The sequence below is a fragment of the Mesocricetus auratus genome, unplaced genomic scaffold (genome assembly GCF_017639785.1).
Source record: "Mesocricetus auratus isolate SY011 unplaced genomic scaffold, BCM_Maur_2.0 Super-Scaffold_100024, whole genome shotgun sequence".
Taxonomy (NCBI): Eukaryota; Metazoa; Chordata; class Mammalia; order Rodentia; family Cricetidae; genus Mesocricetus; species Mesocricetus auratus.
Genome location: NW_024429205.1, coordinates 10,991,210 through 11,135,388, shown reverse-complemented (window position 1 = coordinate 11,135,388; position 144,179 = coordinate 10,991,210). Strand labels below are relative to the sequence as shown.

Below are 144,179 nucleotides of genomic sequence, written 5' to 3'. Positions count from 1 at the left end.
TAGCTCTAGGTGCTGGGAGAGATTCTGCCTCAAAGGAATGAGGACAGAGAAGGACAGAGGAGGACATCTGATGTCATCTAGCCTCCACACAGTTGCACATGTGAATATCCCATATGCACATGCATGACAAACACCACGCACAGATACACACACACACACACACACACACACACACACACACACACATACACACAAATCACTTCCTGGCATGATTACTTTGCATATCGGTGAGTCTAAATTTTGCAGGTCAGACTGGAGATCCAGAGCAGTTTTGATGCTTCAGTCTTGAGGTGAAAGCCCTTCCTTCAAAAGGAAGTACATCTTTTCTCTTGAGACCCAAAGGGTAATACAGTTTCTTTAAGAGCCACTGACATTAATGCTAATCTTATCTAAAAATATCTTTGCGACAAGCCCCATCACCTTGGTCTGGACACTATAGCATAGTCAAGACAACATACAAATTCAGTGCTCACACCCCCTAAGTCAGTAGTATGAAAAGGAGATCAACCTAACTGAGAGCCAGTGAGACGGGGCATTAGAAACAGAAGGCTTGATGGCACAATATTATTTGCAACACTTTAAAAGTCACTGTTCATAGTGATACAGCTTAGAGAGTTCCTTTGAAGGTGCAGAGCCTTGGGACAGTTGCCTACGCAGAGAGGATCATGGGTATGGCAAGAGGCACTTAAACATAGAAGAACTTGGAACATACTGATCAGTAGTGTTTACCGAACTACACAGTGGAGCTCAGCTCTCTGCACTTCGGCCCAGATAAAGGGGGAAGAATCACATGGATGGATGCTACTACTACATTCTCAGACTTATTCCTTGTCTAGCTCTCCTTCTAGACCAGTGGTCTGCAAACTCTGAGCCATGAGCCAAAAATAGCCCACTATTCTGTCCTAACAGTGTTACTGGTACCCAGCTACACTCTTGCTGAGTTGGTACTTGTAGCTCCTTTTTTCTTCCTGTGGCAGAGGAGAGGAGCTAGAACCACGACTCTGTAGCCTGCAATGCTTAAGGTCTTTACCATTGGATCCTTTAAAGAAAATACCACTCGCGTCTGTTCCAGACTGAAAGCTCCACTGCGGCAAGAACCAGCTGAACAAGTGCAGCCTAGTGGCCCTGTGAGAGGAAGAGACCAGAAGGATACAAGCACAGGCATCCTTGCACCGTGCTGAGTGGCTCAGAGTGGGAGCACCCACTGTTCACTCTCATGCACTGGGAACCTTTTGGGCCCAGGCCCGTATGCATGCTTTTTTTCTGCAAGGAACACTTTCTTACCTGCTGCTTCTCTGATAAGACCTCCTCAATGAGGCCTTTTTTGGTGGCTTGTTCTAGACTCAGAAGTCTTTACTTATTCTAGGAGGACCACTCAGCACTGTCTGATGATGCTCATGTGCTCTAGGCACTTTCATCCATTGAGCTGCCGTCTTCCCTAGGGCAAAACCCTCCCAAGAGCATGAACCAAGTTTTACTCTACTCTAGATTCCTGGCTCCTATGACATAGCCTCTAGCACATAGTAGGTGCTCAATAAACATATAAAAATAAGGCAGTGAATTCGAGGGCATAAATAAAAAGTGTGCTTGGAGACTATAAACAGGGCTGATCTACCTAGAGTGGCTAGTTGGTAAGCTCTGCAGATCAGCCTTCCCAGAACATTGCTATTACAGGCTAGTGCCACAACACCCAGATTTTTCACGTGGGTTCTGGGAGATCAAACTCAGGTCATCATACTTGCACAGCAAGAGTGGAGGACTCACAGGGCAAGGAGCTAAAAAATGAGGTTAGAGAAGATTGGTTCTGTATGCTATGATGGTACACTCCCAAACTGATGAGAACAAGGCCAACTTAAGATACACAGTGAGAGACCCTGTTTTGGGAAAACAAGAGGCGAAGATTAAAGGAGAGGAGGAGAGGGAAGAAGGGGTTGTAGATGGATGCTAAAAGTCCTGGAATAACAAGAAGTAGATGCTTCCTCTCCCAGAACACGCTCAGGCCTGACTTAGCCACGTGAAAACTGCCTACTGAATGACTTGGAGCTACAAGAAATCAGCCCCAGGCCAAGCCAGCCCCTTCTGACTGTACAATCTTTTTTCCACCTTTTGCTCCTCAGGTGGCCTGCCTGGTGCCCCTTTCTGAGCACACCCAAGCATAATGAGGGTTCAGAGCATCTGCTTGTGGGAATCTAGTGTGGACAGAGAGTGTGTAGCTTCTGAATACTGGAAGTCAGGGATCTCTTCTCTGTAGAACTCTGAGATCACGGGCTATTCACCTGCTAGACCTGCAGTCAAACACCTTCCTCTTGTCTGTGGGGTATAAAATAAATGAAGTAGAGTCTGGAAAGACACCTACAGAGCCCTGTCTCCAGATGAAAATTATACACACTCATCCCTTCTGGTGCCCTCCCTCCCTCCCTGCCTGCCTGCCCCCTCCCTTTATACAGAACCCCTTATGTAGCCCCAGAACTCCTCCCATGATCCTCCACAAAGTTCCCACTGCAGCTCACATTTATACAGCCTCACCAGGCTGACATTCCACGTTTCTAAGGAGCTCCTAGCCCTGTGGATGCCCCAGGTCCTGGGGTGACCCTTTTACTAAGAAGGGCCTTGACAGCTTAATCCCCGAAAACATTTCCCTTGAACCAAGGGGGTATATTTGAAAACTTGACAGATGCATGCTGATGGCCAGGCCACTGGTTCCGAAACCTCAGTGGTCCCAGGCATTAGTGAACCTTGAGTTTTGGATTGGAACAGGGAGGAAGCTGGGGGTAGGGCAGCCCAGAAGAGAGCCTCACTCTTTACGCTAGGCAGTTTCCATGGTTAAGATCTGGCACTAACCTCTGGTGTCTGCCAGCTGCCTGCCCTCCTGGCCCAATAGCACCCATAGCTAAGGACAAGCCAAAACAGCCTGGCCAGCGGGTATATCCAAATGCAGCGGACATTAGAGTCTGTGTTGGCAGGAGCTGCCTGCTGGGTAAACATCATTCGGGGTTTTTTTTTTTTCAAACAAGTCCTCAGCACTGGCCACATAACCCTCCACATGGCCTCTCAGTGCTGTTGACACAAAGGCACGAATGGTGTCATTCCAAACCAGAGATAAAAGGGACCCTGCCTCCCGTGGTGGTGGGTACTTCCTCCCTGGAGGAACACCAGCCATCAGGAAATTGACCAGGCCAGTCTGAGCCTCCTCTGAGGCGGGGCTTGGAGTTTTGTTATTTCTAGTGGATTTCTTTCTCCCCAAAGCACCCCTTGTTTCATGTGGCTCGGTCAGCAGATATGTCAGCGGCTGACAATGACCTCTTTCTACAGACAATGGTCAGCATGAGGAATGTCAAAGGAGGCAGGGCTTCATGCGGGACAATCCAGCATTCAGAACCAGGGACCAAGTGGGTGCTACAGGGAGGGTCCTGCAGTCCCCAAGCAACCTCTTCAAAGAAGTCGTTTATGGGACTGCAGCCCCAAGAAAAAGAAAAAAAGGGGGGGTATTCCTTAGGCTGTGGTTATTGAACCTGCTTGCATGTGGGCTCGCCTGCCTGCCAAGGGAGGATCGTAGTACCTGCTGTGTTGGGCTTCAGGATCACCTGTGACCACAAGTCCTGCCCTGCAGACTTTGTTTAATGAAAAAGCAAACAGCTATTCAGCCCTCCCCTCCAAAGCAGACCAGACCTACCCCTCCAGCCTGGGCCTCCACTGCCCAGGGCAAGAGAGAAGAAAGGAGGTATTCATGGCCAAGGTGGAAAAGTGCCTTCTCCCAGGAAACTGTGTAACTGGTTTGTAGTAGGATCAAATACAGTCCTCAAGGTCTTTGGGGTATGTGTGTGTGGGGAGTGGGGGGGGGGGGGGCATAAAAGAAAAAGAGATAAGGGAGCAGAGGCTAGAGCCAGCACCGAGGTCTTTGCCTTAGATCCCTGCTAAATGACTGTCCCTACCAGAAGCCAGAGCCCTATTGTCCCATCAGCTGGTCACTGGATCTTAAGGTCCTCTGCAGCGAGATTAGGAAATGAAATGATTGACATGCGTTCATGTCTCTGGCTCAGGGATTCTCAACCTGTGGGTCATGACCCCTTTGGGGGTCAGATATTTACATTACATTTACCACAGCATACGGAACCGTATTTTAAAGGCTCACAGCGTTAGGAAGGTTGAGAACCACTGCTCTAGCACAACACTTAGTGCATAACAGATGTTGAGTAAATGGTTTTTTCTTGAATGAATGAAACATTCAATAATCTTTGATTCTTTCTCTCCCTGCTAAAAAAAGGAAAAGAAAAGATGAAGGAAAAATTTGTTCCGTAGTGCAATGTCGCCTGTGTTGTAAGTTTGATGTCAACGTGGACTATGCCTTATCAACTAACACCTTTCCAGTGCTACAACCCCATATGTATATATCTCAATATTCCACAATCACTGCCTATAATGCATTGAACCAGGAACTGTTGTACAAACATGAAGCCTTTGCCCCAACTGTCCCAGTAACCCCAAGACCCCTCCGGATCTGACGAGTTCCTCCCAAAGAATCTCACTTCCAGTGTTTGCCACCCTCCTCCCCCTCATGAGAAGTTGTCACCCAAGGTTCAAGTGCACAGCCCCATCGTGTCACCTGCCACAACTTTATGTCAGAAGCAGGGACTGAGTCTGGCTTTCTGCCACCTAGCACCCATCAATAGAGAATAAGAGGCCTAATGAAGTCCTGGCTTGCCCAAATCACTAAAAGCTACACTCTAAGAAATCCCTCAGTCCTTGGCAGGGGGGACTATTGGTCCTCAACAGTGAATGAATATTAACTCAATAAGTGGGTAGACGTCTATTTGTTTGCCAGATAACTTCACATACTTCTTCTAGTGCTAGGTCCCCCCACGCATCAGCTGGAGGGGATTTCGGGTCAGCCATGTCTACGAGAAGAATCTGTGCTATTGGATGGTCATGAATCCAGGAGGCCCGTCTTGGGCCCTTGTTTATGCTGTCCTAGGACAAAGCTGCATTGTTCATAATGCACCAGTTGACATCTGTCTTATTGCCCTGAACTTGCTCTAGGTCTCTGTTGCTCTCAGAAAGGATGATCCCTCTAGCCTTCCCACTAAATCCCTAGCAAAGGTTTAGTCCAGGGGCGCCCACAAGGGTGCTGCTGTAAGGCCAGCGAGCCCCAGGCCCTCAACAGCAACAGCAGCAGCAGAGGCAGCAGTGACAGGCAGGAGTCATATGTGCGCACAGGCTCCCACGGACCCTGGGGCAGCATGGTCCCATCTGTTTCCCAGTTCTAGGTCAAATCAAGCTGCGAAAGGATCAGGCTTCATCTGACCTGAGATGGCTGGAGCATCTGGCTTCTCCCTACACCTCCCCCATCCTCAGAAACAAACTGCCTCCAGTCTACTCTGTGACTTCCAGGGGTGCCAAACTTGCTTGATGGTGATTTCAGGGCTTCTGAGAAGTGGGATCCAGTACAAGCCACAAGGCAGACACATCTTCCTTGAATACCAGTTCAGCTAATTAGCCGTTGGATCTTGGATAATTACTGTACTGTCCTGTACTCATTTAAATGGTTTTTTTCTATTTTGCATTCTGTGCTATTGTTATAAAAATTATAGAAGATCTGATAGGCATCAGGCTCTGTGTCCAGCACATAGCAGATGCTACAACACCATTTTTTTCCACCCCACTATTTGGAGTAAAACTCCTTCAGCAGCATGGAGTCTGGCCCGTGCTTTTTGATATCTCCCTCTACCTACAAAAGGAAAGACAGCGTCACTAAGATGGAATAGCCCAGTCATTTCTTTTCTAAGGTACAGAAGCCACCTCAACTCCTATGGGACATAGTTCTTAAGAGTCAGGGTGTCTCTGTGAATGTTGGATTAACAAAATACCAGCAAAACTAATATTTAAAGATACACCTCTGTTTGCCCTTGTTTCCAAAATTCACAATTGAAATGTTTTAAAAAATAATAATTTTAAATCCTGGTTAATGTGAGGTGTTTTGACATGGAACTACCTGGATGTCACGGTTGAAATAATCCGTGTCTCATGTCTCATGGATTCTCCTTTGGGGATGGGGGTGGGGGGTATGATGATGGACGGACAGACGTTGAGAATGCCTTTTTACTGCTGAGCAGCTAGCTAGCTCTCCAGAAAGCAAAGCCCATGAGACTTGTGTGCAGTGACCCTCCCCTCCCCCAAATTCAGGCATATGTGAGCAGCCTGTCCCTTTCCCTGGCACCCACAGCACTGGAACCCAGTCACACACCGAGCAGTCGATTGATGAGCTTCTCATGCCGGTCTTCCCATGTCACCTCAGTGTCCCCAACTGCGGTTTCCTGTTTCTACAAACACTTGGACTTTGTGTAGAATCGAAGCTAGTAGAGTCGCACACAAAGGGATCCAGACTGCACTGCAAAGCTCTAATACTTCTCCAAGTTTCTCTGAGTGATTCCCCCCCCCCTCTCTCTCTCTGTGTGTGTGTGTGTGTCTGTGTCTGTCTCAACAGTCTCAGGGAATCCTTCTGCCACGACATCTCACGACTATGTCTCCTGGGTCGAAGAACAACACATCTTATATGAGCATACACGAGCCCAGTAGAGGGACGGATACTCCAGCAGCAATTTGTGAAGCCGCAAGGGAGACCAGAGCATCATCTCAACAATGCTGACTGTCCTATTTTGGGCAGGGTGTAGTGGCACATGCCTTTAATCCCAGAGCTTGGGAGACAAAGAAGGCATATCTCTGTGAGTTCAAGGCCAGCCTGGTCTACAAAGTGAGTTCCAGGACAGCCAGACCCTTTCTTGAAAGAAACAAAACCAAAACCAAACAAACAAATAAAAGTAAGAAAGAAAGAAAAAAAGAGTCAAGTTGAAGAAAAACTAGAAATGCCTCGGGACAACCAAAAAGATGGTATCACAGAGGCACCAGTGCACATGCCGTTCTCATCTTTTTCCAATTAGTCCTTTGAAGCGACTCCCTTTGTCCCACACTAATTGCTGGGTAATTGTCCACTTTAGCACTCTTACCAAGAGGGTAGGTATTTGAGAGCCATGATGACCTCTGGCCTTTGACCCAAGGTGATCTTTGCCAGGAGAACGCATGAAAGATTGATTTGAGCAGAGCTGAGTTAGACAAACAAGCCATTCAAATGAACTTCAGATCTGGAGGCAAAGCAGGTACAAATGTAAGCAACCTTTGTGGCCTGGAATTTCCGGTCCCTGGTGGAGTGATGGACAGTTTTCTGGTTCAGAAAGGTTTCCTTTTAGCTCAGTAGAACAATCCAATGAAGCATGGAGTCCCATGCGCAGGTGAGCTGGGCTTGCCTAACACCCTTGAAAAGGAAATGAATGAATTCCCATCTCCAACTGTGTTGGAGCAATTGCTATTTCTTCCCCTTTGGCTGTTGGAGACAGGGACTCACTTTGTAGTCTAGAAGGACTGGAACTCACTCTGTAGCCCAGGCTAGCCTCAAGCTCAGAGCAACCCTCCCATGTCAGCCTCTCTCCCCAGTACTGGGATTGCAGATGGGAGGCACCATACCTGGCTCAACAACCATTAACTATTCCACTCTCTCTTTTGTCTTTATCCTTTTCTTTCAAATAAGCCCACTTGGAAGACTTTATACAGTAGAACTGCACCATTTTAACTAAGGTCTCCATCATCCAAATTCGAGAAGCTGTATAAAACTTCCAGTGGGGCTGAGGTCAGTCGAGGAATGGCCATGTGATGGGGTATGATTACCAGTGAGAACCTGGTATGTATGTATGGAGGGCGGGAGGGTATCCATTGGTGAGGTGGGACACAGGCAGGGGTCAGCGATACTGAGGTGACATTCCCAGCTGTCCACAGCTCCTCTGCCTGGCATGGAGGAGCCCAAGCTGGCACCTGCTGACCCTAACACTGCCACCACACTGTGCCCAAGCTTATCACAGAAGTTCCAAAGGCAAGGAGGGTTGTGGAAGAGAGTCTATTTAGCTTCGTTCTCTTCTTCTTCTCCTTCTCCTTCTCCTTCTCCTTCTCCTTCTCCTTCTCCTTCTTCTTCTACCTGAAGTGTATTGCTGTTGAAGATGAGGGTCAGGGGGTGGCACCATTAATAAAAAATAGAAGAAGAAGAAGAGGAGGAGGAGGAGGAGGAGGAGGAGGGCAGGAGGAGAAAGTTGGAAGAATGATTCCATAAGGACAAAATAATAGGGGACTAGACACATGGTGTAATGATTAACAGCACTGGCTGCTCTTCCAGAGGACCTGGGTTCAATTCCCAGCACTCACACGACAGCTCACAACTGTCTGTAGCTCCATGTTCTGGATGTCTGATTGTCTGGACATGGAACTACATCATCAGGCAGATACATGGTGCACAGACATACATGAATGCAACACATACACATAAGATAAAAATGTTCTAAAAGAACAAAGTAATAAATATGAAAATTTATCATAGTATGAAAATGCAGTAGTACAATCTATTTTGTGTGTTAACTTACAAAAACTAATATTTAGAGAAAGCATCACTAATAATCCTATAATTTCTCAGCATGGTGGTGCATACATTTAATCCCAGTACTTGGGAGCTGAATACAAGAGGGTCAGAAGTTCCAGGTCATCTTCTGCTACATGATGAGATCCTAACTAAAAAAAAAAAAAGAAATTAAATATTAATAAAATAAAGATGAAAAGAAAAACTAGTAATCCTAGAACTGATGTTTAGTTTGATACCCTGGGTTCAATCCACAGTATCAAAAAAAAAAAAAAAAGACAGAACAAAAGAGAGAACTTCCTCTGTGTTAGCACTAGTCTGATCCTCACACACAAATTGGTTATTTGTGGAGTTTAAGTTTGCAAATTCACCTACTAGCTAAAAGGTCTTTGCAACCCCGAAGTCAATCCTCTCCCCCAGCGTTGAAACAGTAATTCTACATGTGCACAAAGTGGTAGAAAATTGAGTTAACCTTGCATCAGTTTCCTCTCATGCCCTTCATCCCCACTCTCAAACAGCTAGTAAGTCCCCATCCCTCTCTCCTCCAATGAGGATGCTCACTCATTGAGGTGACAATATTTCAGCCTTGGGGACAAAGCTGGACAGGCATCTTCATACATAGAATGTACTGGTTCCACACAGACACATGGTCATCTTATTCTGTCTCTCATCCCAGAACATTCTCAATACCTATTCCACCAGCAATGCTTATTGAGTGAATAAATGACTTGGGCCATAATGGTCAGGGATCATCAATTCATCATAAGGACCTAGGTGGAGTATTCAATCACTGTGTGTTATCTGATGTGTTTGCATCAACCAATCACACGTGCAACTGGCACTGGGGGTAGCTTGCTCAGTCCTCACTGCCTTTGGGTGCAAGTTTTATGGCCTTGTTTCACTTGGAAGGGAAATGGAACTCCCTGAAGTCCCATGTCATCATACCCTCAATGCTGGAGACTGTAAGCATCTGCTGTCTTTGCTACATCAGGCAGAGGCCATCTGTGCTCCTGAGACCAGCCGCATGCCTTCTGAGGTCACCTGATCAGTGTGAGCCAGATCCAAGAGCCTCCCATAAAGCCCACAGGGGCATGTAATCCCTGGGGCTCTGCTTTCTCCTCTGCCCACAGTCCCCCCCCCACCCCAGTATCTCCTTTTTCCTGAATTTACACATGGCTGTTTGTCATCCCTCAATGTCTGGTCCATGCTTAACTGAAACTCACACCTGACTTTGAGTGTGGGAATAGGAACAAGGGTTCTTAGAGGGCAGAGGGAGCTGGACTCGGCATGGTGTTCAAGGAGTTTTTATCTGCTCTCTTCTTAGAATAGACTTGAATTATGGTAGAGGTGGAGCAGTTTGTGGTATTTTCTTTTCATAAAAGAAGAGGTAAGGGGGATAGGGATGTGGCTCAGTTAGTCAAGTGTTCGCTTTACGAGCCTGAGGACCAGAGTTCGATTCCCAGCACCCATGTAAAAGTCAATGTGACAGGGACAGGTAAAATACCAGTTCTGGGAAGGCAAAGACAGGAGGATCCTTGGGACTTGCTAGCCATGTCCAGTTTCAGTGAGGGACCCACTATCAAAAAAACAAAAACAAAAACAAAACAGAGTGGAGAGTAATGGAGGAAGACACCTAACATGACCCTCTGTATGAGGAAATGTGTTAAGGATCAACTCGTGCAAGCAGAGTGTACTGCCTTCTTACACAGTGATTTAGACACTCAGAGAACTCACAGTGCTATTTGGGAACACAGAGGGGACACTGCCTCCACTTTACCCTTCCACATGGGTCCTCTCTTCAGTGTCTTTGCGGTCGTTTGAAAGAAAATGGTCCGCAATGGCACTCTCAGGAGGTGCTGCCTTGTTGGAGGAAGTGTGTCACTGTGGGGTGGGCTTTTAGGTCTTTTTGCTCAAGCATCTTTCAGTGTGACAGTCAGGTGACTTCCTATTGCCTGCAAGATGCAGGCAGTTTCATGTCTGCCAGCACACTGTCGTGCTCCCCGTATGATGATAACAGCCGGAACCTCTGAAACTGTAACCGGGCCACTCCAATTAAATGTTTTCTTCACTGTCTTTCCACAGCAATAGTAGCCCCAAACTAAGACAGTCCTACAAAAAGTAGGCTGTCTCCAGCTATGGCAAACTGAAGGAACTGTCCAGTAACCCATAATTATAAACCCCCTTTTCACTTCGTCTTTTAAAAGATTGGTGTATATGTAGTATATATATATATATATATATATATATATATATATATATATATATGTGTGTGTGTGTGCATATATGTGAGGGGTACATATCCATTTGCATGAATCAGAGACCAGAAGTGTTTACCTTTGTCATTGCCCACTGTATTTCCTTGGGACACGGTCTTGTTTTTGTTTTTCGAGACAGGGCTTCTCTGTAGCTTTGGAGGGTGTGCTAGAACTCGCTCTGTAGACCAGGCTGGTCTTGAACTCACAAAAATCTGCCTGCCTCTACCTCCCGAGTGCTGGGATTAAAGGTGTGTGCCACCACCACCCAGCTGAGACAGGGTCTCTCAAGTGAACTTGAAGCTTGACATTTCAGCTAGGCTGGCTCAACAGTGAGCTTCTGGGATCCATCTCCCTCTCTTCCCCAACACAGGTATTACATGTCTGGCTTTCTTTATATGTGAGTGTTGGGATTTGAACTCAGGTCCTCATGCTTGCACAGCGAGCACACCCATTCCTAAAACTGTAACTTCTAACCTTCTACTGGTAGCTTGAGCCTTTGAGAATCTGAAAGACGGGGTTAAATTATTATTTGTTATTATATTATTACAACAATTAAAGGGACTCTGGTCAAACTGGGCATGACAAACAGGGCTCTGGCAGACCTTGTCCTTTCCCCCACTCCCTCTTCCTTGCTAAAAAACAGATTACATTCCTAAAGCTAGCCACCAATGGTTATTCCCTTATTCGACCGTTTCTTCCTCCTGACTACCAAGATCCAACTATCAACAGTCCAGCCGTCAAAGGCCCCTTTAAGCTAACCTAATTAACACACCCAATTAAAATCAAACACCTCACCAGAACACAGGGTTTTCCCTTTTCCCTTTATAAGCTGCCATTTGTCCTATGGGCAGCACTTGTCTCCTCTCTATCCAGAGGGAGTCCTTTGTCCCCCACCCCCTTGTTCCCTTCCCCTTCTCCTTAGTTTTTTAACTCCAGTCTTTGTCTCTTATTCCCTGCCATTTGTTCTCCTGGGGCAAGTAAATCTCCTTTGTCCTGAGAACTTGGTCTTGGCGTGTCTAGTCCCAAATACCAGTCCCTTCAATGATAACAATTAATGGCTATTCCATAGCAACAACCACAAATACTAAGTATTGATGAGTATGATAGTGTATTAGTTACTTACTTGCTGCTGTGATAAAACATCATGACCAAAAGTAACTTATGGGAAATTTATTATGGCGTATTGTTCCAGAGGGACAAGAGTCCATCGTGGTGTGGAATCATGGCAGCAGGCAGCAGACACAGCGGCCAAAGCAGGAGCCTCACATCGTCAAACACAAGCGTGAAGCAGAGAGAGCAAACTGGAAATAGGAGACTTTAAATTCTCAAGCCCTAAACCTAACAGCGATATACTTCCTCCAGCAAGGCACCCAACATCCCCAAAATTGTGCCATCACCTGGGGAACAAGTATTCAAATGCCTTTGCCTGGGGGGGCGGGGGCATTCTCATTCAAACTACCAAATGGAGGCAAAGTTCTTCATGATCAACTTGTCTGATTCTCATTCCATCCCTACATCAGCTCTATGGAGCAATATCACTATTGTCTTTATTATACAAACTACTTAAGAAATAGGGAAGTAAGCCAGGCAGTAGTGGTGCACGCCTTTAATCCCTGAGGCTGGCCTGGTCTATAGAGTGAGTTTCAGGACAGCCAAAGCTACACAGAGAAAGCCTGTCTTGAAAAAAAAAAGGGGGGGGGAGAAGGGAAGGATGGAAGGAAGGAAGGAAGGAAGGAAGGAAGGAAGGAAGGAAGGAAGGAAGGAAGGAAAAGAAACAAGAAAAAATAGGAAAATAAAATAACTTACCCAAGATCACATAGTGGATGAGGCAGAGCCAAGATTAGAACCTTGACTGTCTGGCTCTAGGGTATGCATTCTAATTTCTGCACTCTTGCTTCACTCTGAATGTAAAAGGGTGTGGACTGATACAACTCATGACAGGTGGTGCTATATTCTCTCTCTGTCTCTGTCTGTCTGTCTGTCTGTCTGTCTGTCTGTCTGTCTGTCTGTCTCTCTCTCTTTGGTTTTTCGAGACAGGGCTTCTCTGTATTGTTTTGGAGCCTGTCCTGGAACTCACTTCGTAGACCAGGTCTCAAACTCACAAAGATCCGCCTGCCTCTGCCTCCCGAGTGCTGGGATTAAAGGCACGCGCCACCAACGCCCGGCGCTATATTCTCTCTTTTGCATACACTGTCTTCACACTGTAGACAGCCCTGTGACAAAGGCAAGTAAATGTCCCTATTCTACAAGGACTCAAACATATGTCATGCTCTCCACATGGTCCATGCCACGTGTACCATAACTAGGCAATCAGTACACCAACGACACCACATTATACCCAAGGTGCCTGGGACTCAGACACTTAATTTTGTCTATGTCACAAGATGATCTCTACAGATTTTCTAGGGATGCATACATGTAGCCCCAGAAACGCCAAGAAGCCTTTTCCCTCATTCCCGACCTTGATTTCCTGTTTTGGAATCCAGAGAGAAAATTAGAGTCCTGAGATCTGCCCCTGCCGGTCAAGCGTCCCACTTTTACCTGGAGCTTACAGAAGAGATGGACAGAGGGTGGAGAAAGGGCAGAGGGAAGAAGTTGACTGCACAGGTCAGTTGTGGGAGAGACCCTATGGCAAGCCACCCTGCGCTTTAGAACTGAACGAAGGGAAGAGAACTCAGACTGGGCAGGGAAAGGAAAGCAAGGCAGGGTGGGAAGATGTCTATGTTGGTAAAGTTTCTGCTACACAACCGTAAGAACCGAGTTTGGTTCACCAGCACCCAGGCCTGTAATTCTAGCACTGGGGAAGTAGAAACACGTGGATCCCTGGAACTCATTGACTGGCCAAATGTGGTGATTTGAGTGAGAATACCACCACCACCACCACCACCACCACCACCACCACCACCACCACGCGGTTCAGATTTGAATGCTTGGGGTGGCACTATTTGGAAAAGATTCGGAGATGAAACCTTAATAGAGGAAGTGTGTCAGTGGGAGCAGGCTTTGAGGTTTCAAAAGCCCAAGCCTAGCCCAGTGTCTCTCTCTCTCATCGTCAGAACGTAGTTCTCAGCTACTTTTCCAGCACCATACCTGCATGCTGCCATGATGATATTGTAACCTCTGAAACTGTAAGCAAGCCCCAATTAAATGCATTCTTTTATAGGAGCTGCCATGGTCATGGTGTCTCTTCACAGCAATAGAACAGCAACTACGACACCAATGGAGGAGATCCAGATTCAGTGAGATACCCTGTCTTAAACTATACTGTGGAGAACGATTGAAGACGACATTTGATATGGACCCTTGGCCTCCAAATGCATATATCCATAGAGGGAAGGAAAGAAGAGAGGGGAAAATGGAAAGGGGGGGGGGAAGAAAGGAAGGAATCGCTGCAGATTGCTTCGAATTCTGTTCTCTACCTCAGGGAGCACAAAGTCCTGCCTAGCCCTCCCCAACTTCCTGAATAGTTTGAGAGCCAGCTTTTCTGGGGATGCTTCCAGGCAATAGAGAGAAGGGGCAAAGACACAAACACTTTTAACCTCAGCAAACAACTCCAAAGCCCCCTCTGTTCCATCCAGCAGGCATTCCCGCTCCTGCTCTTGGGACAGCTACCCTCCCGCTCCTGCTCTTGGGACAGCTACCCTCAAAGAAGTCCAGCAAGGGAGGACAGGTGTGTGTGTGTAGAGGAGGGGGCGTCCCTCAGATAGCATCCCTGAGCCACCACTGAAGCTTGAAACTGCACCTGGAGAGCAGATGGAGCCAACAGCTCTAGGCACAAGCCTGCCCACCTGCCACCTTGGCTACGGCCTTGATGCTGGGACAATGCTGAGGAATTCCGCTTTGTGAGTGTACTGCCGTTTGGGCTTCTGCCACAGTACAAACCCGCCCCACGCTGTCTCGGTGAAAGAAGAGACGCAGGGCTGTGGCAGGTCCTACGTTTATAGCAAGGGTGAAGAGGGTGCCTCCTCATTCTCTCCCCTTCTGCTCCCCTGCGGAAGAGGCAGTAGCTGGCTGTCAGGCTGGTGTGCTTCCTCAGCACTTCCTGGGCCCTCCGGACCAGCATTGGAAGATCAGAGCCTTCCTCTTGTCACCTAGATGAACTTGACAAAATAGGGCAAGAAACGGGGAGCCAGCCATCCCGGCTCAGGGTCCACCCCCACTTCCTTGGGTGAGCTGTCTTCGGGTACAAACTTGAGAGCAGGGCTTAGGAAACCAATCTATAGCCATAGACCCAGACCCAGCACACTTCCAGCTCAGACTCGCTCCTCCACCTGCTGGACCCCTATTGGCTGACCCAACTCTAGAGATGAATGGTTAACATCAGGAGAAACGGCAGAGCCTAAACTCACCTGTCCCAACTCACATCTCCCATCCGGTGAACCCTGACACAGGATACACACCTCTTCCTACAACATCAGGAAAGGATACCCAGAACAAGAATGGACTGAAAGGAAGAGATCTCATGGCCAGCCATTCTTCCCTCAAGGCTTCGGCTTGAACACTAAACAGATCAGTTTGCAAGCGTAAGGACACAGCTGTTGGCTGTTACCCACCATCTGTGAGAGGGACCCATCGGACCCATCGGCTGAAGGTCACTCCCCTGCTTCCTAGGCACCTACTTCCCTGAGCAGAGGCATTGCCTGACACACAACAGGTGCTCACTGTGTGTTCACACACAGGTACCCACGTCTTACAAAGGAGGAGAGTAGGGTGGGAGGACTCAGTTCTTTGACAAACTGGTTGTTCCCAATGTGACTTCCCCAAGGACCCGCTCTACAGACAAGCAACTGAGACTCACATCAGAATCCAGAGTGTACTAAGGTTAAGGTGAAAAGCAATTGGAATCCAGGAGGCTAGGGATGTTCCCTCTCCCTCTTCCAATAATGTGAGGTCACCTATACTAGGAGGGAGGAGCAATCGAGCAGAGCTTCCTCACAACTCAAAGCTGTGGGATGTCGATTGGGTGATTCAGAGCCAAGCTGGCTCACTTCAGGGATGCTGTGATGTGGTGACATTCAGCCAGGGCAGGACACAGGACTAAGGGATGGAGGGAGAGGAGAGAGACTCCAGTCCTCAGAATCTGACGTTGTCGGCTGTCCCTTCCCTTGCACAAGTGTCAGGCAGACATAGATTAATAGCAATCAACAATAAAACTTCAGCGTTCTAATGAACTTGGAGGAGTGTGACTTCTATTTTTAACTGGCCCAATTTCTCCCTCATATCACATGACTCCTATTGTCTTGGCTGAGAATTATGAGACAGAGAAGGAGGGGAGGGCTGGAGAGAGAAATTGGGCCATACTTTCTAGTTCAGTAAGGTGATGAACTCCCTGCCAAATATGTATTTCCTCTTTCATTTGAATTTTGCTAAATAACCTTAGAGGACATAGTTCCCTTTGGCTGCCTTCCGATTCTATTTCAGGGGTTCTCTTTACAATCCTTTAATACAATTCCTCATGTTGTGGTAACCCATGTGGTATTTTCGTTGCTACTTCCTAACTGTAGTTTTGCTAAGTTATGAATTGTAATGCAAATATCTGAGATACAGGATAGTCTCAGGTGACCCCTTAAGGTTGAGAACCACTGTTATTTAAAGAAACAAAAGTCTAGCAAGTGCCCTTACTGAGGCCATATGAAGTTCTCTGAGATAAAAGTTGCTTTGGAAAATACGTCAGTGTTTTAATGTTTTATGTTCATTGGGTTTGGGGAGTTTCAGAAACTGCTTGGTTTGGGGACACAATGGGTTCTTCTGACTTTTTTTTTATCGTTCATATGACAGTTTATCTTGTACTGGATGGTAGTGTGGAAGGATGGATAAACAGTTATTGATTTAACCACGTGATGAAGCTGAACTTTGTCATCAGCTCCTTATTCCGGATCGGTGTTTGTTTTTGTTTGTTCGTTCGTTTTGTTTTGAGTGGTGTACTCAAGCCCATGTTTCCCAAACTGGGTGCCAAAGGACCCTGAGGCCCACAGCAACCTCGTGCTTAGGAAAATTTCTTAGGCATCTGTGGGACTATTCACCGCTCAGAGGCTGAGGAGAGGAGTCTTCCTCAGCTTAGCATCCCTGTGAAACACAGACTGTTCAATGGTGTTTACCCGGCACAGATATCAGCAAGGAGCAAGCCCACAGGTGGTCCTGTCAGGTCAGGACCCAAGAGTGAAGAAGGGGTGCAATGCCAACAGGCTCCTGAGGCTTCCCGGTTGGCATGACTAGGAGTGAATAAATAAAAAATGGGGTTTCACATCTGCAACCTCGGCTCCCAGAAGACTGAAGCAAAAGGGCCCTAGGCTACCGTGACACCTGAAACAAACAAACAAACAAACGAGCAAACAAGAACAAACAACAAACACACACACACACAAAAAAAACCTTTAAAAGAAAAAATAGCTGGGCGGTGATGGGGTGGCATGTTTTTTAATCTCAGCAATCGCAATTGGGAGGCAGAGGAATATAGATCTCTGTGAGTTCAAGGCCAGCCTGCTCTACAAAGCTACATAGAGAAACCCTGTCTCAAAAAATAAAAAAAAGAAAGAAAAAGAAAAAAGAAAGGAAGGGAGGGAGGGAGGGAAGAAGGGAGGGAGGGAGGAAGGGAGGGAGGGAGGGAGGGAGGAAAGAAAAAAATAATAAAAGTATTCACTCTTTGTACTTACAGATTTTTTTTTAATTTCATTTTTTTTAGTTTTCTGAGACAAGGTTTCTCTCCTGGAACCACTTATGGATTTTATTATTTCAAATAACCACTAATTCTTTTTTAGGAAATAAATACTCAGTAAGTTTTTGGCTGTAACTACTTAGTAAACAAAACTGCTGTGCCTTCCCGACCTTCTGGCTGAGCTACAGTTTAAAAACACAAAATAAACAAAAGGTATTACTTTTGCAGACTACTATAAACCAGTCCTACTACGGCCCTTTCAACCTCCTGGTACTTTGCAACACAATAATAATGACTGCCAGGATTGTGGCATTTTATTTTAAATAAATAAAAGAAGCCACAGCTAACATTCTGGCCCCATGTGCTTTTCAGGAACTTATTTCTCTTAGGGTGAGTTGGAGATGGACTGTAGCTCAGTGGAAGAATGTCACATTTGACTGTCGTGTGAAAAGCCCTGACTTCAATGATCCCCAGTGCCACAAAAGGCCAGGGGAAAAGGAGCTTGTGTTTATGTTTTCTTCTCTTTGAACATGAGCCAACTGTAGTGATTTGCTCCAAATGAAAACTGTCTAACACAATGTGTGGAGATGATGTTGTGTTGCTTTCCAGGCGATGTGGAACAGGAGATGGGGGCAGCCTGCTTCTCTCTGGGACACTCACACTGACAACCCAGCCACCAGGCTGTGATGGAGCCCCAGCTGCTCACATGGGACCCATCTGGTCCATGTGGGAGGAACTGAGGCACTCCCCCAACCCCTCTGAGGCAACTGACAGCATCAACCACCAGGTCTGTGACCAAGCCAGCCTCCGAATAATTCTACACTGAGCCTCTGATTTTTTTTAATATTTATTTTATTGTTTTATGCATATGAACGCTTTGCCAGCATTTATGGATGTGCACCATGTGTGTGCCTAGTGCCCAATGATATCAGAAAGCGGTATCAGATCCCCTGGGACTGGACTTACAGACAGTTGAAGCCACCATGTGGGTGCTAGGGATGGAACGTGGGTCTTCTGCAAAAGAACTCCCCTTAGACAAATCGATGAATATGGTGGTTTGAAGGAAAATGCCCCCCAAAGGGAGTGTCACTATTGGGAGGGGTGGCCTTGTTGGCCTAGACATGGCCTTGTTGGAGGAAGAAGTGTCACTGTGAAGGTGGGCTTTGAGATCTCGTATGTGTTCACACTTCACTTAGTGTGATTCTCAGACCACTCCCTGTTGCCTGCAAGACGTAGGCCCCTCAGCTGCTTTTCCAGCACCACGTCTGCCTTCTCGCCACCATGGCGCACCGTGATGACAGTGGACTGAACCTCTGAACCGTAAGCCAGCCACTCCAATTAAATGGTTTCCTTTATAAGGGTTGCTATAGTCATGGTGGCCCTTCATTATGACAATGGGTTTGGACGCTTTCTTCTGCATATAGAACTAGTCTCCCTGCCCGGAAATGCCCAGCACAATGTCAGTCCGTGGAAAGGGACCAGAGGAAGATAGCCCCACCTACCCCAGCTGCCTGGACCACCCATCTCCTACTCTGCCCTCCCTCTGCTATTTCACGGGAAGTTTTAGGATACAGAGGACTGTGTGCCACAGGCCAGGTTAAGCATATAGAAAGTGTATCCCCATGATCCCTCCCCTCTCATCCATTCCCTGGCTTCCACCAATGTGGCTTTCAGATAAGATACAGTAACTTACAATGTTTGGTTCTGGGAGCAAAGGGCTATAAACTACATCCTACATCCTACATCCTACATCCTACATCCTACACCCTACATCCTACATCCTACATCCTACATCCTACATCCTACATCCTACATCCTATATCCTACATCCTACATCCCTGGTGAGATCCCACCCCCTTCCCTCCCAGGCCTGGCCTCACACCACACAAACAGAAGCCGAAGAGGAAGGTCCAATTATTCCACGGAGATTTAGCTACTGTATTGACAAAAGTCAGCATTAATTCCCAGAAAGCATTCAGGCCCTGGGGTGGGGGTGGCTGGTGGAGGAAGGCGGGAGGGGCTGGCTGTGTAACTGGGTGAGAGTCAGCCTCTATTCAGCTGAGTCTGACCTACTTTAGTGAAATCAGGTCATCTGTGAGGCTCTTCATTACCCTCAGACTAAACAGGACCGAACAGAGCAGCCAATGTCCCCGGACTTTTTGAACCCTGCTCATTCGAATTGTGACATTTGGATGTTGGGTCTTAATGTGGGCTGACTCTGTGGTCTGACCCCTTGCAAAGGTAGTAAACAGTCCAGGCTGAAGGCAGGGGGGTAAACAGAGGAATGTTTCTCAAAGCATATGCACACAAAGGCTAGGCAAACACCCCAGGTCCCCAGCCTGCATCCTCAGGGATACCCGGAGACAAAAGGAGATTCTGGTGTCTGTGACCATCCTGGCTGATGGATGGATGGAGTCTACCTATTATCTGCTGCCTTCTCCGACCAAACTTGCTGTGTCAGCAGATCTTGGAGGCAGGAGGCGGGGTTGGAGGGAAATGAAATTGTCAGTTTAGGAATGGCAGAGGATTCAAGGGCAAATTGCTCTCCGGCAACAATTGCAGAGGACAGGGACACTTACCTCTCTTGAGACTGTCCTTGCACTGGTGACGGCTTTATTTATCTCAGTGCCCAATGTGCATTGTCTAGAAGCCAAAGACTGTGGCCTGGGGCGGGGTGGGAGCTGGGGGGTGGGGTGCTGGAAGCAATCCTCCTTCTCTCGGGTGAATTAATAGTTATGGAAATAGAAGATAGTGTGAGTGCCCAGCTCCTGGGAGAGCTCCGAACTAGCATCTTCAGAAAGTGCAGGATTCTCTATGAAGCAAAAGCATAACGTGCAAATGCAAATCTTTGACAATTTGTTCCAGTGGTTCTCTAACAATTAACCACAGATTATTCTCTTTCCTGTATGTTTTTTTTTTTTTTGGTATGTGTGCATGCATGTGTATACACTTATGTGTACAGGGGTACATCCCTATGCAAACAGGTATGAGGCCAGAAGTTCACAAAGAATGTCTTCCTTTATCACTCACCATTTTATTTTATTATTTTTTCATGATTTAGTTGTTTTTTATTTTATATGCATTGGTGTTTTGCTTGTATGTATGCCTGTGTGAGGGTGTCTGGGATCCCCTAGAACGGGAGCTGCAGACAGTTGTGAACTGCCATGTGGGTGCTGGGAATTGAACCCAGGTCCTCTGGAAGGGCAGTCAGGATTCTTAACCGCTCAGCCATGTCCCCAACCTCATTTTTTTTAATATAAGTTTTTATTTTGGTAGTTGCAAAAGTCTTACCAAATCTGAGCTCTCCTTTCGAGCTAGACTGGCAGGCCAGTGAGGCCCTGGAATCTGCTCTCTTCACGGGCCCTAACAGCTGGGATTACAGCTGTACGCTGCTGTGCCCAGATTTTACATAGATGCTTGGGGTCTGCACTCAGGTTCTCATGCTTGCACAGCAAGCACGCATCACCCACCGAGCCGTCTCCCCAGATTTTGTTAATAAAAGTTTGTGCAATTTCATACGTAGAGGAACATGATTTTCTCAGCATATACGTAAATTGTTAATAAACATTGCATTAGTATTAAATTATCAAGGACTTCTTGTTTAACAAACATACATGCTAAAACTTTAGGTTTTTTTTTTTAATCTAAAAAATAAATTCTACACAAAAACAAAACAAAACAAAAAAATAAAAGTAAAACAGATCCAAATGAGACTGGCCAGGGGGACTAGAGAAGTCCCTGAGCTGCCTGCCTGTCCCTTCTTCAGCCTTCTTTCCCAAGACACCAAGGTCCAGGATATCCCAGGGAAAATTCAGGGCCTAGAATTTGAAAGGCAGTGACCTACTCTGTTCAGACCTAGAAAGATGAAATGAATTGACAACTACAAGAGACAGAAATGACATTGGCTTGGTCAACTGAAGTTCCCAGAAAAAGCCACACATCTACTGACAGTCCTGAGGATTGACTGGAGAGTGTTGATTGTTTGGGATTAAAAGTCCAAATTATCTTAGGCTCCCTTTGGTATCTTTAATAGCCAATCATTGGCTGCCTCTGTATCTGACCCAGCATTACCTTTTAATTGCAAGGTGAAATCTTTGGACTATATTCTTAGCAGACCACTGGCTTTCTTTAACCCCAAACCCAAGGATGTCGTTAGATAATACCAAAAACTCACAGTAGAAACTACACTGCTTTGCTGTAACTCCCCTATCTAATGTCCCCACAGATTTATTTGGAAGCATATTGATTGCTTGCTTTCTTTTGTTCTGGGACTATAAAAAGTTCGAGTAACTGTTCCCACATGGGAATGTGTCACTTGGTCAACCTGAATCCATGTTGCTGAGCCATGATCATTTGAATTTGGCTACAAATAAACTATCTGAACAATAAATTATCCCCTTTGGAGAGAGAGTTAGCTGTATTTAGAGTGAATGGTTTGGGGGAAGCATCTTGCTTTTGAGTGATAGTCCCTTGTCTTTATTTTGGGTGCCTGTTTTGCAAGGATGCAGCCACAAGCTATTGGCAATTGTCATTGTCACTACTCTGAAGTGCCTGCTAAGTGTCCTTTACTAGAATTGCAACCACTTTTCAGGATGATAAGCTGAAAAGGCACGGTCCTGTTATGGGAAGATGCTGCCTTGGAATTAGGAAGAAATGCCAGATTGCTTCAGCTAAGTCGCTTTCCAGAAAGTCCCATTCCTCTCTGGAAAGCGTCCTCCTCAGCTGTCAAGCTGGGGGTGGAACTAGAGGGTGGAGATGCTGATATCAGTAATTAAGGTTCAGAGACATCTCAAAGCTAAACATCACAGCTTCAGGTCACCCAAGACATCTCTGCTGTGTTCCTCGGCAAATTACTCCTTTGGATAAACAAAGCTGCTGAAATAGAAAAATGCAAGGGAAAGACCAAAAGAGTGAAGTCACAGAAACTTCCGAATTGCACGGTATTTTAAATTTCCAAGTGATGGAATGTAGTAGAGAAAAGATAAACTGCCCTGATCAATCTAGTCTACTCAGAGCCAGACTAGTGGTAATTATGGAAAGAAAAATCAGAAGAAATTAACAAGTCAGTAACTATTTTGCATGAAAGATTTAGCAAAGGAACTGGGTATGGTGGTGCATGCCTGTAATCTCCATGCATGCACATGGCCATAGGGGCTGGAAGACCAGAAGTTCAGGGTCAGCTTTAGCTACAGAGCAAGTCTGAGGCTAGTGTGGGCTTCCTGAGACCCTGTCACCACAAAAGGGGGCTCCATGGGTAAAAAGTGCTTGCTGTACAAACCTGATGACTTGCGTTCAATCCCTATAAACGTAGAAGGTAGAAGAAGAGACTCAACTTCACCAAGTCATCCTTTGACTTGTACATGGATGACACAAGTACACCAGGTCTCACATATTACACACACACACACACACACACACACACACACACACACACACACACACACAAATAAACACCATTTTAGAAAGATTAGAAGAGAAGGACATGATGCGTAGCATATTACCTCACAGCAAGATTTCCAGCCCTCTGGGAAGAAGACACATCAAATCAGTCTTCCAAGAAGAAAACAAAAGTCCTCCAAGGATGAAGGCTCAAAATGACCTCAAAGTCGCCAACAATGAAAGAGCAGAGCCTTCAAGACTCTGAAAGTTTTTTTTGTTTGTTTTGTTTTGGGTTTTGTTGTTTTGTTGGTTTTTTGTTTGTTTGTTTGTTTTTGTTTTTGTTTTGCTGTTTGCTGGTTGGTTTTGAGACTAGGCCTCACAATGTCACCCTGAATGGCCTGGAACTTTGTATCTAGACCAGGCTGGACTCAAACTCAGAGAGATCAACCTGCCTCTGCCTCCAGAGTGCTGGAATGAAAAGGGTACACGGCCATGCCCAGCTCTGAAATTGCCTTTTAACGAAGATCTTTGAATCGAACTGCATTAGCTAAATGCAGATGTGAAGACAGAACAAAGGTCATCTTAGCTATGTGTGAACTGAAAGCTTTGCCCCGTGCACAATTTCTTAGGACACTCTCACAACTAAGATCAATAAGTACCAACAAAACACCGAGGAGCCACTCTGATATGTTGGGGCCACCATAATAGAACACCCCAGAAGGGGTAATGTACAAAGAACAGAAATGTATTGGCCACTTTTATAGGAACCAAGATGTCCAAGGTCAAGGCATCAGCAAATGCAGAATCTTCAGAGGCCCTGTTCCTCGCAGAGTGCTCACATAGTAGAAGGGGCTCACAAACTCTAAGGCTTCTTATAGAAGGGCACTGATTGTACCCATAGGGACCGAATCATCTCCCAAGGGCCCACCTCTTAGTACTTTTGCATTGGAGATGCGGTCTCAACAAGTCATATTGAAATGACACCATGATAAACTATGGAGAGGTGTCCTTCTTGCTTACAAGTCTACCCTGGGTTGGTTATGGCTCTACTCCATTATGTCTTTACTACATGTTTGACTGTAACACATCTGGAAAATGGGTGGTCATAATGACTGGGAATAAAAGAGATCATGGCCTACTTTACTCGGACCCTAAAAATCTCTTTTTAGAACACACACACACACACACACAAAGAAGCACTAAGCCAGGTGTTAGTGGGCTACGTCTTCAAAAGGAGGGCATACATTCGAACGCAGAGTTTACTACACCCTACTATGACAGCTGTACATCAGGGTAGAGAGCAGACTATGGATCACTTAAGGGGAGAGTTCCACAGGGAAAAAAAGGACCCCGGCCCGTTTGTCTTCTTTGTAGAAACTCTCCAAAATAAATGATTAGCAAACTTTAAAGAAGGAAAAAATTAAGCTACTAACATAAACCCATACAAAGAAAAGGAAGGAAAATAATCAACTCCAAGAGAAGCCAAAAGAAAACCGTATACAAAAGAAAATTAAGGTTTGGAGAGGTCATTCTGCAGTGTCAAGACTGATCCCAGGACCTCTTACGTAACAGGTGACTGCCCTGTTCCTGATGGCATCCATCCCCAGCCCCCAAAGTGTTTTCTTTTCCTTTTTCTTTTTCTTTTTCTTTTTTCCCCTTCTCTGTTTCTTTTTCTTTGTTTGTCTTTTGACAGGGTTTCCCTATGGAACCCTGGTTGTCCTGGATCTTGCTCTGTAGCCCAGGCTGGCCTCAAACTAAAGAAGTCTTCCTGCCTCTGTCTCCCTAGTGTTGGAATTAAAAGTGTGCACCACCTTTTCCTGGCCCTCAAAGTGTTTTTAATACAGAGCTTGACTCTTTGCCGAGCAATATTTTCAGGACAAAATGAAAATGCTATCAATTTCACTTCAGACTGTAGAATAATTCTACTGGGAGGATGGAAGGACAAGAAATTACAAGCTTAGTTGTATGAATCTGTCTGTTGCTGATTTATTTTGCTGCAGGGAAGGAGTCATGGTGGGGTCAGAGGACAACTTTGGGGTGTTGGTGTAGTCTCCTACCATGTTTCACATCACCCTCAGCGTAAGCATTTCTGCTCACTGAGCCACCTCACCGGACCTTAGAAGAGTTAACCCACAGGTGTACAAGCAACTTGAAGCTTAGATATTCCTTTCTAGTGTGTGATTGTGTGAAACACCCACAAATCGATAACTTGTGTCGATCAATCCAAGGTACACCAGCAGCCAGCCGTACCCAGCATTAGCCAGTTTTAAAATTACGATATGAGTAAGTATGTACAGATAAGTAAAAGGCCAGACCTCATGACACAAGTGACCTGGGGCAGGAGAATAAAAAGCACAAGTCCTGACTTCTAAGTCAACTCTTGCAACTTAATGAGACTTTTATAGACACACATTTTAAAAAGACAAGTAAAGGGTTCAGGGAAAGCTGGTGATGCAGTTCAAAGAATACTTGACCTAGCACCTTTAAGCCCCTAGATTCAACCCCAGTACCACACACACATCCTTTTATCCCAACACGCCGGAGGCAGGTAGATCTCTGTGAGTTCTAGACCAGTCTGGGCTACCGAGAGAGTTCCAGGACAGGGTCCAAAACAATACAGAGAAACCCTGTCTCAAAAAACCAAATAAATAAATAAATAAACTAAAAGTTAAACTGCTTCCTGAAGCAGCATACCAACAATCTGGTCTACGGAGAGAGTTCCAGGACAGGGTCCAAAACAATACAGAGAAACCATGTCTCGAAAAACCAAATAAATAAATAAATAAACCAAAAGTTAAACTGCTTCCTGAAGCAGTGTACCAACTCAAGTTTTCAGATACCTGAGCCTGTGGGAGGTATTTGTCACTCTACCCACTATACCAGGCTACATAGTGACACCTTGTCTCAAAATAATAAAATAATTACAGCATCACAGAAAAACAGCAATCAATTGTTATCTCAAGTAACTTAGTGCTAAAAAGGATCGCCTTCAGACAGTAAAAGTGAGGGACAGAGTGGAGAATTATTTTGGTTGACGAAGATGCTGAGACAGTGAACATTTTACTTTCACAAGAAATCCAAATAAAATCCCATTTATATACCCACACATATATGGTATGATATCTGTGACTTGCTTTTGAAGTCAGCAAAGTGTGAACATAAATAAGTAATGAAATACGTTTCCTTAAATGATTCATCCCGGAGGCTTCCAGACATCATAAACCAGGCCTGGTATCACAACCACCCTGGCAGTAATGCAATCTGTCTTTGATGATTCAGAAAGCATTTGGAGGTCTTGGCCATGGCCCAAGGTCACCTTTCTGAGCATCTTCTTATTCTTTCCTAATTTGTTGGTCTTGTTAGAACTGAGTCTGTTGATCACTCTAAAAAAAAATCCCAAAGATTGCTTTCTCTTGGGTCAAAGCAAAAAAAAGCCTTCACTCTTCAGCTATGGAGAAACACAAGGAAGGGTTTTGGCTCCTTCAGAGAGGTTCCTGTTGCCTGGGGAAATGAGGCTTGGTTCTCACATCCTTAGGGAAAGAGAAGCCCAATCTAGCAGAGTGCTCCAAGGGAGCCAGAAACTATAGATCTCTGGGTGGGGAGTCTAGACAAGTCCTCAGAGGTATACAGTTTTTCTAAAGTTGTTTTCCTTTAAAAGACAGGACCAATCCAAATACACGTGACTTTAAAGGATTTTACTTTGAAAGAAAAATACAGACAAACTTTTAAATTAAAAAAAAAAGATACATGTTCAAACCTAGACTTCCTCTCTTTCTCCCCTCATCTTCTCTCCCATTAAGCAGCATCATCACCCAGAAAAGTAGCTAAGTCAGGAAGCTGGGGATAGCATAGACCTAAACTTTCCCTCCCCATCCAACCACTGCCTTGCAATCTCAGTTGTCAGATCAAAGTGTTTCTCACGCTTTCCTTCCCTTCTGCTCTCTCTCTCTCTTCCTTTCTTTTGTCCTTTAGTTATATGTACCTATGTGTCTGTATGTGAATATGTGCATGTGAGTGCAGGTGACCTCTGGGGCCAGAAGAGGGTGTCAGATCCCCAAGAGTTGCAGGCTCTTTTAAGCTGCAAAACAGATGCCACCAAACTCAGGTGGTCTGCAAGAGCTCTTAATGACTGAGACATCTCTCTGGGCCCTGGCTTGCTTCTTCAGACCAAGATCTTCTCCTCCACAAATACAAGATCTTTTTTCCTTATCTCCCTGACTCTAGACTCTTTCCGCCTAGTTGTCCCAGAATCTTCTGCCATACACCCCATAAAAAATGTCAGATCTTCTTTTTCTGGGTTAATATTCAACTCCAGCACAACTGAGTTGCACTTCAACTTCCTCTAGAAGCCTTCCATGATTACTAATCTCAACTGATCCCTTTCTGACTTCCCCAAGGAGGGAGGGAGAGAGGGCTCCAAAGCTTGTCTTTGAGTCTCACCATTGATCTGCTGTATAGCTGGGAGTACGACACTTGGCTTGCACATCTGCAAAGTGAGCCGTTTCACGTCTAAAGACAGGTATGATTTGAACGGCATCCCTTGTATCCAGCACAATCCTCTTCTCGGTATCTATTGTAAATGTAACAGACCCTCTCCTGTGCTGGGACCAAGCAGCTAGGGTCATGTTTTCATGGCTCCCTCCTGCACCAGGGACAGATGGCTCACTGGAAAGCATTTGCCATAGCTCTTCCATTATTTATATGCCCCCTGCACACCTCTCCAGGGTCTCCTGAGCTCTGCAGAAAGGGTGTTTCTAATCCCAGCTAGCTTTGTCTCCCACAGTACTGCAAGGAGTAGAAAGGGCAGCCTTTGCAGAGCTGTCCTGCCCTGTAGAATACATTTGATTGATTTGTAGGTGTAGATGTGCCAAGCATCTTTTTCATGGGCAATTTTAGCCTCAAATTCCATGTTTTCTACAAGTTACTAAGAAGCAGTTTTATCTTGCCCTGACTTCAAGTCTGAGCTCTTCTTTCTGTTTCTTAAATCCTTTCCCTTGTCCAGATTGTCAGCAGTAAGGGACATTCTTAGGAGAAATGCAATGCTCATACCACTTGAAATGAGTTATAATAAGCTTATTATTTTTAAAGAAAAAAATCATGTTTCCAAAAAAAAATCTAGAGTCTAGATTTGAAACAATGAAAGCCTTTCTTTGCTTCAGAGTTAGCAAGAAAATGTGTATACTGAGAAAACTGAAATAGGGCACTGAGCCCCAGCTAACCCACCCCATCTTATCCCCAAGCACCCAGATGCCTCCAAAGCATTCAACTATTTCAGAATATTACCGTTGAAAAGTTCCACAGGAGCATAACCCTAACCCCAGCCTTGAGGAGCAGAAACAACAAAAACAGCCCAGAATGGGGATGTTGGTACACCATGTAATCCTAGCCCTCAGGAGGCTGTGACAGCAGGTTCAACTTGGATTTCTTTCTTAGTGAGACTGTCTCAAGGAACCAAGTGGTGGGAATAATGGAAGTCTTGCCTAGCATGCACAGGGCCTTGGAGTCAATCCTAGCATTGCTAAATTAATTAATTAATTAGTTAATTAATGAACAATCAAGCTATGGCACAGGTAGTAATGGAAAAGGAGATCGTTATTAGAGAACTTTCACACACACACCCCATGATGGTTACCGTTAATGCCAACTTGAAAGTAGCTAGAATCACCTGGTATCTTAATTAGGATTTTTATTGCTATGACAAAATACTGTGAACAAGGCAACTAATAAAATTAAAGTGTCTACTTGTGCTTACGGTTTCAGACGGTTGGAGCCCACCGTGGCAGAGCAAAGGCATGACTATAAGAACAGCTAAGAGCTCACATCCTGACTCACAAGCAGGAAGAAGATAGCACACTTGGAATGGCAAGAGTTTTCAAAACCTCAAAGTCTGCCCCCTGCGACACACCTCCTCCAACGTGGCCACACCTTCCAATCCTTTCCAAAGAGTCTTACCAACTGAGGACCAAGTATTCAAACATATGCGCCTTTGGGGACCATTTTCATTCAAACCACTGTATGTGGGAAGAGACTCAACAAGAAATGGTCCACAGTTGGGGTGATCTTTGTGTATGTCTGTGGATGACTGTCTTAATTCAGTTAGTTGACATGGGATGACCAAGCCCACTGTGAGCTGCACCATTCCCTAGGCAAGCAGTTAGAGGGTTTTTTTGGGTTTTGTTGTTGTTTATTTGTTTTTTTTGGTTTTGGTTTTGTTGGGGTTTTTTTTTTTTGTTCTTTGTTGTTGTTTTGTTTTTTGAAACAGGGTTTTGCTGTGGAATAAACCTTTTGTACACTGTGACAATGTTTTGCTGTCATTGGCTTAATAAAGAACCAACTGGCCATCAGCTAGGCAGGAAGAGGTAAGGCGGGAGAGCCAGACTAAGAGAACACTGGGAAGAAGGAGGGTGGTGTGGCCAGCCAGATACAGAGGAAGCAGAAGATAAACATGCTGTGCTGAAAAAGGTACTGCTACATAGTAGAGCATAGATATGGGTTAATATAACTTGAAAGAGCCAGTTAGTATTAAGTCTAAGCTATCAGCCAAGCATTTATAATTAATAGTGAGTCTCTGTGTGGCTATTTGGAGAGCTGGCTGGTGGGACAGAAAACCCCACCTATAGGGTTTCTCTGTGTAACAGAGCCCTGAGTATCCTGGAACTCTCTTTGCAGACCCTCCTGCCTCTGCCTTCTGAGTGCTGGGATTAAAGGTGTGCACCACCATGCCCAGCTGGCAAGCGGTTCCCAACTGTCAGAGTGGATAAATCTGAATCAGTAGAGATCAGCATAAGCCAGCAGAGTCGGAATGCATGCATTCACATCTCTACTCTTGAGTCTGGATGTGGTATGACCACCTGTTTTAAGTTCCTGCTTCCAAGTCCTTTCTACGATGGACCATAACCTGGATTTTTTTTTAGCTAAAATGAACTATTTCCCCCTTAAGTTGCTTCTTGTCAAGGTATTTTAATCACAGCAACAGAAATAAAATTAGCATACCGGTATTAAGAAGTTAACAGGTTGTTCCTTAAACTGTCACATCAAGATACAGTCTGCTGCTAAGGGAGGCACAGGAAAATGACAGGAGTCAACAAAGAGTTCAAAGCTGTCACCTCTGGGACATGCTGCGGGAAGAATTCCTGTGTCTTAGGAAGCCTTGCAGAAAGTTTCAAGTGTGATGCTTTTGCGATTTTGATGAACGATAAATAAATCTTCATCGGAAAGGTTAAGTCTGTAGCCTGGATTGTCTCTCACTGACTTCCGGAGGAAACGGCTGTTTGAGAAACCCACCTCCCCCAGCCTACGCTCCCTTCCCTCTCCCACCCTCCCCCATCCCCACACCCTCCCCAGTTCCACTAGGTTCAGTTTGAGAATCCTTGTGTGCTAGCTAGGCGCATGCTCCCTCCCAGGCTTTGCAGGTAGAATGGGTTCCTTCCTGAAGAGCCCAGCTGCACTTAGTCTTCCGGGTCCTTGCAGGCTGTGGGTGGGGCAGGTCTGGCCAGAGCAGGCATAGCTGGAATACAGAGTGGGTATTCTCAAAGGAGCGGTCAGTTTCTCAGGGCCGGCAGCCCCGCCCTCGCATCAGCTTCTAGGAATCTAAGCAGACAAATTCCACCCTTGTTGGAAGCAGCAAATCTTCCTTTATGGGTGAAATTTGCCAGTGCCTACAGCAGAAAACAATTTCTCTCCTTACACCGACTCCTGGAGCTCTGGCTGGTGGCAGCTGTTGCCCCATTAGGAACGCATTTTCCACGGTGTAACCCACCCTGCCACCCGCCGGGCGACCACCAGCTTCAGAGCTACAGCCAGAAACAGCTGGAACGGGTCACTCAAATCCACAGGACTGTGGCGCCTAGAGAAACATTAGCTCCCAGATACAGGAGGAACAGGGTTGTGGCTGGGAAGGGAGGTGGGTGGACTGTTGGGATTGGGCCCTTCCACAGCGCCCTGTTCCCACAGACATATTCCCTGCCCCCACACTCAGGCACACCCACACAGAGACACATGCTTCTGCCTGCACACACACTAATGTTCCTGCACACATGCACACCTACACAAACATGTAAGTCCCTGCTCTCTCTCTCTCTCTCTCTTTCTCTCTCTCTCTCTCTCTCTCTCTCTCTCTCTCTCTCTCTCTCTCTCTCTCTCTCACACACACACACACACACACACACACACACACACACACACACGAACACAGGCCCCTGCATCTACACACATGCATGTCTATGGAGACTCACATACCTCTGCTCTCCCACACATGCACACCTACAATAGACACACATGTCTCCGGCCCCCCCATGCACACAAACACAAAGACACAGGTCTCTGCTTCTACACATATGTACATTCATGCAGACATACACACCTCTACTCTCCAACACATCCACACCTACAGAGACACACATCTTATTCCCACACACATGCACATCCACAGAGATACACAAATCCCTGCTCCCCCCACATGCTTACTCACAGAGACACACAGGCCCTTGCCCTCACACACATGCATACCCACACAGATATACTACCGGTGCCTGGACCCACACACATGCACACCCACACAGACACACAGGTCCCTGGTCCCACATACATGCACACACACACCCAGATGCAGAGGCCCCTGCCTCTACATACATGCACACCCATACACACACAAGCCCCGCTCTCACATATACATACACACACTAATACAGACACATAAGTCCCTGCTCCCTCATGCATGTACACCCACAGAGACTCATGCCCTGTTCCTGGAGTCCTCAGAAACACTAGACAGAGCCTGATCCCTCATCCTGACACAAGCAAGAAGATGCCCTGTGTTAGCCACAGCATCCACAGACTAGCACAGCCTGGGTCCATCCTTCACTTCTATTCTGAAGGGAGTTAACAAATTTTTAAAATGTGCTAAACAATTCTTTTAAATGTGTACTCTATAAATAAAATGGTGAGAGTCAGAAGACAAAAACATCCTCTTTACAACCCCTCCATGTCTGCCTTCCTGCCGGCATCATTCCTGAAAGCCCGGCTGCTCACAGTTATCACTTGCATTTGGCTTGAAGATACTGTTTGATTTGAACATCCCAGCCTTAAACAGATAGTTTGCTCCTGTCCCAGCAGACTGGCCTCAGTGTGTGTGACTGCATTTTTAAAAATCCTCCCGGAAAGCTCCTGTATTGTGAGTAGGTCCTGCTGACCTGGTTGGGTTTTACAGCCCAGCTCCCCAACAATACCATTTATTGCACACGAAAGATCACAGCGGCAGATGTGGGCGGCCTCTCTCTGGCCTCTTGAAATTGCATCTGTTTTGAAATTCGACTCGACTTCAATCTGAAGCTGACCATAACATCCATGGCATGGGTGGGAGGTGTTTACTAGATAAGCTTTTGATATTTGATGTTCACTAATCATATTAAACGCTTGAAACAAAATCCCAGCTACAATAAATCCTCACAATTGTATACGAGGCAGGAAACGCTGAAGAGCCCTGCCTGGGGTGTGATCAGGTCGCGGGTGGCTCAGAAAAGGAACCTGGGTCTAGAAGTCAAGAAACAGACACCTGGGGACCCTCTCATACCCATATTAGGGCTGGAACCCCCCAGGGTCTTGCCCACACTAGGTGAAAATTCTACCATTGAGCCATACCTTCCACCTCCCCTGTTCTTTGCAAAGCTGACAGCTAGGAGCTGCAGAGTTTCCATCTACAAAAGTGTGGTTCAGACATGGAGAGAGACTTGCCCTAGCTACAGCGCCTGGGGTAGACAGGACATCAAGAGCCTTCACAGGTCAGAACTACAGGCAGATGTGTGCATAGTCACCTAGCTCTTAGTCTTTGCAGTGGCTCAATCTGTTTCCTCATTCAGTTTCAATGCAATCACAACGCAGCATCTTGGCGTCAATAAGTGGACATGCCATACCTGTCATGAAGAGTGGCTGCTGATTCCCTTACCAGGTGGGAAGTGTCTTTGAAGATCATCTCAGCCACTGCTCTGCCCTTGATGAAAAGATCAAGCCCTTCCCTCCAGTCCTATACATCATACATCTAGCTATTATTATCACGTCAACTCCATCCCATTCCTACCCAATCCTAACAAGGTAGACCCCTAGATCCTCCATACTTTAATGCTAATCATACTTGGCTTAAAAGCATACTTCAAAAGAAATGCAAAGCTGAGGAATATAGCTCAATGATAGATCAGGGGCTTTATATGCATTAGACCTTGGGTTCCAGACCCAGCAACAAAATAACAAACAAATGAAACACAAATTCCAGAGGACCTGGGGCTGGTTCCTGGTATCTTCACTAGTCTCATACTCCCTGGTTTTACCTTTGTACAGTTCCAGATCTCAGAACAAAGCAATCTGATCCTTAGTTATCCTTATGAAACTGACCTAGTAAGAGTACAAGCACTGCTGGCAAATGAGACCTCCCAAGTCAGTCCATCTATGTAAAGGAGCCATGAAACCTAAGAACACTGAAGGCTCTACAGCATTGGGAGTGTTGTGGTAGAATGGAGTTGCTGTTTCTAGCCAAGGCAGTTTCTCTCATAACCCTCCAGATCCTGATCATCTAATCATGTATCCATACTGAGGCTCCCAGGGTTTCTCTGAGCCATCTGGTCTATCCACTCCTGTGAAAAACCTATGTAGTAACAATGGACAACTTTTGCTCATAGCCAAGGAACCTCAAAGTATTCATGAAAGTGGTATCAAGCAGGTGAAGACCCTTAAGCTCACCTTCCTGGGAGTCCAATTGTCAGTTGTGAATGACCTGCTTCCACCCCCACACACACACACAGAGAAAATGAGCCTTATTTATCTCAACCTCTTAGGTCCTGGGAAAGCCCCCAGTTGTGTGCTGTAATGACTGCTGGCTTCTTTGTTCTGGAGGAGGACTTTCTCATTGGTGCCAGCACAGGCCATACTGAAGCATTCTCCTTTGTGGGACTAATCTACTATTTGCTCGCACAATGAAGACTCCCTGCCATGCCATGCCATTGACCAAACTGGCTGATTTAAAACTGGGAACATCACAGCCAGGGCTTGCAACCAGTGAAATTCTCTCAACAAGGAAGAAGTAGCTGAGACTTTAGCTGTCTGGTTACTAAGAACTCCCAAATAGGAGTCAACAGATGTTGAGCCCCTTCCCAGGCAGCAAGCCATCTACACACAAGATCATGTTTGAATATCGATGCCTATGGTGCTGGAGTTAGTTCTAGAACTTCATCTTTAGACCAAGTATGGTGGTGCACATCTTTAATCCCAGCACTCAGGAAGCAGAGGCAGGTGGATCTCTAAGTTCAAATTCCAGGACAGTCAGGAATACATAGACAGACCTTGCCTCAAACAAACAAATAAAAAACATAATTTTAAATAGATAAAATCTAAAATTCAAAAGAAAAAAGGAGCAGGAATTGAGAGTGACCCTTAAGTCTAGACTTGGCCATGGAAACCACTTAGGGTTTCTATTTCCCCAACACTTTAAAGTTAGAAATTAAACCATTTTTATCATTTAACAGAATCTTCAACAGTCCATACATCTTTAATACAAACATTCAGGAGGCAGAGACAGGCTAATATCCACAAATTTGAAGCCAACCAGTTGGTCTTCCTACCCAATTCCAGGCTAGCTGGGGTCACATAATGAGGCACTGTCAAAAAGAAAGAAAAAAAAGATATGTTTTTCTTCTTACAAGGTCAAGGTCTTATAGGTCCTGGCAAATCCTGGAACTTGATGTGAGCTGCTGGTGTAGTACAAGCATCTGGGAAGTTGAAGTACTGACAAGCAGTTAGTTGTGAGTCACATGATGTAGGTGCTGAGAACCTAATTCCTACCATATACTGAGACATCTCTCCAGCTCCAAATTGAAGAACTTTGAAATGTGACATGACTTGGTCCTGAGGGATCTAACCTAATCAATAAATTTATCCCTTCATAATCTGATGGCATCAACAAGAATTGATTTAAAAAAAAAAGTAGATGGTAGGATATACCTAGAAGGAATGCGTGCCGGGGAAGATGAACCATATTCCCGGTCCCTTCCCCTCTTCTCTCTGCTCTCTGACTGCCATGATCTAAGCTTCCAAGTTCACCAGGCCCTCCTTACAATAATGGGCTGGGTAAGCCCTCTGAAAACATGAGCCAAAAGAAGCGTTTTCTCTCTTTAGTTATTTTACTAGGCTATTTTGCACTGATGAAGAAGAGTGCTGCTAACACTTGAGTTCAATGTTCTATCAACATTATTTTCAAGTTCTTTACTGTTCTATCAAAGACACTTAACCCCTCTAGTGTTTTTCCATGTATAAGAGTGTTGCTCTTGCTTTGTGACATCATCTTCACAATTGTGACTAAATGTCCAATTTTATATCCTGTTTTTCCTCCTTAATATAATATAATCATTTCCCTGTATTTTTAACAGAATCCATGAACATCCTTTCAATTAGTGTTAAACAAAAATCTATTATGAGGATGTAGCAGAGTGAATCCCCCATTCTTGGAGCCTGATCTTATTCCCAATTTTTCCATAATACATAAACAATACTGTACATCCTTGTTTATGTACCCATTCCCTTCAGAAAATTTTCTGCAGGAGAGACACCAGGTCAAAGGTTGACATTTGGTTGAATGGTTTAAGATTCTTGATGTGAAAAAAAAAACCAGCATTCTAAGTATACTTAAGGGCCTGGTTGGTAGAATACTTGCTTCTTGTACACAAAGCCCTGGGTTTGATCCCCAGCACCACCTGAACTATGTCTGGTGACACATGACCAAACTCTAGAGGCGAATGCAAGAAGATCACAAGTTCAAGGTCACACTTAGCTACAAAGGAAGTGTGGTGACAACTTGAGCTATCTGAAATCTAGTCTTGTAAAAAGAATAAACAAGGGACTAGGGAGATGGTACCAGTGATAAAGAAATTGCCTTGAAAGTGTGAGAACCTGGATTTGGATCCATATCGCTCTTTAAAAAGTCAGTGCAGACATCAGGGAGGATTCCTGGGCTGATGGCCAGTCAGTCTAGCTGGATCTGTGAATTACAGAATCAGGGGAGATCTTGTTTCAAAAACTGTGGCCATAAAGGCACTTGGTGACAAGCTTAACAACCTGGATTTGATCCCAGGAACCCCCATGATGAAAAACAACAAATATACGTAATATCAAATTGAAGTGGAGCGGGCTGGAGGAAGACACCTAGTATCAACTTCCGACCTACACACACACATGCATACATATGTACATGCACCCACACATCCTCATAGATGAACACACATTCACACATACACACAAAATACATAGACTTTAAAAATTGCACGAAATAGCAAAACAGGAAGAAACGCTTCAAATCCCCGGACCAGTATCTGCTCTCGCAAATGAAGAGCCAAGGGTGCTTGCTACACAATTGGGGCCAAGAGTCCTTACCAATTCAAGCCAGCAGCCCCTCTCCTTCAGCTCACATATCACTTACTTCTAGAAGCATGGTTGCATTGAGCTTTCATCTGGTTCTCTTGGCCCATTTCTCCCTATAGAGAAAGCCACAGAGAGACATCAAAGCTATCAGGTAGTACTCAGTGGTTCTTTGCCTATCTGTTAGAGTTACTCCTGGTTTGTGACTGGACAAGGATCGAGTCTCCAGGCTGTGCAGCTCCTCTGGTGACACCCCTCATCCCCACTCCCACCCCACACAGCCCAGAGCACTGCTGCCCTTGGAGACCATCCCCTCTATTCCACCCTCCTAGCTGAGAGGCAACAAAATACTCCATCCTTAGAGCACAAGTGTGGAAATATGCTCCTTGGCTTGGCCCAGCCCCACCAGAAACCAGGTTCCTCACTTCTTCCCTTGCTACGGAGGAAAGGGCCAGCTGTCCAGTCAGAAACCCAAGTTCTACACAAAGTCCCACAGGCAAAGAGAGGATATGACATAGCAGGTAGAATGAGTCACTCTGAGGATTAGGAAAGAGAGGGTGTGGTCTTCTAGGGGTGTCCTTCCTACAGTGACCTATAAGACACTCTCCCTTTCCTAACCTTCAGAATGTGACTCTGTCCACCTGTCCCAAGGGGTCATCCGTCAATCAGGGGCAGGCAAAAGGATAAGAACTCAAAAAACAATCAGAGATGGTAGTTCCCTTCTCCAACAATGGCTTCAGGATAACTGGGACATCTTTGCCAGGAAGCAATATGTACAAAGACACAGAGCCTAACTGTGTAATTATGCTGGGATCCTTTCTAATAATTAGCTTTCCCTTACAAGAAAGGCAAATAATTATCTTTCTCCAGATCCCAGACAGCACATTCAGAGGAAACTATCCACACATCCGGGGTGGGGGGCTGGGGTGGGGGTAGCCACCCAACGGAACACAAGGACAGTCTGGAGGCAGTAAGTGTTCCCAAAATTTATTTGCAGATAAGGTAAAACATTTGGGAGGATGGTGAGGGTTCATGTTTGACTGGACCATTTGTAAAGGAGATCCTGGGGTAGTCTGTCAAGACATGGTGGTCAGTGTGTGCCCATTCCCAGGACACAGTGGGTGAGTCCAGCTTCGAGACCACACTGACAGAAGAGACAACCCTTGTGCCTAAAGACCATAGTCAATCAAGGGTTGGAGCCTCCTTCCTTTATACTCCCAACCCTTCCCTAATCCCAAGGTCTTCCCATCATCCACCTTCTCTATGATCACAACAGAATCTTCTTTCCATTTCTTTTCTTCACCAGTTAGATTTCTTCCTTAACCTTCCAGAAACCTTCAAGGGTAGTGTCATCCACCAAAGCCCATGTCTTCTTTGCCCTCTTCCATACACAGTTCCAGCCCCTTCCAAGGACACCCCACTGAAGTGTTTTGTCTTCCTCATCACGAAACGTCCCAGGTGGCCTCATCATGGACCACACTAAAATCATTTTCTTCCTGGCAGAGACCACCCTGTGTTCACTTTTTATCTCCTAAAAACTTAACGCTGCCGTTCCAAGTGTTTAGCAAAGCATTTGTGGGATGAATACATGAAAACAAACTCATTGGCTGATAAATACTCATTTCTAAATTTCAAATGACAAAATAGAGGAATGGATGAGCTCAGTGATGGGGGTGGGCAACAGCCCTGTTTACCTTTTTGGATCATGGTAAATTGGGGCCAAAGGGGGTAGCTAAATAGAAGGGGCTGTGGCTCTCCCTACTGCACAGGGGACTCTAGGTGGATGCCTAGAGCCTTAGTACAGGGCAGCAAGCTGGCACAGATGTGGGACAGAGCTGGCAGGCTGCCTACAGGCAGACCCAAATTTTCCGAAGAGGTACAGAGATGAATGTCAATACCGTAAATTAGAGCAAATAGAAGGATGCATTTAGCTGCTGTTTAATGCTTCGGTGGAATTCCCCACTGCCATTAATTGGCATTTCTACTGGAGGAAGTGGATTGAGGCTCCCAAACTAGTCACTGTTGCCTAATAAATTTCTCGGGACCATTTACATCTGTCAGAGTAAGCTCAGCCTCGACTTTAGGGTGCAGCTGTCTTCCTCTAGATGGAATTCAGCATTCCCAGAGTTTACCTGCCACTACACCTCCTGGTAGATTGCTATATCCCATATGTGTTTGAAACAATAGCAACAATGGAGCAAACCCCAGGGAAGCATTCCGTTCCTGTTTATTTAAATTAGGAAGCAGGGCTGGGTGTGCAGCTCAGTTAGTAGAGCTCTTTTGTAGCACGAATAAAGCTCTGGGCTGGATCTCCAGCACCACATAAATTATGAATTGCAGCACACACGTTGTGGTATCCCAGGCTGAGCTGGGACGTGCTGTGTATGCAAGGATGCTTTTTAACTTCTAGTCCTCCTGCTTCTACTTCCTGAGTGCTGGAATTCTAGAAATGCAAAAGACTAGGGATCCTAGACTCCGCCTGTGTTGGGCTCCCCATCTGGTAAAAATGATACCCTGTCTCAAACATTACACTAAAATAAAAGGAGAAATGAATTGAGCCTTTCGTTGGTTTTAAAAATTCACCAAATGTGATTGGTATGTAAAATAAATGAAAAAATTTAATTAATAAAAAAATTCATCAAGTGCTTCTCATTATTTCTATCACTTCATGACCCTGGATCTTAACTCAAAAAGTTAGGTCCATTCACTAGATTTACTCCTGTCTATGCTATAAAATGTCTTCCTTTCTTTTTCTTAGTGGTATTATGTGTATGGGTCTTTTGCCTGTATGTATGCCTGTGGCTTGTTGAGGCCAGAAGAGGCATCGGATTCCATGGAACTAGAGTTACAGACTGCCATGAGTTGCCATGTGGGTGCAGGGAATTTATCCCCGGCTCTCTACAAAGGCAAACACTGTTCGTAACCGCTAAGCCATCTTTGTAGCTTCTAAAACCCTTGGGAAAACATCAGAAGCCGTCCTATAGCTGGCTTGAAATGATGAAACTATAAGTGTCTTTTTGTCCCTATTGGGACAATGGTAGGGCAGGGAGTGGCGGCATCCGGCAAGCAAAGACATGGCATGTGCCTTCAGTGAGCTCAGCTGTGAGGAGAAGGGGCTACAGCAGAGATAATCACAGGGGACTGGTCAGGGACAACAAGGATGTGCTGTGGTGAGGAAAGGCTCCACTGATGAGGGACTTCAAGCCTGTGGAGGAGAGCAGAGAGCTGGAGGTTCCTGTAGGTCAGTGGTTCCCAACCTTCCTCATGCTGCGACCCTCCTCATGTTGTGGAGACCCCCAAGCATAACATGATTTTCATTGCCACGTCATAACTGTAATTTTGCTAGTTATGAATCATATTGTAAATATCTGTGTTTACAAATAGTCTGAGGGAGACCCTTGCCAAAGGGTCATTTGATCCCCAAAGGGGTTGTGACCCACAGGTTGACAACCGCTCTGCAAACAGCAAGGTGTTAGAGAGGGTAGAGTCCTGGGAAGGGTCTAGAGATAGTGAGGAAGAGTGAGATAGGCCAGGTACCGTGTGACATCAGGACAGATTGGAAGTCTTTAAGAAAAGTCCTTTATCCTGTCCTTGAAGACTTTCATGCTTGAGTATGGAAGAGGCAAGAAGGCCCAGTCAGAGATTTTAATCCAAAGAGGCACTTAACATTCCACCCCCATGAAGCCAATCCTACCTGACCACCAAGTCTCAGGTAGCTAAGTGCTCCCAAACTCCTGACTCTGCCACTCCCGTGGCACACTTTTAGGTGGCTGCTTAGCTATAAGCTAGCATCTTGGAAGCTAGACTCTAGGTATGAAAGATCAAAGTCCCAAATAACCCTGGAGGTCACGGTGGCGAAGTGCCTAAGAACTAGAAAAGGAGGAAGCCACTGGTGTGAGGAAGCAGGGGCAAGTGTTTTCCCCCCTGAGTTGGCACAAAGGGAGCCGAGGGGAGGAAACAAAGCCGGATAGCTTGGGCTGGAGGGACACACTGCTGTGGGGAGCAAGCCAGCCTGTTCTTTGGCCTGGCAGTTAATGTAGGCTATAAAACAATAGGAGCGCTGACCCGGCTGAAGCTCTGGGTTGAGAACACAGGTCAGAGCTGCCTGACTCTGAAGAGGTTAACCAGATCAAAGCCACTGTTGACTCCCCAGACACCAGTGCCCCAAACTGGGAGAAACTGACATTTCCCCCAGATTGTTCCCTAGACACCTTTCCAGATAGCTCTAGAGGAGGGGCAGGAGCCACTGACACAGGGATCCCCTTCCATCACCATCTCTTGAGTTCCTCTGGAATCCACCTCCCTACCTCCCTCCCAGGTACTACACACACACACACACACACACACACACACACACACACACACACACACACACGCATGCACGCATGCACGCAGGCACACAGGCACACATGCACGCACACACACACACACAGGTATTTTCCTGCTCCGTTTTAGCTGGCAAAACTAATACCCAGCTTTGAACTTTATATAGCCCTTATTTTGTCTATTATAGAAGTCAGACACTCCCATGTTAAAAGACAGACAAAAAGCTAGAAAAACTAAATAAGAGCCAGCCTAGAAATGAGCACTGGCTGATGCTGCGTTTGCTGTGCATTGCCAACCTCAGAGTATTTGTTTTGACACGGTTACAGTCATTTGTGTCCATCATCTCACACTGTACACGTCACATCTTTTTCCTGATACTTGATTGGGTTTTTTTTGTTTTACTAATGCTTTTTAGTAAGTGTACAAAGCAGTGGGTTGTAACATAGGGCTTTCATATCTATCTCTTATCATATGGCCTTTGTATATCATTGTATCGTTGGTAATTTTCACCTCTGTTGTCCTCCATCATCCCTTCCTGTTGGGGCTCTTTTTTCTCCCTATTAGTGCCCCTCTGACTTTGTTAATACAACTTCAGCAAATGAGAGAGAACGCACAGTATTTACCCTTCTGAATGTGTCTTAATTCTCTTAATAGAATGATACCAGGTCTGTCCATTCTCATGCAAAAGACAGAACTTCATTCTTCTTTACAACAAAAGAAAACTTCATTGTATATATAGGTATCAAGTGTTCCTTAAATGGTTTGATGGGCATCTAGGCTGGTTCTGTATCTTGGCTCTTGTGCAACAATAAATACGGCAGTGTGATTGCAGTATGCTGGCTTAGGATGGGAGTGGGGTATAGCTGGTTCACCCATCAATTATACTTTTAATTTTTGGAAGAATCTCCACACATTTCCTTATTGGTTGCACCTGTTTGCACTCTTCCCCAGTCGGGGGATAAGAATTCCTAATTGCTCACTTCCTTGCATCCTTATCAGTATTTTTTGTCATCTATTTCTTTTTGTCTGTTTGTTTTGAAATAGGATCTTCCTCTGCAGCTCAAACTATCCAGCTGGCCTGGAACTCACTCTGCAGCCCAGGGTGGTCTCAGGCTCATGACCCTCTTACCACAGCCTCTCTGTTGCTGGAATGGCAGGAGTGTTTTACCATACCCACAGCCAGACTCTGGCTTGTTTTCTTGGTGGTGGCCACTCTGGCTGGGGTGAGACAGGCTCTCAGTGTTGTACTTCCCTTATGCTTAAAGTTGTTGAACATTTTCTTCTTCTGACAATTTGTGTTTCTCAGTAACTGTCTGTTCAATTCACTTACTCATCTATTAACTGGATAATTTGGACTTAGTTTTGTGTTTGTTCGTTTTGGGGTTAGGTTTTTCAGTTCTTTATATATTTTGGACACTAATCCCTTGTCAGATATATGCTTGGTAAAGATTTTCTTCCATTCTGTAAACTCTGGCATACTTTGAGTTGATAGAATACCTTAAGCGTATCCTCATCTGGTTGTAAATGATCCACAAACACACTGTCTAATAGCTATATCAGCTTCCACTAGAGTCAGTCATGTCAGCAATAATATAAAATGGCAATAATATGGTTAAGCACCACCAGGCAGTAGTGGCACAAACCTTTTTTTTTTTTAAGATGTATTTGTTTACTATGTATACAGTGTTCTGCCTCCACACCAGAAAAAGGCACCATATCTCATTATAGATGGTTTCGAGCTACCATGTGGTGGCTGAAAATTGAACTCAGGACCTGTAGGAAGAGCAGTCAGTGCTCTTAGCCTCTGAGCCATTGCTCCAACCTGTAGTGGTGCAAACCTTTAATCCCAGGCCTTGGCAGGCAGAGCAGTGAGTTCAAGGCCAGCCTGGTCCACCTGAGTCTGGGTAACTTTTAGTAGAAATTTGTTGGCTAATGTCTCTAGGAGAAATCCAGCCTTGAGTCATCAGCATCTGGCAATGGCCTTCTTGCTTCACTGTACTGAAGAGAGTATAAATCTATGGAGTTAGAGAGAATACAAGGAGAAACCCCATATCCACAGTCACAAATCCACTCCTGTTGGCACGACTCCTCCAGTCTGTGGGATGATACTCTCATGACTAGACCCTACTAAAGATCCCACTCCCAACCCCACCCCAAGAACAGCTACAACTGCTGTGAGCCTTGCTGGGGAAAAGCTTTGAAATCACAGCACCTGTTGACCTGCTTAGTTAATTGGTTTTGGTTTGGTGTTTGCTTGCTTTGTGTTTTTTTGTTTGTTTGTTTGTTTTTTCAATGTAAAAGCAAAAAGTTATTTAATGAGCTAAAAGCATTAGCTCGGGCTCTTCATCCCGCCACCATGGCAGATGGCTGGAGAAAAGACACACCCCTTCCCCCCCACCCCCCCAGCTACTTTGAGGCAGGGATCTTAAAGGCTGAGTAAGGGGAGTGTCTAGGGGTATGAAACAGTCTCAGGATTGGTGTGCTTCCAGGTTTGGGTGACCCGCCCTGTGTTGATTGGTCAACTGGTTGTTATGGCTCATAGGCCCTCCCAGGGCAGTTGCTATGTTCTGTACGTCACTGTTGTGCACTGTCCATAAAGCACACCTAGAGCCGTAAAGCACAGCCCTGCCAGCTAACTTCTGATTGGTTCCTTGCCACGAGGAGATCTGACCTCCTAGTGACCAGGACAGGAGCTGCAAGGTCTTGCAAGCACATGTTAGCCTGTCATGGCTGCTAAAATGGGCGACTGATAACTACATTTCCCCTTTCTCAAAGTATCCATGATAGGACTCAATCCTGAGTCCTGCCTGTTAGGGGCTCAAAAGGGTGTTAGCAGGCTCTGCCATTAGCTGACAGACTTTTCTGAGGGAGTGACATTTGCCTCTGTTATCATATTGTACCCTATGTAAGGGAGTTTTCTTTTGACTTAGCATCTCAACCAAGGAAAGAGGGGTGATGTATTCTTTCCCATGCTACTTCCTGCTGACTTTTGGGATGCAGTTAGGGACCCAAGAAGGCTGAAATGCTAGTCAAAGTTTGCTTTGTTTTTTGAGACAATGTTTCTCTGTGTGACCCTAGTTGTCCTGGAGCTTGCTCTGTAGTCCAAGCTGGACTTGAACTCAGAGATCTGCCTGCCTCTACCTCCCAAGTGCTAGGATTAAAGGAATGTGCCATCACCACCTGGTCTTACCTTACCTTATTTTATTTGTGTTTATCTTACCTTTTCAAATACTAGACAGTAACACTTAGTATCTGGAGTTGATTGATAAGATCAAACCCCAGCCAGCTTTACTGACCTCCATTGGTCATGTGGTTAGAGCATCCTCCATTTTATTATTGAAAGGGTGGGTGTTAACGGCATCTCTCTTTGTTTGTTTGTTTATTTTGATGGTGTCTTTTGTAGGCTGGGTTGGCCTTGCCCCATAGTCAAGAGTAACCTCAAACTTCTGATCCTTCAGCCTCTGCCTTCTGAGTGCTAGTATTGCATGTATGTACTATCATGTCCATTTTTATGTGCTGCTGCTGATTGAACCCAAGGTTTCATGCATGTTAGACTAGCAATCTATCAACTGAGCCACATTCCAGACCTGTTTCTGTCAAGTAACTAGGCTGACCTTGAATCCACTACATAGCTGAAACTGGCCTTAAACTTCTGATCTTTCTGCCTCTACCTCCTATGTGCTGGGATTCCAGGCCTATGATCACATCTGGCTCTCTTTTTGTATTTTTGTATCATAAAGTATGTTACACCAAGAAGCAGCAACTCCAAGGGTAAAGGACAGAGGAGCCAATATAAAGGATTGCCTGCAATCAAAAATGATACAATTTTAGCATGAAAAAAAACCAACAACAGAAAAACAGAGGATTGAAATGTGAAATATATCTGTTCAGCAACTTATCTGTTCAAAATAATTTTATAAAACCTCATTGTTTAGCTTACAAGTTGTCTGGGATTCAAGGTCTTTCTGAAATTGATAAAGGAAGCATCTGGCATTTAAAAAGAGAGTTAAACACACAACATACTTATCATACATTTATTTCTTAGCCCATATCAAGTGGCCAGTAATGTTATGCTCGACTAGACAATGAGAACACTAAGAGCAGGAAGTGAATCATCTTTCTTTTTTAATTCCTTCCTTCTTTTGATTAATCATCTCCCATAGGCTTGATACCCTCCCTGAGCTTGGCTATTCGTAGGTGCTCAACAAGTACCTGTAAGTTCCCACTTCTGAACACATGAAGGTCCCCCATGGGTAGGATGAAGGATTTCCCACAGGCTACAGAGATGCTCTTGGAGGCAGCTCTGTGATACAGGCGACACTTCTTACCTCTCTCCCCTTCTATTCCTTAATAGGAGCACAGGAAAGACTCTGCTCTAAGAAATTCCATCATTAGAGCCAAAGAGTGTCTAGCCAACATCCCACAGACCTCCTCATTTTGCAGATCAAGGAACTGTGACTCCCAAAGGTTAAGTGACTTGCCCAAGATCACAAAGCCAGCCAGCTGGGCTCCCAGATGACAGCTTTTCTACTGTGCAGCTTTCTGTACGTTGTTGGAAAAGATATTCAGAGCTTAGCTTTGAGTTGGCAGAGATGGGTCTGCTAAGGCAGCCAGCTCAGCTCTGCTTCTGGAGAAGAGAAGAAAAACGGGACTGCTCTGGACTGTGTTTCTTCCTGGCTGATATTCCGCACAGCTTTGCCTATGATGTCATCAGTGAGACTCCCGTGGCTATGTCAAGGGGAGACCACAGCTGCTCTCAAATGCTCCTGGGAATTAAGGACACATGAAAGACTCTGTGGAGGACTAAAATCCTCAGAGATCCAAGGAACTAAAACTCCCTCACTACCTTGGTCATGGAAAGTAGCTCAGACTTCCGTACCAAGCAGAGAAGAGATGCAAATTAGATCCATAGGAAAGGGACCTAGAATGATAGGACATGAGTTCATTTAGAGGTCCAAGGATGGTCAAGCTGAGGTTGGAGTCAGAAAGCTTCTCCTAGTGCCACAGTTTCTGTGGTGTCCCTGGATGATGCTACCTCCACCCAGGCCTCGTTCACCTTCTCTGAGCTCCAGGCATCTCCTCCTGGGTGTCTGTGTGTCCCCTCAACATGTCTCATGACCTCCTGTCCCCTTTCTCTCACTCTCCCTTGCATCCCTAGGTCCTCTCTGTGCTCATACCTCCCTGCACATATCCCATAGGCTTGATACCCTCCCTGTGCTAAAATCTTGAAACCTCCCATGATATCTCAAAAAAAAAATCCTCCGCATCTCCCAAAGACCTTAACTTACTCTTCAGTGAGGGTCTTCACTCCCCACTCACTGCTGGCTCCCCTGCCTCCTGGCCTTTGCTTATGTGAACCACTGCTCTACTCGGGGGGCTGCTCGCACAGGGTAACTCCTCTCTGAATATGGCCTCCTTCCTCGGTCCCCACCATTTCTGTTTACTCCCGTCTCATCTTCATGGCATTCAGAGCACTGGAATTTATCTTCCCCGTTTGTGTCTGCTTCCACAATCCAGTGTCATCTCCATGGAGATGGGATTTCTCTGGCCTCGTTGAATGATACACCCTCTGTACTACAGACATCAACTGAGACAATAAAGATTTGTCCAAGGTTCAGCTGGATGGAATTGAGAGGACAACTCCACAGGTTAATTAAAGCTCCTCTGAGAGGCGTTCTCTGGCCAGCAGGCTGGAATCTGACACTCTATGGATACTTGGTTCTCACCTTGACTTGAATGCTAGGGTTGTGAGATGAGGTGGTTTCCTTTTACTGTCTTACTTTTTTTAAAACAGAATCATGATATGCACTCCAGGCTGGCTTTCAACCAGAGATCTTCCCGAGTCACCCGTCTGAATGCTGGGATTACGGACATGTGCTACCATGGAAAGCATAGGTTTTGTTTTTCGAAAGCCGATGCATGAGTTCATGTTTCTGGTTACAGGGTTTGAAAGGTAAGGCTAGACACGTAATATTAGTTGAATGTTGTATGCACAGTTCTGTAGTAGGGAACCTTGTGTACTATTCTATTAAATGATGTAAGCAGTACTGTGACACAGGCACTGATTATTTATTTACCAAACCTTTAGCTTTATTACTGTGTGCATGCATGTGCGTGTGTATACCCATGTAAAGAGACACGTGTGCACATGAGGGAACTAAAGGTTAACATCCTGTGTCTTCTTCAATTACTTTCCACCTTATGTTTTGTTATTTCTATTTGTTTTTTTTTAAAGATTTATTTATTTATTACATATACACCAGATTGAATTGTAGATGGTTGTGAGCCACCATGTGGTTGCTGGGAATTGAACTCAAGACCTCTGGAAGAATAGTCAGTGCTCTTAACCTCTGAGCCATCTCTCCAGCCCCCTGTTATTTCTATTTGTTTGGGTTTTTTTTGTGTTTGTTTTCAAAACATGATTTCCCTGTGTTACCCTAGATGTCCTGGTATTTGCTGTGTGCCCAGGCTGGCCTTGAACTCAGAGATCCACTTGCCTGTGCCTTCCAAGTGCTGTAATTAAAGGTGTTTGCCACTACCACTCCACCTAGTAGCATTTTGTTTTGTTTTGTTTTACAAGACAGGGTTTCTCTGTATTGTTTTGGAGGCTGTCAGTCCAGCCCAGCTTCGAACTCACAGAGATCCGCCTGCCTCTGCCTCCCGAGTGCTGGGATTAAAGGTGTGTACCTCTATCTCTCCATCCCACCTTATGCTTTGAATCAGGGTCTCTCGCTGACCCTGGAGTTCACTGATTGATTCATCTGCGCTGACTGACTAGGAAGCTTCAGGGATTCTCCTGTCTCTGCCTCCATGGCTCTGGGATTACAGACACATGCCATTTCTCCTGGGTTTTCCCTCATTATTCTCATTACTGTTATTTATTTATGCTGTGTTTATATACAAAAGTCATGATCAGAGGGCAACTGACAGAAGTTAGTGTTCCTCTTTTACCATGGGGGAACGGGGGATTGAACTCAGTTTTGCCAGGTTTGGCAGCAATCACTTTTACCTGCTGAGCCATCTCATTTGCCAGGCAGCTGGCTTTCTACCTGCTGGGGATCCACACCCAGGCCCTCATAGTGTACTTACTGACTAAGCCATCTCTACACGGCCCCTGAACCTTTAGTTTTTACCAGGCCCCCTTCTTAGCTCTTTATGCTATTAGCTCATGTAATTGTCATAGCAATGTCATCTAACAGGAATTATCACTCTCCTCCTTTCTGCACAGAGACCTGAGGTGCAGAGAGGCTGAATCCCATGCTTGGGATCACACAGCTGAGAACTGCCAGAATGCTATCTGTTTCCGGAGTCCAAGTATGTAAACTCTTGTTATCCTGCCTCTACTACTATCTCTGGTTGATAACGAAACTGCAGTTGAATGGCATACAATAATCCATTCAAAGACCCACAGACCATGCAGTCATGTCTCACTTGGAATCCTGTTCCCTATTCTTTTCATATTCTCAGCTAGACACTGATCTGAGAGCTAGGACCACATTTGCGGTATCTTCTTGATCCCCTAAGCCAGCTGAAGTGCAGCGAACACAGTAGCTGCTTAGTAAACAGCTGGAGAAGTGGAGATTGCAAGATTGCTCCAAACCCATGGAGTCAGATCAATTTCCAGTACATGCGGTATTTACAGTGGGGCTCACCACCTGCCAGAAGTTGTTCTTTAATAATAAGATTAGAATGATTCGCAATTAACACATCAAAGCATCAGCTGACGGTACCCAAATCACTGCTCATTAATGGAGGCGCCTTCTTTATACAGCAGTGAGAGCCTTGCGGTTGGGAGAGCACTTGTGTAAATTGGTAAACAATGGTAATAATGATTTTAATAATTGTATTAGTGCCTTGTCATCAAACCAAGGATATAGTGTCAGGGGAGGAGCAGCTGCCCCCCACCCCACCCCGCACCCATGCATGCTTGCACACTACACTCACACACACACACACACACACACACACACACACACACACACACACACACACAGTAGGAAAACTACCAGTATCGGATTCTGCTTCCTAAACCGGTGAATCTTTCTTCTCTCCGTCTGTGTTTAAGCTCCCTCTGAAATGCTGGCTGATTTAGTGACAGGACAGCTTCAGAACCCAAACATTGTTTTCATTCCCACAGCCATTGCTGTGGTGTTCAGGGGAAGGTTTGGGCTCTAAGGGAGTCTGCTCTCCTGTTCTCCATCTCTATGTGCCAGCCACTGGGTTTTTTCTTACAGCTGCATCCCAAAGGGAAGTCAGAGCAGGCAAATGGAGGCAGGAACTGAAGAAGAGGCCATGGGGAATGCTGTTTATCGGTTTGCTCCCCCTGGTTAATTCAACTTCATTTCTTACTCAACCCAGGACTAGCAGCCTATGCATGGCACCACCCACAGTGGGCTGGCCCCTCCCACATCAACCATTAATTGAGAAAACACCCTAACCGGGCGTTGGTGGTGCATGCCTTTAATCCCAGCACTCGGGAGGCAGAGGCAGGCGGATCTCTGTGAGTTCGAGGCCAGCCTGGTCTACAGAGCAAGTTCCAGGACAGCCTCCAAAACAATACAGAGAAACCCTGTCTCGAAAAACCAAAAAGAAAAAGAAAGAAAAAGAAAACACCCTAGAGGCTTGCCTATACGACCATGTGATAGAGACATTGTCCCATTGAGCTTCTCTCTTCTTAGAAGACCTGAGCTTGTGTCAACCCACACACCAGGTGTCTCCCACAGGTCACATGGAACTATCTGCTTTTGTTTGCTTGCTTTTCAGAGACAGTATCCCAGAGATCTTTCTTCTTCAGACTCCTAAATGCTGGGATTATGGGTATGGGCCATCAAGCCCAGCAGAGAATCTCTGTTTATAGAGACTCTAGAGAATCCTCTCTGGGTCTGAGGTTTCTTGACGTATGAGAGCAGAGTTGACTCCCCCGGAAGGCTCTTTGTGTAGATGAACTGAATGTATCAACTGCCACTCAGACACATGTTTCAAGCCTAAATCTTCTGGCTGTATGACGCCCTTGAGCTATTTAACTTTACTAGCCTTAGATTCTTCATCTATAAAATGGGGATAGAAACATTATATTCCTCAGGGTTTTGTGGCCATTATGTGAAGTAACATATTTGAAGAGCTTAAACCTAGTAAAAACCAGTAAACAGATGTTCAACAGCCTTAGTTATTACTGTCCTCATTGTCATTGTCGTCATCATTATCTTCATCATCATCATCATCATCACTCTCCCTCTGGCCCAGTGCATGTGTTTTCTGGTTTGATCAGCATATATGGAATATCTCAATCTTTGGCTGTCTGTGTGGAACCCATATCTTAGTCATTGTTCTAGAGTCTTCATGGTTGGTTGTTAATAGAGCCATTGATATTGTTTGAAACAGGGTCTCATGTCCCACAGATTGCACATGTAACTGGAATTGGGTAATTCCCTGCACAAGAAAGAAGTTTCAAGGTGCCCTTAAACTTCTGACCCTCCCGAATTGGCCTCCAGAGTGCTGGGATTACAGGCATGTGCCATCATACCCAGTTTTTATGGTAAGGAGGGGTAGAATCCAGCACTTTGTATGAGCCAGGCGAGCGTCCTACCAACTGAGTCTAATCCCTAACACTGCTTCTGAATAGAACATACTTTTTATAAAAGCTGTGGTTATTAGGAGATTTTAATATAGATTTTAAGCACAAGGATTAAGGGAAAAGGGCTTTCAAAAAGAAAGACATATAATGGGCGTGGGCTTATCAAAAAGAGTCACCGAGCTTTTTTGTTGATTGCCATATTAACGATGGTGGAACAGAATATCAAGCTGCTCACTCACATCTCATGGATTTTCAGTTCAACAAGCATTCCATGAGCTTTCCCAAGGTCTTCAGGATACACACTTGATGGGGGATGTTCTTCTGTATATACGTTTCTCCTATTGGTTGATGAATAAAACGCTGATTGACCAGTAGATGCAGGAAGATAGGCATGGCCAGGAGACAAGGAAAATGCGGGGGAGAAATGCAGAGAGAGTGGCAAGGAGATGCCATGTAGAGACCAGGAAGATAGGATATTTCTCTGGCAAAATAAGACCATGTAGAAATACACGGGTTACTAGTATGGTTAATAATTAAGAGAGAGCTAGCCACTAAGAAGCCCTAGCCATTGGTCAACAGTTTATAAATTAATATAAGTCTTGTGTGTTTATTTGAGGCTAATCCAGCTGCAGGACCAGGCTGGAAAAAAAAAACCTCCAGCAACACATACTCGCACTCAGGCACACATGCACACATGCACGCACGCTCTCTCTCTCTCTCTCTCTCTCTCTCTCTCTCTCTCTCTCTCTCTCTCTCTCTCTCTCTCTCTCCCCCTATGCTTAGGAAAACTCAAACACAGCATGACACCAACCTATAACCCAATTTAAAGGAAAAGTTCCACTAACTCCTGGAAAGAAGAAATCAATTCCATCCAAAGGGAGATTTGGATTTTCAAACTGAGCATGCTCCTTCTATAGTTGCCTACTGGCAAACATGAACTAGAGTCCTAAAAGACAGAGTTAAAAAGCATCCCTGTGGCCTTCATGTTCTTGATGTCATTTTACAGATGTGGAAACAGGGGTTCAAGGACAGAGGCGAGTTGTCACACAGCACCATGGTGGGTGACTTTGGGGTAATGAAGACCTCCTTTTCTGTCTGGTGAGAAGAAAGCAAAAGCATGGGACTCCCTATTGGGACAAATGTCCTCCAGGTCTGATACCAGAACCTGGATGGTTACTGTGCCTCTCTGACTTAGTCACCTAGTGCATAAGCATTTAGGATATCTGAGGGTTTAAGGATACAGCTCAGTGAAGAGTGTTTGCCTACCATGTGTAAGGCTCTGGGTTTGGTTCCTAGCACAGCAAAAAATAAAAACAAGAAAGCTAGTGAGACCATGAAACATGCCTTCAATTCCAAATGAGTTCATTTAAAATTAAAACTAAAATAATAATAATAAAAAGAAAGGTGGAGGGGAGGTATGGAGTTGACTCAGTCAGTAAAATGCTTGCCTTGTGAGCATGAGGCTCTGAGTTTGATCCCCAGGGTCCTTGTAGAAAAAGCCAGCTATGGTAACATGTACCTGTAATCCCAGAACTAGGGATAGGGAGACAAAGAGAGACGGACCCAGCCTACTTAGAAAGTTCCAGGCTAGGGAGAAACATGTCACAAAGGATGAACAGGCTCTGAAGAAGAGCTCTTGAGACCATCCTTTAGCCTCTACACACAGGCAAACATAGTGCACATGCATCACACACAGAGGACTGTGTCCACACATACATGCAAACATACAAAACATACATGAAATACATGGCACATAGAAATGATAAAAACAATACGTAAAATACAGCATGTGCTTTTCGAAGTATATATTCTTCCTTATTTTCATTGCAGCATAGCCAATGCTGGCCAAGCTGAGAGTGATGCAGGAAGTAGGTTCAAAGGGAGGACCACTCCAACAGCCTCTACTGAGGCCACACCCATACCACCTTGCTCTGCCAAGGCATCTTTGTTTGTCAGGGGCTTGGTGATTGTTTGTAATAAGTACGTCTTATCTCACAATTCACCTCCATGCTGTGGAGAATTGTAATAGCATCAGTGGAATAGCATCAGTAAATTCATGTGTGTGTGTGTGTGTGTGTGTGTGTGTGTGTGTGTGTGTGCATCTCTCTGTGTGTACATATGTGTATGCGTATGAAAAGTCAGAGGTCAGACACAACAGAAATTCTTATACATTCAAGACTTAAGAGTATCTATATCATTATTTTATTTCATTTATTTAAAGGTAGTAACTGTGGACCCCAGGACACACTTTGATCATCTGCATATTTAAAAATTAAACACAGCCGTGGGTCATTGACGATTTCAAATGCTGGCTCCAATGGAGGAGGCAACAACTAGGCCTGAGCGCTTTCAAAGCGCCATGGGGACAGAGGTGTCTGGAACCTGGAAGTCAGGTTTTCTCAGTCTGTCTCAATGGCAGAAGTCCCCAGGGAGGGTGTGCTGGAGCTCTGCGCTTACTTTGAAGTTTCTGGGAGGGAGGCCCACTGGGAAATTCCTGGAACGCCCTCCAACTGGCTCCATGTCAGACCCCCAAGACCAGGGAGGCATTCAAAGGGAGGTCCTGCAGGAACCATTTATATGGAGATCTCCTCACAGGCTGTTCCGGGCTTGGATGCAGTCCACAACTAACAGGTGATTTCTGTTCCAACCAGAAGATGCCTAACCAGTTCCGGCTTCTAACCAGGTGTAAGGGCCAAATACACCCACTTAAAGAGAAGAACAGAGGAGGAAAGAGACAGAGACAGACAGACAGACATATAGACAGACAGACAGAGCCGTTTCCCTCTAGTTTTGTACCACCATGCAGCCCTACATGCCCCTGAAAAACACCTTCCATCTTGGTTCATCCAGATGTTCAGATGTTTGAAGCTGTCAAATCCAGATTTCTTGTGTGTGTGTGTATATGTTACTTCACATATATGATGGTGTGTACATGTTTGTGTATGCATGCCTGTGGAGGTCAGAGGTCATTTTGAAGCAGAGCCCTTCACTGGCCCACTACTCAAACTGTTTGGCCAGCGAGTCCCAGGTACCTTCCTGTTCCCAGTGGCTCCCTTCAGTGTTAAGATCACAGGCCTGTGCTACCATGCCCAGCCTTTTTTCCCACACAGATTCTAGGGATCAAAATCAGCTCCTTGGTCCTGCATGGCAAGCACTTTGCCCAAAAAGCCATCTGCCCAGCCAGAAGGCTAGCTTTGGGAAATACATTCCCCTCTTCCTTTTCTGGCCCTTAGCTTCCAGATGTTGTCTTGTTTTCACTATGCTAAGAGTCAAATCAGGGCTCTTGCATGCTAGGCAAGCACTCAACTATTGATCAAAACTCCAAGGACTGAGATCTGGCTTACACTGAGAAGGTCACAACTGAGTCACGTCTTACAGCCTAAGCCCCTGTTACTCACTAAATAAAGAAGAAAACACAGCACCAAGGTTTCCAGGTGAACAAAGCCCCACGATAGCAGGTAAGAAAGCCAGAATCCACCTTGGTGGGCAGCAGGTCCGCCTCTACTTGATTTTGTAATAGCGAAAGTGTCAGCTTGCCATTCCACACAGTCAGCCCAGCCATCAAGAAGTACAAGCTGACCTAATGATTAACTAACCGGTAGCGGAGAGTTCCTAAGAGTTCCAATACTACCTCCCCTCATTAGAAGCCTTTGTGCTATCACCTGAGCTAAGCAGACCTTGGAAAGATTGCAGCCTGTCTAGGACTGCTACTCAGCCCTTGCAGTACTTATCCCGGCGTACTGTGGGATCCGGGGCCCATCACCCACAACCTGGGCAAGTGGCATCCTAGAGAGCCTCTGCTCCGGGACTCCAGTGCTTTACAGGGAGGTGACCCCTCGCTCCTTTCTCTTCATCGCTTGTGAGCTCTGACGTCAGCCTAAGCAACCCAAAACTCTGAAGGAGGGAGCAGGTGAACCCTCTTCTTACCCACCTGAGCCATAGCACTGCTTGTCTCTGTTCTCTTTGAACCCCAAGGCCTGTAGAAGATAGAAGAGTGTTTCTTAATCTGAAATGTGCACACAACACAGGGGCTTTTAGTTAAAAGTGATGATTGACTCCAGAAGGATGGCTCAGCCCTTAATGGCACTGGTTGCTCGTGCAGAGGACTTGGCTTCGATTCTCAGTACCCACAGAGTGACTCACAACTATCGGCAACTCCAGTTCCAGGAGGTTCCATGCTTTCCTCCGTGAGGACCAGACACACGTATAGTGCACACATGTACATGCAACAACCATACACATAAACAAATCGTTTTTATGTTTTTGTTATATATTGTGTCTCTCTGTCTCTCCCTGGGGGTGGCAGAGTGAAGTGTTTTTAATTAATCTAAATCAATGAAAACTCGGATTCAGATATTGGGGTAAAGACCCGGAAGATCAGAGAACCAGGAGCAGCCAGCCGCCAGTTGTTTCCCACCTGTCTCCTTGCAGTCAAAAGGCTGAGATGCTGTCTACACCCTACCTTATCATTTCAGGTCTCCACCACCTCCTGAGTGCTGGGATTAAGGGTGTGAGCCACAAGGGCTTGGATTAAAGGCATATACCACCACTGCCTAGTCTAGCTGAATCTGTGAGTTCAGCTTTAGTGCTGGACCATGTCTCAAAAAATGATGTGGAGAGTGATGGAGGAAGACACCCAATGTCAGCCTCTGCTCTTCATGTGCTTACACATGTACCATCCCGTTGTGTGATATTTTGTTTGTGTCCTGATAAATAAAGATTGTCAGAGGGCGGGACTAGCCATTGCCCATAGATAGAAGCTGGGCAGTGGTGACATACCAAGGAAGGAAGAAGGAAGGAAGGAAGCAAAAGAGGGAAGGAAGGAGAAAGAAACACGGAAGGAAGGAAAAGAAAGGAAGGAAGAAAGGACCGTCCCAGCTGTTGGGCATTTTTTAAATTAGTGATTGATGGGCCCAGCCCATTGTGGGTGGTGTCATCCCTGGCTGGTGGTCCTGGGTTCTGTAAGAAAGCAGGCTGAGAAAGCCATGTGGAGCAAATCAGTAAGCAGCACCCTCCATGGCTTCTGCATGGGCCACTGCCTCCAGGTTCCTATCCCTTGTGAGTTCCTGCCCTGGCCTCCTTCAGTGACGGACTACAAGTGGAAGCAAAGCCCAAGATACCCTTTCCTCCTCAGCTTGCTTTTGGCTATGGTCTTTCATCACAGCGATAGAAACCCTGACTAAGACAAGGTCCAACCTATCCATGGGTTTATTTCATGTTTTTTGTTCCATCCTTAACAACGATAAGTATCCATAGTAACTCCCCTACACACTGTTCAACAGATTATTTTACAGCAAGTATTTCATGTAACTTTGCAAGAATCCCAGGGTGCTGGTGTTATCTTCAAGCTAAGGAAACCAATGCACAGCAAGTTTAAGTCCCTGGCTCCAGGTCACAGCTACCACATACAAGGTTTTCCCAGTACCCCCTACATCATCCTGTTTTCAGCACACCTTCCCAGTACCCCCTACATCATCCTGTTTTCAGCACACCTTCCCAGTGCCTCCTACATCATCCTGTTTTCAGCACACCTTCCCAGTGCCTCCTACATCGTCCTGTTTTCAGCACACCTTCCCAGTACCGAGTCACCATCAGTTGGGAAACAGGATCAAACTGAAATCACCTATGATGTGGGGATTGTCTTCTCATGTTTATTATCCTCTCCAGTCTGGACCATCTACTCCACTCCCCAACCTTTGACACTGTTGCAACAGTCCTAAGTTAAAGTGGGAGAAGGTGAGCTCAGAGAAAGCTTCTCATCAACCTCAGGCCACCAAACAGACCACTTGACATGGAGATTCCATTTTTGGTCACTTTTTTCTAACAACTGTTTTTCCTCCCTGTCCCTTCCCTGTCCCCTTCCTTCCTTCTTGTCTGTCTGAGGTTGTTTGTTTGTTTTGACACAAGGTCTCATGTAACCCAGCTTAGTCACAAACTCATGATGCAGCTGAGGGTGACCTTGAACATCTGATCTTCCAGCCTCCACCTCCTGATTTCCTGACCTGTCCTTCTACCCTTGCTGAGACTTGGTCATGTTGCTTTGGAGCAAACTCCACGGAGGACCAAGAGGAATGAAGTTATCTTGGAAAAGTTACTAAATGGATGTGGATTTGTGCGAATGACAATATGAACATTTTTGAGACTAAGTCACAGTCACTGCATGAATAATTCACTGTTCCCTCCACTTGACTTTAGGCTGAAAGGATACAATACAGCACCTGAAAGGAGTTCTGCTCTGGTTTCTCCAGGGGAGGGAGAGATTGTGAAAGCTGCTTTCCTACCTGGGTAACCACCCTTCTCCTGTGATAGTTTCCCCTTGATGGATCCTATGGGAATGGCCTCTATCCATCTCCACGTGGAGATTCAGAATGAAAATACTGAGGAAGTTCCTCACGGTGTCTGTAACACAAAAAGTAAAGACCCAGGGACTGATATTGGGATTCAAACTTCAAGCTAAAGATCAGAAAAGCAAAACAGCTGGCCACTAGCTCTTACCTCTACCTCAGACCGAAAGGGATGTCCTGTCCTCAGCGTGGCTGGAGACTAATTCTCCCCACCAAACCTCAGACTGCAATCCTGTCTCCACCAATCCTCAAACTCCAATCCCAGACTGCTGCCCGTAATGTGCATCTTCCCCCCAACCTGGTCCCAGAGCTGCATCAGTCCCAAATGAACACATATTAATTATGAAGCCGTTGGCCGTTTGCTTGGTTTCTTTTCTGCTAGCTCTGACTTAATTATTAACCCATAACTGCTAATCTGAGTATTTCCATGTGGTCTTCTCTTACTGGAGAAAGGGTCAGGACCTCTTATTCCTCTGTGTCCTACATCATGGCTGACTGTGTCTCAGTTCCCCAGGATCCTCTTCAACTCCTAGTCCCACCTATCTTGCTTCCCTATTGGCCAACAGTGCTTTATTTATACCAATCAGACAAGCATATACACAGAAGGACTTCCCCCATCAGCAGCCTCTTCCTTTTATACCTCTCAAATCCTGGGATTAAAGGCATGTGATCCCAACTGCTGAGATCACCTTTGTGTGAGCTGTTTCTCTTTAGGACTGGATCAGTTTTGTGTAGCTCAGTGTGGCCTTGAACTCACAGAGATCTGCCTGTCTCCTGAGTCCTGGGATTACAGGTGTGTACCACCACTGCCTGACTCTATGGCTTGCTAGCATGGCTGCTGGGATTAAAGTTGCGTATCACCACTGCCTGACTCTGTGGCTTTGTGGCTTGCCTTGCTTTCTGTACCCTCAGGCGAGCTTTAATAAATCATAATATGTCATCACCACAGGTGTCTTACTGTTCTATTGCTGTGAAGAGACACCATAGCCAAGGCAACTCTTACAAAGGAAAGCATTTGATTGGGGTTGGCTTACAGTTTCAGAGGTTTAGACCGTTAGCATTACTGTAAGAGAGCATGGTGGCACACGGGCAGGATAGCGCTAGAGAAGGAGTTGAGAGCTTTACATCCCCACCCTCAGGCAGCAGGCAGAGAGAGGGGAGAGAAGGGGAGACAAGTGGGGTGAGTGAGAGGAGACAGGTAGGTCAAAGCCCAGCCCCAGTGACACATCTACTCCAGCAAGGTCACATCTCCTAATCCTTCCCTGACAGCTCATCAGTTGGGGACTAAGCATACACATATATGAGGACTAATCTTATTAAAATCACCATCCATGGGCTGTTGGTCCCAAGGGCATCTCTCTGTGACTGATTAAAAAGCAACAACAATAGCAACAGGAACCAATGCTTCCAGCTGGCTGGCAGAGACAGTTCTCTCCACTTTGGGAGAGAATCTTATGGGACCACAGCAGGGAACTCTACTGTGACCCATCTCCTAACATTGAATGGATGAAGGAAGAGAAGGATGAGGGATGAGAACCCTTATGTTCAGTGGGCCTGACAAGCCATACAAAGATGCGGAACGGTGAGGGAAAACAGACAGAAGCGAGCCACAGGAGGCCTCGGTGCAACCTAAAAGTGGCCCATAGCAAGGCTGTGAGGACAAGAGAAAGCTAGAGAGGTCTCAGAAACTGAACCACAAGAGTTTCCATGGCAACCTGGTAACCTCAAGCTTTATCTTCTGGGGGACAGCAGCCAGTCATTCAATGCTTTCAAAAAAAAAAAAAAAAAGGAATAAAGTAGAACTTGGTTTTTCCACTGGCCAAAAATGGATGGGAGAATTAAAGGTGGGAAGGGTTCTCCTGATTTCATGGGTTTGTGAACCAACTCATGAGGAGCCACCAGGGCTGTAGGCGGGAGAACCTGAGGTCTTGGTGTCTGCTTAGCTGGAAGAAGAGGAAGAGGGAGCCAGGGCTCCCTTGGGATTTCTCTCTCTGAGCCACCAGAGGAGAAGCGGGTTTCCGCGTGCAGTTGCGAATGGGCGAAATCTCCATCCTGTTGCTATTCTGTTTCCCTTTCATTTAGTTTGGACAAGGGAGGCCACACTCCTTCAATAAGGCCTTTCTTTCCCCTAGCCAAGTGGGTCATTCACTGAAGTTGGTGGCAGGGGAGCTGACGGAAGGGCTGAGGGCCAGGGATATTAGTAAACACGGAGCAAGGACTCAGACGGTGGTTAAACAGCGAGCTTGGCTGAACTAGGAGGAGCACCTGCCCTGCATCCCATGTTTCAGATGCCCAGAGCCCTGGCAGGCGCCTAGGCCTGGCCACTCACTCACTCACCCAGTGTCTCCAAACCCAGGGAGACAGAGGCACAAAGAGCAAAAGCAGTGTCCCAGGGGACAGGTTCCGGGCTCCGGGATGCAATGTGGAGACTATTCTTGCACCTCAGGCTTCAGCGTATCTTTTTATGACAATGGAGTTTCATCTGTTTTTCTGTTTCCAAAATGTCTACATACTTCAGACTCAGCAAGATCCTCAGGACAGCAACCAAAAGGAGACCAAAGCCCCACACATCTCAGGCTGCCTCCCAGAACAAGCATGCTCACCCCATAACTCCCGGTGGCCAACTCAGAGGTCAGACCGCAGTCCCCTTCCCAACACTTCCTAGCCTCACAAAGGGAAGGAGGAAAAAAAAATCCCTTCTCCTTCTCCTTTACTTCCTTTAAAACTTTTATTTTGGTTTTTATTTAACTCAAGGGTCTCTCGTTTCTCTCCCTTTTATCTCTCCTTTCCTCCATTTTTCTGTCTTATGCAGTACGGGGCTGGGGGTGAGGCTCAGTCCTGAAATCACAGTACTTTGGAGGCTGAGGCAAGAGACTTGCTGGATTCTTGGCCAATCTAGACTACATAGCAAGTTCCAGGCCAGCCTGAGCTACAGAGTTAAGACCCCGATTCAAAACAGCAACAAATCTCCTTGTCTGTCTGTCTGTCCGTCTGTCTGTGCTTATCCCTATCACTCTGTCTTGCTCTCAAGTGTGTGTGTGTCTCTTTCTTCAAATTTCAAAGAAAACCCATTGAATAACTGACTATTCAGGACCTGCAGAATGAGGCCTCTTTGGGCTGGGCTGTAGTCAAAGCCCTGTGCACTTCTCAAAGGGACTGCAGGCTGATCTACCCAGAGCAAGGCAGCGACTGTGGCAGCAATGCTCCCCGCACTGAGACTGGCCATCTGTATGCAAATCTCAGCGACCCAGCACACTTGCATCAGCCCGACTGGCCTGGCGGGCTGTGCCTCAGCAATTATCAGTGCACATCGGGCCTTTGTGCCCGTGGTCGGGCTTTGTGGGCGCCGAGGCTGCCCAGCACCTGCATCTCGGAGGTGGCAGATGGCAGGACTTGGCAGCAATATGGAAGCTTGCCTGAATGTGGCTGAGCCACAAATGGGCATCTTTTATTTCTTCCTGGGGGTGGGGAGCTCAAGAGAAAGAAGGATTAGTGCTAGATTACCACCCATTTATTGGCTTGGCAAATATTTATTGAGTGCCTACTATGTGTCCTGCCACCAGTGGCCTAAAAGGGAGCCCCTCAAAGGACACGGGTATGACTATTAAGAGAAAGAAAGAGACCCGAGAATGGACTATTGGCATTCAAAATCCCTACATAGGCAACTGATAACATACTTCCAACACAGTATAACACACAGGGCTCCTCCCCTTCTGTAGGCCCACAGAGCCGTCAGTCCCTTCCTGGTGGACCCATGCACCACAGGGATGTGCAAGCTGTTAGAAGACCACAGTACCACAGCTGGAGTGTCCCCACCCATGTGATGAAGTAGCACTGAAGGAATTGACATGATGGCTCACGCCTTTACTCCCAGCCCTAAGGCAGAGGCAGGTGGATCTCTGAGACCAGCCTGATCTACATAGCGAGTTCCAAGATAGTCAACGGTACTACCCGAGAGACCCTGCCTCAGAAAAGCCAACAAATAAATAATAGCAGCTTTGAAGGTCCATTAAGGGAAAGCTGTTGCCTCCAAGTTCATAGACTAGAATCCACCTCTGGCTGGACACAGGCCATTGTCTGTTTCCTAAAGACTTAAGCAAGTTGGCCCAACCAAAGGAGCACCCCTAGAAGGTGGTTATACCCGGAGCCATGTTAAAGAGATGGGAAGAATAATTAGACCTTTAATGAGATAACGTACCATCTTCTGTCTCAGGCCCCTCCATCTGCCATGGACTTCCCCTGGGTCAGCCTGACTCTGAGAAGCATAACTTCTCCCCTTTTTCTCCTGGGCTTTCCTTCTGGGTGCTGATCACACTCCAAGCATGCTCTCTGGTACTTTGATGTTTTCTTCTCTTTCTCTTCAGCTGCCTTCCCAGTGCACGGCTGCCTGTCCGACATCTAGCTGACCTCCATGCCAGCTAAAACTGCTTGGCTTTCATCTTTCTGTCTCCCTCCTGGCAGATGCTGCTGTTTACAGCTTGCCTGTTTGCGAGTTTTTCTTTTAAAATTGCCCTTGAGTTCCCACTTGAGTCTGTTCTTAAATTCTTTTATCAATGAGGCTGAGAACCCCAAGAGAGGACCCCCAGTTTCCCAGTATCATATAGATACATATATTCTTTATTTAAATTGTGTTAATCAGTTAGTGCGTGCGTGCGTGCGTGCGTGCGTGCGTGCGTGTGTGTGTGTGTGTGTGTGTGTGTGTGTGTGTGTGTGTACACCCATGCCAGATGAGCTTGTGGAGGTCAAGAGAGCAGCCTGTGGGAACTGTTCACCTCCTTCTACCGTGTGGGTCCCAGGTATTGAACTCAGAACATCAGGCTTGGCAGCAAGCACTTTTACCCACAGGGCCATCCCACTAGCCCAAGGGTGCAGTGAGCTGGCAGCGAAGATGATTTGCATTCCCTTTGGAGGCAGCTGTAGTCTTCTGGGAAGGCGGTGACCTTCCCATTCAACCCTTCTGGAAATACTTTTGCCGATTCACACAGAAGTGTGTTTCCACGGTGACCTATGCGGAAGCATCCTTCTGCAGAGTTCCGTGGGCTAACGCTGGCTGCATTTGTTACCTTCTTGTTGATGTGATGAAATCCCTATCGGAAGAGAGATTTATGGGAGGGAGGGAGGGATCATTTTGGCTCACAGTTTGAGGGTACTGTCTGCTGTGGCTGGAAAGGAATGGTATAAGGTCATGTTCCATCTGCTTTCAAAGAACCAAGAGATGAATGGAGGTGCCCAGCTCCCTGCCTTATTCCCTCTGGGACTCTAGTTCGTGGGATGTCTCCTTTTTGTTTGTTCATTGTAGAGGGTCCTGGGGATCAAATTCAGAGCTTTGTGCACACTAAGCCAGCACTGTACCTCTCAGCCATGATCCTAGTTCATAAACTATTGGGTTTATTTGCTTTACACAGCGCTTTCTGGATGGACTGAACACATTTCCTTCAAGGACAGGAGATCTCTGCTTCATACAGACAGCTATTGCAATGTCAAGGTATTTTTTTAAGGAGCCATTTTAACAGGACTTAAAGATTACATTTTTTATATTTTAGCTCAAAATGAGGAATGCACTTGCTGTCTGTCACTCCACACGTCTGAGCCCAGGTTTCTGTACAACTCTGCTCGCTACCCTGCCCCTGGGTCCTTGTTCCATCTCTCAACTTCTCCTTGCTGCGTCACACTGGCCTTGAACCCCCTCCTGCAGAAGCCAAGTGTTTTGATGCTGTGTCTGCAAAACTCCTGCTCTGAATTATGAAGTGTAGGAAAACGGAAGCAAACACGCTCAGGAGGGATGCTGCTAGGTCTTACTGCTCCATTTGTCTTGGTCCATTAGGGCTGCTGTGACAAATGACCACAGATGAAGTGATTCCAACAGCAACCATTTACTTCTCCCAGCTGCAGCTGCTGCAGGTCTGAGGTGAGGGGCGGGGAAGTGACATCTGGAAAAGCCCCATCCCTGGCCTGCAGGGATTCTTGCTGTGGTCTCCCATAGTGGACACCCGAGAAGAGGCATGCTTCTCCTCCTTTTATAAGAACACTAATAATGATAATAATAATATCTCATCTGGAGTGATCCACTCTCCTACTGGCCCGTTTCCAGAAGGTTCGCCACAATGTACAGGCACAGTGTGGTTCAACACTGAGTTCAGTCTGTGGTGTCATGGAGAAGAAAAACAAGGTTGAGGGGAAGACAAGTTAAGGGTCAAACCTTGCGTGGTTGTCAATACATGCAGAATGAAGCTAAATCTGGGAGCATCGAGATGGCTAAGTCTAACAGTAGGGTTAGGACCAGCAATTAAAGAGGAAGAAACCGCCCCTCACCCCCAACCCTCCCACCTTCCACAAGGTGACAGTTGCCCCTATCTCCTGATAACTCTCTGGTGCCATTTGGGGGCGTGTAGTCAAAATACTCACTGGGCGTGTGAGGGCTGTTGCCATCACAGCCGCACTGTAGATTCCTGGGGTCTCTGCCCGATTCTCATGGCCAGAAGTAGCTCCCTGCTCCCTGTGCAAGGAGCTGGACCATACTGCAGTCCTGTCTCCAGAGCTCTGGAAATAACCATCTGCATATTTCCAGAAGGAAGAGCAATGGCTCACCAAGATGGGAATCCAACCTAAAAGTTTATAGCAGTTCATTCTGTGCCGGTAGGTGCTTTTGTTTTTGTTTTGTTTTGTTTCTGTTGTGCTGTGTTTTGAGACAGAGTCTCACTATGTAGACCACGATGGTGCCCAACTTGCTGCAACCCTTCCTCAGCTTCCTAAAATGAAAGGATTACAGGCCCATTGAGTCATCAAAACACCACCGTGTTAGAGGCAAGTTTAACAGAGGTGAGTAATCTTAAGGTTAGGGTGGGAGTGGGTCTCCTAATTTAACTAAAATAAAAGTGAGAGGAGAGGTAAGAATTTAAAAAAATGTTTTAAATGAGAATAAAGTAAAATGAGTTGAAGACCAGTCCAGTAACTCGCACAGGATCTTGAATGCAGGATGGGACTTGCATTGAAATGCAATGAAAAACCATGTGATGTCCTGGGCTTCCTCAAGCCTATTTTAGATAGACTGGGGAGTAATGGCTTGAATTGGGAAATAAAGTTGGAATTGTTAAACCAGGGAGCTGAAGCCAGGGGAAGGGGCTCTTGAAGATAAGTAGATGCCTTTTCCTTAATAGAAGATGAGATAGACCTGAAAGGAGGAGAAATCTGTTTGCCTGGAATCATCTGTATCTCCCAATCCGATGGGGTAGCACTGCCTGGAAGAACTGCTCTAACTGAACAAGAGATGTACCTAGTGCAGTCTCTGGCATGTAGCAGGGTCATAACAGCTGTTTGATAAATGACTCGCCCTGTAGATGAATGAGACCATGGGAGAAGGGTTGGAGAGATTAATGACTGGCAGGTGGGATAGATTTGTGCATGCATGAAGAGAGGGAGGAAGGGAGAGGGGTCATTGCTGAGTGTATTCTTCAAGATCCAGTTCAAATGCTGTCTCCTCCAAGAGGAAGAGGCCTTTGAGGACTTCCTCTAAGCCATAACCCCCCAACACACACACACCAACTGACCTCTTTGACCATGCCCATCACTAATATAAAGTCCTCTCTTAGGCTGCTGTCTCCTGAATCACTTGGGGAAGATGCTCGAAGATTAGATGTAAGATGTAGATTATATGCTTGATGGGGACCTCACCTGCACATTGTGAGGCTGGGAGGGAGACAAGGTTTTTCATGGCGAGCATGGCATCAAGCATTTACCAACACCCCCCAACCCCCACTGGGAAAACTGGAGTGTGCCCTGGGAAGCCCCCAAGAGTCATAGTTGAGTTATCCCCCCTAGAAACTTGGCTGCCATCATTCCTGTAATGATCCAGGCCACAGTTCTTGCACCCTGGTTTTATTAGGCAGTTGGCCTTTTGGTTATGAGTCATTTATGATGTTTAGAACACGAGCCACTCAGGGACACCATGGTAAGGGTCATTTTGAACCCCTGCTTATATCTGCTTCCACTATTGGGCTGGCCATGTGTCTCCTTTCTTTTGACTAAGTCCACAGGGTAACGTGCTAACACAAACACTTCAGAGGGGAAAGCAGCGATTCCCAAAGAAGATGAGGAAAGAATGGACTGCATTGTTACAATGTGATTCCTAGCCAGATGCCATGGTTTGGGAAAATAGAAAGCAGTGTGTGTGTGTGTGTGTGTGTGTGAGAGAGAGAGAGAGAGAGAGAGAGAGAGAGAATGTGTGTGTGAGTGTGTGAGTATGTGTGCAAACGGGGAGAGAGTGTGTGAGTGTATGAGTGTGTGTGTGTGTGTGTGAGAGAGAGAGAGAGAGAATGTGTGTGTGAGTGTGTGAGTATGTGTGCAAACGTGGAGAGAGTGTGTGAGTGTATGAGTGTGTGTGTGTGTGTGTGTGTGTGGTGTATGAGAGAGAGAAAGACAGAGAATGTGTGTGTGAGTGTGTGAGTATGTGTGCAAACGGGGAGAGAGTGTGTGAGTGTATGAGTGTGTGTGTGTGTGTGGTGTATGAGAGAGAGAAAGACAGAGAATGTGTGTGTGAGTGTGTGAGTATGTGTGCAAACGGGGAGAGAGTGTGTGAGTGTATGAGTGTGTGTGTATGTGTGTGTGTGTGAGAGAGAGACAGAGACAGAGACAGAGACAGAGACAGACAGAGACAGAGAATGTATGCATGCTCAAATGTAGATAGGGAAAATTAACAGAACTGGTCATGGTTCTTGAGGCTTTAGACAAATCAGTCTTTCTCTCTGGGCTGCAAGTCAGATCGTTAAGAGGTCAGACAAGGCATCCCCTTCTTCTGTTGCTGAAGATGTAGGAGCAGGGTCCTATAGATGCATCCACCTTCTCTCATCATAGGCATTTGTATACACATTTAGTTCTCTGACCATCCAAACTTCTCAGGGTTTTTGGCACTACTAAGCCATACATTTTCCCAGAGTCCTCCACAAGAAAGTTTGCTTTTATCTACTCCAAATACATAGAAAGTAAATAAAACCAAGAAAGAGAAAAAGAGGGAAAACCCGCTGTGTAACATGTACTATATACCAGGTTTTAGACCCAGAAGTTTCACATCTGAATCCTCACACGATACCCCTGGGAGATCAAGAGGTCTAGTTTTTATTTGTTGTTGTTGTTGTTGTTGTAATAGAAAAGGTAATTGAAGATTTCCCTCCACCTTGAGTCTAGCCTAATTCCAAATCTGCATCCCCTCTAGGACATAATGCCGGAAATCAGGAGAGCTCTATAAGCAGAAGTCCCTCTGGGAGATCTGCTCTCCTAAGAGCCCAGCTCACAACGGGCTCAGTCCCCTACCTGTGGGCCAGTTCCCACAGAAGACAACTATTGTGAGTTGAATCTGAACTGTTCCCAACAGGCTCTTGTTTTAAATTCTTGTTCCAGCTTGTGGTCCTATTTTGAAAATCATCACACCTTCAGAAGGAGGGCTTAGCCTCAATAAAAGTTGCTAGGGGTTGATTTTTTTAAGGTTACACCCACCACTGAGTCTAGCCTGAGCTCAGTTTCCTATCTCCCACCAACTAAACAAGTTGCAAGCACATGTAGGCACACTGCCACCTGCGTTTTGAAATTTTTGATGGTTGAAAAATTTTGAAATGTACCTCTCCTGTCTGAAGTTGTCTCTGTGGAACATTCTGGTCACCATGACAAGAGAAGTAACTAGGGGTAATTTGTTTTTAATCAGTTCTATAAACACTTGATGAGAGATGAGAGAGAGCTTACCAGTAGAACACTTGCCTAGTATGTATGAAGCACAATATGAGGCCCTGAATTTGTTCCCTGGAATTTATGTATGGGGAGTCATAGACAGGCAAATCCCTGGAGTTCAATAGACAAGTACCCTATACTAATTGTCAAGCTACAGGCCAGAGGAAAGATCCCATCTCAAAACACAGAATGGGGGCTGGAGAAACCGCTCTTCTGTTAAGGACTCTTGCTACTCTTTCAGAAGACCAGAGAGTTTGGTTTCCAGAACCTAAACATGATGGCTCATAACAATCTATAACTCCAGTTCCAGGTGATCCAAACCTACCCAGCCATGTCCCATGTATGCCCGCATATACTCAAATAAAAATAAGTAAGCCTAAAAGGTCAAACAAACAACAACAAAAACAAGATTGGTGGCACCTGAGTAATGACACACACACACACCCAAGGTTGACATCTGGCTTCCATGAGTGTGTACATGCATTGCATGAGCTTTTTTTTTCTCCTCAAAAACAAAATAAATATGCATACGCAGAGAGGGAGGAAGGGAAGGAGGGAGGGAGGGAGGGAGGGAGGGGGAGGGAGGCAGAGAACGAGGGAGGGAGGGAACGAGGGAGGGAGGGAGGGTTTTTTTCAGAGAGCTCATCCCTGTCCTTGGAACTGAACAGACCCATTTGAAGCTGAGCCCCATGAACCAGCTTTGGAGACAGTGGTTCCTCAAACTTCACTCTGGAATCTGAACCCTCTTTTGTAGCAATCCCAGGTCACTGTTCTTGGCCCTGCTCTTGCCTGGCCTGCCTCGGACTTCCAGCTCCTGACAAAAATACTCAGTTGCCCTCCTTATACGCCTTCAGTAGCCAATCGCTCCTATGGCTGGACCTCTGGACCAGGTAATGGTAGACAGTTAGCATCCAAGACTACCTGACCCATTGTCCAGTGAGGCTCTCCCCGATGAAATCAGCTTATGGAGGACAGAAAGACTTCCTTAGCTCATTTCCACAGATGCCATGTCATCTCTCAGGGACAGCTTACCCTCACCGTTTCCTTCCTGCTCTGCTCCATCCTCCTCAGCCTTCAGAGACAAAGCTGGTCTCTTCCCTAGACAGCCCCTTGCATCCTGCACCCAGCGATTAGATGACTTCTTGGGCTGACCTGCTTCAGGTTAAATGAGCCTATTCATTGAACTTTTCCTCCTCTGAACTATATATGGCCCTCCTATCAGTTTCCTGGCTCCTTTTGGACTCCCAAGGTGAAGGATAGAATTCAGAAAACATTCCTGAGTGGAGGCCCTTACAAACCCCCTCCTGGGGAGCCAGGCATGCCATGGCCTCCAGAAAAGGAGCAGATACTCTTTTCACACTTTACCTTAGCTCCACCCTGCTCCGTGTGCTTTGAAGAAACCTTGCCATCACCATTAAGAGGCTATGAAACGTATTTGAAGATAATCTGTCCAATTCCAGGTAGGGAGCATGCTAACTACGATTCTATACAATCCCTACACTTACGACCCGGAAACTGTCACAAGTAAGGGGGGCTAGGCTGGTTCCTGTTTCTAATTAATCTATTAACTCCCCTCTTTCCTGACTCAATTGCTCTCCTCCACTTTCATGACACACACATATCAAGTACTCTTCCATTAATCCGTGGCACTCGGAGCCGTCATTGGAGGCTCTCTCTTCCAGGTGTAATTTGCTGTAATCACCACAGAAAATGAAAGCCATTTTCCAGAAGCCAGGGAGTAGGAGACACTCATTTGTATCCTTTTCAAGTCCTAGATGGCTGCCTGGTTCCCCAGAGGTCAAATAACAGCAGTGCTTGTCATTTTGCTTCCTTCACATGCCGGACTCTCTTGGCATCCTAGTGGCTGCCCTGGTAAAGAGAACATTTAATCCTAGCTCTCTTCCCAGGTTCCAGGACGATTGAAAATGCTCTTTTTTTTTTCCTTTTTTTTTCTTTTTTTGCCATGAGCTGATAAATAAGAAATGACACATAAGTATTAAGTGTAGCCAATCACCAAGACTGACAATGGCATGGTGACGCGACTGAACCTGGCCTGCAGACAGTTGTAGGCCTAGTATTCCAATCTCGTAAACTGTCTGCCACAATCTCCTATGTTGGAACACTTGGTCTCCAGCTAATTGTGCTTTTTTAATGGGGGAAGGGGGCTCTAAAACCTTTAGGAGATGGGATTTACTGAAGGACGTGAGTTGAGTGAAGGGAGGGCGGCCCTTTAAGTTTATAATCAAGCCTAGCTTCCAGCCCTCCTTCCCAGTCAGCCTCGATATGAACAAGCAGCCTCAGATGTCTGTTGCTGCTGCTGCCAGTCACTTCTGCCACCCGTGCCTTCTCTGCCACGGTGAAGTGCACCCTCAAACCGTGAGCCTAAATAAACCCTTCCTGATAGATAGTCAGTCAGTCACAAGGACATAATAGTAGCTCGTCTGGGAATGTTTGTCTGTGGAAGAACGCATATGAGGAGCTAGAAAGACACCACTAAGCCCCAGGCTGTGTGTGAAGGAGATTCTGGTCAGGGAACTAGGATCTCAAAGGATGCTAAAAAGCCATAATCCCCAGCATGTCATAACTCAGACTTTCCAAACTAGATGGGTAACATAATTGCTACTTCTTGAGGCCCTACTGCACACACATGTGGGTCATGGCACATTGTTTCCAATAATATAACCCTCTCAGGCAACACATCCCTGGGCATCACCGATGATCGTAGCTTTTGAAACTAAAGCTCTGAGGGCAGCCTTTGTGCAGGGTCCCACAGCAGCAGGGAAGGTTGAGGTGGGAATTCAGACCTGTGGGATTTCAAAGCTGGTCTCAGGAGGCGGTTCAAGAGGTGACACAATGAGGTCACAATAGTGCAGAGTTCATGACCTCTGAGGACAGTCCCTGCCCTGCGATGCTGCAATATACAACTCTGCAGTTGGCTCTGTAGGTTTCTGTGGCTGTTTGGGAAGCACTTCCATGTGACATGTCTACTGCCACGTGTTGAATAAGAAAGTCCTTCAACAATACACCTTGGTCTCTCAGCCCTCACATAGTCCTGCTAGGTAGTTAAAACAGATACACTGGGCTCAAAGATGCCAAGTGACTTAGCCAGGACATGGCCAGGCACTGAGCAAAAGCATTCCCCATGAATGTTTGCACCTGAGAAATTGCTCTGAGAAGACAGCCCTCCAACACTGGACAAAGACCTGTGTTCTGACCCTGGCTCCAAATGACCTTCAATGACACGCCTGAGAACCTACTTAAAACTCTTACTTCTTAACACCCATACTGATACTTATTCATCTTTAAGAACAGATGGTTCCATGGGACTAAAGAACTCAGACCCTTGCCTGGCACTTGCTGAGTGCTGCATAGGAGTTAGTTAATGGGATTTATTTTTGTCTGGGTTGAGTTATATACTCCAGAGTAACTCTCGGGAGCATGTAGGATGAGAGTTGCTGATCATCATTTATCCACCTCTATTAGAGAAGGAACCAGCAAACCATATCCCTCTGGATCCCAGATATTCTCCAGAGTGGAGGAACAGTCCTCAGGAACTATAGGCTTTTGGGTGACTTTTATGGACTCTCCCTGAAGCTTGCCTGCCTTTCTGCAGAAAGAACAAAGAAACAGAGGCTACTTCTTGCCAATAGGCAAACATGTCTGCTGTCCACAGGAGAGATGTTGTCATATCGGGAACTGAGTCACATCTAGCCCAGTTCCTCCCACAAAAAAAAATTGTTCTTAAAATAATATTTATGTGACAGCTGTCCTAGTTAGTTTCTATTGCTGTAGTAGAACACCATGACCAAGGAAAGGGGTTTATTCTTACACATCATAGTTCAGCATCAAAGAAAGTCAGGACAGGAACTGAAACAGAGCAGGAACCTGGATGCAGGAACCGATGTAGAGGCCATGGAGGGGTGCTATTTACTGGCTGGCTCTCATGAGTTGCTCAATCTGCTTTTCTATAGTACCAAGCCCAGGGATGGCACCCTCCACAATGGGCTGGGCACTCCCCCATCAGTCAACCCATCCTTAAAACCCAACTGCAAAAGTATTTTCTTAATTGAGGTTCCCTCCTTTCAGAGATCTCTAGCTTGTATTAAGTTGACGTAAGACTAGCCAGGACAACTGACCCCCTTTATTGACTAGACATGCAAACACATCATTATTAAACCACAGCCCTTTATTTCTTTTTCTTTTTTTTTTTTTTTTTTTGGTTTTTCGAGACAGGGTTTCTCTGTGACTTTGGAGGCTGTCCTGGAACTCACTCTGTAGACCAGGCTTGCCTCGAACTCACAGAGATCTGCCTGCCTCTGCCTCCCGAGTGCTGGGATTAAAGGCGTGCGCCACCACCGCCCGGCCAGCCCTTTATTTCTTATTTGTCCCCAAGATCTCACATTAAAATCATAAATAACTGTAAAGTTCCCACAGTCCATAAATGAAAACATATTAAAACGTCAGCCCCTTTAAAATAGCCAATCTCTCAAAACCCAAAGTCTTAAAATTCAAAATTTCTCAGCTGTGGGCTCATGTAAAATAAAAAATACTTTTTTACTTCAAGAGGGAAGAACCAGGGCACAGTCACATCTAAACAAAACAAAACCAAATTCCCAACAGTGTGACTAACAGAATGCCCAATGTCTGGGATGCACTCACAGTTTTCTGGGCCCCTCCAAATGGCTTGCTTGGGTCCCTTCTCCAGCCCTGCCTTCTGCAGCACACACAGCATGTCTTCTCGGCTCCAGCTGGCTCCATTCCACTGCTGCTACTGTTCTTGGTGTCTCCAAAACACTGGTGCCTTCTACAAAGCTGGGCTGTACTTTCACTAATAGCCTTTCATAGGCTGTCTTCATGGTGCCAAGCCTCAACTTCTGTGCATGACCCCTTCAGTCCTGGGCCTTCAACTGCCACTGAGGCTGCATCTCCACCAATGGCCTCTCACAAGCCAAGACTCAGCTGTTCTCCATGACCCCTTCACAACTTCAAAACCAGTACCACCTGGGTGAGTCTTACACCACCAACCTTGACTGCCTCTAGAACACAGCTTTTGTGTCTTCTCAGGAAACACTTCCCAGAATATTTCACCTCAATGATGCTCATTCTCTCTCTCTCTCTCTCTCTCTCTCTCTCTCTCTCTCTCTCTCTCTCTCTCTCTCTCTCTCTCTCTCATTTTCCCCCTTTGGTTTTTTGAGACAGGGTTTCTCTGTGTAACAGCCCTAGCTATTCTGGAACTTGATTTGTAGAGTTGGTCTAGGCTGGCCTCTAAATCATAGAGCACCACGAATTTCTCAGTTCCAGCCAACCAGCATTGAGTATCCCAGCAATGCAAAAGTTTCACTTTATTTGTTCTAGTATCTTGCTAATCACAGCTGATTCTTCGGCCCCAGCTGACGGAAACCACAGCTCTTCATACAATAAAAACCTGGTAGAATCTTTGCTTCCCTTTAAAATTTTACAAGCCAAGTCCCCATCGTGTACCCTGCTCTCAACACTGAGTTTTCTAGCCCAAAGTTCCAAAGTCCTTCCACAGTCTTCCCCAAAACAACCTGGCCAAGTCTGTCACAGCAATACCTTATTATCCTGGTACCAACTTGTCTTAGGCAAGGTTTCCAGTGCTGTGATAAAACACCACGACCAAAAAGCAAGTTGGAGAGGAAAGGGTTAATTTGGCTTATGCTCCAGCATTGTAGTCCATCACTGAAGGAAGTCAGGACAGGAACTCAAACAGGGCAGAATCCTGGAGGCAGGAGCTGATGTACAGACTCAGGGGTGCTACTTCCTGGCTTCCTGTGGCTTGTTCAGCCTGCTTTCTAATAGAACCCAGGACCACCAGCCCAGGAATGGCCCCACCCACAATAGACTGGGCCCTTCTCCATCAATCACAAGTTAAGGAAATGCCCTAAATCTGGATCTTATGGAGGCATTTTCTCAAATGAGTTTCCCTCCTTTCAGAAGACTCTAGCTTGTGTCAAATGGACATAAAACTAGCCAAAACAACAGTTCATGCCTGTAATCCTAGCACTGGGGAGGTTGTAAGTTTAAGACCAGCTACAATAGCAAGACTGTGTGTTAAGCAATCTATATGCTATGTCTGAGCTCTATTGTGTGCTGGCATTTTAGAGTCCTTATGCAAGGGGTTATCAGAATGAAGAGGTGGGGACAGATGGTGGGAGAGGGTGGAAGAGTTCTTCTCGGGCACAAAGGTGGTAAGGGGAGGGAGCAGAATCAGAATCTAGGCCTAGCGACCCTCAGTTCACTACACAAGGCCCAGAGGGCTCTGTCTCAAGCATCTCCCTTTCCACAAGTTGTTAATTTGGGCCTCCCAAGTCAGCTTTTGTCTCTGTTTTCTCTTCAACAACTTGTAATCACATACTTGCCTGCGTGCACTTGAGTGGTGCTGCTGAGCCAAGACTAGTAAGTGTGCAGGTCAGAGCCTTGGCACGAGCTGGTGACAACCCAGGAGAATGCGGAGGGCCACCCTCATTAGTCGCAGGGCTTCACATAGCTCCACCTGGCCTGCGCCAGCTTACACCTACATTGTACAGCAAGGTCATCTTGGCAACAGCCACAAACAGCTGTGCTGGGGAAAGGTGCCACCCAATCCCCCCCCACCACCACCACCTTAATGAGGACGAAGCAAAGCTCAGACTGTAATCCACCCGCTGCAGAAGCCAATCATTCCTTCTCGTTACCGAGCGAAGAAATGCCTCTCGGGGCGCCTTTGGCTCCTTACAAACAAAATAAAACAAATCCTTCCTATGGATTTCATTTGCCATTTAATGCAACCTAATGATTTCCAATTGGAACCATATTCATGTTTGCATTGACTTATTAATAGCACATCCATTTTCCACACAATAAAGCCTGAACATGAACTGGTGACTTTGACCAAAATGCATTAGGTAGCATTAAAGATTAAATAAACACTGTTTCTATGAGTAATGTTTAATGTCCTCTATTTGTCAGTCTATTGAAAATTGATCTCTGGGTATTTTGAGCAGGGGTTCCACAGAGTGCATTTTGAACATATTATGAGTCATGACTATGTATTAGGACATGGAATGCTTTCCAGGCCGTCGGTAGAGCTCATTACAACTTTAGAATATTCTGGTTAATTTGCACAAATTGTTCCAATGTTGATGGTAAAAGCCAAATAGTAAAAGGGCAGAACTGAAACACATGTGTGATTAAACAGCAACTCAGAAATGGCTCTGACTGGCATGAGAAGCCTAGTCTTGTTCGCTCCCTCTGGGCCAGTGGCGGGATCGGCCCACGTTGGGGGCTCCCTCGCTACTGGAGGAGGGATAAGCACTGTGGAGCCCTTCCTGGTCTGCTTCTTGCAGTTCTCAACCTGCATCTATTTTGCAAAGGTAGAGACGGTGTTTGCTTTGCTTTTGTATTCCCGAGGCTTAGAGCAGAAGACCTGACACTCCAGAGAAGTTTACCGAGCATGCACTGACAAAGACCTGTAATCCCAGCTCCAGGAGAGACTGAGGTAGGGGTGTCAAAAGTTCTAGGTAACCCTAGGCTACTGAGTGAGTTTGAGTCAGCTTGACAACTCAGGGAGACCTTGTCCTAAAATACAAGATAATAAGAAGGTTGGAACCATAGCTTAAGGGTAAAGCAATTGCCTAGCATACTCAAGGTTCAACTACAAAACTCTACAGTAAGGAAGGCAGAAACTAGGACTGATGGTAAAACACCTATAATCCTAGCACTTGTGGGGTAGAGACAGGAGGATCAAGAGTTCAAACTCAGCCTGGGCTCCACAAAAACCAGGTGGTGGTGGTGATGCAGGTCTTTAATCTCAGCACTCAGGAGGCAGAGGCAGGCAGATCTCTGACTTTGAGGTCAGCTTGGTCTGTAGAGTGAGTTCCAGGAGAGCCAAGGCTGTTACACAGAGAAACTCTGATCAAAAAACAAAACAAAACAAAAACCCCTCAAGTCCTGCTCTTAATTAGTTACCCACTTCCTCCAGTAAGGCTCCGAGGTTCCACAACCTTTCCAAATATGTCACTGACTGGGGACCAGTGTTCAAACACATGTGCCTCAAAGGACACTTCATATTAACCACAGCACTGCTCTCATCTCCCTCCCTCTTTAATGATTTGTCAGCATTCCTTCCCATGTACTTTCCAAGTACCCCAAATGCACCCCTCACCTTGTCTTTTTGATGTGAGAAGTCTTCATATCCCTGGGGGGTCAGGCAAGGCAAACCTTGACACTTTTCACTCCAAGACAGACCCAAGCTGAGGGACACCCAGGTTTGTACCCTAGAGGGGTACGTGACCTGGGAACAGAAGCAGGCTTTAGTGGTTCTCAGTCTGTGGTTCTTGACCCCCTTGGAAGTCACATATCAGATATTTATGTTGGATTCACAACCATAGCAAAATTACAGTTATGAAGTAGCAACAAAATACTTTCATGGTTGGGGGTCACCACAACACAAGGAACTGTATTAAAGAGTCACAGCATTAGGAAGGTTGAGAACCACTGCTCTAGAGGCTTCCAATCCCAGGTGATGAGAGAAAGGAAGAATGTAATGTCTTGGTCAAGGGACAGCCTCGAGAGGTATAAGTTGAAGGAGTGACACTGTCAGATGAACTTGGAGCCTATGAAATGTTACTAGGAGGGGTTATTTCAGCCTCAGTCTTTAAAAGCCACCATCCATATGTGGGGAGCATCTGGCTTCATCTCAACATGTTGGATACAGAAAGACCTTTAGCCATGGACTATCCTATTTCATGAGGAAGTAAAGGGGACGTTATTCCTCTCTGCTAAGTAGTCCCTACTTCGTTGTGCCCAAATTTCCTTAAAGATTTCTATTTCCGACATTTCTGTTTCCTTCTGTCCTTCCTCTAATCTAGGTTACAGGCAATGAGGATTGCTTCTCTCCCATGGGACTGCCACTGTGGTACAGAACCACCTGTCCCATGGGGAATGGCTTAGACAACGGGCAGGTTGTCAGTTACAGTTGCACACAGACAACTGTGTTATCGGTGTTCCTCATGCCATATGGCTATAGAAACAGCAGGAAGCCAGCCCCAGAAGAACCTGGTGCCTCACCTGTTCCCAGTCTCCCTGAAGGAGCTCAGCACTGCCTCCAGGGCCATCGTTGGAATCCCCACAATAGGAATGAAAGTAAAAACAAAACAAAATATTGTCACTATAACTGACCAGGCTGCTGTCCAGCCAGTAGTCAGAATGCTACTGTGCATGCTTCCATATGGGAAGTTGGCATTATTATGGATTTAAAAGTGAGACTGTGATTAAGCTGCTCACAGTGACATAGTAGACAAGAATCAGCACTAAGATTTGAACCCAACTACAGCTGCTTCCCCTGCTTACAGATTCTTGTTACCTGATGACATTGCTGATGACCTTATTCCATACCCCATTCATTCTCAACTAGCCTTTCTTGCCTGCTAATTCAACCATGAGCAAATACTACAGACCCTACACTCCACCTTTCAATCAGACTTGTAGTCCAATCAGAATGGTAATAGGTGGAAAGTGGCTCCCTCATTTAAGGTTCACCATTCAAGTTTAGAACAAGATGTAAATCCTGCATGTGTAGTGCGCCTAGTAATCCTAGTGTTGAGGAGATGGTGACAGCAGCATCTCTTGGGATCTGCATCACCAATTGGTATGTCCCCAGTAAAAGTGAGAAACTTTATCTCAAAAGCACCTGAGGAATCACACCTAAAGTTGAACTTTAGCCACACACACACACACACACACACACACACACACACACACACACACACTGCACATGTCTAGGCAAAACACACACTGTAAAATATGGCTGGTGAGATGTTTCAGTGAGTCAAGACATTAACCACCAAGCTTTCCTGCCTGAATTTGATCCCTGGGACCCACATGGTAGTGAGTCCCACAAATTGCTTTCTGAAGTCCACATGCAAGCTGTGGTATGCATGCCCATGTACACACACACACACACACACACACACACACACACATTCATAAATGGAATAAAAATTATAATGGTCATTTACTGAGTGACCATTTGGGGCCAGACACTGCTTCTCACGTGGTTTTATTCTAAATTCTTTAGAAGGTCCTTACCATGGTCTTCATTTTAAAGATGAGGAAATAGACATGAAACTGTTAGGGTGACCATGTACCATGATCACATGGTACATATATTGAAAGGCCAGCAGCATTTGGAGCCAGTTACCAAAAGGGACCAATGAAGACTGACTTTTTTGAACGGCTTCCCCATTATCTGATTTAGGCAAAGAAGAAGTCTCTTAAATGTCTACCCACATATGACCCACGCTTACTTTCTGCAGACATTATTGCCTGTCATGCATTCACTGCCAGCCCTTGAGGGTGGCTTCCCCCTTCCCTCTACACAGAACCTACAGAAGCAAAGAAGTTACATGACACAGCAGGCCCAGTTCCTCTGGGTTCCAAGATTCAGTGTGTAATAGACACATTTGCTGGGACTGAGGGTTCTTGAGACTCAGCGGGTCCTAGGTGGCTGTCAATTCTCTGTCTCCACCTAAGTCTAGACGCAGGGGCCAGCACTCAGTTCCCAACCTGACCTTGTCCTTCTGTTCTTGAGGTTTGAGGTCATCTGTTTATGCCCTGGAAACCGAGAAGACACAGTTGGTCTCCCCCCACCCCAGGCATTCCTGTTGGATCAATGAATCTGTCCATGGTTGAAGGGCATAAGACTGAAGACAAGAGAGCCATACTCACAAAGCTGGTAGGTCAAGAACAGTGTGGTCTGGCCTCTACCCTTCCCAGTCCTTCTTTCTCTCTAAATTTTAGAGTTTCCATGTCAAAATCCAGTTAGGAAGTTTCTGTCATTTTAAATTTTATGTGTGTGTATGTATGTATGTATGTATGTATGTATGTATGTATGTATGTGTATAAATGTTTTTTCTGCATACCGCATTCATGCCTGGTGAAAGCAAGATCAGTACAACGTGTGGGATCTCCTGGAACTGGAGTTATAGTTGTTTGTGAGGTGTCATGTGGATGCTGGAAATGGTATGCAAGTCCCCCATAAGAATAAGTACTCCTAACTGCTGAGCTATCTATCTCACCAGCCCCTGGTTTTGTTTATTCACTGGTTTGTTTTTGTTTCTTGTTTGTGCTTTTGTTTTCTTGAGACAGGGTTTATCTGGGTAGCTCTGGCTGTGATGAGCTCATTGTATAGAGCAGGCTGGCCTTGAACTCACAGAGATCTGCCTCCCTCTGCCTCCCAAGTGCTGGAATTAAAGGCATGAGCCACCACTGTCGAGCTGTTCTCTTTTTGTTTCTAAATTGACCACATCTTAGTTCAGCCTGTCATGACAGATTACAATAGGCTGAATGATTCATGTGGCCAACGTTTCTTCCTCACATTTGTCAAATCGGAAAGATAAAAGTCAAGTGACAGGGTCTGATGTCTGGGAGAGGCCTGGCAAGTGGAGCAGGTCAAGCTCTAGGGGCGTTCATGAGTCTCTCAGCCCTCTGGTCACCCACCAAAGCCCATCTCCACACACACCCATACTGGGGCTGGGGTTTCAGTAGATGCCTTTGAGGAACTGCAAACATTTAGTCTACTGCAGATGATAATAGCAAATGACATCCAAATGTTTATAGGTCTCCAGTTTAGACACCTGCACCATGACACCATCCTGTCCCCTATCTCCAAGCCTGGAAGGGAAGAAAGAAAGTCCCTGGCTTCCCTAGGTTGTCCCTGAGCAAGCCACACCCAGGTCCTCCATATAGCCTCCCATCCCCAAGCCCCTAGCCACCCTCACTGTGCACCCATGCATGTACACACACACACACACACACACACACACACACACACACACACCACCCCCATCCACCACCACCACCACCACCACCACCACCACCAGCAGCAGCAGCAGCAGCGTGGAAGAAAACACTCTCTTCCTGTGCATAGCCCCTTCCCTCAGGCTTCCCCTCCAGGCACTGCTGAGTCCTGTTCCCCCTCCTGCTCCCACTCTTCCCACCTATGCAGTAAGACCATGGCCACTTGGGGATTTCCCCACAGAGAACCCTAAGCCTGACTCTGAAACTGGAATGGGCTTTGTCCCCAGTAGAAAATGCCAGAAATCTTCATGATTGCCTGGCTCCAGTCCCTAACATCACGGTCCCCCACCCACACCCCACAGAGGGAGAAGAGCATCCATGGCTTGGGTCCCAACCAACTTGGCCTCCTGGAGTGTCTCTCTCTCTCACACACACACACACACACACACAAACACACACACACACACACACACACACACACACACACACACACAGCCGTTTCTAAACTAAGGGCTTGGTTTAGATATTTCTAAGTCCCTTTCCAGTTCACAAACTGTTCACTGGCTGTGACCAGCCGCAGTAGTGGTTATCACAGCAGGATTTGAGAATGTGGTCTGACCGGTATTGTGGGAACACGGGCCTTCCAACCCTCGCAAGAAAGAAAATGCCTGGGTGAGATTTCCTCGAAGGCTTCTTGCTAAAGGGCTTCTTGGCCACAAGAATCAAGTCCACAAGGGTCTCCCCACCCACCCACAACCACTTTAATAATAACTTTTAAAAAGTCCTTTAGAACTTCAAGCTGTAATAACACCTGGTCAGTGGGGAGGAAGGTGAATCCTCATGTATAAATTTGAAACTTTGTTTGTTTGTTACAAACAAACTTAGCAGGGAACAAGAAAGTTGGGAGGGGGTTGTTGCTGTTGTTTTTCCTAAAAATTTGATTTCAAAGTTAGTTAGAAAGGATTTTCCCATAAATAAGTATGAGCCCTACATTCCCTGCATTTATTTCTTTCAGTTTATATATCAACTGCAATATCTCCTGGTTCTACCCATGATGCCAGCTCACTTTGAATAGTAACAACTATTCAGTAGTATATATACACACACACAGAGTTGGCTCACTTCCTCCCTAAACTACTATAGCACTCCAGAATGATTTCAATATTCCATCACCAGTTACTGACTGGCTCTATTACACAGGTGATCTTCTGCTATGTGTGTCAATGTCAAGTTACTTGTTTTAATTCTATCTCCTTTTTATTAAAGGTTTACAGTTTTGCTCTGGCAACCCAGGCACAGACAAGACAAGTCACACCTCTTGAAAGAGACATCCTTCCAATCTCAGTGACTTGGAGCTTTTAGAAAGAGCCTAATGGTGAGCAGAGGAGGAAACTGAGGCCCAGATAGTTTATCTGTCATCATGAGTAAACTAGCAAGAAAACTCTTATATTCTAGCTGCTTGGGGCAGGGTATTTGTGTTACCAAGTCCTTCTCAAATAAATAAATAACAAACAAACAAACAAATAAATCGTACCTTCTTTCACAGGCCCATTTATCTAGTCCTTCAAATGCTTTTTCTTTTTATTTATTTATTTATTTGGTTGTTGTTTGTTTGTTTGTTCCTGAGACAGGGTTTCTCTGGTAAGGTCTGGAGCCTATCCTGGAACTTACTCTGTAGACCAGGCCGGTCTCAAAGTCACAGAGATATGCCTGGGATTAAAAGCATGTGCCACCCCAGCCTGGCTGCTTTTCTCTTTCTTTAGAGTGGTCTTGAGACCTTTTTTCTTTTCTTTTCTTCTTTTCTAAGATTTATTCCATTATTTGTGTGTGTGTGTGTGTGTGTGTGTGTGTGTGTGTGTGTGTGTGTGTGTGTACAGCTATTCCCCTCTGGCTCTGGAGTTACAGGCAGTTACGAGTCACCTGATGGGTGCTAGGAATCAAACTCAGGTCCTCTACAAAAGCCACATTAACTTTCAACTGTGGAGCCATCTCTGTAGCTCCTAGGGATCTTGGTCATGTTGTCTTTACCCCTTGTTTACAAACATTAACTGCTTTTACATAGAAGTCATCACTGTTTAGTGTATAATACCAAAGAAAACCCCATTCTGACACTAGAGTTGCCTAACTATGGAGCTCCTAATCTGGGACATCTGGTATACCTCAAACTTTGTCTTCTGAACTATCCCTATGCCATTGGCTGGCCATCTGGTCCTTCTATTAAGACACTGCACAACAACCAGTTCTGCACAAACTGTCCATGATGACTTACTTATGTCTGCAATGTCATTGCTTAGGAGGCTAATGTTAGACAATTACTGTCATTTCAAGTCCAGCCTGGACTATTGGGTGAAACCAGGTTGCAAAAAACAAAGCAACAGCTAAACAAACAAACAAAACCCTACAAACAAGGATGATAAAGAAATTCTTACAGTGTTTCTTCTTCTCATGTAAGACACCTTCCCTAATCATCCTTCCTCCCCAATCTAGCAGTGCCTTATAGCCCATATCTCACCCCATCTCAGATAAACATAATCACAGCTATGATGCCATTTTACAAAAGGCACTGTGAGGAAGCAAGATGGGAGGATAGCCCTCACTTAGAGGGCTATGGATATAGTGCTGGGTAAGACAACTGGACACAGTAAAGACACTGATGGAACTGACTTTGGTCAGAGAAGACAAAATGACTAGACATGGTAAAGTAGGCAGCAGCTGGAAGCAGATTCCAAAAAGCACTGTGATCCATGTTAAGTTTTAATGGTATCCTGTCAACTGTGGGGGCTATGGAACTATATTAACAGGGCACCTAATGAGATTGGTCTTTAGAATTTCCATTTAGTATGTTTCAGGTTACAATAAGTAAAGCTAAGTATGTCAGCACATACCTGTGAAGATGGGCTATAGTTTCAAGACTTTGAGACCAGCCTTTGGCAAGTAGACCTCAACAAGGAAGAGTCTGTGGTAAGATTACCAAGGAGGATAGTCCTTAACCTCCCTCCTAAGGGTGTGCCTGACTCTTTCTCTCATATGCACCGACAGACATAGATGGAGACGTAAATAGAAACACACACACACCAAGCAAACACACACACACACCAAGCACACTGACACACACATGCACGCAGAGATAGTCACACACACAAAGATACACATGGAAAGGACACACCCAGATGGAGACACGCATGGGAATACCAACACATATACAGATGGAGATAGATACACACACACACAAGAACACTCATACACATGGAGACACACATAAGCACACACATAAGCACACACACACACACACACACACATATATATATATATGTATATATATATGCCCATAGACACACAGAATGGAAGCCTTCAGGGGAAGACAGGAGGAAGGAGAGGCAGAGAAGACATGAGAAGGGGGACAATGGAGGAGGGGAGGGGAAAAGCAGGGTGGAGAGCTCAGAGTTCAAAGGGGCCACACAGGCCAGCCCACCCAGGCCTCCCATGGCAGATCAGGTGTGGTGGATACAAGCCTACCCTCCTTCTGCCCTGTCATTTCAAAGGACTACATCCTTCGGGTCACTCCCACTTGGCAGTTGCTAATTCAAGCCTGTGAAGGTGTTGGATAGGATAACCCCACCATAGGGACCAGAGGAGACTGCTAAGGATAAAATGACCAGGCGGGGTACAATGGGACCGAGTCACACTGAGAAGGGAATTGTAAAGCATGCAGGAAGGGGAAGGAACGATTCGGAGAGGGTCTCTCTGGGACCCCCTGAACCTGCAAGCCTACAAGCCTGCCTAGAGGCTGGAAGTGCTGGCAGGCCTAGGCAGCAGCCGGCCAGCCTGATTTCCCTCGGCTGCAGACAGCCTGGCTCCAGGCCCACCTCCCGGTGCCCTGGGCCTGACATCTTCTGGGCAGAGCCGCGGTGCCCCAGGAGCCATGTGGATGGTGTTAGTAAACACGCTTTCTTGCGCCCAGCCTGACAAGGCCTGTGGGCAGCGGGAGGGCGTAGAGCTGGCAGCTCCCATGGCTGGGCAGGAGGATGGGAGGGCGGACGGGGCAGGCAGACGGGCGGGCAGGCCGCCCTGCACAGCCAAGCCAAGACCCAGAATGGAGCAGCTGCTCCTGTCACCATGGAGACGGAACTGAACAATGAGCAGCCAGAAATGCAGCATGGCTGCCTGGCCCTGTGGCCACGCTCCCACCAGGCCCGCACACCTACACACAGAAACTCATTCACTCACACTCGTGTACGGCATGCATGTGCACGTACGTGCATGCATGGACCAGCACGCGTGTACACACAGAGCTGCAGGAAGGAAAAGGAAATGCAGAATGAGGGTAAGGACGGAAGTGTCCACAGAAAAGGAAGGGAAGTGTGAAATGGGGAGCTAAGGGGATCACAGCTTCAGGGTTGCAAAGTTGAGCAAAAAAAAAAAATCACACCCTTTGAATCTGGCTAAAAATACCTTAAAAAAAAAAAAGGCAGCTTTGCAGAGGGTCATGTGGTGCCCTGGATTCTTGTGTAACAGGAGAGCCGAAGGGGTTCTAATTAGCAAAAGGCATCTTGAGTCAAATCACCTTCTTAGACAAGAGTCGCTGAGAGAGCCTCCCAAAGCTGTTAGTCCCCGGAAATGAGGATACATTTTTAAATGGGCCTAAATCCCAAGCGATTGCTCTCTCTGAGACGATGGGGAAGGAGGCTGAAAGGCTCAGCCATGGGCTCAAGAGGAGCCTGAGAAAGACCTGGTCCAAGTCCTTCGAGAAACAGTCAACAGTGGCATCCAGAGTCCTGGGAAGGGCGGCGGGTGGGCATCGGTTTGGAGGGACCATGGTTACTTTACTCAAGTTCTTCTTCTGAGGACTGGTGAAGTCCTGTCCCCAAAGCTCCCCAAGGAGTACTAGCTCCTGCCACTCAAAAGGGCAAGCAGAAACTTAACCAACACTGGGAAAACAGAGGCAAGAGGGTTGCCATGAGTTCAAACCCGGCCTGGGCTACAAAGTAAGACCCTGTCTGAAAAGGCATAAAAGAAAACAAAGAAAGGAAGGAAGACGGAGGGGAGGAGGAGAGGAGAGCAAGCAGACACAGCCGTAGAATGGCAATGCCCCTCTTCCTGCCAGCCTGGTGTGTACGAAGGAAACCGGGCCCCCTCTCCTTAGTCTCCTTAGCATCTCTGTCCAGGGACTGCCTGACAGCTTCATCCTCACATTAACCTCCCAGCAGGCGACTTGATTTTCTGGGATTTGCCTGCTTCTCTCCTTCCTTCTGAGCAGGTAAGTGTCCTAGGAAGACAGCTATCCTGAAGGCCTCCTGGATTCCTCCAGTGGAAAATAAAACACTGGTGTTGACGCCAACCCCCAGTTCAGAAAGAACAAACTCTAAGGACGAAATGCTGCCACCAAGGTGGAAAACCCAGGACAGCGACAGCCGAGTAGTGCCGGGGGCCTGGGCAGAGGATAAACCGTGGGGGTGTAGGGGGCTGAACAGTTTTCTGGGAAGAGAGTTTTGAAAGAGAAGAGAAAGAGGAAGCAAAAGGAAGAGGACACACTGAGAACAAGAGAAGGGAAGGGAAGGGAAGGGAAGGGAAGGGAAGGGAAGGGAAGGGAAGGGAAGGGAAGGGAAGAAGGGAAGGAAAAGGAGCCTTTGGCCATAAGTAAAATAATTGGGAATTAGAAGGTTCCAAGTATCCCCAGACAAGTAGCACAGCACACAGCAGGACCAGCCTCCTAGCATCTACTATGAGAGGCATCATGACAGATGAAAGGCATATAGACATCAAAAGCCCAGGAGGCTGCAACCAGACTCTTTCCCCAACACCCTGCATCCCCTCCCCTTTCAGGATCCACTCCTTCTAGAAGATTCTCAAGCTCAGGGGCACCATCTGCGCCAGCTCAGACATGGCAAAGGAGGAATTACAATGTGAAAGGAAGGATCATTGAGAGAGACTTGTTCTCCCTCAAGAGTTGCTTTAGTAGATGAGGAGAGCCAGACAATTTTTAATCATCACGAATTGTTCAAACTTCTCATTCCCATCTCCTTCAAAGCCTAGGCAGCCTTCACTCTGGCTGTACTCAGATGGACACCTTGATTCATCTACCCCAACACTCACAAACATTTCCTGGACCCTTCCGTAGGTCCTCCCAGGGTCCCTGCAAGGCCAGGCCAGCAGGACCCTGCTTATCTAAAGAGATCTGACAAGACGGCAGCCCTAGGGGTATGGCTGCTGGCTAAACATATGGTACATCGTAAATAGGACTTCCTTTTAGGAAATGAGCTGCTGTAATTAAATCCCCATTCATTTTTTTTTTTTTTTTGTAACATACACACAGAGACAAATAGATCTTTATCCTTTGGAGGCTCTGGAGAGAGAAGGCTTGTGGGGAGCTGAGATTCTCAAGAGTGACTTTTATAAAACACCGCCTATAGCCAGGTGAAATAAGACCAGCTTCTTTTCTTTCGTTCTTTCTTTTTTTCTTTCTTTCTGTCTCTCTTTTTTTGAGAGAGAGAAAGAGAGAGAGAGAGGGTGGGTGGAAGGCAAAGTTTCTCTGTGTAGCCCTGGCTGTCCTGGAACTCACTTTGTAGACCAGGTTGGCTTCAAATTCACAGAGATCCGCCTGCCTCTGCCTCTGTGAGTGCTGGGATTAAAGACGTGCGCCACCACTGGCCAGCCAAAAGTCCAGATTCTTAAAGCAGACCTAGTGGGTGAGTGGGTGAAGGAACAACTCTTCCCCCAACAGGAAACGAGGAAGCAATCAAAAAGGAGACATTATATCGGCCTTGGCTTTGGGCCAAGGAAGGAACTGACTCTTCCCACACCACATACGACAGTGCAAATTCCAGAGTGTCACGAAAATTAGTTGTTGTTTCCACTAGGATAACATGGATGCAGAAAAGAAGAATCTCTCGTCTGTGACAAGACCCAGTATCTGAACTTGTATTGCATGAAACCATGAAACATCTGGCATCTGGGACACGTGGGCAAGAACTAAACATCATGCAGCTCGAAGTTCAATGGCGTCTCCAACTGAACAGAATGTGGTAGGCACTGGGTTAAGTGCTGCGTGGGTCTTGGGGGGGAGGGAAGGAGATTTGAAAACCTTCCAGACTACAAATACCAGGACCTCCTTCCTTCCCTAGTCACCTTTGAAATCAGTGGGAAGGGAATGCCAATGTTGGGAGGTGGGCTTGGTTCCCTCCTAATTCAGGTCTCTATCAGCAGGGAGTAAACTACCCACAGCACACACACCTGGTACCCTCCCACACATGAACTGTTCACAGCCATCATCCACACACACCAGCTCCCTCCACAAACACACACACTCCAGTTTGGGTTGGTTGGCCCTAAGAAGGTAAAAACCTAAATATCAAGGCCTTGTACATGTCAGAAATGGGAGCCCCCGGGGGGGGGGGGAGGGGAGCTGTGGAGATGGTTCAGTGGGTAACAGCTGGGATCTCCATTCATAAAAATCTGGATGTGACCTCTAACCCACTTACAGCCCCTGGGTTGTAAAGGGCAGAAAGGAAAGGATTGCCGGGGTTTGTTGATCTGTTTCCAACCTAGCTCCAAGTTTAGAAAGAACAAGGGAACAAGATAAAGGAAAAAGAGAGAAAAACACCCAACATCTCCTGTCCTCCAAACTCGTGTGCCTGGGCGTGAGCACCTGAACAAAAGTGCTACATGCCGTCTGTAACAGGGCAAGACAGTGCGGAGTTTCCTCCATCTTGTATTCTTGCTCAGGCCATTTCAGCTTTAATCAGACTCTGATCTCCTTGACAGAGCATCCCGTGGAAAATTACCCAATTCTATTTTAAGAACCCGAGGTCAGGATGCCCCAGCTACTTACCTTAATTTCTGTTAAATTGCCTACATGGGCAAACCTCCCCTGGAGCTGCCAAGTGACATACCAGGATGTGGGCCTCCCCTTTAAAAGCCCCTTACCCAAGCCCGGTGGTGATAGCACACACCTTTAATCCCAGCACTGTGGAGGCAGAGGCAGGTGGATTTCTGTGAGTGTGAGGCCAGCTATTATACAAACTGAGTTCCAAGACAGCCAGAGTTGTTACACAGAGAAACTCTTTCTCGAACAGAAACAAAACAAAAGCCTTATTCTAAACATTTGGTATTATGCTTGGGTCCAGAATACCTGAGTGTAGCCCCAGACAGCTGGAATAAAGAATTTCTTCTTTTTTGGGGTGGGGCGGTGGTGTGAGACAGGTAACTGCTCACAGGCTGTGTCTTGCTCCCTAACCTCATCACCTACAGGTACAGCTTCACAGTTCACAAAGGGCATGTAGAGTAGACTCAGTGGGCCCATTATGTAGAGGGAAGCCAGGGCACAGATGTATTCTATACATCAGCGACACACAGCCAGTGTGTGACAGCACCGTGCTGTGTACTCTGCTCATATCAAGTCTGCACAGTTGCTCTTGTAGTCACGCCCTTCTCCCTGTTACCTCTGAGAAGCTCACCGTCCCTGCCTTTTGAGTACCATCTTGATTCCAGTGTCTACCTACCCATGGACAGCGTCTCTGTCTACAGGACCGTTTTCAGGTGGAAGAGACTCAGTATCTGTAAACACAGCCTCCTCCTGGGTGGCTCATCCCCCTTTCCATTGATTTTCCCTGTTTTACACTGAGCGAAGCAGCAGTTTTCACAAGCATAATTATGCTTTGCATCCACTTAGCACTCTCTCATCTATTTCCTTGTGCTATGCTAACGAGTCCAAGAGACTGACAGAGATCCCATAGAGGAAGGAAAGGCACACAGAAATGCCAGCTTGGTGCTGCCTGGGTGAAGAACTCAGGGACGTTTTCTATCCCACAGTCTACAGTCTTTCTGGGGAGCCATAGAAAGCAGACATAGCACACAGGGCGTGTAGCTTAGTTGGCAGAGTGCTTAGCTAGCTAGAGTCCACGAAGCCCTGGGCTCATCAGTAAACAATGAGCTGAGCATGATGGCCCTGCCTGTAATCTTAGCATGGGAAGCAAGAGGCTAAGAAGTTAATGATTGGAGTCCTGGAGATGACTCAGTGAGTAACGTTGCTTGTTACCAAACTTGACAGCTTGAGTTTAATCCCCTGAACTCATAACTCAAACTCTGAAAGTTGTCCTCTGACCACACACACACACACACACACACACACACACACACACTAAATGACTTCTAAAAAGGAATTAAATTATTTAAAAGAGCATCTTTGACTACATTAAGGAGTTTGAGGCCAGCCTAGGCTACACGAGACCTTGACTCAAAAACAATAACAACAACTGAGCAGGCATCCTTTGCCGAAGTGCAAAAGGAATATTGTTTTGAGGTTGAAAATGTCAAAACCAGCAGCTGAAAAAAATGCCAACCTGGAGTTGCCAGAAGCCAGCAGCTTTCTGATCTCTGTGTGCCTCTGGCCCTGGGTGCCATCCTGGGCAGGTTGCTCCTCTCTCAGCCTAACTTTGCTACTTGCAGGATGATGGAGTAGGACCACACACTCTAGAGCCATCCAGGAGCCCCCTCTGCCTTGCAGACTCCGGATCCCCTCTTTGGATTCCCATGGTGGAGCACTTTCCTTTATTTTCATGTGGAAAAGATCTCACAGAACGAGAATGCTAGAGCAAGTCATTCTTGACCGAGTCATCTAGCTGTGGGTAAAACTTATAGTGAAACTGGAATGTCTGGTAAATGATTAAAATGTGAGCAGACATTGTTCTGGCTTTCTTCATGATAAAGTCATTTAATCCCAACACCGCTGTGTGAAACCTATTCCTGCTTGCGTGGGGGAGGCCCATAGGTTTTTAATTCTTTGGGGGGAAACAAAGGCCCCCATTCACTCAACAGTAACTCAAGAGGGTGGTTTCTGCACTTACCAGTCAAAAAATGTTGTCTGGCCACGAGATCCCATCATCAAACTGGAGAGGCGGAGAAAGCTCTCTTTACACTGGGCGCTTTTATGCGCAGTAGAGCGGACTTTGCATTTCCCTCCATATGAATGAGGTCTCAGGTTTATTTTATAGGGAAATGCACCAAGCCAGAGGTTTTAATGACAAGATAATGAGCAGGAGAGGACTCTATTTTTTGCAGAGGGTTTGTGTTACAGAAAACAGAGTGATCTCACCATTTGTTTCTAGAAGAAAGACTTGGCAGTTCCCTTCAATCCTCCGTTGAAAAGTGACTTCACACATCCACAGGACAAATTTCTATCTAATTTACCAAAGTTCCCAGACAGCGCTCCCTGTTTTCCCAGGAGAGTCCACAAAAGATGTGTAATTTGTGGCTTGACGATGTGATACAAATTTCTTCACGAAAGACAAATAGGCCACCTTCAAATAGCCCCTGAGACACAAGAGGGAATTTTAGCTATATGTGATGATGTGTGTCTGTAATCTCTGCAAGCAGAGAATTGCCACAAGTTCTAAACCAGCCTAGGTTACGTAGTTGAGTATCAGGTCAGGTGGGGCTACATATAGCAAGACCCATCTCACCCAGGGGCTGGGGAGATGGTTCAGTAGTTAAAGCACTTCTCTTGAAAGTGTGAGGACTGGAATCTGAGTACTCAGAACCTATGTTCGCCCACCCATGATTCCTAGTGGGGATGGGACCCTTGGAGCAAGATGACTAGCCAGACTAGGGATATTAGTAAAGCTCTTGGTTTAACTGAGAAAGCTTGTCTTGGTAAATAAGATGGAAGCATTCTTGAAGTGGCACATGGGCACCTAAATAAGTACACACAAACACACACACACACACACCTAAACCTGTGTACACACAAGGAAGATTCCAGACATCTACTTTGGACATGAATGCCCATATTCAAACAGACATGTGACCATACACCACTACATAATTTAAAAATTGCTCCAATAGCCTGGTGGTCCCAGCACTTGAGAGGCAGAGGCAGGCTGATCTCAGTAAGTTCTAAGCCAGCCTGGTCTACAAATCAAGTTCCAGGACTGTTACACAGAGAAAAACAAAAACAAAACAAAACAAACAAACAAAATAATCTGGAACAGGATTGTTCCAGATCTTTCTAGGCCCATTTACTCTTAGAACGTTCCTTGAAGCTCCATCAGTGTGATTATTCACTCCTTGGGAGTCTTGGAATTGTTTTTAGCTCTTCCCAGGTTTTATCCTATTCTTCCTTGTATGGCATTGTACTGTGTGGGAATTTCAATGACTTCCAGGCAAAACTGGAAGCTGCAGGAAGTTTTAAATATCTGAGCATGCTGGTCCTACCCTCCCTCCAGTCTCTAGCATACTAATGGACCCTAATCAAATAGGTTCCCCTAAAGGAGCAGATGAGACCAGAAGCCTCCATGCCCTGTTAGCGTCCATTAATAAATAATAAGTGAGCCCCCCTTTTTTCTTCCACATTTACTTAGATTTCAGAGATCGAATCAGGTCATCAGGTTTGCATAGCTGAGTAGCAATTGCCTTTACCCTTTGAACCATCTTGCCAACCTTTCACTAGAGGTTTCTGCAGTGACGAATAATACAGTGCCTCTGAGTGCTGGCCACAGCAGTGAGAGAGGGGATAGGTTTTACCCTCCTTTGTTTTGGTTTGGAGATCAGGTCTTAGTGTACTATATCCCACGCTGACCCTGAACTCACAAGAATCTGCCTGCTTCTGCCTCCCAAGATTAAAGGCACATACTACCTACCACTCCCAGGCAGAGTTTGAATTTTAATTGTGGTGGAGTATGTATAACATAAAATTTACCAGTCAGGTGGTAGTGGTACACACCTTTAATCCCAGCAATCGGGAGGCAGAAGCCAGCCTGGTCTACAAAGTGAGTTCCAGGACAGACAGGGCTGTTACACAGATAAACTCTGTCTCAGAAAAAAAAAAAAGAAGAAGAAGAAGAAGAAAAGAACTTTGAAAATGGCTGCTCTTCAGTCAAGTGAAGGATAAGGTGCAGTTGCAGGTCTCCATAAACATCTTCCACCCAACATCTGGGAAATGGCAAGAACACCCCCAAGCAGGTGTCCTGGGAGTTATTGCTCCGAAAGCAGAAACTTAGATGATCAAAGGGATACTAAGACTTAGGACAACACACAGGGCGTGCGAATGGACAGTCGTGCTGAGATGACACAGCGGAGAAGAATGGAAGCTTCAGGGTATCGATGGAGAGGGCCAGGGAACGAGAAGCAAGTCAGTGCTGGAGGCAGACAGGAAGTCTTATTAGTAAGGCGGGCGTGGCTCAACAGGTGAAGGAAGCTTGCTGGGTGAGCTTGACAGCCTGAGTTTGCTCTCCTGAGCCCTTAGAAAAGGCAGATGTGGGCTGGAGAGATGGCTCAGAGGTTAAGAGCACTGACTGCCCTTCCTAAGGTCCTGAGTTCAATTCCCAGCAACCACATGGTTGCTCACAACCATCTACAATGAGATCTGGTGTCCTCTTCTGGCATGCAGACATACATGAAGGCAAGATGTTGTGTTCATAATAATCAAATAAATCTTTAAAAAAAAAAAGGCAGATGTGGCGGTGCATATCTGCAATCCCAGCCACTTCTCTGGTAAGATGTGAGACGAGACAGGAGAATTACCTGACTGCTCATGGGCCAACCAGTCTTGAGTTTGCAGCACAACAGTACAAACAAGAGACGGTAAAAGACAGAAGGTGAAAACCAAATCCTCCAAGTTGTCCTCTGACCTTTGTTCTCCGCCTGTGCACATGCTCACGCCTGGAAAGTAATAACATAATAATGATAATAATAAAATAATCTTTAAATTGAAAATATAATACATTCCCTCACACAATGCATCCTGACCACAGTTTCCCTCCCCCACCCCGCTCCTCCAAGCTCCCCTCTCCCCTAGATCCACTGCACTCCTTCAGAAAAGAGCAGGCCTCCAACTGGACAAAGCAAGATACAGTAAGACAAGGCAAAAGCCCTCATATACAGGCTAGACAAGGCAACCCAATAGGAGGAACAGAGTTCAAGAGCAGGCAAAAGAATAAGAGTTACACCCGCTCCCACTGTTAGGAGTCCCACGAAAACACCAAGTTAACAGCCATAGCAGATACACAGAGGATCTGGTACAGCCCCATACAGGCCCTGTGCTTACGGCTTCAGTCTTTGCCAGCTGATAGGAGCCCTGTTTAGATGATTCAGTGGGCCACGCTCTCCTGGTGGTTCTCTAACCTCTCTGACTCTTACAATCTTTTCTCTCCCTCTCCATGGGGCTCCCCAATCTTCCGAGGGGAGGGACCCAGTGGAGACATCCCCTTTAAGAAGACATCCTGTTATTATTGCCCTTGGCAAATGTGGACGTCTAACTCAGCCTGTAGTTCCTCCTGAGAGAAAGCAGAGCCTGGAGAAAAACAGCACCTGGAGCATCTCTGGGATGCCCTGGGAACGGCCAGACATGTCTTTCTCACCTGCCCTGCCTTGCCTGTGTGACAGCAATCCTCAGTACCTGACTAGTTGTAGGGGTGAGGGGGTGCCAGGGCCTTGGGGTGACCCAAGTCTAGCAGATTCAGTGAGAAGAAAAGTGTGTGCAGGAAGTCTGAGAGCTTTAATTAGGAACCTAGAGACCACATGATGCAGACATTGTACAGGACGTGGAAGTCAGGAAGTGTCCAATCTAGGAGATGACCCAAACAGAATTCCCAACTCAAGACGCTCTCCTCTGACAAAGCCATCCAGGAACATGCAAAGGCAAGGTGTCTCCATTTTTCATAGGGTGGAGCCCCCTCTGATCTTTCTGTTGGCAATTTTTTTCCATTGCTTGGGATTGAACCAAAGTCCTAATCCATGCTACCACTGAACTCTTTTTAAAGATAGATTTGTTTCTTTGCAAGGTGGTGGTGCTGCACATCTTTAATCTCAGCACTCAGGAGGCAGAGGCAGGTAGGTCTCTGTGAGTTCGAGGCCAGCCTGGTCTAAGGAGCAAGTTCCAGGACAGGCAGAGCTACACAGAGAAACCCTGTCTCAAAAAACTAATCAACAACAACAAAAAATTGTTTTCAATATTTCTTTTTCTTTTTTCAAAACAGGGTTCCTCTGGCTATAGCTCTGGTTGAGGCTGGAACTCACTTTGTGGATCAAGCTGACCTAGAACAGAGATCCGCCTGCCTCTGCCTCCTGAGTGCTGGGATTAAAGCCATGCACCACCACACCACCCGGCTGTTTTCATTATTTTTGCTAATATGTACAGATGTGGCAATTTGTACATGAGTGTAGGTGCCTGTGAAAATCTGAAACATCAAGTATTCTAGGTTCTGGAGTTCCAGGTGATTGTGAGCTGCCTGATATCAGTGCTGGGAGCCCAACTTTGGTCCTCTGCAAATACAGTACACGCTGTTAAATGCTAACCCATCTCTCCAGAAGTATATATTTGTCATCCAGTTGCTGGAGAGACAGAAAAGGTGGATCCCCGGGACTCTGGCCAGCCAGTCTAGCCTACTTGCTGAGTTCCAGATGAAGAAGAGGCCGTATCTCTAAAAGCAAGGTACAGGGCACCTAAGAGATGACAGGCAGAAGTTGCCCTCTTACTCCGCCCCAGCATATGCACAGGTGTGCAATACACACTCAAACACGCGTAGCCTTCTGCACATACCGCACAAAAGCAGTATGTACATCAATTTGCAACTGAGGGGCCTCGTGAAGGGAATTCCGTCTTCCCTCCTAGCCCTGGTGAATCCCAAGCCTACCCAGCCCCCTCCACAGAAGAGCCCACTGAGCACTGCACCGGGGTAGTATTTCCTCTGTTCCAGGCTTAGCAGAGGGACAGTTTTAAAGGAATCTGGAGGTCCATAAGTGAGCATGTCTTTCCTGTTGTATCAGTTTCTAATTGTGCAGGGGAAGGGTCACAAGGATGTCGGGGAGTATGCTTTCATCCCAGGGTTGGGTTTTATTTCGTTTCCTTCCTCCTTTCCAATTGCTCTTCCAGCTCCCTGTCATAAAGTTGCAGGGCTTTTTAGAATTATTTATAATCTCATTTTAAGTCGAAGTGAACCCTTAAAAGCCTCCCATTCCTCCTCTGTGTTTATTTAGGCACAGGCACTGGTATAATCCGCAATGTGTATTGGGAAGGAACTGCCCTGTAAATATTTATCCGACGAATCCTAATTGGCTGCGGGTTACTTAGAGGGAAAAATCGTTTTAGATGAGGCATGATGCTGGGATGTGAAAATCTTCTCAAAGAGGATGCTCCACGGAACCAGAGGTGCTCCATGTGGGACCCCAGTACTCCCAGGAGTCCAGAATACAGGGATGAAAAAAAAAGTCATTAGAGTGGCAACAATATGCATTAGAAAGGACACAAACTGGAGAAACAAAACTTTGGACTAAGGTAAGAAATGCGCGAGTGAACCCTTGAAGTTAGATCAAACTTGGCCAGTGAAGATGACTGGGTAGAGGTAAGTGGCATTAGGACAACCAGGTACTAAATGTGAGATGGCCAATGGGACCTGGGAACAGGAACAGGAAATAAGTGACAGCCTCCATCCAGAAGAGATCAGTGGAGGCAAAAATGGGGAAGCTGGGGAGTGATGTTGAAAGGAAAACCAAGGGACAGGAAAAGGAAGTGCTAATCTGTGGGCCAGTGACAAAAGACACTCTTTCTGTCCTACATAACCATCCCTTCATGGCCATAGGGGAACAGTTCCGGGACACTCTGCAGATAATGGAAACTTTGCACATAAAGTACTTCATATAAGACGGCACAGGCCCTCTGCTTCCTGAATGTGTGAATCTTTGCTTCACCGAGATGGGCACATTCTGTTTCATGCTCTCACCGCCATGGATAGGAATTTGTTGGGCCACCATGCCTTCCCCATCATGATTAACTATAACCTCTGGACTGTGAGTCAAAATAAATTCCTATTCCCTTTAAACACACACACACACACACACACACACACACACACACACACACACACACACGCACACACAATTTGCACACATCCTATGCACATCCTCCCACATACTTGAAAACATGCCTATGATACTTAACGATACTCACTCATGAGCTTTGCATAGCTACAACAAAATACAGGAGGCAGGCTTCACTGCAAAGAAAAGAGGTTCTAGAGTGTAAAATCAAAGGCCCGAATCTGGTGATAGGCTGCTTGATGGCAGAATCCAGAGGCAGACTAGAGCATCCCATGGTAAGAGACATGAAACGTGACTTGTGCCTCGTGTTTCCCTCCTGTTATAAAGCCAGCAGGATTCCATCATGAAAATCCCAGGCTACTGACTTACCCTAATCCTAATCACTTTCTAAACACTCTACCTCTAAATATCCTTCCTGCAAATGTCCCATTTCTTAATAGCTGGAAGTGGAGATTAAAGTCTTGCACATGTCAGGGGCCAGATTCAAACCACAGCACTGACACAAAGGCTGTGTAAGGGGTTGTTAGCCTTCGCATGTTCAGAGACAAGGGTGTCAGGCAGTACATGTTCAGCCCTGGCACCTTACTGTTTTTGATCAGTGAGTAATGAGTCCATGATACGGCACCCACATATACTGAGGACTGACTACACTGTCCCTCAAAGGGGTATAATAAGGACTGGAAAGAAAATAAGTGACTAACAATAGCTGGCCAATGTCTTCCTTAAGCAGAGTAGATTCTCTATAATTAATAAATTAAGTTTAGAGTCCTTACTCTCCAACCTCTTCCCAAGGACCCAGCAATGGGCTTACCTGTGTTATAATCCTCCCAGAAGGAAGCAATATACCAGGTGTGATGGTTTGTTTCCTGCATCTCAGAACATGGGACACGGAGGCAGGAGGACTGACAGTTCAAGACTAGCCAGGACTAGATAGCAAGACCTTGTTACAAAAAGGCAAAACAAGTTGGGCATGGTGGAGCATGCCTAGAATCCCAGAACTATACAAGTGGAAGCAGGGAGATCACAAGTTAAAGGATGCCAGGAGGTGCCTAGAATCTCAGCACTTGGGAGGCAGAAGAAGGAGAAGCAGGAGTTCAAGGCCATCTTCATCTAGTTCAAAGTCATTCTAGACTACAAAAGACCCAGTATTTAATAAATAATAAGCGGAACAGTGGTGGTGCATGCCTTTAATTTCAGCACTCGGGAGGCAAAGGCCGGTAAATCTCTGTGAGTTCGAGTCCACCCTGGTCTACAGAGTTAGTTCCAGGATGGAGATACATAGAGAAACCCTGTCTCCATGTCCCTTCGATAGCTCAGCTGATAGAGCAGAGGACTGTAGTTGACTCTTCCTAGGAGAAACCCTGTCTCAAAAAGCATAAAATGATGATGATGATGATAATAATAATAATAATAATAATAATAATAATAGAAGTGATTTTAACCATACCTGGTATCTTTGTTAGGGTTTCTATTGCTGTGAAGAGACAGCAATAGAGGAAAAGGAAAACATTTAATTGGGATGGGTTGTTTACAGTTTCAGAGGTTTAGTCCATTATCAACATGGCTGTGAACATGGCAGCATGCAGGCAGACATAGTCCTGGCTGGAGGGAAAAGGGACCAGCCAAAGAAACACACTTTGTCCCTGGAATCAATGTCAGTGAAAGAAATACACCCTGGCCCTAAAACTAGAGCCAAAAGGCTAAAAAAGCCCAGAGAAAGAAACACACTTTGGTCCTGAAACCAGAGCCAAATCTGACCCTAACCCTGTGCAGAAAACTAGCCAATCCCTAAGCAGGAGATCTAGCCATCCTAAGCTCAGGGATTGAAATCTGACCAATCCCCAACCTGGAAAACTCTACCCCCTAAGAACCCTGTGCCTGTTCAGCTTGTTATTCAGGCTGCCTGGCTGTCCTCTTGCCACCCTGGCAGAGGGCAGCCACTGTTCTGGATTCTTCTCTCCCCTCAATAATTCTCTTGAAAGAGGTTTGGGTGAGACCTTCTTTTGCTGGAGCAGAGCAGGACTGTAGCACTTTTGGCTGGGGTAAACCTTCCCCTGGAAAACTGAAGTTGTTACACTCTGCCGGGAATCTTGAGCTGAACTGTAACAACTTCGCCAGGAAAATCCTCTCCTGTGGGAGCAGAGCTGATACACTAGGGAAGCCTTTCCCTGAAGCAGGGCTGTACGCTGCTAAGCTTACTGTGACCTGTGGTATTCCTTGGCTCCCAAGTGCCAGAATACCTTTCCACCAGAGCTGTAACACTCAGTATCCTTGGGCTCCCGAGTGCCATAATCCATACCTGCCCAAATGCTTAAATTCCAGGTTGGAGATACATAAAGAAACCCTGTCTCAAAAAGCATAATAATAATAATAATAATAATAATAGTAATAATAACAATAATAATAATAGAAGTGATTTTAACCACACGTGGTATCTTATTTAGGGTTTCTATTGCTGTGAAGAGACACCATGACCACAGCAACTCTTATAAAGGAAAAAAATTATTTGGGGTGGCTTGTTTACAGTTTCAGAGGTTTATCCATTATCAGCATGGCGGCATGCAGGCAGACATGGTGCTGGCTCTATCTTGATCAGAAGGCAACAGCAAATGGACTGACTGCTACACTGGGTATAGCTTGAGCAAAGGATACTTCAAAGCCCACCCCCACCGTGACACACTTCCTCCAACAAGGCCACACCTACTCCAGCAAAGCCACACCTCCTAATAGTGCCGCTCCCTTGGAGGCCCATTTTCTTTCAAACCACCACACCTGGTTACCCCCGGGCACAGGTGCATGAGTCACCAGCTTTTTTGCTGGATGAAAAATTTATATGAAATGTCGATATCCATAGAGAATCTCAAGCTTTCATCACACCACAAAAATGATACCAGTGGCAAACTTTTTAATGAGAGTTAGCAACCTCAAGTATTTGAAATTAACCACAGTACAAGAACACCTTGAAATCTAACAGCTATTCCAGCAAAGACACTTGGGAGAGGTTCTTCCAAAAATCACAATTGCTAAACACTTTTGTAAAGTACATATTTTACTCAAGAAAGATTATCTATTTTGTACTTGAGAAAAGATTGCATTTCCTTTCCAGCCTCTACGGGGACTATTATTACAGAATTGTTGTCATTTAAAGAGGCGTGCCCCCAAATGTAAGAAGTGTTATGAGACAGATGTCATACAGCTGGGCATGATTACATACACACCTGCAAATTCAGCATGAAGGAAGCAGAGAGCAGAGGCAGGAGAATTTGCTGCTAGTGTGATACCAGCCTGGTTTGTGTACATAGAATATATCTCAAAAGAGTTAAACAAACAAATGAAAAAGATACATCTCGACCGATTAGTAAAACCCTCAACTAACCGGGAAGGCATGTAATTCCAGCTACTCAGAGGGCTGAGGCAGGAGAGTATAAAATCAAGATCAACCAGGGGAATTCACTGAAACATAATCTCTCTCTCTCTCTCTCTCTCTCTCTCTCTCTCTCTCTCTCTCTCTCTCTCTCTCTCTCTCTCTCTCTCTTCCTCCCTCCTCCCCTTACTGTATGTATGTATGTATGTATGTATGTATGTATGTATGTATTTTAAAAGGTTGGAGTATCTCAAAATGGTAGAGCACTTGCCTAGCAAAAAAATAGGTTCAATGCCCAGTATAGGAGACACACAGCACACATAGACACATACACATACTTAGAAAAAAAATACATATAATAAAAACAGAGTTGGCAAGCTAGCTCTTTTGGCTAGGCTTGGGTGCCTGAGTCTGAATCCTAGACCCGTATAAGAAGCTAGATGTGGTGGCATGCGCTTGTTATCACAGCTCTGGGTAAGTGCAGACAAGGAGATCCTGGGGGTTCGGTGGCCAGGCCAGCCAGTTTAGCAGACTGGCCCATCTCCAAATCATGTGAGAGATCCTGTCTTGTGTGATTGCTCCTGAGGAAGGACCCCTGAGGTGGATCTCTACATACCCACATTCACCACCCCCACCCCACACACCAAACAAGTAAATAAACCCATCGCAGATTTCCTGGGTCTTGTGATAATTGTATGGTTCGGCGTTTGTGCTTTTAATGTGCCGGGTGTAGAAAACAGTCTATCCTCACGCTAGGGAGGAGCTCTACCCCCAACCATACCCCACCTCCAGTCCTATAAACGGTTTTGTGTGTTCCGTATTTCTTAAATGTTATGTTTCATACCTGATCCTGTTGTTCTAATTTTGTGGAGAGGATCTCAACTCTGCTCCAGGGGGTAAACTCAGATGTATCCAATCTTCAGTCCGCCTCCACCATGTTCAGAAATGTAGCCAATGCGTGGGACCTGGCGGAGACAGCGAGAGCGGTGGTTAAGATCACGTGATGCTTCTCCAAAGGAGCCCAGGTTCAGTTTAGAATGGATTGTGCAATGCCCACCAGACCCTCCTCGCTGTGGTAAATCCCAACTCCCCACCCAGGGGCGGATTAAACACGCTTCTGAATAAAATGGTTTGTTTCCCACTCCACAATGGCGACTTTGTAACTTTGGTGAACAATTCTTGGAGAAGGCTTACCCAGAACAGAGGCACCTGACTTTCTTGGGGGATAGGTGTAGAGGCCACTCTGCTCCTCTGCCCTGACACACTGCTCCCAGAACACAACCTCTCCATTAGGCAGAACACCGTCTATTTCCAGGTAGACACGCCACTTATTTTCACGTGTGGAATGAGTCATCATTCACAGCTCCAAAAAAGAGCCTGAAACAGCACATCCAACTTCGGCGGGCTGCTGTTTCAGCCCCCATTCCCTTGGGAAATGGGCTACTGGGGACCGAGAAAAGCATCTGGCCAGACCTGAGGCCAGCATAGTGGGACTGGGGATAGCTTAGGCGGTGGGACAGTGATGAACAAAGGAAAAGGGCGGCGGCTGGAGCTCAGTGGCGCAGAGCTGGTCTGCAGGGTCTCAGTTCCATACCCGGACCACAGAGAAAGCAAGAACAGCAGAAAGGGGAGGAGGAGGGAGAGGAGGAGGAGGAGGAGGGGGAGGAGGAGGAGAAGCAGGGAAGAGAAAATGTGAGAGGGAATTGGTCCCTAGGTAACCCAGTGGATAGAAATTTCCCTCCTTCTAAAGCAGTGGTTCTCACCCTTCCTAACACAGGAGTAACCTCACAGGAGTAAATGAAATAAAGGACCTAACGTAAATTGCAAATACTACCAAATGTAATGGGTCTTTACTAGCTATTAGCTCAATTTGCATAAGCTTCTCCTGACGCAGGTAGAGATATTCCAAGGCAGATTTTCTAGCCCCTCTTAGAGCTTAGCAGTCTTCTCCTTTTCCCTTCTCCTTCTCCCCTTCTGCCCTTGAGCCCAGGAACTGGATGGGCTGAAACAGACCTAGATGGACATTTCTAGAGAGCCTTGTGTGCACCTTTCCCAGAGAGGGCCTTTCTTAGACACTGTCTCAGGGTGGATGGACAGGCCTCTGTCCAGCTATTTGGAGCTGGTGGCTCCATCTGGGACTATCTCTTCCTGCCCCGGGGCCAAGCCCAAATCGCTTCTTTCACAGCCTTTGTGCTGGTCTTTCACAGGGGCCCCGACACAAAGCCCGGGTGAGCTGAGGTCAGATTTTCAACCTTTGGCTCTGGATTTCCTGTCTTTTGTGGAGTGGACGATAGATTATACCACCCAGTTTCCTGTCGTTTCAGCACTGGGGGGTCCCCTGTCCTGGCACCAGCCCACTCCGGGAGGCTGGGAAATCCTTTTTGGAACAGGAAGACAGAGGATCTGCCTTCATGCCCAGTTGCTCAGACTGTCTTATTGTGGAACATTTTTTGAGGTCTCCTGGTCATTGAAAATGAATTCTGAAGGCTGCGTAGAAGGCTTAGGATGTAAAGGCCTTGTGATACAATGATGAGGGCCCGAGTTTGGATCCCCCCATACAAAGCCAGACTTGATAACATGCCTCTGTACCCCTGAACTCACATAAGATGAGAGTCCTGCAAAGCTGGAATCTCAAAAGGCAGTCAACCTTGGAGAATGCAAACAAGAGACTGTGTCTCAAAACTAGATAGAAAGTGTGTGCTGACACCAGACGTTGTCCTCTGACACATGTGAGTGCTGTAGTACGTGCACACCTGTACTCTCACACACATGAACACATACCACCACATACACAAACACCCCCCACACACACATCCATCCACATACGTATACGAATACTACATCCCCATTCACAATTTTTCTTTTTTTTCCCCTTAGGTTTCTCAAGAAGGGTTTCTCTGTGTAACCGTCCTAGCTGTCCTGGAACTCACTCCACAGACCAGGCTGGCCTCAGACTCTCAGAGATCCACATACCTCTGTCTCTGCTGGCATTAAACGTGTGTACCACCACCTGACCACAATTATTTTTACATAAATACAAAAACAAAAACCTACTTCTTACAGGATTTGAAGTCTGGTAGCATCCTAAATATAACTTTAAATTATATATATATATATATATATATATATATATATATATATATATAGTTCCCATTTTATAAGAAGAAAAAGGAAAAGAAAAAAGGGTCTTGCTATGCATAAACCTGTCAGCCTCTGTTCAGTCCCCAGATCCCATGGTGGAAGGAGCAAACTGACCCCCAAAGCTGTCTTCTGACCTTGACGAAGCTACCATAACACATGTGTGACCCTCCACCATGCACACATACACCCCTAATCCTAATAACGTTTACGTACATTGTATAATATGTATATTCCATTAGGACCGCACTCAGATGCCAATCTCCTTCATCTCATTTGCATCTCAAGTTACGCAACACAGAAGAACAACGACTAAGTCTCTGGCAGTAGAAAGGAACTAAGGAAGAAAGGGAGAATCTCAGGGAAACAATGTGGTAAGAGAAGGAACTGGGTTTTCTGTGGGGTGTGTACAGGGAGTATTATTAATTAATTCCCTAGAGACACTGTAACAAAGTACCTCCAGTCGCAAAATTCAAAAACCAGAAATTCAGCTTTCATCATTCTGGGGGCTGGAAATCTGAAGCCAGGGTGTCTGAGGGAGGTAGCCCCTTGAGGGCAGGAGGGAGAGCGTTTTTTACAGCTTTCTCCTACCTCTGTGGGCAACTGGTAATGCTTAGTGCCCTTGGCTTGTGTTTTCATCCTAGCCTCTATTATCTGGCGGCATTTTCCTCAAATGACTTCCCTTTTTCTACTCAGATCCTTCTTTAAGGATGTCACTCATATCATGTTAGAGGTCCACCCTCCCCATTTGACCTCCTCTAAAATGATTATATCTGCAATCATCCTAAGGTCCTGGGGCCAGGACTCCAATAGATTCACTCCATAGCAGTCTGAAGTCAGAGTTTCTATGTAAAACAGTCCTGCCCTGTAACTTACTCTGTAGACCAGGCTAGAATCAAACTCACAGAGATCTGCTTGCCTCTGCCTCCCAAGTGCTGGGATTAAAGGTGTATGCCACCACTGCCCAGCAGTTAGTGACTTCCTTCTTGCTACCTATTCTTGCCAAGCTATGTGCTGAATTCTCTAACTGCGGGCATGCTAAAGTCAGTTATCACCCTCTGGTACTTACGGTCTAGAAGGAAGAGGCTGAGGCCAGGAATAAGTGTCATTCATTGTACATGACAATACAGTGTGCTGGAGATCTGAGGGTTCAACTTGGCTGGCAAGGGTTCTTGAAAGGGTCCTCTACCTGTAGGTATTTCAGGCTGGATGGGGATGGGGGTGGGTCAGGTATTTTGGCACTCGGGAGTCACAGAATACTGAGTGTTACACAGCTCAGATGGAAAGGTATCCTGGAGCTTGGGAGCCAAGGACCACCACAGGTTGTAGTAAGTTTAGCAGCTTACAGCCTTGCCTCAGAGAAAGGCTCGGCTCTGGCAGGACAGGGTCTTCCAGCTGGGGATGTTCACCCTATGTAGCAGTTTTGCTCTGCAGGAGGTTTCTCTGCTGAAGTTGCTACAGTTCAGCTCTGCTCTGGGGGAGCCGAGAGCGGAGTGTAACAACTCAGCTCTGCCAAGGGAAGGTTTCCCGGGCAAGAGTTACAGCCCTGCTTGCTCTGCTCTGCCCAGGGTCCCTTCTGCTCTGTCGCCGCCACAAAAGATCTTCACCCAAAGCTCAGGGGTTTATTGGAAGGCATCTGGACCAGCCAAGCTGAACATACACAGGGTTTATATAGGGATTCTTGGGGTTGGGGAAGTTTTTCCAGAGTAGGGATTGGTCCAATTTCAGTGCTGAGCTCAGATTGGCTAGAGCTCTGCTGGATTGGTTACTTTTCTGCACAGGATTAAGGTCAGACTTGGCTCTGGTTTCAGGGCCAAAGTGTGTTTCTTTCTCTGGTCCTTTTTAGCCTTTTGGCTCCAATTTTAGGGTCAGGGTGCATTTCTTTCACTGACTCAGATTCCAGGGACAAAGTGTGTTCCTCTGGCACTGGTTTCAGGGTCAGGGTGCATTTCTTTAGTTCTGGTTGCAGGGCCAAAGTGTGTTTCTTTGGCTCTGCTCAGGGTGTGTTTCTTTGACTGGTCCCTTTTCCCTACACTACCCATTTTGTGTTGACAGGAGTTTCTCAGAGAAGGTGACAGCCTACATAGGGAGGGCAATGGCGTAAAGGGGCAGGAATATGAGTGATAAAGAAGTATCTTTTGGGGGGCTGGAGAGATGGCTCAGAGGTTAAGAGCACTGCCTGCTCTTCCAGAGGTCCTGAGTCAATTCCCAGCAACCACATGGTGGCTCACAACCATCTACAAGAAGTATCTTTTGGCTGGGCATGGTTACACATGGCTATAACTCTGAGCACTTGAAAAATTGAGGCAAAAGGGCTCTACCTCAGGTTTGAAGCCAGCCTGGCTACATAATGAAACCCTGCCTGAAGCAAAATGAAAAGCTACATTCCTGATTCCAAGAATAGTGTGTGAGGACCAACTTAAAAAAAAAAAAGTCAGGGAGTAGCGGCACAGCCTTTAATCCCAGCCCTCGGGAGGCAGAGGTAAGTGGATCTCTGTGAGTTTGAGACCAGCCTGGTCTACAAGAGTTAGCCTCCAAAGCCACAAAGAAACCCTGTCTGAAAAAACAAAAACAAAAAACAAAAACAAAAAAACAAACTTACTTATTTTGTGTGCATTGATGTTTTACCTGCATGTCGAACTGTGTGAGGGTGTTGGGTTCCCTAGAACTGGAGTTACAGACAGTTGTAAGCTGTCATGTGGGTGCTGGGAATTGAACCTGGGTTCCCTAGAAGAGCGCTCAATGTTCTTAACCATAGAGCCATCTCCCCAGCCATATGTGAGGGCAAACTTTGCAGGAGGCTTAGGAGATTCACTTCTACCTGGAGCTGTTCCATATCTGTGCTAAATATCTTGGCAAAAAGCATCTGAGGGGAGAGAGGGTTTATTTGGCTTACAATTTTAGGTGACAGAGAGTCATCAAGGCAGGAACTTAAAGCGACTAGTCACTTCCCGCCCAAGAGTAGTGACAGAAATGCCTCCTGCTTCCACTGGCCTTCTACTCTTAAACCATTCATGGTCCGAGAAAATGGTGCCACCCATGTTCAGGGTGGATCTTTCTACCTCAATGAATCAATTAAGCCACAACTCTCTCATGTATAATAACTACAGGCCATCGTGCCCCATGACTACAGACCAGGATCTAGCACTGATCCTCTCTTCAAAGATTTTTTTAAAGTTATGTCAAATGGACAATTTAAACTTTCTAGCGCTAAAAACTCTTACATCAGTTCTCACCCTGTGGGTTGCAACCCCTTTTAGGGGGGTATCAAATGGCCCTTCCACAGGGGTCACGTCACCTATGAGACCATCAGAAAACACAGATATTTACCTTACAATTCATAACAGTAACAAAATTAAAGTTGTGAAGGAAGTAGCAACAAAAATGGTTTTACGGTTGGAGGTCACCACAGCCTGGCTCCAGAGTGCTCTAATGCATGAGGCTCGAAGAAAGTGCAGACCAGTGAGTGGGCTCCACAGAGTCTTTGCCAGTGACTCTGGACCGCCTACCTCAGAAGCTCTGAGCTCCCGGCCTTTCCATCTCCTTCCGCAAGGTCTGTGCACAATGTGTCTGTGCACAGAGGACAGACATGAATTGATGTGAAGGACAAAGAGGCCACATACCGGGCAGGTGTGGGAGCTCCCAGCTTTGCCTGTGTCTGCTCAGGTTGTTTGCAAATACTTCACCAGGTTAGCTAGGTGTTTAATATTGTAAAAACAATCCCTAAGGTTTAGTGAACGCTTATTGTGAATATTACCACAGTATGAATTCATCCCCTCACAATTCAAACCACTAGGCGTTTATCTTTATTTGTTGGCTGGCCTTGCCATCACTTATGTAGTAGAGGATGATCTTGGACCTAAGATTCTCTTGCCATTACCACCCAAGTGTGGGAATTACAGGCTCAAGATACCATGCAGTACTTGTTAATCAATTCTCTTGGTCTATTACACAAAGCGCCCAATCAAGCTTACATTCCTACTTCAGTGTGGCTGCATTAACAAGTGTAGTTAGCTGTTGCAGGCCTCTCTCCTTGTAGTGTTTGCAAGCATCCTACAGCATGAGCCACATCTCCAGCCCTTAGTTTACATATAAGATACTTAGGCAGCATTTGAAATACTGATCTAAGTGGTCCAATAGCAGCTAAGCCTGTGGCCTTCACCTGCTACAACAGAAAGGTAACAATGCATGAGTAGACAGGCAGCCACCCTTCAGGTACAGCTGCACAGGCCAACACACCACAGAGAGGCACTTGGCAGACGGAATCCAGACACAACCTGGAAGGGATAAAATTTCATTTCTCTGCAACAAATTGGGTCAACACTACCCCCTGCACTCAAGAAGCTCATAGTCCACCTGGAGAAGACACTGAGCATGGGATCTCAAGCCTGGGTGGCTGCAGAGCTCCTTCTGTGGGGTGCTGTGTGTGTATACTCCAGGGAGAAGCTCTTCTACCCATTGTGGTTGCAGAGAGCAGAAGTGGTTGCTTGGGAAGAGTCAAGGTTCATTTACCCAGGAGAAAGTAGAAGAAACACTCCAAAGTGGGCTGCAATGACTGGCCAGTGCAGCGGGCAGGTGAGCTTGGCTGGGGACTCCGTGACAGATGAGTGACTGGGTTACAGCTTTCCTGTGTGCTTGGCCAGCACCTTCTTCTTTTGGGTATCATTTTGATACCTAATGCTTCGAAACCTGTGCTGGTGCCTGCCTCCCCATCTGCGGGAGCCCAGAGATGCAGGGGACAAGAGATGTAGTGGTATCTACCACAAGTGCTCTTGCACCAGCCCCACAAATGCTGGGATGGTATTTCTTCCTCAACAGTGCCAGGACACATTCAAGGCCACGGGAAAAGGCAACTCATTCTCCCAAGGGCGGCCTCATGGATGTGAGTGGGTAGACAGACAGCTTTGATGGGTTAATCTTTATTTTCTACTTGAATCTCTGTGGGAGACGGAAGATGAACCCTGGATGTGAGTGGAACCATTCTATGGGCTTCAAGTTGGAGGAAGGCAAAAGGAGAAAGATGACAGAACATACTCGTTCCTCCCCTCCCATGCGTTCCCTTCTCCCTCCTCCTTCTCCCTCTCTGGTAGCCCTCAAAAGTCTTCAGATGATTGGACTAGGAATGGACCTCACACACAGCACAGTTCATTCTCTCTCTCTTTTTTTTTTTTAAAGTAGATACTGAAAAATCTACTTAGGTATGGAGGAGCACATCTGTAATCCCAGTATTTGGTAGGCTGAGGAAGGAGGTTTCTGTGAGTTCAAGGCCAGTCTGAGATACACAGTAAACTTCAGACCAGCTGGTAATTATATAAGGAAATGCTGTGCAAAACAAACGAACAAGCTGGAAGAGAGGAGTCAGGTCTCTGTGAGTTGGAGGCCAGTCTGGCCTACGGAGTGAGTTCCAGGACACCCAGGGCTACACAGAGAAACCCTGTCTTGAAACAAACAAAACAAATACCAGTAACCATTCCCCCTAAGAGGAAGAGATGTGGCTCTTCCTACCATGTAGGAAGCCCCATGCTTGCTCCCAGCGTGATGTGAAACCAGGCACAAAGCACTCACCTGGAATCCAGGCACTCGAAATCTGGTGGGGAAGGCATGGGGATCAGAAGCTCAAGATCATCCTTGGCTGCATAGGGAATTTAAAGCCATCCGGTAACATTCAGTAGATCAAGAGTTCACGACCAGCCTCATGGTGAGTTGGCAATCATCCTGGGTTACATGAAAGCTTAACTCAGAACAAAACAAAACAAAAAACTAGCCCCCAAACTTAATCATTTCTTCTTCACTTACTGTTGTACACAACCTATTCCAGAGGATACAGAATACACAAAGATGTGAGAGGCCTCTTTATTCTTATTTATTGACTGGTCGATTGAGGGACTTTCTTTTTTTTTTTTTTTTTTTTTGCTGTTTCCAATAGATCCTAATCACAGTTTCCCCTCCCTCCACTCCTCCTATCTCCCCTCCCATTTTCCAAAGATCCACTCCTCCTCTGTTTCCCTTCAGGAAAGAGCAGGCCTCCCAGAGACAGCCACACAGCATAGCGAGTTCTAATAAGAATAGGCACAAACCCTCATATAAAGGCTGGGTAAGACAACCCCATATGAAGAAAAGGGTCCTAAGAACAGACAAAAGAGTCAGAAGCACCCCACTCCCTCTGTTAAGAGTCCCACAGGAACACCAAGCTACATAAACATGCAGAGGACCTAGTGCAGGACCATGTAGGCTCTGTGATGACTGCTTCAGTCTTTGTGAGCCCCTGTGAACCGATCCCCCTATATTTTTAATAAGAGATGGCTCAGAGGTTAAGAGCACTGACTGCTCTTCCAGAGGTCCTGAGTTCAATTCCCAGCAACCACATGGTGACTCACAACCATCTGTAATGAGATCTGGTGCCCTCTTCTGACCTGCAGGCATACATGCAGACAGAACACTGTATACATAATAAATAAATCTTAAAAAAAAAAGAGATTCAACCCCTATATATTTACTTTCAGAATATTAAGGAATAGCATTCTGTAGACACAAAATAGACATTTTTATGTGTGTTTATATGAAGATGTAAAAATGTCAACAGTAGGTATCTCTGAGAGTGAGCTCCTAGAGACAGTTCCCTTTTTCTTTTCTATACTGTACTGTCTGGATTTTCCATAATGACCTTGACTAAAGAGGAAGACACAAAGAGCACTTGATAAGGTTAGCATGAGGACTTGGTGGAGTTGGTGCCCTTCACCTGATTCCTAGAAGACAGATGGGCAAACGGTTCCCTGAGATACCCACATTTGGATCTCCCCACCGTGACTGGGAATGATCCATTTGCACCCCTAAAAGGGAGGTGCAATGTTTCCTTGCCAGTAAGGTCACTGGGAACCATTGAGACAGTACTGCATGTATGAAACTTGCCTATACAGCAACAAACTCCACCATGGCATCAAGGGATGCCCCCTGCCAACTAGGGGGACCCATGAGCACACTCATCATTTTCTACCTCTTGGGGACTGACTGTGCCTTGAACACACGCTGATGCCCATGCATTTTACATCAAGTCTGCTCTCCATCCACCAGGCCCATTCTCACTCACTCGCAAGGCCACCTCACACCCCTCCTGCCATGGCAAGGCTCTCTGTACCCAGACCCTAATTTCCAAGGCTTTGCCTTCCCCAAGTGTACTGGCTAGTTTTATGTTAGCTTGACACAAGCTAGAGTGGTCAGAGAGGGAGGATCTTCGACTCAGAAAATGCTTCCATGTGATCAAGTTTGTAGGCAAGTCTGTAGGGTTTTTTTTTTTCTTTTTCTAGATTTATTTATTTATTAAGTATACAGGGTTCAGTCTGCATGTATCCCCTGCAGGCCAGAAGAGGGCACCAGATCTCATTACAAATGGTTGGGAGCCACCATGTGGTTGCTGGGAATTGAACTCAGGTCCCACTGGAAGAGTAGCCAGAGCTCCTTACCTCTGAGCCATCTCTCTGAGCCCGGGTATTTTCTTAATTAGTGACTGATGGAGGAGGACCCAGATCATAATGGGTGCGGCCACCCCTGGGTGGGCCTGGGTTCTATAAGAAAGCAGGCTGAGCAAGCCATAAGGAAGCAAACCAGTAAGGAGGGCTGCCTCAAGGCCTCTGCATCAGCTCCAGCCTCCAGGTTCCTGCCCTGCTTGAGTTCCTGTCCTGACTTCCTTCTGTGATGAACAGTGATGTGGAAGTGTCAGCCAGACAAACCGTCTCCTCCCCGAGTTGCTTTGGTCAGTGTCTCATCACAGCAAGAGTGACCCTAACTAAGACACCAAGAGATAGGAAGGGTCGAGTCAGCAGTGACGCCAAAGCCCTTCTCCCGTCTCTCTCACCCCTACCCCACCTCATTCACAAGCTCGCAAACACCTTCTCTAGCAGAGCTGAAGAGAAGAGCTTGGAATTTTATACTCTCCCTTAAACCCGCTCCAGGGGAAAGTGTGAAGAGCCTCAGGAGTGGTCGGGGAGCCTGGTATTTTACTAAGTTGCTGAAACCTAACCTCATTTCTTCTGCTGGTTTCTCCGACTTTTTAATGTGCAAATCGGGGAGCCAAAAAGAAAATGACAGGAGCACCACACCTGTGGGGAGCCTCAAGCCTACCTCCACAATGCCACGCTGTTTAGCTGGTTAGGACACGTTTGTGGGACAAGTCCAGGACTTCAGAAGGGCCATCTCCATATTAAAGAACTGCAATACAAACTCTCATTCCCAAACTCCAGGCCCTTTGTCCTGTCCTTAATAAGATGCAAGCCATTAACATGATAGACCCCGTGCTCTTCAGGAGGTCGGGGATCCGAGCACCTTCGTCTTCAAGAACTTCAGCCCCCTGGAATAAGGACTCTTCCCATTTACAAGCAGTTGTTAACCGAGTTAGCCACAGCCCCCCCCCGCAAGTTAAACACTTGTAAAACACTCTTGCTAAAGGCCCCTGGAAGGTCTACTTACTTTCCGTCCTGTGCTTTTTGTGATGGGTTCCATCTTTAAGCTCTGAGGAATGCACCCCTCCACCCCAACTGGCTTATGCCCAGGTGGTCTCACCCTTAGAGAATAGAAAGCAAGGAATACAGGAAGCTAAGACATCAGGGATTGCACTCCCCGGAGCTATGATCCCAGAGGAGGAAGGTTCCGATCTACACTCAGGTGCCTGAATTTGCAACTTCTCTTGCTAAAAAGGGCTCACCTTTCCCCAGAAACCTTTCCTTGTGCTTTCCTGGCCTCCTCCCCAGACTGCTTTGGGTTATTGCACTTGGCAACTGCTTCCTTTGGCAGCTTTCAAAGACTGAAGGGAAGAGGAGAATCAAGCTAGCAGAAGGCTGGGCATGGTACCATTCTCCTTTAATCCCAGGATTTGGAGGCAGAGACAGGTGGATCTCTTTGAATTGCAGGCTAGCCACCAGAGCTACAGATTAAAAAAAAAAAAACCCTGTCAAGGAAAAACGTGTGTGTGTGTGTGTGTGTGTGTGTGTGTGTGTGTGTGTGTGTTTTGCACCTGAATGTAGTTGCCCATGAAGGCCAGAAGAGGGTGTCAGTTCCCCTAAAGCTGCCTTTGTAGGCAGTTATGAATCATCCCATGTGTGTGCTGGGAACCAAACTTGGCTCCTCTACAAGAGCAGTATGAGCTCTTAACCCTTAGGTCATCTAAGCCGTGTATGGTGTTTTCCACTTCAATATGCCAGTTCTCCATAGTCATTGCCTCCAGTGAACCAGGGCTTACTTTATACTTGGACTAAGTACTATTGCTTCTCGCCAGCATTTTTGCCTCATGATTCACCACAATGGGCAAGAAACAACACTTCCTTGTTGCTCCACCAGAATCAGTGGCTATGTATAGGAAATCAGGAGAGAGGGCAGCGGCAGCCTGCACTCCAAAGGATCGAGGCTGGAGCTTCAGTGACAGACAATACAGGCCTGGGTACCTTTATTGCCCAAGGGAATTGCCAAGTGAGGTTTACTCCTGGAGAAATCACCTGCCAGAGGTGTCAAACAAAACATTTTCACAGCCAACCCAGAAGCTTGCCTTTAAAGACAACCAGGAAAATCTGTGAGTTCAGTATCCTAAAGTAGACATTAGCATTCCCTGGCAGAGAGATGGTATTCCTTCAAGACAATTCTAAATTACTAGTTCAGCAAATCCAGGAACAGGACCAACATGGGATGGGAAAGATTTCCTTGTTTTGTTTACAGCAATGTCTATACGGAAGTCCCAGCTGGCCTTGAACTTATCATAGACCAGTCTGAGCAATCCTCCTGCCTCTGCTTCCCCAAGAGCTGGGATTATAGATATGCACCACCATGCCAAGCGTTCCAGATTTCTTTCCAACACATGTGTAGTTTATTCTTTTACAAGAGTAACTTGGGGTGTCCTTTCCTAGTACTTCTCCCACTCTTGGGGTTCCTCCTCACCTTTCCTTAATAAATTTCAGTTTGGGGGGGCAAACTTGAATCTAGAACCTGTCTTCCTTTCCAATAAAAACACACCAAAGTAAAGCTCCGGCATTTCAAATCTCTACTCTCTGTTTAAAGCCCTTGTTCAACTAACTCAACCCAAGCAAAGGCTCAAAGTATGAAGCATTTGCTACCATATTCTGTTTTCATTTGAGTAGCCAAATTAAACACCAGTTTAATCATACTTCTGTCTAGTTTCAGCAAAGACAAACCTGTGTACCCAGTTTGCACAAATCATGGCTCTAGCTGGCTTGAAACAGCTAACCAAGTTTCCCCTATAGTAATAACAATTCAACCAATGAGGAAAAATTAACTGTATCAAGCAAAGCCCTGTTCTAGGGACGGTGGATCAACCAGGGGAAGCCTACTAAGTGTGGAAAGGGGTGTGTTGCCTGGGGAAATCCACTGAGGGTTGAATCCAGAAAGCAAGCGGTAAAGAGGGAGGGTGCTGCTGAAGAGGAGGTTGAATATGACCGGTATTGAGAGCTCATAGGCAGCATTCTATTTCCCAAAGTCTGTCACATCCTCTCACATGCTTTATGACACCTGATCCTTGCAAGAAACCTGCAAAGTTATAATTTTATTTTATACTTGCCACACTGGTGATCAAACCCAGGCCACCCTGCAGGCTAGGGAAGCACTCACAAAAACATACCCTACTCTCTTAACTATTTTAGAGTTGAAAACAGTGGACAGCAGAGGGAAGTGAATGGCCTTCAGTTCTGGAGTCGGTGGCCAGCAGAGCCCTGAGAGGTTCTCAGAGTTTCCAGCCACGGTGCCACTGTTCACCAGCACTGCCCACGCTTGAGTTTTTTGTTGGTTGGTTTGTTTGGTTGGTTGGTTTTTCGAGACAGGGTTTCTGTCCTGGAACTCGCTCTGTAGACCAGGCTGGCCTCAAATTCACAGAGATCCTCCTGCCTCTGCCTCCCAAGTTCTGGGATTAAAGGCTTGCGCTACCAATGCCCGGCTTTGTTTGTTTGTTTTTAATGTATAGCCCAGGCTGGCTTCTTCATCTTGCCATGTTCAAGGATGACCTTGAACACCTGATCCTTCTGCCTCCACCTACGATGACATGCTTGCACCTAGATATAGGGCTTATGATTTCAGCACTCTAGGCAAATCCTCTGCCAGCTGAGCTACAGCCTTTCAGTGCCCTTTTATTTTTAAGGCATGGTCTCTCAACGTAGCTCTGGTGATAGGGGAACTTGCTATTTAGCCCAGGCTATGCTTGAATTCACAGAGATCCCCCTGCCTCTGCCTTCCCAGTGTCTTGAAATGTCATTCAGCCCTTCCTCAGGCTGAATGACAGGAATCTTAGAGTATCTCGGAGCTCACCAGCCCCAGCCTGTTCCACTCACAGACAGGGAAATGGTGCAGCCGGAAGGGAATTTCCTACTCCAAGAGTGAAATGGTGAGGAACTGAGCCAAGCCCAGCTGCTGTTTCCACGGTGTCTGACAGGCTTGCCTCCCGGACAGCCCTCAGAACAATTGTCCAGCATGAAGTTCTATGTCTTAGGTTGGACTCCCAGTAACACACATTCTCTCTTTCTCTCTTTGGTCAGAAAAACTTTGCAAAGAGCTCTATGTGCTTTCCTGTCTCTCAAAGATTCTTTAACAGGGGCCAGTGAGGTGGTTACCTCAGCAAGAACAGGCTCTTACCTTTGAGCCTGACAGGACAGCCCGAGCTCCAGCCCAAGACCCACCTGGTGGAAATAATGAGCTGACCCCCTTCAGGTTGTCTCTGTAATCTCTATACTTGCACTCTGGCACATACCCCCACACACACTTGCACCTACAAAATAACTAAATAAATGTTTGTTTATAAACACAAATAAAGATCATAGGGTAGATCTTAACAGTTAACAGTTATGAGCTCTTGCCACTGTTCCTGGGGACCTGAGTTCAATTGCCAACACCCACATTGAGTGGCTCACAACTACCTGGGACTCAGATCCAGGAGATCTGACACACACACACACACACACACACACACACACACACACACACTAATCCTTAAAAGAATCCTTTAACCCTAAAGGCCTGAAAAAAATCTCGAGCCTGCTAGACAGCAGTGGAAAGTCCACATTACACTGCTGCTCTGCACACATGCTCCTGCCAATCACCCACTTTTATCTTAGCAGCCCGGGCTGTGTGTGTGTTCCCCAAATATTCTTTGCCCCAGCCGGTCCCCGTGCTTCCACCATAAAAAAGGCTCTGTTACTTCTGGTCAAAGGTTTCCGAATGGATGCCTTGTAGTACGATCCGTCAGTATCAAAAGAGATCAGGTAGCCCTGGTCAGTGGCCTATGAAGAGATTTCCTTTACAAGCAGGGAGAGCTAATAAACCATTGTAGAAGTCGTAGATGTTCCGTGGCGCTCAAACTCCCAGGATCTGTCTCTGTCTTAAAATAGGCTTCAAAGCTGATATTCACTTGTTTCCGAGGCACCCATTTTTAGGTTTCATAAGGCCTCTTTTGGAGAACAAAAGTCTGCATGTGCATGGTTTTCATTGAGGTCAGGCTTGTAAATTTGTTTTACTGATCATTTTTTTAAAGTCCCTTTTCCTAGTAACACAGAGGAAACAAATCCATCAATACCAAGTCTCTCTCTCTCTCTCTCTCTCTCTCTCTCTCTCTCTCTCTCTCTCTCTCTCTCTCTCTCTCTCTCTCTCTCACACACACACACACACACACACACACACACACACACGCCTTCCTCTAAAACATGGACTTCAACCTGTGGGTTGCAACTCCTCCAGAGCTGAATAACAAACCCCTTTACAGGGGTCACATGTCAGGTATCCTGCATATAAGTTATTTATGTTATGATTTAGAACAGGAGCAAAGTTACAGTTATGAAGTGGCAATGAAAATAATCTCGTGAGGTGTGGAGCATTAAAGGGTTGCAGCATTAGGAAGGTTGAGAGCCACTGCTCTATAATTTTTGTATCTTATTTTGAGGCAGGGTCTCTTCCTGAACCCAGAGCTTGACACTGACTAGAGTACAGGGCCCTTGTGCTCCAGGGATCCATCCATCTGCCTTCCACAGTACCCACAGTACTTGGGTTATAGAAACAGTCACCTTTTTATGTAGACGCCAACCAACGACCTCAACCCAGGCCCTTATACTTATAGCAACTACTACAAAATGAGCCACCTCTCCTCACACCGGGTTATTTAACGAGTTGATTGTAAATGTTGGCAGTGATTCAGTCTAACAACCTTGTCATTATCACTCCCCCCATTAGTTAGTGGGGACTCTTCAACCCAGAGCTTGTGAGTGTGAGAGTCAGACTCAGTGCCATCGAATCGGCCTGCAGATCTTTGAGAAGATAAGCAAAGGAGTCTGTGGGAAACACTTACTCATGTCCAGGCTGAGAAGAAGGAAGAAAGACTCTGAATGGAGAACCTGACGCCCTTGTTCTGATGGCTGAGCAGCCTTATCAATCATCCTGCATTTTCCTCCGCAGGTCCAGGGACCAGATGCCTCTGCACTGACCTGTGTCCACTATGCCCCATGGCATTCTTGAATTCCTCTATACTGGTCTACTACTTTTTTAAAATACCACTCACAACCTTATTGATGCTATTTGTTGACTTGATTTGTTTATTTGTATTGTTGCCCTCATTGTCTCCTGGATTATAAACTACAAGGAGGCAGGACTTGGGTGCAATTTGCAATTTTGTCTTTTTTGTTTATTGATCTCTCTCCAACACTGCCACAGCTGACACACGTTAGCATCTTAGTTAACAACTTTAGTTGAGAGGAAAGAACCAGAGAGTTCTGTTGGCAAGGGGGCTCCAGGTATATAGCTCAGTAGAGTGCTTGCCTAGCATGCACAAAGTCCTTGATTCTACGCCCAACACTGCATATAGCTAGGTGTATTGGCTCACTTCTGTTACCCAGGCCCCGGGTTACAAGAGACCATAGCACTGGGCTGGGTGTGAGAACTCAATACTGGTCCTGTGTCCTGTATTGGTCCAGGGATGCCTAACCTGTCCTCTGTGAAAGGAAGTGATTGAGAGATTAAATGCCCCATCTAAGCTCTGACCTCATCTTCCCTACCTGGTGAAGTTTCTCAATTTCAGTATTGTAGTACTCAGACAGCTGCTCCAATTCTTTTCTCTCTACAGTTTTGTACAGATTGCAGAGTTCAAACAGAAACACTTTCCTTCAAGCTAGGTGAGGAAGGGCGAATGTGTTTTAACTAAGCACTAGTATTTTTAGTGCGTTTTTATTTATTGTAAGTTTATTTTCAAGTGTGGTGTGAGTGTGAGAGTCAATGGAGTTCAGAGATGTCGGATCCACTAAAGCTGTAGGTGCAGGAGGCTTAGTCACCCAACATCAGTGCTGGGAATTGAACTCAGGTCCTCTGGAAGAGCAACAGATGTTCTTAACCACAGAGCCATCTCCCCAGTCCTGATGTGTATTTATGAAGCATAAAGCTTTAGAGGCAGTAACGGACCCTAGAAACAGAAGAGAGTTTGGGCTTTTTATTTACTTATTTTGGTTGTTCCAGACAGGGTTTCTTTGTGTAGCTTTGGAGGCTGTCCTGAAACTCTGGGCTCTGTAGCCCAGGCTGGCCTTGAACTCACAGAGATCTGCCTGCCTCTGCCTCCTGAGTGCTGGGCCACTGCTGCCCGGTGAGCATGGGCTTTTTGTATGGGTTTTCCAGCAGTCAGCAAAACAAGGACATGGTAGGAATTTCATCTTAGTGACCTCTGTTCTATTTCTTTTTACATACTAGAGTTGTAGCTCACCTGTCACACTTAGGGTCCCTTTAGGGGACACAAACAGCAATGCACTTGACTGAGGTATGTATGCTTCAAGGCTCTTGGGTGTGCAATCAATCTGAGGTCACATAGCTTTCATTTGGCTCCAATATACAGATGAGGTCCTGAGGTTGTGCTGTTGGTCTTTGAAGAGACGGTGGACAGATCTGTTGGATAAAACCTTTGCAAAGGGTAGCTGTTTCCTAGTTTGGGAGTGGGGACTGACAGGATGGTAAAGGGCATTTTGCCCAGTTTTCAACCTTGTCACACCGTGAGAGAGAAGCAGTACCACCAACCCCCCACAACAACCGTTAAGACAGCATGCGTCACCCAGAATAAGGAACTCCGCTGCTAACATCGAACCTGTCTGGCCAAGGACCTGGGAACCACCTACCCAGCCAGAGTTCTCATCTGTCCCTGACAGCATAACCACATAACCAAAGCTGTCTGGCCTCTTCCAACCCTTTGGCTCCAGTGCTCAGTCTCCAGTGTCTGTAGCTCAGTCTTCCTTGAAATACCCTCAAATACCACCCAGTAAGTCCAGTGGGACAAGACACTTTCCTTTCCCCTTCTTGGTTTTTGGTCCTCGGTGAATCTGAGGTCAGTGGTAGCTCCCATCTGTTTATGTCACAACAGTGCTTGGCCCAGAACCTTGTACTGGTCCCACATTTATTTCTATTGGACAGGGTAGCCTTGCCTGTCTTACTGTTTATTCCAAATATTGAGTTGAAAAGCACATCTTGCCAATGTGCATGCAAGTGTTTTGAAAACTGGGTATGATTGGTACACACCTATAATCCCAACATTTGGGGGATGAAGGCCAGAGGATCATCAGTCCACAAGTTCATCCCTCAGCCAGAAGATTCTTGAAAAACCACTCAAAAACTAGAGCAGCAGCAGCAGAGATGGCTCAGGGGTTAATTAAAAGTGCTTGCTGCTCTTGGACAGACCCAGTGTTGGGTTCTTAGCCTTTAACTCCAGATGCAGGGGTTGACACTGTGGGCACACACAAACTCCCACGTGCTTTAACACCTATTGATTTTATTCTGCAGATTAGAACCAGTTATTGTAATATTAAGTATTTTAATAACTGATTTCTAATCTGTAGAACCCACAAACCCATTTCCTTCTACCAAGTGGGATTAGTACCCTCCCCCAACCAGGATTCCACAATGTGAAAAGGCCCAGTAAGGTCTAGCTAGAAAGGAAAACATGGACTCTCGTCATTTAACTGCTATTTATTTTCATAAACATGAGGTATTTCAAAGTGCTATAAGGTGCAGCACTAAATATATACATTTTGAAGAAATTAAACACAGAACTTCGCCATTTTACCCAGTTCTATGCACCAAAACATGAACAAATACAGTAACAAGGAAGAAACAGGCTAGGAAAAAAAGGAATATATATATAGTAAAATTTCTTTACAAAAGTTTCTTAGTTCAAAAAGTGATAAAGTAATATCTACTCAAAACTTTCACAACTCATTTTCATACGAAAATATAAGTATCAAATTTAGTTATGTATCAGCGTCATATTAAAGTATACAGGCCGTGTAGGAATTAGTACAGTACATAACAGATTAACAATGTATTTGTATACAAAACATGCTCCTCAAACATTGAGGTATTCTTACAGTACTTAGGTGTGAGCTTCCAGTCTCATACTGGCCGCAAGAGCCACCTCTCATTACCCAGGGCGTATACAAAAGGTGGGTGTATCAATGGTATTTACACAAGCGTTCCCAGGGGCATCAAATGGCAGACCCCCTTCTGTGGCATCGGCAGGAACTTAAGCACCATTGTAAAAAGAAGGAATGACTCTGTTTGGAAACTTGGACCGGAACAAGGTGACTTCACAGCCTTCTGAAGCTCCCAACTGTCCCGGAACTTCCATGGCTGTCACCAGGTGATGTGGAGGAGGAAAACAAGCCACCCAGCATCCCATAAAACTCAGTTTTTTTTCTCTCCAAGGTCATGGCAGAACCCCTCGTCCTGCCCCCTACCCAGATCCAAACTCGACAGGGGACCGATTTGAAAGTAAACCAACATTCTTAATGTCAACACAATGTTTGTTTAAAAAAAAAAAATCAAAATGTGCAAAGTGGCAGTGACTGTCCGTGTGAGAAACGTTTAGCAAGTCCGAGCATGTTCGATCTTCTTTAGCAACTGCTGCTGTCTCGCCTGCAGTTTCTCCTTTTCCAGCAGGAGCTGGTGCTCGTTGGCCTGCAGGGCGTGGACGTACTCGGTGGCCTTTTTCAAGATGACCACCTTGGCAGCCTTCTCGTTCTTCACCAGCTCAGGCACATGGTCCCTGAGCGTCAGGAAGCTGGAACGCAGGTCGTTGCGGCGCTGGCGCTCCAGGATGTTGTGGTTGCGGCGACGCTCGCTGTCCTCCGAGTCTGAGTTTCGGGGGCTCAAGCTCTTAGCCTTTGCTGGGACCACGTTCTTGAGGGGGCGTGGAGAAGCCTCGCTCTTGAGTTTCTTCTGTGGTGGTGCGTCCTCGCTCTCCACGTAGGGTGAGGGCGCAGCGTAGTTGTGCTGCTGGTGGATGGGAACACAGCGCTTGAGGATCAGCTCGCCGGGCTGTGCCCGCCCCACGCCAAGAGCTGAGGTCTTGGGACGCACGGTGATGGTGAAGGTGGTGACAGCCTTGTTGTTAGAGGAGGAGCGTCTCTTCTCCACGGTGACCACATCGATTTCCTCCTCTTCGTCTTCCTCCTCGTCATCTTCATCATCTTTGAGTGGAAAAAAAATATTTTCTCAGGTAAAACAGTATGAAACTAACATACACACATTATTTAGGGCTAGGGACAGGACCCAGAGAGGTTTGCTGAAATAGACTGACCACAGTTCAGAAAAGATGCTCACACCACACACACCCTATTCCTTCTCCAAGCATCTATATCCAATTTCAGAAAAGCTCTTGGCTAGTGTGGAAGGGCATCCCCTCCTCTTTTGAGCAGGTGGCATAACTTGAGCTTGCATCACAAGTCACAATAGGCGGTAGATTCTGGAAAAGGTTACTTAACCTCCCTCATCCTCAGTCTCCTCAGCTATTCAATGGGGGTAACACCACAGCGTTTGAGTTTGGCAGACTACATGTAGACTGGGTGACAGATGCTCTGTAATAGGAGCTTTTAGCATAATCACCAGCCAGTCTGCCCCCTGGATTTATTTAGACACACTTCCACAGCCACCCTTCCGACTGAAGGCTCCTCATTTGGTAAAACACATGGCTGGGCTTGATTCTTCCATGCTTAAAACTCGAGGAACAATTTCGTTCACTAAGAACAACAGCCTTCGCTTCTGCGGACGCGAGTTCTACAACAGTAAGCAGTTCTTCCGTCTAGGCAAAGGCCAGATGCCAATTATAAAGCTAGCCCACAGGAGCGACACATCCCAATGGGAGCAGCGCCCAGGCAGCAGCAACAACAAAATTCTGTGTCTTCTGATCTCCTTGCCACACTACCAGGCTAGGAGAGAAAACTGTGGTGTAGAAGAAAATGCAAGTGTGAAAACCAAAACGCATCTTCTGCTTGACCTAGCGAGGGCCGGAAGGCTGAACAATTGTGAGGTTTCTTCTGAAGCTGAAACACGGGACTGCTCCAGTCTGTGGGTCCCTTTAAGCCAGTGTTTTGGTTTTCAGCCAAGAAGACAGCTGTTGGAAGGAAGTGCTTCCTCACCGAGAGCTGTCAAGGCACAGACATTAAAGGAACAGAGCCCTTTCAAAGCGCAGGCTTATCACCAAGTTTCCTCCCAGGAGCCCCAAGCGATCCCTCCTCAGCCCAGAAGGAAATTTACTCTTTATTCTCTGGTATTGTAGTAAAAACACTGGCTTTCAAGGTTTAAAAGGAGGGTTAGCTACAGCTCCAAGGACAAGGGCACACAGGACTCGGGGAGTGTTGTAGGTGCTTCCACACCTCAAGGAAAAAGCTTGTTTTTCTTTCTGTTGCCCCCCCCCAAAGAAGATCCAAGATAACTGCACACAATAGAACCAATGAATGCTTTCAGGTTGTGTGCATTCCTAAGGAGGGGTGGCGGAAGGGACCCGCCCTCACCTTCAAGGGCACTGGGTTACAGAACTCAACTCAATTAGGTCAGAAATTCCAGCTAGGAAACACAACTGGGCCAGCCCTCACTCAAAACCGGAAAGAGGTTCCCTGAAAATGTACACAACTACTAATGCACTTGCTGCCAGCTGCTGAGCTGGAGGGGGGGGTCACCCCCCTTCAGATCCTCTGCCTGACTTGCGTCAAGCACAACGCCGCCTGCTGGCCACACACCAAGCACAAATAGCCCACCACCCACGGAGGCCCACAGTCCTGGGGGTGGGAGAGGAAAGGAATAGGAACCAGGCATCCTCTTAACTTTTTGAAGCCTAAGTGAGATTGTGCACAGCTCCTGTCCTTTTGGAAGTCCTCCCCCTTCCTTGACCTGGCCTAGAGGGACCTTTCCAAGGCATGAACAGGTTTCAGCCTATGCAGCTTTCGGACCCCACACCCTGATAGAGCTGGCCACCAACTTTTCCCACGGTGAGGGCCAGCCTAGGGCAAGAATTCCCGGAGAAGAGGGCAGAGCAAATTTAAGAGAAGGTGTGGCTGGGGTTTCTAGCCTCTATCCGAGGAGAGGCGAGCAGAATAGGCCCACCAGCACGAATGTACGATAACAAAGGGACCGCAGCCCCCCCACCCCCGGATCCCAAGGAGGCAGCAAGGACCCTGATCTAGGCTTTACCTGAGTCGCTCAAGGTGTCCTCTCCAGAGGTACTGAGGGCCTTGTGCTCGCCACTGTTGGCAGGACGGCCGCCTGCACGAACAGGAGCGGCCACCGGGGCAGCAGCCGGAGCAGACACCGTAGTGACCACAGCGCTGGTCGCAGGGGCACTGATGGGGGCAGCGGCCACCGGCGCCGGCTCACGCTTGTTCACCGGGAAGGGGAAGACCACGGCGGGGTCCACGCACTCGGCAGCTGGGTGGGAGAGGTCGGTGGGCAGAGTGGCCGCGGTGCGGCCAGCACTCGCCGTCCCGCTAAGGGCACGGCCCCCGGCGCTGCTGGCACCCACCCCCGGGGCCGGGCAGGCTATGCCGGCGCCCGGGGGCCCGTGGCCGTGCTGCAGTTTCTCGTTCACCGCGCGCTCCAGCTTCTCGCGGGCGGAGAAACCGCTCCACATACAGTCCTGAAGGATGACCGGGTTAGGGGTGAGACCACCCAGTCCCCCCAGACCGAAAGCATCCTCCTCTGCCGGGTTGCCCCACAGGTCGGCCTCCGGCAGCAGCATCTCCGTGGCCCAATTCGAGGGCTCCGGGCTGTGCTCTGGGAAGGCGCGGCTGGGCGACAACGGGGGCGTGGGCAGCAGCTCAAACTTCTTCCAGATGTCCTCCCCCGGTGGGGTCGAGTCGGGACCGCCGAAGTAGAAGTCATCTTCGTCCGGATAGAAGCAGGGCTGCAGCGAGTCAAACTCGAGGTCTGGGTTCTTGCAGATCATGCCCGGCATGGTGGACGCGGTGCAGCTGGGCATCTGTTCGCCTCCGCGGCAGCCGACTGACCACTTTCCTCTCCGCTCTTTTTGCTGTGGGGGAGTGCTTCCTTCCCGTGGGGGGCACAGAGTCGCGCCAACCTCCAACACTACAACCAACAGACAGACCAGGAGAGAATGAGCCACAGGGGTAGGTAGGTGGGGACAGGCAACGGGCGCCCCCAATCTTGCCTACAAACTCCCCAGTCTTTCCCACTGCTCAGGAAGGTGGAGGAAGTTGAGCCTCTCCTCCACTCCCTCCTTTTGTGTACAAGCTGTCTAAGACTGCGGGTGGGAGGGGGCTTGCAGATGCAGGGGGTGGTGTGGCTCTGCAACTTTAGAAACTGCCGTTTCATTCACACAAGGCACTGCCTGGGGGAGGGGGCTGTTCAAACTGCAGATCCTAGCTCTTACTAGCACGACAGCCCCTCGGGCACCAGTGCAGGTCCAACTGCTCCCAGCAAGTCCTTGCTCTGCCGTCCAGCTATCAGGCATAAGCTTGGAGTACCTACCATTTTGCAGAAATGAGATGTCGGGAGCGCAAACGCTAACGGGGTTCGGGAAACTTTATTAATTATTAAGGGCCTTTCTCCAAACAGACCAACAACAGGCACGAGCCCCTTCCACCCAGCGCCTCGATTTTGGCAGATACCCTTGGTGCTCGTCGTCTGCCTATAGGTTATTTTGACCCCTTGCAGTTCCCTCCCTTCGGAACCCCCAACCTCTTCCACCGAAAAGAGGCTGAACCCCATTCCTAGGAATGGCCCAGGGGCGCCGACGCGATGAGGGTCGCCGGAGAGAGTCGCGTCCCCTAAGCTGGAACAGCCGTGACCTACATTATCACTCAGGCACCCTAGCTGCGCCTAGCCCCCTTTCCTTCCTTTCCGCGGCACCTTTTGGAGAACCCCTGCTTGGGGTGGCGACGCACCGGCTCCCGGTCAGCTCACACTTAGACACATCTTGAAAGAGCCTGGCGAATTTCTTTTCGCTATAGCGATTTCTCTGCCCGGGCCAGGGTTGTAAAAAGGATTAGGGCGGGTCTCTTACAGCCAGGGTGCCTTCGGGTGCTGAATCGGCTTTTCAGAGAAAACCCCCAGATGGTTTTGTTTCGGAAGCAGACACGGTGTGCTTCCCCCCCTCCCATAAAAAAAAAAAACCGGCATATTTGGGCGCCGGGTGCAAAGCCGGGTTCAGGGGCTTGCCTCGCCGTAGCGCGCCGCCGTTCTCCGGGCGCTCGGGGCTTTACAAGTACCGCTTCTTACCTCCCGCAGACTGCCGGGGATCCGGAGGCGACTCGGCGCTGGGGTCTCCGGGTGGGCTGAGGGGGCGGCGGCGGGAGGGGGTTGTCCTCGGGCGGCTGCAGTGTGTGCGCGCTTACGCCTGGCTAGCGCTCGTTCAGCTCCAACCCAGTTCCCAGGAGCCCCCCGCATCCACCCAGCGCGTCCAGACAGATGACTGTCACTGGCTGCGCTTTGAAGCTCGGGGGATATTATTAACTGAAAAAAATCTGACACACCCGGGGGGCGGGGAGAGAAGGGGGCTGTGGCGCAGACGAGGGGGAGGGAGAAAGGCAGAGGCAAGCGCCTTTACCCCGCCCTCTTGATTTCCATAAAAATCAGGGGAGGCGCCAAAGCCTTTCGCGCCAAAAGCCATTTGCTTTTTTTTTTTTTTTTCCAGACTGCAGGCTGCAAAGCTGGGAAACCCGGGGCGTGCTCCTCCCGCCCTTTTGGACCCCCGGGCTTGCACCCGATGCCCTCAGCGCTCCAGCTGCGGGCCGAGTCTTGTTGAGCAGCATCCACCCCACGGGCCTGGGCATTACATGGCTTTAAAAAAAAAAAAAACAACAAAACTAGAGGGCCCCTGGGTGTGTGCTGGGAGGGGGAAGAAGGGTTTCTAGCCCGGTCCCTGCTTGCACTGCCTTTGTGTGTGTGTGTGTGTGTGTGTGTGTGTGCAAGCTGAGCTCTAGGCCCAAGTGGAACAAGGCCCGGCAGCGGGGCTGTTCGTGTGTGATCTCGAAAGAAGACGACGGGAGTGCAAAATGGGAGGCCGAGGACGCGCCCACGTAGGAACGAGACCGCAGGAGGTTTCTAGTTTCAAATTGAAAGGAAGGGGCGCCCCCCTTGTTTGAAAATAAATAAGTGCGGGCTATGAGGGTGGCGCCGCAACGCTTTCTTCGGCCGAAGGCGACACCTCGCGGAGACGGAGCAGAAAGCGGAGCCGCACCGCCCGGCCTCGGAGTGGGGCCACCCCCGCGAGACAGTTGGCGAATCCTCGCCACCGCGGGAGGGATTGTGAAACGCGAGTAGACGCGTCCCCCGAAGTCATCTCCACCTTTCCCAGCTCACGTTTCCGAAATCAGGGTTCGTCGACTCGGTGCAAACTACAGTCCACATCGCCCAAAGTACCGCTCAGTAAACCTTGCGTTCACATTGATGGTGGCATCAAGGGCAGTCACCATCTACTTGGCCTCTTTGTGCCCCGGCTGCCTACTTATGAAGTGGCGTTGACAGAAAGAGCCTGGCATCTTACTAAGGCCTTCCCTCTCTCCCATCTAGCCGCGTCTCACTTCCGTTCAGGCAGGCAAGCATTCTTAGGAGTCTGTTTGTTTCCGAAATGATGGGGTTAAAAATAACCGATTCCTGTCCCCCAAAACTTTCCAGTAATGACCCGGGTCTCCTGTGGAGCTCCTTTCACTACACATTCCCAGTGGGGTGGGATTTACTCTGAAAAAAAAAAAAACCCTTAAGCTTGTTTGTGGGGAAGCTTCTCCATTTCCCTCTAAATTGGAAATGACACCCTTCATTCACTTCGAAGAGAATTCCTAGTGAATCAAGTTCAAAATGCTGGGTATTAGCATGTGTGAAGCTTTCCCCATCTGCCCCTGAATGCCTACATAATTCTGGGGACCAAAGCGAATTCTAGGAAGTAGCCCATGAATGAGGGGAGAATCTCTCCTCCAAGATCTTTTCTTATTTGGATCACATATGTAAAACCCATTGCCCTTGCAAAAGCCTTTAACACCCGCATTTCCACACCCCTGGCCTCATCCAAACCAAGCCCCACTGCATTCTCCCCCGAGGTGCTGGCTCCTCGGAAACCTTGGCCTCCATTTGTAATTAGACATTCACAGCAGGGGCTGTATGGTAAGTGCTCCCGGATGTTGATGAAGGTGGGCACCATTGAAAGGGACTCTTTTAGGCAGCCAGATCTGGCAGGTTAGTTTTGTTTATTAGAGACACAGCGGGAGAGAGATAGGTGTGACTCCCGAACCCACTTTTTAATTTTTGTTTCTCTTTTTTGGTTGTCCTTGATGCAGTTTGGGGCTTTTTTTTTTTTTTTGGAGGGGGGAGGCGTGCTTTCTGCTTTTGAAATGGGGTCTCATATAGCCGAAGATTGCCTGGAACTCCACGTTTATCCAGGATGGCCCTGAACTACTGATCATGCCATCACCCAAATTCTGGGAGTACAGGTCTGTGTTACCTCGCCTGGCTTCTAGAATCTTCTTCAGAATTTCAACAGCCAGACACATAAAGGACACTGTCACAACTCCCTCAAGTAGCAGAAGGACTATGAAAATAGGCCATGATGGCCCAGTTAGTACGGATAAAAGTTCTGTCTCTTCACTCTGTTAAAAGACAAGATGTTTCAGAAAAGAGGGAACAGGAAGACCTGGTTACTCTATATGCCTCTGAGCAAATCGTTTATCTCCTTCGGACCTTAATCTCTAATCTCCTGCTCTTAATGCAAACCAGCAATTACTGAAATTACCAGCAAGTCTGAATCTGAAGGTTAGCAGAATGATAAAAGTAAGCAAGTATTTATTGGTACCTTCATTGGCAGGTAGAAAGATAAAAGACTGTTCATGGAGAAAAATTACCTAATAGCTATTCTTGGTGGATTCACGGAGAAACTCAGCCATTCCTCTTACAAATGTTGAAGCATGTCAAATTTCCAAGGGATGCACACTAGGAAAGGAATCCTTGGCTGGCTTGAAAGCCAAGGCTTGTTTGCATCGTGAGACCGAACATGGATCAGGATGGCAGCTCATGGCACTGGTCTACAGCAGGGGGGGAGGAGACACATCCCTAGCAGGGATGGTATAAATTAGAGAGAGGATCCGATTTATAAATTTCTTCTTTTCTTTACTAAATGGAATAGGTAAAAATAGCACACAGTTACACAAATCCAGGAGGACTTAATCCATGACTGGTTAGTAGGCCAACTATTTCATCCAGCCTCAAGGTTTCTCATGAGACCATTTTATTGGGTCCTAACCTCACCCCCCATAAAGATGTAGTCCATTTTGGTGGTGCATACTCAACACTCTAGCATTCCTGGGGCTGGGGCAGGAAGATAGGGGAGTTCAAAGCCAGCCTGGACTATACCACAAGACCCCTATCACAACAAAGCAAAACGCAACCCTGCACATTTTGCTTTTTAAATATTTTAAAAATCCCTGGGGACAGGCTGGCAAGATGGTTCAGCTGCTAAGGGTACTTGCTGCCAGGTCTGACTACCTGAGCTAAATCTCCAGGACCCACGATGCGGCCCTGCACATGGTGGAAGGAGAGAACAGACTCTTGCTAGTTGTCCTCTGACTTCCCCCTGTGTTTAGTGGCACATGGGTCACACATACACACACTCAAAATCCCGGCACTCGGGAGGCAGAGGCAGGCGGATCTCTGTGAGTTCGAGGCCGGGCTGGACCGATAGCCTCCAAAATAATACAGAGAAACCCTGTCTCGTAAAAAAACAAAAAAACAAAAAAACACTGGAGATTAATTGACTTCATTTTCTAAAAGTTGGAGAAACGAGGAGGAAGATGAGGGAGTATTGTATGAGGAAAAAGAAAAAAGAAAAAGACAGGAGGAAAAATAGAATATGAAAATAGTCCAGATGTAAGATTTAATTGCGAAGGTTAAAACTATGGAAGAAGACAGACTCATAATAGGAAATACACGTAGTTAAACATGGATGTGTGGGAATCTCACAAAATATGAGGCTTGAAGAAAAGTCAAATGACAGAAACTCATGTAGCATCCGAGCTACCTGGGGTTTGGGGGAACTGAGGGAAGGAAGCATGGACAGGTAAAGCTGTCTTCTCAGACCGATAAAGTCTCGGGTATTATTAATGCTGTCTGGAAGTTGCCCACAGAGTAGGTCACGGAGTCTACCTTGGCTGGGTGTCACAGAGTTAATTTTGACTGGGAGATAAGAAGCCTAGGGAGTAGATTCGGAACAACTGAAGTTACCTTTAGAGGATGTCTTTATGTAGATAAGGCATTCATATAGAGCAAGCTATGCCTACACTTGTAATTTACTGCTCCATTACCCTTGAATTCATCAGCACTCAAAAATGTCATATTTGGCATGGCACTTCCCCAGTGCCCTCAGAGGCAAAGGTTATTTCCCCTTGCACGAAGGGCTCCTATAAGCCGAAGGGGGGTGGGGAACAGCCAGAGAGAAATCTGGCTCCAGGACATGAATAGGTAATTTGCCAAATAGGAAATGAACATTGAGCACAGCTGTGAGATGATGCCCAAATTCACCAGAGTTCAGACAATGCAAATGAAATCTCCAGGAGAGTAACAATTCGGGTCTAGCATACTGCCTCAAAGTGGTGGTAGGCTGGAGGGTGGGAGATAGGAACCCTTTATTATACCATTGGTGCATGAGCCCCAAGAGTAGAAGTTAGTTCCACTCTAGAATCTGCCCAATAAGAGACGAGAAAGTAAGGGCTGTTGAAATGGCTCAGTGGGTTAGCACACCTGCCACCAAGCCTGGCAACTTGAGTTTGATCCCTGGGTCCTACATTGTGGAAGGAGAAAACTAACTACCCAAAGTCGTCCCGTGACCTGGTCCCATCCCTAACAAAATAAATGAGAATATAATGTAAAATTGTTTTTAAAAAGACAGGATGGTGGGACGTATCTGTGACATCGACACTTGGGAGGGAGGATCTGGAAGAGTATCAAGTCTAGGCTAATGTGGTGCCTATAGCTAAATCCCGCCTCAAAAAGAAAAGCAAAACAAAAAACAAACGGAGACTGGGTTTAATGGCAAACGCCTTCAGTCCCAACACTCAGCACTGAGGAGGTAGAGGTAGGCAGATCTCCATCTCCGTAAAGTTGAGGCTAGTCTGGTCTATAGACTGAAACATGCCCAGAGAGAGAGAGACAGACAGACAGAGATAGAGACAGAGACAGAGAGAGAGAGATTAAGACGTCACCAAGAATATCCACTGCCCCAAGACTGTCAACAACAAAAACACTGTTAGACTTCTCAGTGCCCATCAACAAGCTGGGTGAGTTGCCTATAATCCTAGCACTAGAAAGACCGGGTCCAAAGAAATGCAAATTTGATGTCAACCTGAGCTAACTACTAAGACCAGCATGGGTTATTTATAATGAGTTGAAGGTTAGCCTGGGTATTGTAGCAAAATCCTGTCTCAAAACAAACACCACACACACACACACACACAATCGAACGAACACACTCAGCATGCACGCACACCCACAGTGCAAACACCAGGGCCAAAAAGGGTAAAGGCACTTGCTACAAGGCTAGCAACCTGAGTTCAATTCCCTGGGACCTACATGATGGACAGAGAGAACTAACTTCCACAAATTGTCCTTTGACTTCCACAGGCTTGCCACAGCATGAGTGTGACACCTCTCCCCTCCATTAATAATGATATTTTCTCAGGGCCAGTACTCTTTTAACAATGCTAACCAGAGACAGCAAGCTGCACTTCTTAGCAAGCCATACAGAGCAGCCTTGGGGATAAACAGCAGGTACTGTTAAACAGCACTGTGTTTCCAGGCTATGGTGTTTGCTAGATTTTGAGTTATATTTATTTGTTTTAAAGTATGTATATATCTACATATACATATTTTTGATGCCAGGAATAGGACCCAAGAGTCTCTGTCATATTAGGTCAATACTTGCTCCAATACTGAGTTGCTCCCAGTATTTAAGGGTATTTAGGCTAAGGGCTCTAAATACCCTTAAAACAAAAACAAACAAACAAAAACCCAGCTTGGGTTTGTTGGAGCACGCACCACCGAAATCAAAGGCGTTGGAAAGATGGCTCAGCAGTTCAGATCACTAAGCTGCTCTTCTAGGAGAACTTGGTTTGATTCCTAGTACCCATGTGGCAGCTTACAATTGCCCATAATCCCAGTTTCAGGAGATACTATATAGATAGTAATTACTGTTATTTGAAAAGAAGCAAGTATAACATACCAACCAACTTTTAATATACTCACTAAGAAGAAAACATGCTACACATACTATCAGCAATGACTTTGAAACTGTCTATGCCTAGAGAAGAAAATAAGCAAGGCTGATAAGATGGATCAGTGGAAAAAGCCACTTGCCGCCAAGCCTGAATTTGATCTCAGGATCCAGACGGTGGAAGCAGAGAAACAACTCCTGCAAGTTGTCCTCTGACATCCACAAACCTACCAGGGCACACAAGGACCCTTGCCACACAGTCACAATAAATACATGTAACGGAGAGTAAAAAAAGGCATGCAAGGCATGGGTCAATGTGTCTGGCACTTGAGATGTGTGTATTGTTAAAATGTTTGGGTTTATCCAGTAACGAGACACAAACCGTGACTCAACGATCCCACGTGGAGTTTATTGGTAGACAGGGAGGGACAGAGAGGGTGAGAGGTAGCCAACCTGTACAGAGCTGAGAGAGAGAGAGAGAGAGAGAGAGAGAGAGAGAGAGAGAGATAAGATATGAGAGAGAGAGAGAGAGAGAGAGAGAGAGAAATGAGAGTAAGAGAGGAGATGAGATGGAAAGTAAGACAAGAGTAAGAGAGCATAAGCAGGCAGGGGTCAGTCCTTTAAAGGGGTCCTTTGCACCTGTGTGGTTCTCATGGAACTCTGGGCTGGCCAGAGTGCTGCCTGAGTGCATCCTGCTAGGTAACAGGGCAGGCCAGTGTAATGCCTGAACCTTTCAGTGTGTGTATTTGTATCTATCTATAATACCTGCGATGGTTAGATTAATTATCAACTTGGCACCACCTAGACTTGTCTGGGAAGACAGTCGAAATGAGAGATTGTCTAGATAAGGTTGGCCTGTGGGCATGTCTGTGAGTGATTACTGTAATTGAAGTGAGGAGACCCAGCACACTATGGGTAGCCCCATTCCCTAAGCAGGAATTCCTTAACTGTGTAAGAGTAGAGGAGGCCAGCTGAGTGGTAAGCACACGTGCACACATGCCTTCGTTCTCTCTCTGCTCTTGACTGTGGGAGGACTAGCTGTTTGGACTTCTGACTGCCCTTGATTTCCCTGCTGTGTTGGACTGTAACATGGAATTGTTAGCTAAAATAAATCACTTCTCCCCTAAGTTGCTGCTAGTTTTTGTTTTGTTTTTGAATAGAATAAAATAAGACTGGTGTGTGTGTGTGTGTGTAAGGGGGTTGGTTCTCTTGATGTTAGTAGTAAATTTAAATTTAAAATTTTAAATGATTTTAAAAATATTCAGCTATGTGTGTGCATTTGTCTGTAGGTTTATGTTACATGTATGTACAGGCCCATGAAGGCCAGAAAAAGACATGGATCCCTTTGGTCTAGAGTTACAGGTAGTTGTTAGCCACCTGATGAAGGTGTGGGGAGCTGAGCCTGGCTGTTCTTCAAGAACAAAAATTGCTCTTAACCCTTAAGCCATTAGTTGGTAGTCCAATTTTCATCAACAAGGTGAGCACAGCTAAGAAAAAAATATGTCAGAGTGTGTTGATTTGAATAGGAATGACCCTCATAGAGTCATTTGAATGCTTGGCCCATAGGCAATGACACTATTATATTAGGAGGTGTGGTCTTGTTGGAATAGATGTGGCCTTGTTGGAAGAAGTATCTCACTACAAAGGGTGGCTTTGAGGTCTTATATGCTCAAGCTGTGCCCAAGATGGCACACAGTCTCCTTCTACTGCCTGTTAGATCAAGATGTAGAACTCTCAGCTACCTCTCCAGCACCCTGTCTGCCTGCATGCCTACATGTTTCCCACCATGATGATAATGGACTGAACCTCTGAACTAAGTCAGCCCTAACCAATGCTTTCCTTTATAAGTGTTGCCGTGGTCATGGTGTCTCTTCACAGCAGTAGAAACCCAAACTAAGACATAGAGGTATCCCACACTTGGTGCATATTTTTTTTTATTGAGGTTACAGGAAAATTTCAAAGCTAGCATTGAGAGAGTTTGGTGGAGGGGGTGGTAGTGGGGATGGTGGTGAGTGGATGGGCGAGGAGTTGTATTGGTAACAGCATCTTTAATACCGGTTCTAACCAGAGTTATAAAACAGCCCTAACAAGCAAGATTTGGCTCCCCGTCCTCAAAAAGCCAATGACACAGCCTAGTAATAGTGGAGAACAGAGAGAAGAGATGTATTCAACTGGATCACATTGAAAAGAGGAATAGATAAAGCGATCCAGTGTTCCCTTGACCCCCCAGTTCATCTGTGAGGTCCTGACAGGCTTAGGATTGAATCGTTTTTGAGTGGTATTTGTGACTGAGAGTCCTAGTCAATGTGCTTCCGCTCATAATTAATCCATCATTGTCTTGGCTCCAGCTTCTCTTGCAAGGTGGTCTAATAATTTGTGAGAACTACATGGGATCTGTGAAACCCCTAACTTGAAGATAAGTCAACTCTCTGGCTGGAACCAGGCCCCAAGGCTTTTCCTTCCCCCAGCATGACAACACTGGGGAAATTCCAACTTTTTGGGGAGAGACACAGCTGTCTCTTTAGAAGACATTGGGTTGAGGACAGGACACCCTAAAATGTGGCATTTGGCTTGCTGAGCAATTTGCACTAAGAAAGAAGGTCTCTGTGTTTTGTTTTTTGCCCTCCCAGCTTACTCTGAATCCCCTTTACTTGCCTTAGGCAAGATCCTTCTGGATGAATCCAATTGTCCGGAACCCCTGTCCTGGACTGTCATCACAACGATTACATAATTGGGAAGGTGGACACCACACCCACCCCATCATGGTCATAGGCTCTCACCCATTCATCCTCCCATTCATCCTTCTGGTCCCCGACCCATCCTTTATTCTCTTCCTTCTCTACTAGGAAGAACCTGTAAGCTTCAGAATTTCACTGGGTTTTGAGTATTCATATTTCAATCTTGTCTTAAGTGCACAGCAAACTGCTTGCTTGTTATCTTCTTGAATTGAACTAATATCAGTTTATCTCATAGGCCTAGTCATCTGGCTTTCAAAGGACAAAAGGAATTACAATATAATAATAATAATAATAATAATAATAATAATAATAATAATGAAAACCAACAACAAAACCCCTCCAGTCCTATCTTCATTCAATGCTCCCAGTTTACTGACTTAAAAGTGGGAGAGTCCAACAAGCTGTGTACTCAAGGGCTGTCTATTTCCTGAATGGCAGCTTCAATAGACAGCCCCATCCGCACACATAGTGAAGTCTTCCCTCAACCCCAGAATGTTCCAGATGCTCGGGAGGAAGGCAGAGACAAAGGGAGCATTAGGCACTGTGGAAAGCTAAGTGACTAGGAAGCAATTTTGTTGGAGGGTTGGGATTTCTATATCCCCATTTTCCTGAAGCAAAAAGCTAAAAGATGTCCTCAGAAACAGGAAGCTTTTGGGGGTGGGGGTGGGGGTGGGGATTCGGGTGCAGGGTGGCCCTGCAGGTTCTATGTATGTGTGGAGGGCCTCAGGCTTCCCCTTGATGGAGTGCCAGGAAGGTGGGTACCAGTTTTACCTAGAGACTCTGGAGGGCTCCCAGGAGTTCTGACTCCAGGTCTGGCTTTCCAATCTCTCTCCAATCTCCTGGGAGGAGCAGCACCCCGCCACCTGTGTGCCTTCCTTATGGGATTATTTCCCTGGTGCCTGGCCAGCTATGCCTGCTACTATTTTCAGTCAGAGCTTCACTTCCAGTGGTCCTCAAGTTAGATGCCCAATCCCACCCAAGGCTTCTTGCTGATTTTATTCCCCCCCTCCTAGGCTGAATACTGGCCCCCTTCACTGAAGAGATGACCCTAGCCCTCAGAGGAACTGGGTGGAATTGTTAGAACTTGCCTGGGAAGTTTTCAGCTGTTTTCTGAGTTTCGATCATGATTGATGACAAGTATCAGTGACTCCATCAATTCGTTTCCAGAAACTGCAGCTTCTAGTCCAGTAACCCTTTCTCTTTCTTCTCTGTTTATTCACATTCTTTCCCTAGAGCTCAGCCTGAGGCTCTTCCAGCCTGTTTGAGGATTAGGAAGTGTGGCCTTGTTGGCAGAGCTGTATCGTTGAGGATGGGCTTTGAGATTTCAAAAGCTCACACCACTCCAGGTTAGGCTTTCTCTCTCCCTCCCTCCCTCCTTCCCTCCCTCTCTCCCTTCCTTCCTCTCTTTTGCTTGTGAATTTGCTTGTAAGCTCTTAGGTGCAGCTCCAGTGCTATACCTGCCTACCCGCTGTCATACTCTCTGCCCTGATGGCCATGGGTCATGGACTCTAATCGGTAGGGACTATGAGTCCCAAATTAAATGCTTTCCTCTACAAATTTCCGTGGTCATGGTGTTTTGTCATAGCATTAGAAAAGCGACCAAGACACTACGTTAGCACAGGGACAGAGTTGGTGTGTTTTGTTTCCAGGGGTGAATTGTTTCAGAGCATCACTCAAAGCAGTTCAGTATACCCATTAATGCCTCAAGGTCTGTTTCTCTGTGGTCAGCATGTCATGAAACACTCAGAGGCCACATCAGCAGAAGCTACAGATTCAAGTGGACTGCTGTGCAGCTTGCTCCGGTGGCAGATCCCGAATGTCATCCGTATGGCAAAATCATGACTGCTTTTGTAGACACATAGAACACAAATGTAATGAGGTCGTGCTAGCTTCTTCAAAGTTTTGAAGGAAAGACTGAGCACCTGGGAAAGGTACTGTAGGATTGGAGTCTCTGCAAGCGACCACAGGGTTACATGGGACTATGAGAGTCAAACTGAACCTGTGGTGGAGACCCCAGAAGACAGGTGACAACAGCATTTGTGGTGCCAAGGGAAGCTGTAGGCACCACGAAAGAAAAACCTGCCTATTACAGAGCCTGGGATGCTAAGTCTTCATTATCAACTTGACTAGATGTAGAGCTCCCATGGGAACACACTTCTGAGTGTGTCTGTGAAGGTGTTTCTACGGGAGAGGGACCATCGTCCCTGAATGTGGACAGCAGCATTGATGGGGCGGGGCCCTGAACTGAACAAAAAGGAAAAAGGAGCTGAGCATCAGGATTCTGTTTCTCTGCTTTCAGATTGAGGATGAGGTGTGAATGGACACCTCCAGCTGCCATACCCTTTCCCACCATGATGGACTGGGCGCCTTCGAACTGTGAGCCAGAGCCAGTCCTTTTCCCTTTAAGATGTTTCTTTTCTGGCCACAAGACCGAGAAAAGTGAGTGATACAGAAAGTTGGTGCTGAGAAGTAAGGCTGTTCCTGTGATAAATCTATGCTGCTCATGGGCCTTTGGTCTATAGGAGGACTAGAGAACTACAAAATGCTGTACATAGAGCTTAATGCGTCACCATAGTGATAATTCAGAAATGCCAAGAGAAAAGCAGAGAGCAGAGGCTCGCTCAGTAGGTTTCGAGGGGCATCAAGAACCCTGTGGTGAATCAACTGATGATGGGCCTTTCATGTTATATTCTAGCAAAGACTACCGCTTCACTCTGTCTGAAGGAGACTGCTTTAAGAAATAGTGGACTAAGTTTTTTGGTGTCGGAAATTTTAAGGCAGCCTAACATGTGGCACGGCTACTGCTTGAGGCTGTTTCTCAATTCTGCAACAGGAGAGCAGAAAGACGTGAGAGCCTGCAGCGTGGTGAGGGAAGGAGAGTGTAAAATGGCAGAGGAGGAGGCAGCAGACAAAGCAGCTGCACTTGCTGAGGAGATTAATTACGTTAAGGTGACATCTGAAGACCTTTACTGCACAACCCGAAAGGTGCCCAGGGACAAGACCCTACCCACGTGATGCTCTCAGTTGTAAAATACACATTTGAAAGGAGAGAGCGCAAGCTGAGAATGCTACCATAGAGCTTCTCTGCGCAAAAACAACCACCCAGGTATGCATTGTGGAGGGTTAGCCTTAGAGCCACAGACACCTCTGCATCCACAGTCCAGGAGATCAGGGCACACCTGAGCTTGCGGCAGAGCTTGGCAAGGTCTTCTACGAGGCACTGTTTCGAGGCACTGATGATGATGCCAGACTGATCCTCCTGCCTCTATCTGTCAAGTGTTACAGGCACACCCTAACACACACAATTTATTCAGTGATGGGCACGGGACCCAAGGCTTCATGCTGCTAGACAAACACTCTGCCCCTGCATTGTCATGTCCCCAGCTGAGTACTGGATTTTAAATGAACAAAACTGTAAGCAGCAACAGACACTTGAAACATATGGCCTTGAGATACACTTTAATTATATCTGTTTACGTCTACTTTTTAAAAAAATTATTGCATTTATTTATCTTGTATTGTGTATGTATGAGTGTGTGTAGACATAGGCATGTCACAACATGCATGTAGAAGTCAGACAGAATAGCTTTCTTTGGTCTGTTCTCTTTTTCCTCTGTATGGTTCTCAAGGTTCAAACTCATGTCATCAGGCTGCACAGCAATACCTTTCCCCACCAAACCATTTTGTCAGTCATGTCTACACCTGTTCTTCATGTTAATTTTCTGGATAAGCTAATTGAACATCCTTTCTCACCTGAATGAATTGATCCTTGTTGCTCCATTTGTACATTACTAGCCATGGGCGTTTTTACCTAACTCTCACTCCAACATGCAGGGCTTATTGTTTTCATACTCGGTTTCTATCGCAGACAACTGTGGCAGCCCCAGATCTCAGCATTAGCAAACAGCATAATTAGAATCCAAACCCTGGCAATCTTGTATTAAATCCTGTGCACACAATTCAATATGCATCTGTGCAGGCAATCTGACTTTGTTTTGTTTTGAGAGAGTATCTCTGTTCCCAAGCTGCTGGCTTCTTCTTCTTCTTCTTCTTCTTCTTCTTCTTCTTCTTCTTCTTCTTCTTCTTCTTCTTCTTCTTCTTCTTCTTCTTCTTCTTCTTCTTCTTCTCCTTCTCCTCCTCCTTCTCCTCCTCCTTCTTCTTCTCCTCCTCCTTCTCCTCCTTCTCCTCCTCCTCCCCCTCCTCCTCCTCCTTCTTTTTAGTTTTAAATCTGAATTTAAGTTTTGAAATAAAAATGCAACTAATGCTTATAAAATTGACACATGGGAACACACTTTAAAAAACCATCACATGCTACATTTACTTAGAGTTAATAGATTCAGTCTAAAACAAGCATCTACCAGTTATAAATGTGAATTCCTTCCTTTCTGTGAGCAAAAAGGAAGCTTGCACGAAATGCTGGACACATCAGGATAGCCAGTGTCGGCTCAGCACCTCCACTAGTGAGGCAGCCTGGATCACAGTCTCTCTGATGGGACTAGACTCCATCCTGCAGCTCCCCACCCTGGCTTCTAACTCACAGCAATCTTCTCATGTCAGCTTTCCATATGCAATCTAACTTTTTAGAAAACAGATCTTTAATATTGTGTATGAATTCTATTGGTGGTATTGAATGGGTGTTCAACTAATTCTTCAAACAAGGAAGGCCTCCCAAAGACATTAGTTATTTTCCTTGTTGCTATGACAAAACATTTGACAAAAACATCTAAAGTAAGAAGGAATTTATTGCCAGGTAGTGGTGGTGGCACGTTCCTTTCGTCCCAGCATTCTGTGGGCAGAGGCAGGTGGATCTCTGTGAGTTCAAGGTCAGCCTGGTCTACCTGGTGAGTTCCAGGACAGTGAGGGCTGTTACACAGAGAAACCCTGTCTTGAAAAAAAAAAAAACAGAATAAAGAAGTGAAAGGAAGAATTCATTTTGGTTCACAGTTTGAGGGTACATTCCTGGTCAAGATGGGAAAGACAGGGCCTCAGGAACATAAAGCAGCTGGTCACAAGGTATCCATAGTCATGAAGCAGAGGGAGATGAATGTCAATGATTGTCGGGAATCTCTTCTCTTACTCAGCTTAGGACCACAGCCCATGGAATGGTGCCACTCATACTTTTAGGTGGACCTTCCCACCACAATTAAACTCAACTCGGAAGTCCCATCACAGGTCCAGAGATGTGTCTCATAGATTATTCTAGAACCAATCAAGTTGACAACATCAACCATCACAACTCCACGCCTCCCAAAAGCTTCGAGCTAATACAATCATTGGGGAAGAGTTGGAGTTTTTGTTAAGTGTGTTTGTTCTCTGAGGCACAAGGATTCAATTCTTAAAAGACTCTCCAGCTCAGAGACAGAATTTCACTCCAGAGTTTACAACAGACAAGGGGAAAGCATGGGAAACTACAACCAAAAAAAGAATTTGGGAACAGTGAGAATAAAACAAGCAGTAAGTGGAGATATCTTGACAGGTACAGAGATCCTGTCAACCACATGTTTCAAGGAATGAGGCCTCTGACTCTACAGGAAGAAGTCTGTCTCAGGAGGTTGAACTAAGTTATTTTAAATTGATTCCCCCGGTAGGGTTTTTTATTTATTTTTATTTTATTTTTTATTTTTATTACTGACAAGACACACATAGGGCCCTTGGGAGTTCATCCTTGAGCTGATAGACTCTGTTGTCTGAATTCACTTTTGCAGTTGGATTATAAAACTGTTTCGTTTCTGAAGGTTTGGGTTTTTAAAGGCCATCAATCAATTGTTTGGCCCTAATTAATTTTGCCTGAAAGCATCTGACATGTTCACAGAAGTAGCAATTAACATGGAATGGTAGTGCAATCACCATCTCAACTATTTAAACAATGTGATTATATAATATCTATCAACAGAATTCTTGTTTTTAAAAAAATACACTTAGAGAAGTAGAAGCAGAGGTTAAAAAAAAAAAAAGCCTTGCTTCAGGGACTGGAAAATTCAGCTTTGGTTCTTCACCTCCCAGATCTTCAAGGTACAAGACAAGTTGTTGCCAGCCCCCTTGTGCTGACTTCCGACCGGTCCCACACACCTTGGGCCCTTGGAGCTTAAACACGCCTCCTCCAGGAGTCTGCCTAGATCATATCAGACAAAAGATTCACTGTGCTGCCTTGCAGTCGGTCTGCGTGGGGTCCACCCAGTCACCCTCCAGGCTCCAGGCAGAAGTGTTCACGTACCATGTCTCTCATTCTGCCCAGAGTCTGGGTAGTACTGAACCAGGATTGACTTACCCAGGACCTACTTTGTGCCCATGCGGACAGTTCAATTCTTCATAACCACCCCTTACTAGCTCTAAATGTAGACTATCTGTGCAACTTTAACAGCTGCTGCTTCATAGAGATGTTTCTATAATGTGTGGCTCCATCCTAGTCTGTTTCTTGGGGCAGGGAAGAATTTATTTGGCTTACAAGTTACACTTCATCATGAAGGGAAGCCAGGGCAAGAACTCAAAGTAGAGACCATGGAGGAATGCTGCTTACTGGCTTGCTCTCATGGCTTGCTCAACCTCCTTATGTAACCCTGGACCACCTGCCCAGGGTACCACCCACAGTGGGTTGGGACCTTCCGTATCAAAAGTTAATCAAGAAAGTGTCCCACAGACATGCCCACAGGCCAGTCTGATGGAGGGTCCCTCAGTTGAGGGTTCCTCTTCCCAGGTAATTCTACTTTGTGTCAAGTTGGCAATAACTAACTGGTACATTCCCAAACTCTTGAATCTTGCTCTGCTAGATCTGCCCTCCACATCACCAAGTTCATTCTTTCGGTGAATTTTCTTTCATTATTCCTGAGAGTGAAACCTGGCCACTGCCATTTTCTTTACTGTGCCTCTTTGCAATCAGTGTCCATATTTTATTTCCATATAAACCTGGTGCCAGAATGTGCACGTCTATTTTTTCCAAACACAGATGCTCTATACTTAACCAGGGAGTTCGATTCCAGCACACCTGGCATAAACTGAAAATATCTTAGGTGAGAAATGCACATAAAACAGCTCAGATGGCTAACACTGCAGCCCAGCGCCACACTACAATGCAGAGATGGCAACAGGCTCTTCTCATGGCCCAAATGATCACCTTTACAGGGGTGGGGAGACTTGAGAGCTTGTGTATGCATGTGTGTGTGTGTGTGTGTGTGTGTGTGTGTGTGTGTGTGTGTGTGTGTGTGTGTCTGCTGGGGATTTCATATCCAGTCCATCACTATCCTGGAGAAGCATTCACATCCAAAAGTCGAAGTCTGAGGTGTATGGATGCCTATTATTTTCACAACATAATTGAGTTAAAAAGCTACCAGGCTAGGGCTGGAGAGATGGCTCAGCTGTTAAAGGCTAGGCTCATAACCAAAAATATAAAAAGTTACCAGGCTAAACAAAAGTTGGGGACAATTTCTGTTGAAATCCATGCATAAAAACTGATAAAGAACCTTTGTCACAAATGGCCTGTATTCCCTTCAGTCAGCTTGGCCTCCATCCTTTGGCTTTCTCCAACATCCAGCCACCCTAGGCTCGAAGTCTACCACAGCAGCACCCTCTGGGAAAATGCTCGGGTTAGGTTTTACTTGGTGGAGGATCCAGGTAGCACCTTTTCTTCTAGCTGACAAGCACATGCAAGGCAAAATCAGATTGCAGTTAAGCACCTAGCACACATTAATTGTTTTATTTATCTCCTTTTTTTATTTCTTGACACTTGAGATTGAAGACAAGGCATTGCACACACATCTACTGATGAACCAGATCCCTAGTTCTTGGGTTTTTGAGATAGAATGCTATAATGTAGCTTAGGCTGGTCTCAGACACATGCATCCCAGGCTGTCTTTGAACTCTTGATCTTCCAGCCTTTGCCTTTTAAATGCTAATTAGCATCCCAAATAAGTGCTAGTATGTCTAATGCGTACATGATTTTCTTTAATGAGGGGGCCCACAAGGGCAAAAGAGCCCAGGGCCTGGCCAAGCCTGCGCACTGAGGGCCCGGGTCTTGCTTGCCACAGTTTATTCTTTTCTCTAGATGCTTATGCTCTTCTGTCTTTAAGCTACAGGCCATCTCTAAGGGTGTGTATGTAGAGAAGCCACACTCCCTACAAGAGTGCTGCAGAATCCAGAATGGGTAAAGATGTGGCAATCAGTCCACCCAGTACTCTGAACGACAATCCCAAAGGCTAAAGAATGGGCCCATCTGAGTTAAGCATGGCAGCAGATTCTCAACAGAATTGACAACAGAGTTCTGAGGCAGTAATGAGTCTGCATTAACTAAGCAAGGTACCGAGAAGAAGTGATGCTGAATTCTCAGCACTAAGTGAAACATCCACATCCATCCCTTCTGCGGAGCAAGGCTATGGAAACATATTAGAAGAGGGGGCAGAAAGAATGTAACAGCCCGAGGATGAGGGTGGCTGTGGAGAAATGCTGTCTTTTGGACATGGCAAGGCCATCGCACGCAGGAACTCTCAGCAGCTAAATTATCTGCTCAAAACCTGAACAAGATTAGACTAGTCAACATTGCAGCATGGCCTGGAGTTTGGTTCCTGAGACCCCACCTTTAGCTGAAGAGCTCATGGCTGCTAGGGAGGGAGAGTCATTCTTCTTTGGGAGGGGTGTGGTCACTGGTTGGTGGTCCATATTCCCAGTGGATGGCCCACATGAGAGCAGTACCAAGTGAACTTGGGGGGAGGAGGCAGAGGAGAAGGGGGAAAGAGGAAAATAAGTATGAAGCTGGGAAGGGGCCATGATGTTGGGGGGATCCTGAGAAGCTTGGAGATGGGGAGGGGCATGGATCTGATCAAAACGCACTCACTACACACATGTATGAAATCCTCAGAGGATAAAATAAGATATCCTAAAAGTAGAAGAGGAAAGTTTCATTCAGTTTCCATTTCTGCAGGCTGGGGACGTCAAGCTGAAGGTCAGCATACTGTAAGGTCCACCTTGCTAGAACAAGTAGCCACGGAGCCCTGAGGTTGTGCAGGTGTCAAGGGGTGACAGGGACTGAGCACCCTACCTTAGGTGTCTCTTGCTAATCTTGCCTTAGAAAGTCACCAACCCACTGGAATCAGGACCTACCCTCATGACCTCATTGGATCACTTTCAAGGACCATAGCAGTATGTTTCTTACCACCTCTTTATATTCATTGGTTATTTCTTTATTACATGGGTTCATATTTGTTTGAGGGCACATGTGCTACCATGTGGGTGGAGAAATCAGTGGACAACTTCCAGGATTCTGTTCCCTGTCTCCATCATATGGACTCCGGTCACTGGACTTATGTTAGGCTTGGCAGCAAGTTCCTTTACCCACAGAGACATCTTGTTAGTTTTCCACACTCTTAATACCTCACAGTGGCAATTAAATTTCAACACAGGTTTTTGTGGGCTCATTCAAACCACAGTATATGTGACAATCCTTAGGTATTTTGCCATGGCTTAAGTTTAATTGTATACATGTGATGTGTTTTGTTCAGTAGACTAGCTTCTCTGAGGGCTGTCACCAAATGAAGTTTGGGTATTTTTGTTTGTTTGTTTATTTGTTTGTTTGAGACAGGGTTTCACTGAATAGTCCTGGCTATCCTGGAGCTGCTTCTGCCTCCCTGGGATTTAAAAGCGTGCACTACCACTGCCCAGTTTATTTTGCTTTTTTGAGACAGAGTGTCATGTACGCAAATCTGGTCTCAAATTCATAATGTAGTTGAGACTGGCCTTGATCTCTGGATCCTCCTGGATCAACCACATGAGTACTAAGTTTATAGGTGTGACCCATCATGCTGGGCTCAAGTATGATCATCGACAGAATGGACACAGTTTTCCCCCATGGAAGCCCCTATTCTGATAGAAGCAGTGACTCACTCTTTTTAGAGTCTAGTGTCATGGGGTCCTGGACTGCATTGCTTAATGCCTCATTGACCAAATTCAGCTAGTCTTTTAGTCATCTCTGCGCAGAACAAACCTGATCAGAAGCAGGACAGTGCTACGGCATCCAGGACAAGTGCATCCTTCTACTGATTATCTAGAGTTTTCTTCAAGTAGGCTTATCATCTATATTAGTCCCTTTTCCGTTGCTGTAGTAAAATGTCCTGACAAAAGCAACCTAAGAAGGGAAACCTTTATTGGGAGACACCAGTGATGATGGTGGTGAGAGCATGGCAATGGACAGGGCAAGCATGATGGCAGAAACAGGAAGCTGGCTGGTCACAATTGCATTCACACCTAGGAAGCAGATCTAGAGAACAGGAAGTAGGGTAAAGCTACAAACTATCAAAGCCCACCTCCACTGACATACTTCCTTTAACAAGGGTCTATCTCCTGAAAGTTCTATACTTTTCTTTTTTTTTAAAGATTTATTTATTTATTATGTATACAGTGTTCTGTCTGCATATCAGAAGAGGACACCAGATCTCATTATAGATGGTTGTGAGCCACCATGTGGTTGCTGGGAATTGAACTCAGGACCTCTGAAAGAGCAGTCAGAGCTCTTAACCTCTAAGCCATCTCTCCAGCCCCAGTTCTATACTTTTCTAAGTAGCACCACCAACCTGGGAAATGAAACACACGAGCCTATTGAGAATACTTCTCATACAAACCATCACAGCATCCGGTGGGAGCTCACATGAGTTCAGGAAGAGAGCAGGAGTGGAAATCAGTCCTGCGAGGTAGCATCCCTCCAATTGCCCACCAGCAGAAACGTCTGCTTATGCTGAAGGCCTGCATCATATAACAGCTCCTCCTCCTTCATCTTTTGCTTGCCTCTTGTCTCTGCTGGGGCCGGAGCCCACTGTGCTCCAGTCTTTCCTTTCACTGCTTGCTTCTCTCCACTACAGCAGAGCAGGTGGCACTTAGCTCCGAAAGCGCTGATTCAAAGGAGACAGAGAGAGCATGAATGGTAGGAAAGGACCTGGGTCCATGCCACATGAGTGGGCCATATGCTTTACTGGCCCTGGAGATGCTTAGCCTCTACCTGGATCTCTGTGTTATTAACAGTATCCATTTTCACTCTCAAAAGTGTTGTGGTTTGGTCTATGAATTATATACAGAGACTACGTTTGAGGACCATGTAATGAAATGAAAGGTAATAGACCCACAGGAGCCTTATGGAACCTACCATGTGTTCATACATGTAAAGGGCAGATATTCAAGGTACAGCTGGGGTACTCAGTTGACCTCAGAGGACTTGCGGGAGAAGATAATGTAATGAAAGCCGTTCCCTCCTCCGTTTTGTTTACTGTTGGGCACCCAGGACTTGGCACTATTCCTGGAATACATTAATTCCTTGATAAATATTTGTGGGAGAGAGGGAGGGTGGGAGGGAAATTGGGGAGAAGGAATGTTCCAACAAAACACCATCTTTGCTAGAGGCCATGGACGCATTGGAGTTGTGAAGTCCCTTGTTAGGAATAACATCGAAAGGTATGTGCCTTCCCACAAGAGATATGTTGACATCCTATCCTCAGTGTTCCATAATGTGACCTTCCTTGGAAACAGCTGTTGCAAATGTCATTAGTAAAGATGAGTTCATGAAGTAGAGGGGGAGGGGAGTTGCTAAACCAATTCAGGTTGACTGGTAGCCTTATAGGAAGACAGCAATCAAGAATAGAAACATAGGGACAACACTTTGTGGGGACAGAGATTCAGGGATAATACCATGTGAAGACAAGATGACACCAGCCTGTGAAAACAGAGACCACGTGATGTGAGAACATACAGAGACAACACCACGGGAAGACAGAGACACAGGAACAACGCCATGTGAGGACAGAGACATGGGGACAATGCCTTGTGAGGCTAGAGACTCAGGGACAATACCACGTGAGGATAGAGACAAAGAACAATGCCATGGGAACCAGATACATGGGGACAAGGCCGTGTGAGGACAGAGACATGGAGACAATGCCATGTGAGGGCAGAGACACGGGGACAACACCATGCGAGGACAGAGCAGCTCCAAGTCAAAAATCTCAGTAACGCCAGAAACCAGCCAGAGTGTAAAAAGAGGCAAGGATGGATTCTGTCATGGGTTTCAAATGAAGCCGATGCCTTCATTTGACTGTCCGTACAGTCTGTCCGCTGCAGTCATCCGGTCTGTCGTGGGTGTTTAGGCTGATCCTCAAAACTAATCCAGAAGAGAGACTGCCTTGCATGGGGATGAGAGTGGAATGGTACTGGGGATATCTTTCAGTGAGGACCCGTTGAACTTCCATCTTGGAGCCAGGCTGCTCTGACAGATGCATGTGGCAGAGCCTCATGGTCCACTGTCTGTCCCCATGTCGGGACAAGTGGCTTGCAGCCAAACAACCACCACCAGAGCAGCAGACACCGCATGTGTCCCTGTCCATTTCAGCTTGGTACAGCTCCAGCATCCTTCAACAGTTCTTTCTGTTCAGCTGCCCATAGTTCCTCAGACGCCAGTGTTTGCAGAAACTCCCAAAGACAAGGAAGGCCACCACTCACTGACGACCCCAGATTCTAGTCCCAGAGAGCATGGAGGATACAGGGACTCTCCCTGCTCACAACCTCTTCCTGTTAGTTCACAGAATACCTCTGTTCTCCAAATTATCCTCCCACACGTGAGGATCCCCCGTGCCAGGAATTCCTCACCTACCTCCCCATCTCTGCCTGCCAATGCCCAACTTTATCTCAAATCCTCCTGCTACTCCCTGCCAGGAGGAGTCCTCACGCCCCCATCACTCCTCTGTCCCACATTTAGAGTCATCTCTCCTTCCTTGATCGCTCCCCCATGACACACTGACTGCATCCTGCTGCTGCTGCCTGCTGTACGATCCAGATAACTGTCCCCATAAAGCTCATCTTTGAAGTTTCACTCCCAAGAAGGCAACTTGGAGTTTATAGAAGCTTGGAGGTGGATCCTTGTGTGAACTGTTTGGACAATTGGAGGTCCAACCTCAAGAGGATTGTGATCTTTTCTCCTTCCTCTCTCCTCCTCCCCAGTCATGAGATGACCATGAGGTGCCCCAAAGCAGCAAGGTCAGTCAATCAAACCCTTTCCTTTGTAAGCTGATTTCTTGTCGATATTCGTTAGAGTGTGAGGAAGCCAGTTAGGTTTCTTGTCACATGCCACTTTGCAAATAGATGCTGATGATGTGTTATCCCCCCTTCCACTGTTGGTGCTATGACTCATCTACTTATAAATATTTAATAAGAACATGGAGAAATTAAAGCATGTCCAAGACACAGAGAACTCTAGGTGTGGTGGGGAACAAACAGTCTAATAAACAGAAATCCTGATCTTTGGAGGCCTCTCAGGTCAAGGCAGTTTTGAGACAGGGTCAGGACAAATCTATGTAAGTACCACAGGTCTCTTCCTGGGCTTCATCTCCTGTCTGTGTCTCCTCTGTCTGCTCTGGTCATCTAGAACTTCCAGTCAATTCTAACATGCTCCAGTTCCCTGCTCATCATGATTTCTGCACCTGTTTAGACCCTTGAAGTTCTGGACTCCCTACTTCCTCCAACCTTGGCAGGACTGACTCCTTCACTCTTCTGTGGACTTAACATGTTAAGACCAAAAGCAGGGTCCCATACTTCTCCAGGTCTTTGCCCGCACGGATCAGACCTTGAATTATCACTGTAACCCAAACCACACATGCCCTGTGTTTCTGTGTCAGTTGTCTCCAGAATGTGATAGACCCAGACCAGAGAAAAGACTGGGTGAACGATTGCCAGTCAAGCTGAGACAGAAGGCGCAAGAGAGATGCTCTCTGTTAGGGG

At 46.4% G+C, this 144,179-nt stretch overlaps 1 protein-coding gene and 2 long non-coding RNA genes across 3 annotated transcripts; all 3 read right to left on the bottom strand.

Moving 5' to 3' along the window:
• Positions 1–52,196: 52,196 nt before the first annotated feature.
• On the bottom strand, positions 52,197–56,432 carry LOC121133863. Its single transcript, XR_005870879.1, has 3 exons — positions 56,321–56,432; positions 53,971–54,016; positions 52,197–52,677 (listed from the first exon to the last, which is right to left on the bottom strand). It is a non-coding gene; the product is annotated as an uncharacterized LOC121133863 (long non-coding RNA).
• Positions 56,433–60,585: 4,153 nt separating this feature from the next.
• LOC110342621 lies at positions 60,586–105,911 on the bottom strand. The gene is made up of 5 exons (XR_002384746.2): positions 105,777–105,911; positions 97,918–98,038; positions 90,416–90,553; positions 62,789–63,132; positions 60,586–62,524 (listed from the first exon to the last, which is right to left on the bottom strand). It is a non-coding gene; the product is annotated as an uncharacterized LOC110342621 (long non-coding RNA).
• Positions 105,912–116,168: 10,257 nt separating this feature from the next.
• On the bottom strand, positions 116,169–121,930 carry Mycn (MYCN proto-oncogene, bHLH transcription factor). Its single transcript, XM_005079053.4, has 3 exons — positions 121,725–121,930; positions 119,682–120,572; positions 116,169–117,682 (listed from the first exon to the last, which is right to left on the bottom strand). Exons 2-3 carry the CDS (start codon positions 120,463–120,465, stop codon positions 117,078–117,080), a joined length of 1,389 nt encoding a protein of 462 aa, XP_005079110.3. The 5' UTR covers positions 120,466–120,572; positions 121,725–121,930; the 3' UTR covers positions 116,169–117,077.
• Between the last annotated feature and the right edge of the window lie 22,249 nt (positions 121,931–144,179).

Excerpts from the sequence above, each read along its gene's own strand:
- Mycn (XM_005079053.4), bottom strand. The coding sequence starts at position 120,465 with ATGCCCAGCTGCACCGCGTCCACCATGCCGGGCATGATCTGCAAGAAC. Across the intron at positions 117,683-119,681 it reads GGACACCTTGAGCGACTCAG|ATGATGAAGATGACGAGGAG; the intron begins GTAAAGCCTAGA and ends TTCCACTCAAAG.